This window comes from Homo sapiens, chromosome 14 (genome assembly GCF_000001405.40).
Source record: "Homo sapiens chromosome 14, GRCh38.p14 Primary Assembly".
Taxonomy (NCBI): domain Eukaryota; kingdom Metazoa; phylum Chordata; class Mammalia; order Primates; family Hominidae; genus Homo; species Homo sapiens.
In genome coordinates, this window is record NC_000014.9 from 84,203,890 (window position 1) to 84,348,068 (window position 144,179).

At 35.9% G+C, this 144,179-nt stretch overlaps 1 long non-coding RNA gene across 3 annotated transcripts; it reads right to left on the reverse strand.

The window, feature by feature from the left end:
• Positions 1-12,962: 12,962 nt before the first annotated feature.
• Positions 12,963-95,127, reverse strand: LOC105370603 (uncharacterized). Of its 3 annotated transcripts, none has more exons than XR_944097.2 (4): positions 95,032-95,127; positions 24,839-25,872; positions 17,638-17,827; positions 12,963-13,111 (listed from the first exon to the last, which is right to left on the reverse strand). It is a non-coding gene; the product is annotated as an uncharacterized LOC105370603 (long non-coding RNA). The 3 variants fall into 3 exon arrangements; XR_944098.3 differs by lacking the exon at positions 95,032-95,127 and adding an exon at positions 87,829-88,003; XR_944099.3 differs by lacking the exon at positions 95,032-95,127 and adding an exon at positions 50,216-50,375.
• Between the last annotated feature and the right edge of the window lie 49,052 nt (positions 95,128-144,179).

Here is a 144,179-nt window from a genome sequence, read left to right on the forward strand (position 1 = left end):
TTGCGGCCATAAAAATGTTTTAGGAAAACCTCAAAGGCAGAGAAGAGGAATTATTTTATTTCCTGCTTCATTTTCTTTATCCCATTCCTTGCCTACTACAATTACCATTACTGACATAGTTCTGTTTGGAATTTAGCCATGTAGGGAGCAATAAATCTGTGATTGGAACAGAATCTTTGGAAGAAAACATGAGCAATATTTGTAAATATATTAGGACAGTCATAAAGTGAACACCATCTTAAAATACTTAGGAAATGACCCAGGTGTATTACTAAAGGGGAACAAGAGAACAAGAATGAAACTTGGATAAGCAGAGAACCTGATAAATCAGATAAGATTGCTCTGTGCTTTTATCCCTGGAGCCATATGTTCTTTCCAAAGAAAAACAATGTGTGACAATTTAGCATTATTTTACACAGCTCAAAGAGGGCCTGAGAATTCCCTGTAACAGCTAAATAAAAGCATTTACGAAATTAATGTTGATACATTTGGGTTTTATTTTCAAGTTTTGTTCAATTTTATTTAAAAACAAATTTATTTTAAATTTTTTTCAAGAAATATTCTGATATTGAGGATCAGAGGTAAGAAATATTAAAACGTTTTATCTATCAGAAACAAATTATTTTAGTGTTTTTTGAAATAACCTCTTTCAGTAAACTGCAAGGACCTTGAGGACAAAAAGAAGAGTAAATTTTGTTTTTACAGTGTGCTATATCTCTCTGCCTTATCTGCTCAGTAATTATATTATACATATATAATTATGATATTATATAGTATATAATTATATAGTATATATAATTATGATATATATACTATATAATTATTTGTATTATATATTTCACATAAATCTCATGAACATGTTTAAGAATATTCGTAACACCTCTTTCACCATCATCTGTCACATGCTAAGCAACTCAAGTCATCAGATCCAATTGTTAATTATCCACGTTCATCACTAATATTTGTTTTTTCTTCTTCTAGGTACAGGATAGAATTAGATTTTTTTCACTCACTTCAAGTTAAACTTGGTCATGGTCCTTGCTTTGGGTAATGATATGAGAGCAAAAATAGCACGTGGTACTTATGGACAGAAATGACTGAACAAGCATGTGATTCTCCATGTGCTCTTTCCCCGACTATTTTCATGTGCTCTTTCCCCGAGCTACTCAGGACGCTGAGGCAGGAGAATGGCGTGAACCCGGGAGGCGGAGCTTGCAGTGAGCCGAGATCGCGCCACTGCACTCCAGCCTGGGCGACAGAGAGAGACTCCATCTCAAAAAAAAAAAAAAAAAAAAAAAGAAGCCTGCATGAGTGTACCTTTTCTGACCAGATTCTAAATGAAAACCTATCCAAATGACCTTTTAAAAGATTGCAAACCAATGCCTTCTCTCCCTACCTCCTCGATCCTTTCATCCTGCCTCACATTTTTTACCATAGCACATATTATCTTTAATAATATTGTTTACTCACCCATTTGTTCTTGGAAACCTGCCTCCCTTAGGTAGAGGCAGGCCCATGAAATCATGGATCTTTTGTTCACTGAGGTATTCCAAGTATTTTGAATAGAGTCTGGTAAATGATAGACGTTGGAAAATTACTTATTGAGTGAATGAATAAAGAATGAATAAATATATCAAACTACTAGTCACATATAGTAAGATCACCAGAAACATTGTTGACTATTGGTATTGGTAAACACTTCTAGATATTAACCCTCAAAATTGTCTTTATGCCCTTTGCTTTAACCTTAATAGCTTTTAGAAAATAATAGTAGATTGAAAATGGATAATCAAGTAATGCCTATTGAATCTAACAAAATTAAGTTCATATATTTGTAAACCTGGTTAGTTAGGTATTTTTTGCATGTCCTAATCATTGGACTATTGGTCAGGATGATTTATGGGGTGCTGCAGTAACAAAGCCAACATTTCAGAGGTTTAAAGTGAAAAGGGCATAATAATTATCAATTTTGTTACAAATTGATCTCAGATTGGCAGGGGCTCTGATCAATGTCTTATCTACCCAAGGACGAGCTAACAAAGCCTCTGCCATCTTAAACGTCATTGATTGTTACAGTTCACGCCATTCTCCTGCCTCAGCCTCCCGAGTAGCTGGGACTACAGGCGCCCGCCACCACACCAGGCTAATTTTTTTGTATTTTTAGTGGAGACGGGGTTTCACCATGTCAGCCAGGATGGTCTCGATCTCCTGACCTCGTGATCCGCCCGTCTCGGCCTCCCAAAGTGCTGGGATTACAGGCGTGAGCCATCGCGCCCGGCCACACTCATGTAGGCTTCTAGAGGGAGTAGGATGAAGGAGCTATTTGTAGAAATGTAAGCAATGTTAAGGAATGTTAGAGCACTTGGTGTCTAGCGACAGCAGAAAACTGGCACTATCCTAAGACCTGAAGGTAAAAGGTCAAAATATTGTTAACTCGAGCCTTGGGAGGGCTGGAGCCATGTAAAAAGAGTCAAGCTGCAGAATTGTAGTTAGAGAAATACACTATCAAAACTACAGGTAGAAAAGCAAGGGAGAGACGGGAAGAAATGCCCCAACATCTCTCTCCTGATCCCCAAGCCATAAAACAAGCAGTAAAGGGCAAAGGACATATCCGAGAGCTAGAAGTGATAGAAAATAACTAGCATTGTGGGCTTTATGGAGAAGGTGACATTTGAGGAAGGTTCGAATGAAGTGAAATAATAAACCATGTTTATATCTGGGGGACAGAGTATTCTAGGAAGTGGAATTAGTCAATGTAAAGATCCTAAAGGGGAAATAGTTTTGACAAGTTTGAGGAACAACAAAATGAGGATGAGAAAGAGAACATAAAGAGGAAGGAAATAAGAAGCAAGGTGAGAGAAGTAGCAGCAGTCCAAATCATTTGTGGCCTGATTGGATTTTAGGATCCACCCCAATGAAATCAACAAAGAGTTTGCCTGGCCCAGAAATGGGGAGAGACTGATCACAGTGTTGCAGAGTCTGGGAATGAAGGACTCTAAAACTTGATTGACTAATGTGCTGATGACTTGAAACAACATTTGATTAAAATACTAGAAACTCAACCGACATGTAAATGGCAACCGATAAATGACACTGTAAATTCCTACTGTCTGCCTCATGTCCCAGCACCACATTCTGTTATCAAACGTTTTACTTTTGGGTTTTTTTTTTTTTTTGGTTCATAACGTGGCTTTTTGTTCAAAGGTGTTGGTCCCTTGAAGTTAGTTTAAGTTCTGTCCTTTAGAGTGTCATTCTCATCATTGAGGTTGTGTTGATTGAGTGTGAATTCCTAATTGATTGATTTTTCCTAGTCATCTAGATCATCTATACCTAGTCGAACACTGAAGTTAACGTGACTAAAATAGTATTTAGTCCCTAAATTTATCTGTTTATTTATTTTTATTAAACACACATGTTGTATTCCATTGTACACAGGCAAGAGGAAAGCCGGAAGTACTGATTTTATCTGAAGGTGTGATACTGCTTTCCCAAACTTCCTTCCTTCCTTCTTTCCTTCCTTCCTTCTCTTCTCTTCTTTCTTTCCCTCTCTCTCCCTTCCTCCCTTTCTCCCTTTCTCTCATCCTCCCTTCCTCCCTTCCCCCTTTTCTCCCTTCCTTCATTTCTTCCTTTCTTCCTCCTTTCTTAAATACTTTTGAACATTTTCATTGTGCCAGCATAGCATTAATAGATGACACACTCTGTACCCTAATGGTACCACCTGGGGAAATGGTGCAAGTTATTTTAGCATGATCACTCTTACTCTTTTATCAATATTTCATTAGTAATCTTCAAGAATATAACTACTCTTTCTCTAAGTCAGCCAGCCAGGTAAATGGCTCTAACATCGCTATTATTAGACTTGAGGTAGACCATCTAAATTGTCTGGAGACTTCAGAGATATTTCTTATCTCCATCTGCCACTCCAATTGCAGTTGTCTCCTCAAAAGCAGGGGCTGCATATCTCAGAAGCCTGTCTTTTATGTAATTAAGAATAAAGTGAAGAGGGTCAGAAGGCAGATTTCTTATCCTAACTGGGTGTATTAGTCTTCTGGGGCTGCCATAAGAAAATACCACAGCCTGGGTGGCTTAAAAAATACAAATTTATTTCTCACAGTTCTAGAGGCTAGAAGTCCAAGATTAAGGTGTTGCCAAGGTTGGCTTTTAGTGAGTTCCCTCTTCCTGGCTTGTAGATGACCACCTTCTTGCTGTGTACTCACAATAGGCTTTGTTTTGTGTGCGCAGAGAGAGACGTCTGTTGTCTTTTCCCTTTCTTATAAGGACATCAGTCCTGGGGTCCCACCCTGATGACCTCTTACCACTATAAACCTTACTTACCACTATAAAGGACCCGTTTTTTAATATAGTTACATGGCAGGTTAGGGTTTCAACATATAAACGTATTGAGGGGAACACAGTTTAGTCTATAGCATTGAGCCTCAGGCTCGTCTTTCATTTTATTTTCTCCTGCATAGCGTTTTAACATTAACACCGTTGGAAGCTCAGGTAGTTCAGTTAGCTGGGACCTCACCAATACACCGTGTCTAGTGGAGGCTCCCCGGATTTGGTGGTGAACCTGATGTAAACATGACGTACCGCTCACATTCCAAGCTCCGAGTGCTGGATTACTCACTCTGCAGAGGTTTTATAGCTTTTCAAAACCTTTTTTTGTTTTACTAGTCTCTATTTTTAGTATATTTTCTTCTGCTCTTGAATCCTGACAAGGACTCATTCAAACTACTAAGCCATATATACAATGGAGGTTTAGAAACGTTGGCTTCAGAGAGCTCCGTTATTATCGTCACTTGATCTCACATGTCTTCCCTCAGGCTTGACTATTTGTAACATGTTAGGGGCTTTAGGATCCTCTCACCACCGTTGCCATTATTTCCTTTAACAGCTACCATTTTATTGTGTCCTACTTTTCTATGTTGTCTTTTTGCATTCCTCAGCTTTTTGCTTTCAATAAGCTCTTCACTTATTAAAATTTCCTTAAACCTCACTGTCACATCCACTCTGCCTTCTCTTTCATCCTGTTTATGATTATACAGAAATTCAAAGGATAATCTAATTTTACTGGGTCACCTGAGAGGGTAATTATTGTAGACAATTGTAACTTATAAGAGAGAGTAAACTCTGATGCCATACTAAATCTTATGATAGTCAAAAAAAAAAAAAAAAGAGAGAGAAAAAAAATCCAAGGACACATAAAGAACTTTAAACATCCATAAATTGGTTCTGTATCATGAAATTTCTAGAATTTCCTCTTCTACCTAAACTGACTCGAACTGTGAGTCATTCACAATGTCTTTGATGGTATTAATCATGTGATACAAGGATTTCAAAATGTTAAAAAAGCAGTAGGGCCACAGGAGATGGAGAGTTGCCAGAAGGAAACTTCTGAGGAATAAAATAAGAAAACCTAAGGTGACCATGGCAAGTATATCAAGATAGAAGACACAGATATCTGAGTCAAAAGATCAAAGACTTAGATGAGAATGTGATTAAGAAACATTGCCCCCCCCAGTGCCATTGAAGTTGTGGGAGGTGTGGAGAGAGAAATGGTTTTGTTGTCTTGACTTACAGTAACCAAATTAGAGCTTATTTTTTCCATGCCTGAAAATAAGTCCAAGGTCCTCTAAAAAGGAGTAGCTATGGGGTGAAGATGAAGTTTCTAAATGAAGTTTACACAAAAGGGATTATTTTATCTAAATTTCTACATTTGTTGAACTATCTTTGCTGTTGTCATTGGAAAACTAAGCAAACAAAAAAAATGCATTTCATTCTGCAGAAAGAGTTCTGAAGTGCTTCCCTCATCAAGTAATTTAAAAAATGTCCTCCAGGCTGGACATGGTGGCACACGCCTGTAATCCCACCACTTTAGGAGGCTGAGGCAGGTGGATCATGAGGTCAGGAGATCCAGACCATCCTGGCCAACACGGTGTAACCACATCTCTACTAAAACTACAAAAAATTTAGCTGGGCCTGGTGGCAGGTGCCTGTAGTCCCAGCTTCTTGGGAGGCTGAGGCAGGAGAATCGCTTGAACCTGGGAGGCAGAGGTTGCAGTGAGCGGAGATCACGCCACTGCACTCCAGCCTGGAGACAGAGTGAGACTTTGTCTCAAAAAATAAATAAATAAATAAAATAAAAATAAATAAGAAAAAAATGTCTTCCATTAGCTCAGGGCTCACTCCCATTAATAATAGTAATTTGGTTTGAAATAGTGCCTCTTACTTAAGGAGGTCAAAATTTTTATACATATGAGTTAGTTCATCCCAGGGCTTTACATATAACCACTAAAAATGAAGCACTGTAGAGAAGTTAAAAAGCATTGCACATTTAGTACTTTTGTGATTTTGTGTGTGTGTGTGTGTGTGTGTGTGTGTGTGTGTGTATGCAGTGATTTATATAACAAATTTTTGGCCTCCAGGTAACAGTTCTGACCTTTAGAGGATCCACTTTAAGATACATAAATGCATTATTATGCCTATATACCATCAGTTTAAAAGAACAAGAATTTATACCCTATCTCCGATTTATCCTATCCATTTCTTAACCCATAATAAGCTCCATTATGCTTTCATAACTCTCATTCTCTCAGATTCTCAGCACCCTCCTTGTTCTTCAAAACTAAAACATTCTACCAATATACTTCAATATAACTGTCTTATCTACAAATGTCTGCCGTATTTTGCCTTTCTACACAAGAAGCTTTAAAATGTGAGTCTATACATTACCAATTTTACAAAACTGGGATGCATAACCAGACCCACCTAAGCCACCAAATCTTTCTTAAGGTCATAGAGCTAGAAAGTATTAGTAGAATGGGACAAGATATCTGCCATTTGAATGTAGCATCTTCAACTTATCAAAAGATGATGCAACATTTGTGTTCTAAAAAATAACCAGCAGTAAGTATGGTGTATTTTCATTTCTATGGTAAAGAACGTTTGTTCAAAAATCATATATAAAAGATTTCCAGGTGCATTCTAATTCCAAAATTAACCATAGTGAAACTTTCTACTTAAAAGCGATAGAAATCTCATTCTAGTTAACAAGAATGGGAAGCCAGTAAACAAGATAATTATTTTTTAATGGCATAGTTAAAAGAAAAAAAAACTGATTAAAAAACATCAAATTTTTAATAGGAGTATAAAGCAAAACCAAACAACCCCACCCCCACAAAAACAGAAAGAAAAAAAACAGAAACAAATACTTAGTTTTGTGAACTAGTTTAACTAAGATGTTGAGTACTGACCAGTCTAATGTGAAAGCAAAATTGAGTGGGATTAGAGGGAGCATGATTCCATCTGGCAAATTCAGGCCAACTAAATTTCCCAGCTCCATGGTCATTTAGACCTCTCTGAAATAGATTATCTTAGTAAAGGTTAATGAATGTCAGAATGAACACAACTCCTTTGGAACACAATGCCATTTTTTTTCTTTCAAGCACTTTTTTGAACTAATAACATACAATTTAAATTTAGTTAAAATAAAAGATAATAAAATTTCATATTTTTAATTAAAGTGATGCACCTAAGAAACCCACATATGCCCCCAGATGTCTTCTTGCAATTGAACTGCACTTTCATTAATTAATTTTCATTAATGTAAGATTAGAGAAAAGCTATATTTTATTTGCCCTTTCAGCACAAATGGAGACCCATGGTCTACTTCTTTTAAATTGGCATGCTAAGTAATTACATGCTGATTAATCACATATTTGAATCTTTGCAAATGGCCTTTAATGATAGTCTGCCAAAATGTTTAATAACTTTAGAAAACTCTATACAAATAATCATTTACTCTCTATATTTCGTATATAGAATTACTAGCAGAAAAGTAGCAAACAAGAAGTTAGAAAAACTGGATTCCAGCCTTTAGTCTCTCATTATTTTTGGAGGTATGAGCATCATCAAGTGCATTGAACTCTCCGTAAACCTCCATTTTCATATTTGCAAAGTAGAAAAATTAGAATATGTGACAAAGCCTGGCTGGTTTGCTGATCACTAAGTCCATCTACTGGGCACAGCTAGATGATATTCCACTGCCTCCCTTGCAGTTAGGTGTGACTACAGAACTAGTTTATGACCCAAGAAATGTTGGCAAAAGTTACGTAAGCCAGTTTCAGACTCTGCTCATAAACTCTTCTCATGAACAATACTCAATAATTGTTTCCTTTCTGTGGCCATCTTGGAAAGGAATTGAAAATGGTGAAGCATCAAGATTGAACAATTCAGGATTTCTAATTTAAAGATGTTAAGAGAGATTCATGCAGATCATAAACACTCATTTTGAACTTTATATAAATTATATAAGTGGCTATTGTGTTATGTTGTTATTTTGATCTATTACAGCAGCTATTATTAACTCAACTAATGCAGATTGTATCAACTCTTAGGTCTATAAATGCTATTATTTTGTTATTCTATGCCATAAAGACTGAAAGCCCATAGTTTGGAAGACAAAATTAATTTGCTTCTCATTTGTATTTCAGAATGTCAACAGTAAACATTTGGGTGAAGTGCTTTGGCTTCATTAAAGTCACTTATTTCACAATGAAACAAAACTGTCTTTGGATTTTACAATGTAAATTCCACACAACTTATTATTTTTATTTGTATGTTTTCCTCCAACTTTTGTTTTAGATTCAAGGGGTACAGGTGCATGTTTGTTAGATGGATAAATTGTGTGTCACTGGGGTTTGGTGTACAAATTATTTTGTCACCCAGGTAGTGTGCATAGTACTCTATAGGTAGTTGCTTGATCCCCACCATCCATCCTCCCTCCACCTTCAAGTAGGCCCGAGTGTCCATTGTTCCTTTCTTTATGTCCATGAGCTTTATAGCTTTGTGTCTTTAGTGCCTACCATTGATGACAAAGATGTTTAATTTTAGAAGAAACCTAGACTAAGAGTCATGTATTACTTTTCCATCAGCGTGTAACAGATTATCCCAACATTTACCTCAAAAAAAAAAATAGGTTTATTGTCTCGCAATTTCTAGACAAGGCTTAGCTGGTCCCTCTACTTCATTGTCTCTCAGAAATTAGCAATCAAGGTGTCTGCTAAGTCTGGGGTCAGTTCCAAAGGCTCTCCTACAGAAGGATCCACTTCCAAGCTAACTCAAGTGGCTACTGGCAGCTCCTCAAGCTCCTCAAGATTTGTGAGACTAAAGGCCCTCCATTCCTTGCTAGCTATTGTCTGGAGCCTCTTCCTCAGGCCCTTGGCACGTAGACCTCTCCCATATGGCTACTTGCTTTATCAAAGCCAGTGAGAGAATGTCTACTGGAAAGACGGAAGTTACCATCTCTTGTGACCTAATTACAGAACTGACAGTCCCTCGATGTTGCCACATTCTCTTGATTAGTAACAGATTATTTGAGGATAGGGAATTATACAAGGCTATTCATATCAGGAGGCAAGGTCATTGAACACTATCTTACAGGACTGCCAGAGGTCATCTTTAAGGTTATTCATGATTATTCCTCACAAGTAACAATCTGATGTCTTGGTGAGACATTGGTAAGGCTTTCTTTCTTCCTGTTTTTATTTTTCCCTATTGCAATTAGCCAGTTTGTGGAAAAAAAGACAGAGAGAAAACCAGGGAAGAAAAAGAAGACAGGGAGAAAGAACAGAAAAAGAAAAGGAAATATGGAGAAAAAAAGTTAATGAAAAAATATTAATTTTTTCTGGCCAGGCATGGTGGCTCACGCCTCTAATCCCAGCACTTTAGGAGGCTGAGGTGGGCAGAACAACAGGTCAGGAGTTCGAGACCAGCCTGGCCAACATAGTGAAACCCTGTCTCTACTAAAAATACAAAAATTAGCCAGATGTAGTGGCACGTGCCTGTAGTCACAGCTGCTTGGGAGGCTGAGGTGGGAGAATCACTTGAACCTGGCAGGCGGAGGTTGCAGTGAGCCAAGACCATGCCATTGCACTCCAGCCAAGGTGACAGAATGAGACTCTGTCTCAAAAAAATAAATTAATTTCTATGTATTTCAGTTTTCATAACCTGATTGTGTCTATTTGAATGAGCAAAATAATAGTTACTATGTGGATGTCAAAGCAGTATAAACCCTTGAGAGGGGATGACAGGGCAGAACTGGCTTAGAAACCTGGAAGATTTATAATGTGAATGTTTACATTGAGAGTTAGAAATATAAATAGCTATGAAGAGAATAAGAAGTGGCACTTTAGTAGCAATCAAATAGAATATGAGTGAACTATTTAGGAGTACAGTAACAATACATCAGATCCTGAGAGTACTAGTATATGATCTTGTCAAATTGTGATGTGATTTTTTTAATTGCTCTAATAAATCTCACTTCATGTCAGCCTATTCTAATGATGAGGTCTGATGTATGTGAAATAACAATGCCTAAAATTTATACAAAATTTTATAAACTTCTTTCATATGAAGGATCTTATTTGATATTCATAAACTACCCCCTTTTCAAGATATACAGATTCTTCATGTAACCCCACTATTAAAATCTTCCTTGGCTGGAGGATAAAGTCTAGACTCCTTAGCCTAACTATAAAGCTATTTATGAGTGACATACAACAGCCTCACCATTCTCCTTCCTCCCACTCAATCCCACATCTAGCCACCTGAAACTACCTGTCCCCTGTACATGCTGGTTCAGGCATTTGTATGTGCTCTAGATTAGAGTTTCTCAACATGAGCACTACTGACATTTTTTATGGTAATCTCTTGTTGCAAAGTCTGTTCTGTGCATTGGAGGACATATAGCAGCATCCCTGGCCACTACCACCTAGATGCTAGTAGCAATCTCACATAGTTACAACAGGTAAAAATGCCTCCAGACATCACCAAATGCCCCCAGGGGGTGGGCATCATCCTCCCTTGAGAAACAATGCTCTATGTATTTTTTAAAATTCTGTTTTCTTGGTCTGAAAAACCCTACTCTAGTTTCTACTATTGACTAACTCTGACATTTTCTTTAGAAGTTACCACTGTTGCAAAGTGTTATGGACTTTGTGCACCCCTCCTCAAATTCATATGTTGTAATCCTAACCCCAATGTAATGATATTAGGAGGTGGGGCCTTTGAGAGGTAATTATGAAACAGTAGCATTGCCCGATTCCCCTCACAAGACATGCGACAGGAGTGTGGCTTGCCTGTTTGGTCACCCCCAACTGCAGCTCAAACCTTTATGGGAAGCATGTAGATGGGCAGGTGCAGAGGCTGGGGCAAGTGCTTTGGGCTCTTGGCCCTGTGGTAGTGTTTAGGGGTGGGTGCCTGCAACCCTAGTGTTACCAAGCTCTTTCAGCTTTGATGTCTGCAAATGACTTGTGTGTTAATCAGCTAAATGGACCCTGGGCCTTATTGCAAAGGCAGAGGGCCAATGTGACAGCCTTCTGTAACCCAAGCTCTTGCCCAGTGTCACAAAAGAATTAAATCACATGCAGACTCAAAGGATGAGTGCAATGTTTTGTTGAGGGGTGGAAGTGGCTCTCAGCAAGATGGATGGGGAGCTAAAAGAGGGGATGGAATGGGAAGGTGGTCTTCACCTGGAGTCAGGCCACTCAGCAGCCAGATTCTTCTCTGACCACCCCCAGCAGAACTCGCCTCAGTGTCCAGACATCACTCCTCTGTTTCTCTACTGTGTCATTCCACCATTGCTGGTCTGCTGAACTGCTGGTCTGCAGCCTGGGGCTTGGGATTTTTATGGTGGCAGGACAGGGTGTGTGGCAGGCCAAAACGCAACATTTTGGGCATGAAAACAGGAATGCTTGTTCTCATTTAGGGCCACGGGTATCCAGGCTTGAGAGTGGGGCCTTTGCTGGGGAACCACCCGCTTCTTCTCAGCATTTTCCTGTCTCCTGCCCATATCAATTAGGCCAAGAGGGTGGAACCCTGATGAATGGGATTGGAACCTTAGAAGAAGAGACATAGAGCTTGCTTCCTTTGTGTCTCTCTGGCTCTTCACCATATGAAAATACAACTAGAAGACAGCCATCTACAAACCAGGAAGCAGGCCCTCATTAGATACTGGATCTGCTGGCACTTTGGTAGTGTATTTTCCAGCCTCCAGACCTGTGAAGAATACATTTCTGTTGTTTAAGCAATCCAGTCCATGGTATTCTGTTTAGCACTCCGAACAGACTAAGACATAAATGGGTACCAAGAGGTGTGTTAATGATGTAAAAAGTGGCTAGGAATATGGAAGAGGTGTTGGAACTGGATAATGGGGTAGAAGCTGGAAGAGATTTGATGCATATGTTAGCAAATAATGATTTTGCTGTGAAGAGGTTTATAAATTCTGATTCTGATTCTGGTGAGTACTCCAAAAGAAAAGCTTGGTTGAATTGTGTTTGTGTTCCTAGTGTTGTGTGGAAGGTAGAATTTGTGAGTAATGAAATTGTCTGTTTATCTGAGATTTGTAAACCAAGCACTCGTAGGGTGTTTTGCTTTCTCCTAAGTTCTTATAGTAAAATGTAGAGGAGAGAACTGAACAGAAGATAGAGCTGTTAGGCAAAATGAAACCAGAACTTAAGGATTTGGAAATGTATCAGCCTGTCCACATTATAAAAAATAAAAATGAGAAAGTCCATTTGAAAACGAATACTAAGGCTGTGGTAGAGTGACCATTTAATAAGATTAGTGTGGTTGTGAACCATAACCTAATCAGCCATCTCAACAGAAGCCTGGCATAGAGATGGCATTACAGCTGAAGAAACATTTCTAGCTGGAACTTAAGAACAGAGAAAACAGGACAAAATGGAGAAAGACTGTTGGAAGACCCGACGGGAATGGATCATAAGGGCTATTCACCTACAAACATACAACTTTCTTCAAGATAAGGGAAGAAGGACCCTGCACATAATGCCGATATCTTAGGACTGCCACTTCCACTGCACATCCAGAGTGCCTGGGGGTGGGGGGTGCAGGGGTGTCTCCACCTCAGTTTCAAAGAGTAGGACCAACACCCAGCAAAGCCTTGGGGGCAAGGCCACCTGACAGATCCACAGAAGCACAACCTCTACCTGGCAGAGTCACAACATGTGATCCTTGCCTGTAGAGCCACAGATGAAGAACTGCTGCCATAGTGGGTCTTGGAGGAGGCTGGACTGATGTCCCGGTGAGTCTGGAAGGAAAAGCATTGAATCAAAGGGAATTCTTCTCAAGATTTATAACCTCTTAGCCTTTCTAGGTTTTTGGCATTCTTGGGACTTGTGACCTCTCAGCCCTTCCTTCTTTTTCATTTCTCCCTTTTGGAATAGGGGGGTCTATTCTATGCCTGTTCCATCATTGCGTTTTGGAAGCATGTAACTTGTTTGGCTTCACAAGTTCACAGCTGAAGAAAAATTTTACCCCAGAATGAGTCATACTTGGAGTCTCACCCATATCTAACTTAGACAATATTTACATGAGAATTTGGCAGCCCTAATAATATCTACATCATCTACAGGGCCTTTCTTTCTTTGTCTTGAAGACAAGTGTGTGCTCTTTAGAGTTGATGCTGAAATAAGTTAGGACTTTGAGGGCTTTTGGATGAAAGGAATGTTTTCCCTTCATCTGAGAAAAATATGAATTTGGGAGGCTGGGGTGGAATGTTATGGACTGAATATCTATGTTCCCAAATTCCTATGTTGAAATCTTCACCCTTACTGTGATGATTTTAGGAGGTGGGGCATTTGGAAGGTAATTAGATCATGAGGGTGGGGCCTTCATGAATGGGATTAGTGCCTTTAGAAGAAAACACAGAAGGAAGCTTGCTACTTCTCTTTCTCTGCTTCCTGTCATGTGAGGATACAACTAGAATATGACCATCTGCAAACCAGAAACCATATCCTCACCAGACACTGGATTTACTGGTGCCTTGATCTTAGATTTCCTAGTCTCTTGAACTTTGAGAAAGAAATGTATACTGTTTAAGCCACCAATCTATGGTATTTTCTTTTAGCACCCCAAACTGACTTAAACAGAAGTCTTCTCTTTATTCCATACAGCCTCAAAGGGATGACTTTCTTGGTTCCTCTCTCTATCTGTGCACCAGGCAGAGTGCTCAGGATTGTTTAGATCTTGGTTTCTGCAGACATTAGCTGTATGAACATTGGTATTTTACTTAGTCTGCACACACCTACTTTTTCTTATGTATTGAATAGGGCTGATAATATTTACATAATTTACACTATCTGGAAGATACTCAGTACTCAATATATGCTAGTTAATATTATTACAATTGTGACTTCATCAATTTTTTGAATTGAAACATTGTGATTTCTAGTTCATTAGATATGATACTATAAATTTGTAAATTCAAAGTTGATATAATATCGTACAGACAAATCTACATAGTAACTGAATTCTTCACTATTTTATATTTCTCTTACAACATGGCCACCCTGCAGAAGGGGGATCCCCTTGATTTTCTAAAGGATGATTTTTGTTTAGTTGGATAGAGATAGCTAATGAGTCACACTGGGGCTAAATTTGACCCGTAAAGATAAAATATCTACTGGAAAATGGATTTAGTTTATCTAATCATAAACCGATTTTGTAAGGAGGGTTTAATATGGAATTCTTGAGTGCAAAATATTTATATCAAACAGTAGAAAGACTACAAATGTCAGAACACACATTAAAAATATCTGTAAATCAGCATCTTGTGTTAACATACTAACCAAATTAGTGAAAACACATGCATAGAGTAGCAAAACTGGGAAGCATTCACACAGACAAATTCCTGAAGAAGTATGAGTAATTTGTAAAATATATTCTTATTTAAAGGAGGTTTGAAGATATGAGTAACTTTTCTTTATTGATAACTCAATTGAGAGTAGCCTTTGAGAATAAGCAGCTTTCAATTTACTTAAAAATTCACCTTCAAAATTAGATAGATTGATGGATGAAAAGAGATCAATGGGAGGCATAATAATGGACCACATCCTTATTCCTGGAAGCTTTGAATACATTACATTACGTGGCAAAGGAGACTTTGCAGATGTCAATAATTCAAGGATTTTAAACTAAGGAAACTATTCTGGGTTATTCTGGGTTCAACATTATCACAAAGGGCCTTAAAAGATGGAAGAATAAGGAAGAAGAGTCAGAGAAGGAGATCTGGCAAGAGAAGCAAGGGTCAGAGTCAGGAAAGATTTGAAGATGCTACACTGCTAGATTTAAAGATAGAGGAAGACACCACAAGCCAAGGAATGTGAGTGGCCTCTACAGGCTGGAAAAGACAAGGAAATTAATTCTCTCTCAGGGCCTACAAAAAGGCCTGCCAAAGAAATGCAGACCTGCCAACATCTTGATTTTAGCCCACTGAAATCCATTTTGAACTTTTGACCTCTAGAACTGTAAATTAATAAATTTGTGCTGTGTTAAGCTGTGGTGATTTGTTATAGCGGTGATAGAAAAAAATGCAGACTTAAATGATACTCAAATGTTAATTATAGAATAAAAGTTATGGGCATATGGGTAATCACTGTATAATTCTAATTCAGCTGTATGTTTAAAAATTGTATAATAAAACATCTAGAAAATAAATGAGATTATATCAAAATATATTTAAAAAATAGTGCATTGTGAAAAAATGTATTAAAACTGGGTTAATCGACAATACTTGATAAAAATTGTTTCATGAATAAATTTCTGCATGGGTAACTCATTTGTGTTGCAGAGAACAGCATCTCACTCTCAAATCAATTTTTCTTCTTTTTTTTTTTTTTTTGAGATGTACTCTTGCTCTGTCGCCCAGTCTGGAGTGCAGTGGCTCGATCTTGGCTCACTGCAACCTCTGCCTCCAAGATTCAAGCAATTCTCCTGCCTTAGTCTCCCAAGTAGCTGGAATTACAGGTGCCCACCACCACACCTGGCTAATTTTTTTTGTATTTTTAGTGAAGATGGGGTTTCACCATGTCAGCCAGGCTGGCTTCGATCTCCTGATCTCAAGTGATCCACCACCTCGGCGTCCCAAAGTGCTGGGATTACAGATGTGAGCCACCACACCCAACCTTCAAATTAATTTTTCTAAGTAGCTAAAGTCACATGCATAGTTCAGATTGTTAACACTCAATAAATGCTAAATAGAATATAATGCAATAGAATATACACTCAAAATGGAATTAAATTGCATATCTTATCTGAATTCTGGTGAATTAACCTATGATTATGGATAGTAAAGGTATCATCAGAAGCATGATGTAAGTATGATTCCTTCTGACTTCCAAATACTAGGTTGAAATTATGAAATCCCACTCCTTTATTACTTTCTGAAAGATTCTCATAGCATTGTCAGTACTAATCACTAGTCATTGTATAGCTAGTCACTCTGAGAAATAGAAAGAAGAAATCAAGTTCAGTATCTTTTATTATCTTGATATGGATTTGAGAATTAAGGACACAAACCAAAATAAATAGGCTTAATTTGTTGTTTCTATTTTAATAGATGTTAGCATGTTTTATATGCCAATTAGTGCAGTGGGCTTTTTTACATTTTGATATAAAAAATGCACAAAAAGCTTTGCCCTGATTTCTCCCTGTAAAAATGGAAACGTTAATAGATCTCTTTAGCAGATACTTCCAGTGTCCTGCTCATCCCCTTTGGCATGTAACCTGACTTTCGCTACCAAAATGAACAATGAGAACACATGGACACAGAGAGGGAAACATCACACACCGGGGCCAGTTGGCGGATTGGGGGCAAGGGGAGGGAGAGCATTAAGACAAATACCTAATGCATACGAGGCTTAAAACCTAGATGATGGGTTGATAGGTGCAGCAAAACACCATGGCACATGTATACCTATATAACAAACCTGCACATTCTGCACATATATCCCAGAACTTAAAGTAAAAAAAAAAAAAAAAGTACAGGTTTTATACCTGAGAGCTTCCTTTAGCCACCACTTGGCCTAGGACAGGATTGACTGGGAAGTGCTGGGAACTGAAACTCCCAGGACAAATCATTAACCAGTAACATCGGAAGTTGGTGGATAATAGCCTAGCTCCCTGATCCCTCAAATGGGATAACTGCAACATGGTTGGTTCAGAATACCTAAATTTTCCATTGAGTTGAAGCTCCAACTATCTGCAGTGGTAATGTCCTTGAGAAAGCCTCCTTGATTGGCTTCATCTCATTCTCTGTCTCATTTCTCCAAACCCTTACTGATGATTTTCTTGGATTACCTCCCAAATAAACTCAGAATCCCCCTGCTTTGAGAAAATTCAAACTAAAAAGTCCCCCACCCTCAGAAAGGGAATAAAGAAATACAAACCATATTTATAAAAGTCCTCAAAAGATTTTTAATATACTAATACACTCTTTTGGAAAAACTTTTTTAATTGCCTAAGATTTTACTGTCTGCAAAACCAAATATCACACAAATACTTATATTTTGATCCAATGAAACCGAGTTCTAAAGCCACCATTTTGTGTGGGTGTTCAAACATCTGTCATCAGCAAAACAAAACAAACAAAAATTTAAAAACTTTTTAATGTCTACCTTCATTTGGACAATGGAGCACATGGCTTTAGGCATAGTTCAGTGGGAGAGTTAACTGTGACAACTCATGCATCTTATCTTAGTGATTACAGGTAACAGTGTTAGAAATTTCACACCCACCATCTACCATATCAGTGAGGTTTTCTTTTTCTCTATGTACCTTGGCTTGGCACAGATGACATCGAGTGGGACTGAGAGGTTTGGTCCAGCTGAGACTGATTCTCCTAAGTAGTGTTTATTGCAGTGCAGATGGGAATTCTGATGTGTCTATGTCTCTGCTGCGTGGCCTGTTTCATACAGATGGAAACTGAAGAATCAGGATAATTGAACTGCATGGCTCTTTTCAGCTTCTGTGATATAGGAGAGGAGGGAAGGAAAGGAAGGAAGGGAAGGAAGGAAGGAAGGAAGGAAGGGGAAGGGAAGGGAAGGAGGGAGGGAGGGAGGAAGGAAGGGAAGAAAGAAAAGAGGGAGGGAGACAGGGAGGGAGGGAGGGAGGAAAGAAAGATAAAAAAACACTTGAAAATATACTTAATTTTTATATTACTTTCTATTATCTTAGAAAGCTTTCAGCAGTAGGAAATAAAAGCTTAAAAAGTATTGAATTTCATCAATGGTTAATATGAACCTAGAAATGACTTTTATTCCTGTATCACAGATTACAGAGGCTTGTCCATGAATGGAGAACAGTCCTATCCTTTATTAGAGGGTGAGAGGGCTCCTGATGCTGTGTTCTGTCAGAAAAATGCTGAAGTGGATAGACACACAGGTCATGAAATCAGCTTATTCTTTATATACAGGAAATAGTCATTGGGCCTGAAGGATATCACTCATTGACCCACTATATTTCTTCAGATACATCTTTGACTTACTTTCTGGCTTTAAATACATGAGAGTGACACAGTATCAGGCTTTAGAGTCTTAATAAACATTGATTATTTTGGCCTTGCTAGGCATTCCCTTTTTCTCTGATAAGAGGAAACCAGCTTTCATTTGGGAGATTTTTCTAATTTCCTTATATCATTATTGTGTGCTGAACTGATGGAATTTGCAGTTTAAAAGCGTTCATTCACCTGTGGTTGGACAACGTAGGCTGATTCCATATTCGCAGTAGCCAAGATATGGAATCAACCTAAGTGCCCAACTACGGATAAAGAAAATGTGCTATATATACACAGTAGAATACTATTTATTCATGAAAAGAATGAAATCCTGTCATCTCCAACAACATGGATGAACCTGCAGGACATTATGTGAAGTGAAATAAGTCACACATAGAAAGGCAAACATCACGTGATCTCACCGCATATGTGGAATCTTAAAAAATCAACCTCATAGAAGTAGCAAATAGAAAGGTGGTTACCAGAGGCTGGGGAAAGGAGGGGAGGGCCATGGCGAGTCAGTCAATGGGTACAAAGTTACAGTTAGAAAGGAAGAATAAGTTCTGGTGTTTATTGCACAGTAGGGTGACAGTAGTTAACAGTAAGGTATTGTAGCTCTCAAAATAGCTAGAAGAGAGAATTTTCAATGTTCCCATCACACACAAAAAAAGAGAGGTGATGGATATGCCTATTGACCTGATTTGATCATTACATGGTGTATACATGTTGAACATCACATCGTACCTCATAAGTATGTATCATTATGTGTCAATTAAAAATAAAAATTAAAACATGCTTAAAAGTGTGTATTTTAAAAAATCCATCCTCTTCTTCCCTCCCTACACTTCCCTAGCCAAGTGCATGACCCAAACAAGATCACCAATGGATTCTGCTGAAGTAATGTCTTCACCAGTCTTCACTAGCTCATGTCCTAGCCCCTGCTAGCCCTGGCTTCTGTAATTCCCATGCCTGTTTTATTTCAATTTTGCAAGTTAACCATTATTCTTCCCACACATTGATCAGATCATCAGAGTCTATTTATGTCTCTTGAAAACGGTAAGTCCTATCTCTCATTAAGGTGTTTTTTTTTTTCTAATATGCGACCTGATGTTTCCTTTTATTTGGCCAGTAATTTGGTTTTAAAAACATTTTTTACTTTATTCTTGTTTTTGTGTTACAGGTAAATATCTTCTAATTTTTCCTCATATTTAAAAAAAAGATGAAAAGTAAATGAATAGTTGCTCTTTGCCAAGAGCTGTAGTCATTTATTTATATGTTATTTATATATATTTATATATGTTGTTTTAATATAAAATATATATTAATATGAAACATTTTAATGTATATATTTACGTATTTTAATATCAAATATTTTTAATACAAAAATATATAATATATGTGTTATATATATATATGAAATATATATATAAGTTCCTTTGGTCTTCTCCAAACCTAAATTGATGTATAATATTTTGTTTTAACATGTTTTTCTTATTTTATTTTTATTTCTTATTTTATTCTTATTATTCTCTTAATAAAAGGCTAAGTACAAAGCGTAAACTAGAGAAATAGTTAAAGGCACAGAAAATACATAAGGTATAATCAACATATATGTATTTGTATTTATATTCATTTATTTCAGTACTTTCTGTGTTCTGAACATTCAAACATGGCAAAAACTAAAGATATTGTCTGCATTACTTAAATTAATATTAATTTACCTTACTCTCCAGATCAATAAACTGATACTCAGATACAGTATGTAGTTTGTCTAAGGCCATCTATGTCATATAGAGACCAAATAGCAGAGTGAGAATTTGAACCCAGGTCTATAGGACTACAAAACCAGTCACAGGTCTATCTAGTTCTTACAAAAGAACCTTCTGTAAAGGGCAGTATTCTGGAGATATTTATTACCTTTGGATGTGCTCATGAGACATATTAAAATATGTCTAATTTTCATTATAGAACTATTTAAGCTTAAGAAAAACAGGAAAGAAAAAAACTGTTTATAAATTCTCAATGACCTTTAAAGCAGAAACAGCTGCTGGGTTACATTGATCTTGAGTGACTACAGGCAGCTCTCTCAGGTGGACGGACATTAGATTGCACATGCATTGTCATCTCACCCTTTGAAAGAGCATGAAGAAAGCTGTAGGAAATAATTTATTTCATTTTCAATACAAATAAATGTCATAATGCAATATTTAATGACAGCCTTGATTGCATTCACTGATAAACCTGGTTCCTGAATTTCTATTAATAGTTACAAATGACTCCAATGAAACTTTGTCCAGGTCCTCACCTTTGAATACTGTTTTTGAAATAATACATGGATACATTTTGAGGACATCCACCCATATACCCCTAATGTTGACTTAAATCATTTTAATATACTGTTATACAAACAAATGTAGAGATGCATCTAGTTTTAAATGTCTTATGCTTATCATTCTTATGTAACCAAAAAACAAAGAAATATATAAACATTAACTCCAAGCCAACCTACAAAATCAACACTTTTCAAATTAATAACATTAATGTAATTCAAGGGATCGTATAGTTTTAGAGAATTTAAATTGCTGCCCAAGTGTGACTATGATAATATTGTAGTTAGACGGAATTTTGAGTTTGTTTTGTGTTTACCACTTAGCACTGTGTGGGCATAACACAGATTTTTCATCACTTAAAAAAAAATTAAATTTCTAGGAAACTTCAATTCAAATATGGTATGAAGTCATATATTCTATCACTTTTCAATATATATCATGAATATAAGTCTGCTTTTAAATTGATTAATTTGCCTTCTATAATTTGATGGAACCATTTAGCACCAACAATATTTTTAATAATGAGACGCAATGTGTTAGTTTCAGTTTTCCCAAAGCAGACTGATAAAGGCTAACATATTAATGGCTTATTCAGAAAAATGATTTCAGAGAACCAGATTAAAAGGTGTTGGAGCAAACAGGACAAGACAAGAAGTTCATTCAAAAATGTGTTACTGATTGGCCACCTCAAGAGAAGATAATTTGGTTAGCCCAAGAAAGTTTCTAAGAAGCCTTCTGGTATGTCTCAGAACCACCCACCACAGAAGTAAAAAGGAAAATCATTTATCTGTTGGTTCAGTCTCCAACACATAAGTGCTGCACATGCGTGATTGCCAAATTCTTCATGAGGAACACCCTGTGTCAGAGGAGCTCTGGGCAGCAAGTCAGAGGACCTGCTGTGCATTGTCAAGACACTGTCAGATCACACTTGTGCCAAGCTGCACAAAGCCTCCATGGAATTATGCATAACAGCAATGGCTGAAATAAGATATAAGGCCAAGAAGATTTGAAGCCATACACAACAGAGTTTTGCATTCACTCAGTCACTGAAACATTAAATAACCTGTAATATTATATGTTTATATGATTAAATCAGTCAGGAGACATTAAAATTTTTTTTTCAGACAGCACACATGGACACCCTGTTGAGAAACATTCTTGGTATAGCTTATTCATGGGTGTTTCAAATGATCACTCTATCATTTTAACTGTAATTCTAGGATTATCTGTACTACAGTTACTTTGTAGACATTTTTCAATGCAAACTCTCAAAAACTACAAAATTTTTTTCTAAGTAGCTCATTCTTTTAACTAAATTTCATGTATTTTGTCAAATTATCTTTTGTGTGTTGTGCTATACTCTGAGAATTCAAAAAGTGATCAAGTAACAAACAATAGAGTGTCCCACAATTTTATTGGAAAGACAAGCACCTACATCAAAAATTGTAATTGGAACTAATAGGATTCTATAGTTGACACATGTTCAAAGTTGTTATGAGACCATAATATTTGTTTTCTACATATAAAGAGTGTATTTCAGATATATAATTGGCCTTAAAAGATAAGTGGGTTTATTTCAAATATATTACAACAACAACCTAGATGTGCTACCCTTGGGAAAATAATATAAATTTGCATGGTTAATCAAGGTTGAAATTTTTATTTGTGGCCCCTGAAGTAGTGAGAGGGAGAAAGTATTCCCTTGACCTAATTAGCATAATAAGTCCAGGCATGCTACATATGGTTAGGGCAGGGAAACCTCTTCTTAGCTCAAGATTTAGTCCACTTGGTGTTGCTATAACAAAATGGCACCAACTTGGCAATTTACAGAGAAAAGAAATGTACTTTTTATAGTTTGGGAGGCTGGTAAATTCAGTTATCAAGCTACCGGCATCTGGTGAGGGCCTTCCTGCTGTGTCATCCCACCGCAGAAGGTAGAAGGGCAGGAGGGAGAGCAAAAGTTAAAGAGGCTAAACTCATTTTTATAACAAGCCCATCTTGAAGATAACTAACTCATTTCCACAATGATGACATTAATTTAATCATGATGGTGGAATCCTCATGACCTAATCACCTCTTTTTAGGCCCCACCCATTGACACTGCTGCATTGGGGTTTAACTTTTCTATGCATGAATTTTGAGAGACACATTCAAACCATCACAGCTCAATGCAAGTTAAATTAGATCACGAGAAATGGCATTGTAAGCTTTTAAACTCATGCTTTATCCATATTTTCCACATAAAATTAGATGAGCTTGAAAAAAGAGACTCTGAATTTTTGCCGGAATCATTGTTTTCTGACATTTTTAACCAGATAAGTGTCATTCTAGATTTCTAGTATTAAAACCACTTTCAGTAAAATGAGTTAATAATATTGCTTCTCTACCAAATTAAAAAGATATTTTCTACCATAGTTATGTTTGACCTTGCCAAAATATAAATACATACACACACACACACACACACACACACAATAATACAAATACATATGTATAGCTATATGTATAAATATATATGGTTGCAGGGAAGTATTTCCAAGCAGTAATGAGTATTAAGAATAAAAGTGCTTTTTGGCATCTAATATTTTGCAATAATTTCAAAAAAAAAATCAATGAAACATTCTGCCTCCTGGCAACATTAAAGACTAAATCCAAAGCCTAATGAAGCATAATATTATTGAATAAATTACTTCTATTTGTGTTTTCTTTAATATGGCTCTGACAGCCAACTTCTTTCAAATATAGCCATTTGTTCTCACTATGTTACTTTCTACAAATAATAGGGTGTTATTGCTATCACTCTTGTGCTTCTTTGGTGGCATTTTTGATGCATGTAAAATAGTCTTGATCAGAATAAACTTCTAAGACATATGTCTTAATTACAGAAATATTAAACTCATTAAATTGCAAAACATTTTATGATTTCTGAGGTGAGAATACTGAAGCCATTGAAATGTGGCTTTATATGTCAATGTTGCCCATCTCTGTTTCAATAATTTAAAGGCTGCAATGATTTAACTTATTTTCAGGTAATGCAATTTATTTGTGTATTCACTTCCATCTTTGCCTAAATTGAAACAAAACAAAACAAACATAAAACAAAAATAATTACCCTTTAATGCATCCTGTCTTAGTCTGTTGGGCTGGCATAACAAAACCCCATTAGGCTCGCTGGCTTAAACAACAGAAATTTACTTTCTCACACTTCTGAGAGCTGGAAAGTCCACGATTAAAGTACCAGCTGATTTTATTTCTGGCCAGGGTTCTCCTACTGGCTTGCAGATGGCTGCCTTCTTGTGTACTCACATGCCAGAGAGGGAGAGGTCTGGTGTCTCTTCCGATTCTTACAAGGGCACCAGCTTCATCAAGTTAGGACCTGACCTTTATGACCTCATTTAACCCTTATCGCTTCCTCCCTTTCTCCAAACACAATCACACCTGGGATTAGGGCTTCATCATAAAAATTTCAGGGGGCATAATTCAGTCTCTAGAACTTTCTTAAGTCTGAAATTTATTTTTAATAAACTCTGCAATGCTTACCTCCTATTCCACATAGTCCACGGCCATTGTGACCTCTTCCCTCTTCTCTAGAAAACTTTGTTTTAATAATAATTCATCTTGTGGAAGATAAAGATTTTGATAATAGTTAGGAAAATGCACCTGAATAGCTACGATTTATTTAGCAACTATATATAATATGGCAATTACCCTGTGTCCATTGCCTCATTCAAACCTCGTTGCTTCTCTATGACATATATTTTATTCTGTACATTTTCCAAATGAAGGACCTGAGGCATATAGAGGTTATTGACTTTTGCATAATCTGAATCACTCTTCCAGTGATCTTTCCTCATTATTTATTTCTAACATGTTAAAAACAACGAGAGCTCTCAACAATGTTTACAACTCTCTTGGGGGAAATTATCTGCCATATTGTTACATTTTTCACTTTCAAACTGATGCTACCAGTGTGATCATAGTCCATTTTAAAGATGCGAATATGTATTATATCTTCAATATGGAAGTTTTAGAGATCCTTTTTTGTATTATTTTAGTTATTTAGTATATATAAAGAAAGTGAGAGAGAGGTGGGTGATATTTGACCGTCTTCTATTAAAACATATGTCTATGTCTAAAGTTTAAAAACTCTGACCTTGAACTTTCTCCCAAGAGGCTTTGGTTTCCAGGAATATGCTTCTGACGGTTCCGCTTATGATGTGGTGAAGTTGAATCATTTTCAGCATCAATATGTGCCCTGAGATAAATGGCTTTTCTTTGTTTTAAGACAGTAGAACATGGCTTGTTGGTTATTATTTCTTTTGGTGAAATTTTTTTTTTCTATTCACTGGCACTTCTCCAGTGATTCATCCTTCAGGAAAAGAAAACTTGCCAACTCATTTTTGATCCCTGTAGTTTCTACTTTCACTCCCAAATATAACAGTTGACAACTTACATTGGACAATTGTACATCCATAGGATACCGAGGCTTGGAACCCACACCTCAGTAGAAAAATCAAGCAAAAACTTTTCAGTGTAGGTGGGATTAATCACAAATGAAAATGCAAGTTTTGAAATGAGTCACCATGACATTTAGACCCATCTTGGTACAAAATAAGGTAAAAATAAAAATGCAATAATTTTAGTACCAAAAAAAGAAAAAATAGATGCTACCTACTAATTTATAAAAATTGACTACTTTTCTCATTTTCCAGAATTCAATTATCTTGAAACTTTAGGGCTCTTTTCCTCTCAACATAAATCTTGTGATACACTATGAAAATCCTGTAATGAGTTGAAATACAATTTTCTAAAAAGCTGGATGCATAAAGTTAAGTATTTTCTAGTGCAATGATTAGACTTGGTTCCTAGTAATGAAGTGACCTTGCCTATTGGCTTTGGTCTACATGCCCAGGACAAAACAACAACAACAACAACAGAAACAAAACAAGGAAACATAAACAGAATAGAAACCGCTGTATCTCAATAGCCGCATCAATCTGCTCGAGCTGACATAACAAAATTCTTCAGACTGAGTGGCTGAGACAACCGAAATGTATTTTCTCACAGTCCCAGAGACTAGAAGTCCAAGATCAAGGTGCCAGCATGGTTAATGTCTGGGGAGGTCTCCTCCACAGGGTTGCAGATGGCTGCCTTCTTGCTGTGTGCTCCTGTGACCTCTTCTTTGTGCTGTAAAAGAGAGCAAGCAAGTGAGCTCTCTGGTATCTCTTCTTACAAGGACTCTAATTCTATCAGATCACAGTCCTGCCCTTATGACCCCACTTAACATTAATTACATCATTAGAGGTGCCCTCTCCAAATACAGTCACACTAGGAGTTAGAATCTGAACATATAAATTTGCGGGGAAACAAATATCGAGTCTGCAGCAACAATCAATGATAAAATGCGTATGTCCTTCATTTAGGAGCCATTCACTTTGTCTATTGTATCCGCATGCAATGTTCTGTGCTCACCATGTATACTTAGATGCACATGTGCAATCAATTCACCTTCCTACAGGACAGGAGAACAAAAATGATTTTATGTCATATGAACAACCACTTGATAATTTATAGACAAAACTACCTTTGTAATCCTAGCCTCTCCGAGAACTCTCGGGGATTTTAAACAGCTGCCTCTGTCTCTAACTTTGTGAAGGTGTGGACAGCTATATTTGTCCTCTTAAGAAGTAAAGAAAATCATCATTTTTTTTTTCAAAAGTGTTTACAGCACAGATGCTTCTAATAAAGAGGTTTATGTTTACAGTTGGCCTGATGGCAGGCTAATATTTGGTTTGTTAAGGAAACAGAAAGATGGCTCAAGCCCTGAGCATGGGAAGTAATGATGGGAGGCATCTTTTCTGAGAAAGTATAGTTAGATTCAAATCCTACCTTTTTTCTAATTAATTGGGGAAACATTTCTTTAGTTTTCGTGATTCCTCTTTTGTTCCTATACATGCTATTCTCTATACAGCAGCTTGAGTGATCCTTGAAAAATGGACATCAGACCATGCCATTCACCTGCTCACTGGCCTCCAATGTCTCCCCATCACTCTATGACTAATATCATTATTACTGGCCTTTGATCCTGCTCTGGTCTGGTTTTTGCCTTTCTCTCAACCATGTCCACTACCACTTTTACCCCTCCTAACTTCAGTGTCGACACATGCTGCCCTGCTATTTCTTGAATATGTGAAGCTTCTTCCAATCTCAATCTTATCTGTCTTCCTTCTTAGAATATAAATAGCGAATTCCCTAGCACCTACTAATATTCAGCCACCATGTATTAAAATGAATGGTGAAAGAGCAGTATTACAAATGAAAAATATTGAAACCAAAGCTGCTATCCAAATGTTACTATCATTATAATGCTTTAATTAGAAAATTTCATTTAGGAGCCATTCACTTTGTCTATTGTAGCACAGACATTTTGTTAACCTCCAGCTGAAATAAATATATATTTGAAGAAAGTGTTTTATTTGCCTTCTATTATTCTTTAAGTAGAAAATGAATAGGAGAAGACATAGATTCTATTATTCTTTAAGTAGAACATGAATGAGAGAAGACATAGAATGAATCGGTTCCTTTACATATTGTATTTTATCCCAGAAAATTAGATAATAATACCTCAAGAGAGATTGGAACTTGTTTACATATGAATCTATATTAACATCAAAGAAACTGCTGAGAACTGGAGGTTGCTTGCTAATAAATGACAGTCCAGATCATTACTCATGGCCAAATCTTTTCAGTCATGCTTCCAGAAGAATAAACCAGTATTAGGAAACAGGACATTTTGATTTCATCTTGCAGATGCCATGCACAAAAATCTTAGTTAACATTGATACCAGCCTGGATAGCCATGACAACACAGCTAACCGAATCTATGTGCTTTTTGACACTTGTGTGAGCCTTGTTTTGGGATGTGCAGCCTAAGCCTTCCTTCCACTAGGTAAAAATAAACTTTCCTGACTGGCTGGTGTTTATGGGTATCTTCCTTTGGCTGCTTAGATTCCAACTGATTTCTTCTCCATCTCCTTAACTACTGGCTAGCTTTTATTGGAAAAGTTGCCTTCCTCTCCTATATCCTATTTCCTCTCCTGATTCTGTCTCCACCCTTTTCTAACCTACTCTCTGTCCTGACTGTGTGGACTATACCCCTGGGGTCTTTTATCCTTTGGTTCCCTGTTGGGTTCAGCTCACTGGAGGAAGAGAAAAGAATAAGAACTTGACCTGTGTTTTCCCACACGCTCCCTGCAGGCCACTGGTTCTGGTGCTTTTCTCTGCCAGAGGCTACAGTGGTGGCCAGACCATCCCCTTCTTTTATAATTTCCAATAACCCCACGGCCCACTTAACTTCTTCAGCCCTGTGAATAGAAGTAGCCATGTGTGGTGTTACAGCCTGTTTCCATCTAATTGACTTATTAAATTATCCTTAAATTACTCAATTCTAGTGTATCTACAGTTTTCTACTAGGATTATGATTACACATTTACTCATCACCAAGGAAAAAAAGGTAATTTGCATATATCTGCTCCAAAAGGGCATATAAATTTGGAAAAAAGCATGATGGCCTCACAAAGTAACATAGCAAAAAGGTTAATAGTGTACCTTCAAATCTTTGTTCGGTCTTTTGTTAGTCATTTAAAATTATGCGTATTGTTTTCCTCTCTAACGTCAGTTTCCTCACCTGTAAAATGTGGAAAGTAATAATTTAATTATTCTATCTAGATATCCAGCCTAACATCTAGATAGAATAATTCTATCATGAAATTATTCTGAAATATGACCTATATAAAATATATAGCAAAATGTCTGGCAAATACTAATTGTATAATGGTAAACTACAGCTTTAAATTTTCCTGATCTTACTTTGCATTAGAAGCTCAAAAAGCTAAAAAGTTACTTCAAAATTTACCAGAAAAATAAATAAAATAAAAGCTGAATTGGAATTTGTGAGCTAGGGGTACAGAGAACTGTATTTTAAAAATGACCCTCCAGCTGGGCATGGTGGCTCACACCTGTATTGCCACTTTGGGAGACCAAGGTGGGAGGATTGCTGGAGTGCAAGAGTTTGATACCTAAGTGCAATAAGCTATTTGATCTTACATTTGTCACCTCTTCATAGCAAGATAATGGCCCCAGTTCCAAGCATGCCAATTACATTTGAATAATAAAAAAGTAGAGTCAAGCAAAGATACAGAACTTCTACTATAAGTTACCCTCTCCTTTTATCAGCGTAAGAAAACATTTCAAAAAGTCTCTTTGTTGACTTCCCCTAAAACCTCATTGCCTAAAATCAGTCTCATGGCCTTCTCTCATTGCAAGGCAGTCTGGAGAAGAAATTGCCAAGCAATTAGAAATGGGAAGATCATGAGAGGCTTAGAAAATTCTTTATTTATCAGTGCATGTTCTGGGGCTACCCACATTAATACCGTGAGCAAATCAAGACTCTGTAGTAGAAAGAAGAAAGGAGATGGAGAGAAATAATATCTAGTAGGTAATGAATCATGTTTTCCACAGTCACGTTATGAAAAATAAATGTGATTTTATATAATGTGCATAGCATGGTACCCTTTAAACAAGAAAATGATTTAAAAAATCAAGAATCCATACTTTGTAAATGAAATTGGTCATTGAAAAAACACTTCTGAGAAGTAAAGCAATATACATTTTAAAATAAATAAACAATGACAATATCACCAAATGTGTTCCATTTACCAAATGCACTTAGCAAAGAATGAGCACATGGTAAGTATAAAATACAAAGCACTGTGCTAGGCCTTTAAGATATTTGAGCTGATTTATCCTCTCAATGCTACTATGGCATGGGATGCTGTTAACTCCTTTTACAGAGGAGGAAATTGGGAACAGTGAGATTAAGTAACTTGCCCAAAATTGTAGAGCCAGTCAGTAATGGAGCTAGGATTCAAACTCAGCCTGATCTCAGAATCTCTGTTCATACTTCTACTGATACGTCGTCAATAGTACTCTGTGTTGAAATGAACAAGGACGGTAGAAATAGATATGAACAGAAGAGCATAATAATCATAATGGAATTTAGGAAAATGAAAGTTGCTAGACAAGTCTTTCTCACGTCTACGGCAGTCGTTTCTGGAGATTGTGCCCTGAAGCAAGGTGGTTACCCATTTTGTCACTCTAAGGAACACTAGGTAGTGGGATCTAACTAGTATCACTACTCTGTCTCTATATTTATAAGCCCTCAGATTTTTATTTTGTTTTCCCTGGAACTGTATCTCCAGAAAAACATGGTAGCTTATGGTCATTCTGCACGTAGGCCAGTTATATAACTAATTGAAAAAGCATTTTCATATTTATGGATTAAATTACGTTGTTTTCAGCAAGGTGTCTAAGTTCTCCAGAGACTGGGCTGATAGGAAGCTCTGTTGCCTAGAACTTTCCTCAAAAGTTCTTTCTTATCACCCATGACAGGATACCTTGTCATTTTTTTTAATGTCTCATTCCACATTTCTTTTTTCTTTCTTTCTTTCTTTTTTTTTTTTTTTTTTTTTTTTTGAGATAGATTCTCACTCTGTCGCACAGGCTAGAGTGCAGTGGTGCAATCTCGGCTCACTGCAACCTCTGCCTCCTGTGTTCAAGCGATTCTCCTGCCTCAGCCTCCCGAGTAGCTGGGACTACAGGTGCCCACCACCACGCCTGGCTAAATTTTTGTATTTTTAGTAGAGATGAGGTTTCACCGTGTTAGCCAGGACGGTCTCGATCTCCTGACTTCATGATCCGCCCACCCCAGCCTCCTAAAGGGCTGGAATTACAAGCATGAGCCACCGTACCCGGCCTCCACATTTCCTTTGACTCATACAGTTAGAGTAATTTCAAAGTTGTAATTCTGACTTATCGAGTCCTGTTCTTCCAGTTGGAGTACATGACTGCATTGCCCATGGCATAAGCATCTCTGCATTTTATTACACAATGTGTGGGCTGGGCTGGAAGTCAAGTGCTTTCAAATCATCATGAAGTATGTCATTATGAATTTACAAGTCTTGGGTTTTCATACCTTTCCAATAAACTTGCTTTTGCCTGTGTAAATGTTAAAACTTGGAAAGAAAGTGCATCCTAGAGCTTATAATTTACTAATGCTCAATCAAATCTGCATATTTGGGACTGAGATCATCTAATCAGATGCTTCCCTAGTGTCATAGTTATATAAATACACATCAATTAGAAAACCACAGTCTTTATCCATCTATATCTCAACATCTTCAATATTACTTCCCACTTTTCTGGAGTCTGTGAAATGCATTTTTTGGTTCCCATACTCATTGCATTGGCAACTTTGGAGGGTGGTTATGTCTAATTGCTTTGCTTAACATTGTTGGCCAAATTTTTAATAAGAAAATCTGGCACATCTTGACAAATCATCTCCTTTTATGGTACCAGCTTTCATGGTGCAGCTGGACAACACTTTTCCAGCTGCTGCTTCCCACTGCAGAATTCAGTAGTGAATAAAATGCTTCCTAAGGGCAGTGTCCTTTAAGCATCCTTTAGTAGGAAAATGCCTTCATCATCATTACTATTAAAGCAAATCTATGTGAAAACTGAGTGAAACTCACAGAAAACACAGCTGGCTCAAGAGTGTCAAGTGTCAATAATTTTTTTATTTTTATTTTTTCTGATTGTGCACATTGTCAGTGATTTGTTTTCTAATTCGACAAGATTTACAAAACTCTGTTTCATCATAAACCTATCTGCTTTGAAGTAAGTAGAAGATAGCATTGTCCTCACTATTAAAACCCATTTCTTTCTTCTTTTCTCTATCCAGGTCAACTTTACCCAGACTGATGAAGTGAATACTATAAACAGAGAGCCAGGAATACATCCCGGAGCTGCTCACTCTCATCTCCATAGTCCTTTTGGGTCCTTCTCTCTCAAAATTATTTGATTACTGATGAAATCCTCTATAAATGGCAAGTTCCCTCCAATGAGAGTTTCCCTTAAGTGCTGAGCCATCAAGTCAAATCCAGTAACAAAATTTTATAAGTGTAGTTTTCTATCAGTTTTCATTTTAATTGATAATAGCAAAATAGACTGCAATTTTTAAAAATTACAAACTATATATAATTTTAAAGTTATTCCATTTTTAAGGCCACACCTGTATATTTTAACAGCATTGATTCTGGCATGCCCATTTTGTCATGTTTTGGAGAACCATAGACATGGCTCCTGCATATGTATACTATAGAAGCTTAAAACATTGAACTGTCTGTGCTGAGAGAACGTTTGGACAGCTACTCTCTTCCCATTTTAATTATCAATTTATTCAATTATATACCAATTAATATTATTTTTAAGATATATTGTAAAACATATGGATATTTGTTTTAAAATGTATTGGTGAACAGAGGAGGGCACTGATGAACAGAGGAGGTTATTGTAGAGGTAGAATCATCACTTAACCTCTGGCTTAAATAAAAAACTATCATTTGGTTTTTCCAAAGACTTTAACTAACTTGAAAAAAGAACCAATTACAGAAGTCCTGAAATCCCTTACAGTTTTTCTTGTGTTTTACAAAAACATCTGTAAACCCAATAATTGTTCTAAGAAAATAGAAGGTTCATATATAGATTTTGTAGTCAGATAATCAAAATTCTAATCCAAAGAAGTGTTTCTAATGCTCTCCGGGTGGCCTTTGACAGGATACATGACCCTAAAAATTGCAAATATTTTGATATTTCAGTGAGATAAAGTGTGTCGTGGTTCATTTTATGTGTCAACTTGACTGAGTTGAGAGATGCCCGGATAGATGTTACAGGGTCATGTTTGCTGTGTCTATGAGGATGTTTCCAGGAGAGATTAGCATTTGAATCAGTAGACTGAGTAAAGAAGTTTCACCCTCACCAGTACAGGCCTGCATCATCCAACCTGCTGCAGGCTTGAATAGAAAAAAAAGGCAGAAGAAGGGTGAATTATTATCTCTTCTAAAAAGGCGACATCCATCTTCTTCCCCACTCAGCTATCAGAACCCCAGGTTCTCTGACCTCTGCACACAGACTGAATTACACCACTGCCTTTCCTGGTACTCCAGCTTGCAAACAGCAGATTGTAGGATTTCTTAGCTTCCATAATGACATAAGCTGATTTCCGTAAGTTTCCGCGTAAGTTCCCTCTAATGTCTCTATCTATCCTTCTATATATGCAGTCATCTCTTGGAATTTGTAGTTTGCTTCCAGGAATATCCCATGGATAACAAAATCCAAGGATGCTCAAGCCCCTTATATAAAATGGTGTTGCATTTTCATATAACCTATGCACAACCTTCTCTGTACTTTAAATCACCTCTAGATTTTTTTTTTTTTTTTTTTTTTCAGAGACCCAGTCTCTCCCTGTTGCCCAGGCTGCTCTCAAACTCCTGGGCTCAGGCAGTCCTTCTGCCTGGACTCCCTAAGTACTGGGATTATAAGCGTGACGTACCACACCCATCCAGATTAATTATTCAATTGAATACCATGCCTACATGTTATTTCTTTTGTGTGATATTTAGCACATGACAAATTCAAGTTTTGCCTTTTGGAAATTTGTAGAATTTTTTTTTTTGAATTTTTTTAGAGCCTGTTAGTTGAATCTATGGATGTGAAACCTGTGTGTGTGTGTGTGTGTGTGTTTGTGTGTGTATCCTATTATTTCTGTTTCTCTGGAAAACCCTGATGGACACAAAGTGCATAAAGTAGCTACCATAGTTACTGACAAAAAGTAGGTACTTAGAATGAGTATTTTCTCTGTCTTCCTTCTAAATTAGAACCAAAATAAGCAGAGCTAACTCTAACCAATGTTATCTGGAAGTTGCTAAGTACATCAGTTATCAAAGATATGAATGAAAATTTACAAGCATCATCATCCATGAAAAATGGACACTCTCTCCATTTGCTCTGAGTCATTGTAACAGAGACAAAGCCCTCTAAATCTCAACGTCTCAGGCAGCAGGTCCCTTGGTATCCTGGATCATAGGGAAATGTAGAAATAGTCATCTAAATTACCAAAACGTGAACATATCCTAAAACTGCTGGATTAGTTTTGCAGCTCAATGAAATTTCACCTTTTTGACTCACAGCTACTTAGAAAAGTTTTTCATTGCTGTTTGTATTATTTTGGTGGGAGATGGTGTTTGTTATTTTTGTTTATTTGTTCTCAGGTAAAAAGAAAAACTGAGTTAAATAATATTATAAATTCAGGACTAGAGGAGTGATATGACGTATGTCTGCATCTGTAGTTTCTTGGTGGTCCCAATCTTGGAAAAAATCATTTCTGTAAATAAAAATAATCTGAAACAGATTATAGGGAAGTACATCAGAAAAATAAATACAGAGTGTCTGGTATGATTTGAGGATGTTCATTAGCGGAGCTGTACTGAAAATATGGTGGGAGAATTGTTTGTTTTTATGTAATTTTACACAGTTGTGTTTTTGTCTAGTTTGATCAATGCTAGTCTTGTATCCTATGTCTCAGTTTCTTTGCCTATCAAGTGAGTCATTGACCATATGGCTTCAGCTCCTAGTTTGGCTGCTGAGGAGTAGGAAAAAAAATAGTCTTGATAAACATGCAGACCATTTAGAACATAAGGTTGACATAGCTGATCCCTCCAGCACAGTTTCAAGAGAACTGGAACTTTGAATCTATTTTATTGAAAACCAAATGTACGCTTTCCTCACTATGTGCCTAGTTCATCTGCAGGGCCCTTCAGTGCCAAATTAAAATTGCTTACTATTTTGTTTGCATTGCTTATATAAGTGTTGCAATGATTTGTTGTGTTGGGAGAAGACATCTGTGTATCCAGGGGATCTATGCCTTTCTGTCTTTACTCTACCCAATAATTTTACTGGGCCTTAAACACTTTTCTCAATATCTTTGTAGTTATTGTTCTGGTAATTTTGCAAGGCATATTGTATATATTGCATTACTTCTTCCTTCTTTGGGATTTCTGACTGGCTTCATAACAATATCATCCTATTTCAAGGATTACATTTTAGATCTAAATGTTAGAAAGGCATTAAAATTCTTGCTTTTTAAAGAGGTGGTAAAATATTACATTGGTATTATGGAAACTACTATCTTCCTTCATGAGGTTTCTACTCACATTTTTGCTGCTGTTTGTAGTTTAGTACATTTAAGTAACTAAATTTATATTATTATTATTTTATTTTATTTTATTTTATTACTTTTTTGAGACAGAGTCTCGCTTTATTGCCAGGCTAGAGTGCAGTGGCACGATCTCGGCTCACTGCAACCTCCGCCTCCCGGGTTCAAGTGATTCTCCTGACTCAGCCTCCCGAGTAGCTGGGACTGTAGGTGTGTGCCACCATGCTCAGCTAATTTTTTTTTGCATTTTTTGTAGAGAGGGGTTTCACCATGTTGGCCAGGATGATCTTGATCTCCTGACCTTGTGATCCTCCTGCTGGGAGGATCCCAAAGTGCTGGGATTACAGGCACGAGCCACCACGCCTGGTTTATTATAATTATTTTAAAATTAGTGATTTTTAGTTGATTAAAATGATAAACATTGACCAAATTAGAGGGTGATTCTGCTTCTGGAAAACTAATTGTTGAATTGGCAGAGCAGAAAATTAAAAAAAAAAAAATGTTTTCTATTAACTCTTTCACTGAGTTTTTCTTAACCTTGAAATAACCAAAGAGGACTAGTCACATTTTAAAGACAAAAGAGGCAATAGCTCTCTGAATCCAAATATTTTCATTTCTTCTACCAGATCATATTTCATTTGTTGAACATTTTTGAGTGTAGTTGATTTTTTTCTTTGCCTATAGTAAACTTCTGTATGAAAAATAATGTTTTATTATCTTTGTATAGTAAACTGTATCAAATTTTGTAGTTGTTGCTTTGAGTCACAATTAGGAAATACCTCACTCCTATGTTACAAAAGAGTATAGCATGCTTTCTTTGACTATTTATTTGAGGTTTTTGTTCATTTGTTTTTATTGTCAGATATCTGATACATTGGAATTTATCCTGACACGTTATTTGAAATTTGAACCTAGTTTTATCATTTTTCAAGTTAATATTTGGACACCACTTAATATGGTTTGGTTGTGTCCCCACCCAAATATGATTTGAAAACGTAGTTCCCATAATCCCCACATGTCATGGGAGGGACCCGTGGGAGGTAATTAAGTCATGGGAGTGGTTACCCCCATGCTGCTGTTCTTGTGATAGTGAGTGAGTTCTCAGGAGATCTGATGGTTTTATAAGGGCTTTTCCCCTTTGCTCAACACTTCTCCTTCCCGCTATCATGTGAAGAAGGACGTGTTTGCTTCCCCTTCCACCATGATTCTAAGTTTCCTGTGGCCTCCCCAGGCTGAACTGTGAGTCAATTAAACATCTTTCTCTTATAAATTAACCAGTCTTGGGCAGTTCTTTAGAGCAGCATGAAAATGGACTAATACACCATTTATATACTAAAAAATTAGCCCAATACTACCCTTTGGTTTGAGATTCTAATTTTAAAATATCTTAAATTGACATATACACTTGGATCCATATCTGGACTCTTTGTTATGTACCATTGGTCTGTTCATGATCCAGTAAAATCACTTAGTGAATCGGATGTGATGACTCATTCTTGTAATCCCAGCACTTTGGGATGCCAAGTCCAGCAGATCACTTGATGTCAGGAGTTCAAGACCAGCTTGGCCTACATGGTGAAACCTCGTCTTTTCTAAAATTACAAAAATTAGCTGGATGTGGTGGCACATGCCTGTAATCCCCGCTGCTTAGCTACTTAGGAGGTTAAGGCAGGAGAATCACTTGAATCTGGGAGGCACAGACTGCAGTGAGCCAGCATCACACCACTGCACTACAGCCTGGATGACAGAGCAAGAGTCCATTTCAGAAAAAAAAAAAAAAACTTAGTGAAGCAAGCAGTTGCTCTAAGTCCCACTGTTACCAACATGAAACATTTAGCCAATACAGGTATATAAATTAATCATCAATTAAATCTTTGACGAATGCCAGAATTATAAAAAAAAGTAATATTCTAAATCCTTTAAATTACAAAGGTACTTATATAAGTCACAAAGCAGAAATATGAAAATTAATGCTTCCAGAATATCCTAACACATTGAAATTTATTAAAATAAATGCTGAATCCAGTTTGTTTGGTCCTATCCAATTATCTCCCCAAATTTCACAATTAAGGAAATATACATAATCTGTCTACATTCTTTTGTATGCCTATGTACTCAACAATGCCTATAGTATGTTTTTTAGAAATAATTTAACATATTTTTAAATTTCTATAATTCATATATTTAAACTGCATTGAATGTACACAATGAATTTTGTGAGATGGTTTTTAAAATAACAAATCTGATTTTTGTGTACATAGCTTCTGGAATTCATCACATTTCCCATTTCTTATTTGTTGATTTAATGTTACCATTATCCCCTTCAACATTCTTCCACTTTTAATTTTATTTGGTTAAAAAAAAATACAGCCATAGGAGATAGCACCTACCAAAAACCACCTATCAGCTGTAGGAGATAGCACCTACCAAACACCACTCATCAAACTTGGTTATATGTGATAATATATGTGTATACATATATATTATATACACATATATAATCACATATAATCACACGACATATCACACATATCACATAACACAATATACACATATATAATCACATAGAACTACATACATGATATATTTAATATATATAATTTATATAATACATTTGCATATACTATGTATATAAAGTATATATGTATATATATTTGTGTACACATATTTATATATAAAAATATATATGTGATACATAAAATATATAGTACCTAGTGTTTTCCAATATACTAGTGCTGCACATAGGTAGATATGAGTCACCATTCCAGCTCTTATCTCTAGGTTTGTTCTGCCTTCCCTTGTTTGACTCAATTGTAGGTGATAGGAGTCAGTGATTTTAGGTTACTTCCCTGGTCTACCCATACATACACACACACACACACACACACACACACACACACACATACATATACACACCCCTTACCCTTTGTACCAGACACTGAACTATTTAAAATAAAACCTATCATACACTGGGAATACTAACTTTAAGAGAAGAAGCCTGCTGTCGCCACTCTATACCTTCTGAGATACAATGTTGTGTATATTTCTTCTCACTCCTCTCTATCTACACTTTAACCAGGATTTATGTCCTGTGAGCCAGAGGGCAGAACTGGCAGGCTGATCTACTTAATTTCAATGGCCCTGTACATTATTAGGTTTATGATCCCCTTAATTTTAAACTTTGAATGTCTTTAGGTAGGGCATAGTCTTTCCATTCCTTGTCTTATGTCAGTCTTCTTCACATATTTATTTAACTACTCTGACCTTAATGTCATCTGCATTTTTTAAACTTCTGCTGAAGCTTGTTTCCTCCTGTCCATATTTTGTAGTTTTAATCTATTTACATTTAAGTGTGTGGTCAAGTAGGATGACGATCTTCATCCACCAAATATACCTACAAACATACATACAGTGTGCTTTTTTTTTTTGAAGCTGTATTCTATCCCAGCAATCCTCGCTTTAATGCAGAACCATGACTTCAGGCACAACTGACACCCAGATCTTCCTAAAAGCCTCATCACTGTGGCCCATTCCATTATGTGGACCAGTCCCCCCAGTCTCATCTTCAGCACCTGTCTAAGTCTTTGAGATCTGAACACCACTTTGCACACTGTTGGTCACTGGTACTGTTTCGATGGGAACGATAATCTCTTCTGTTCTAATTGCTAAACCTTAATCATTTTAGTTTAGTTGTGACACTCAGACAAGCCACCTCCAGAGTGCATTGCTTTTAGGCCAATGTGTAATGAACAGATAATTGGGTTTAAAGTGAGAAAAATGAAAATTAAAAAAGTTTCTCTTATCATTTTCATAAATTGCTGTATTAGTCTATTCTCACACTGCTATGAAGAAATATCTGAGGATGGGTAATTTATAAAGAAAACAGTTTTAATTGACTCAGAGTTCAGCATGGCTTGGGAGGCCTCAGGAAACTTACAATCATGGTGAAATGGGAAACAAACATGTCCTTCTTCACATGGTAACAGGAAGCAGAAGTGCTGAGCAAAGCGGGCAAAGCCCCTTACAAAACCATCAGATCTCGTGAAAACTCACTCACTATCATGAGAATAGCAGCATGGGGGTAACCACCCCCATAATTCTATTATCTCCTATTGGGTCCCTCCCATGACACATGGGGATTATGGGAACTACAATTCAAGGTGAGATTTGTTTGGGGACACAGCCAAACCATATCATTCTGCCCCAACCCCTCCCAAATCTTACGTTCTCACTTTTCAAAACACAATCATGCCTTTCCAACAGTCCCCCAAAATCTTAACTCAGTCCAGCACTAACCTGAAAGTTCAAGTTCAAAGTCTCATCTGAGACAAGGCAAATCCCTTCCATCTATGAACATGTAAAATCAAAAGAATGTTAGTCACGTCTAGATACAATGCATATATAGGCATTGGGTAAATACACCCATTCCAAATGGGAGAAATTGGACCAAACAAAGGAGCTAGAAGCACCATGCAAGTGTGAAATCCAATAGGGTAGCTATTAGACATTAAAGTTTCACAATGATCTCCTTTGACTCCATGTCTCACATCAAGGTCACACTGATGCAAGAGATGGGCTCCCATGGTGTTAGACAGCTCTGATCCTTGGCTTTGCAGGTTATAGCCTCCCTCCCAGCTGCTTTCATGGCTGGCATTGAGTGTCTGCAGCTTTTCCAGGTGCACAGTGCAAACTGTCAGTGGATCTAAAATTCTGGGGTCTGGAAGATGGTGGTCCTCTTCTCACCTCTTCTCACTAGGCAGTGCCCCATTGGGAACTCTGTGTGGTGGTTCTGATCCCATATTTCCCTTCTGCATTGCCTTAGCAGAGGTTCTCCATGAAGGTTCCACCCCTGCAGCAAACTTCTGCCTGGACATCCAGACATTTCCATACATCCTCTGAAAGCTAGGTAGAGGTTCCCAAAAGTCAATTCTTGACTTCTGTGAACCTACAGGCTCAAAACCACATGTAAGCTGCCAAGTCTTCAGGCTTGAACCCTCTGAAGCAATAGCCTGAGTTGTACATTGGCCCCTTTTGGTCTGGGCTGGAACACAAGGCACCAAGCCTCAAAATGCACAAAGCTGCAAGGCTAGGCCTGGCCCACAAAACCATTTTTTCCTCTTAGGCCACAAGGCCTGTGATGGGAGAGTCTGCCATGAAGTCTTCTGACATGCCCTGGAGATATTTTCCCCATTGTCTTGGTGATTAACATTTAGCCCCTCATTACCTGTGCAAATTTCTGCAGCCAGCCTGAGTTTCTCTGAAGAAAATGGGCTTTTCTTTTTTATAGTGTCAGGCTACAAATTTTCCAAACTTTTATGCTCTGCTTCCTTTTTAAACATAAGATATAAATTCAGATCATCTCTCTCAAGTTCCAAGTCCCACAGATCTCTAGGGCAAGGGCAAAACACCACCAGTCTCTATGCTAAAGCATAGCAAGAGTCACTTTTATTCCAGTTTCCATCCATTCCTCATCTCTATCTGAGAACACCTCAGCCTGGATTTCATTGTTCATATCACCATCAGCATTAGATCAAAGCCATTCAACAAGTATCTAGGAAGTTCCAAACTTTCCCATATCTTCCTGTCTTCTTCTGGGCCCTCCAAACTGTTCCAACCTCTGCCTGTTCCCAAGTTCCAAAGTAGCTTCCACATTTTGGGGTAAAAAAGCAGCACCCTACCATCTGTGGAACCAATTTACCATATTAGTCAGTTCTCATGCTACTATGAAGAAATACTCAAGACTGGGCAATTTATAAAGAAAAGAGTTTTAATTGACTCACAATTCCGCATGGCTGGGGAGGCATCAGGAAACTTACAATCATGGCAGAAGGCACCTCTTCACAGGGTGGCAGCAGAGAGAAAGAGTGCAAGCAGGGGAAATGCCAGATGCTTATACAACCATCAGATCTCATGCGACTCACTCATTATTATGTGAAGATCATGGTGGAAATTGCCCCCAAGACTCAATTACCTCCACCTGGTCCTCCCCTTGACCCTTGAGAATTATGGGGATTACAATTCAAGGTGAGATTTGTGTGGGGACACAGAGCGAAACCGTATCAATTGGAAAGGTTATTTAAATTTATTCTGCCTTAGTTTCTTTCTCTGTTTAATGGAAATAATGCCCATATGTTCTAATTTTGTTGAGAATTAAATGACACTGAGCAGTCGTATAATAATATAAAAATAACAACCATTTATATTATACACCATTATGTTACAGTTGCTTTACATTATCTCCAGGCCTAAAACAACAATAAAAGCCATTTTTTAGATTACATATTTTTGCAAATGCAGCTCAGGAAATGTAACCAACATTTTCCAGTCTCCCATCAGTACTTAATGCCAAAATAAGGATTTAAACTAGAATACCTGGCTTCAATGACCACAAGCTACTATACATCATATCATCCTGTCTTTAAAAGTTGGGACTTGTCACATATAAAATGCTCAATAAATGTACATTTTTATTCCCATTATATAATATGAATATTGTAGTCACAAAAAATTTTTAAATGTCTGCATACTATCAAAATTATGAATTCTTTGAGAGCAGGTATCTTGACTTATTCATAATTACATCTCCCAGAAAATTAAACACAATATCTTCCATATAGCTGATGTTCAAGAAATATGTTTTGAGTTGTTCTCAGATTCTGACATTCAATTTTGATTGGACAATAACATTTAATCCATTAGTGTGTGATTTTACGTGCATAAATTCAGAAGAATGCTTGACGAAGAAAATATTTTAATAAAGAGTATATAATCATGATAATCTGGATAAATTTAATTTGTCAACTGTTGTTAAATAATTATTTATAAGTAGTAATTAGTAATACAACCAAAATGTAATTGAATTTTTTCAACAACATCATTAACATTAAATCCCAAATAAATATAAAATTCATATAAGTCGTGGTTAGAGTAACTGTTTTTTATTCTCTATCACTTTCTTTCAAAGCAATTCAGTAGTTAACTTGATGAGATGTGGGAGATGCTGTGTGGGGGCATGGAAAAGTGGGACCTGCTGTTCTGCTTGATTTTTATAACATTCATATACCTTTGGAAGAAGATAACCTCACATATGGCTTCTTTCTATGATAAATAGCTGTCACAATAATGACAGCCAATGAGCCAAAATTCCAGCCACAGCCAAAGTCTGTGTAGATGTGTTGCTGAACCAGTCCTCCTTGGGACAAGTCACTGAATGACTTCATAGACAGGGCAGTCTTACTGCAGAAGTCATTTCTTTACGAAAAGCTATCCATTCACAGTGGGCTGAAGATGATGACTATCAATCACCTCAGTGAGCTGCTATCACAGAGGCAAATTTCTACCCAAGTAATGACACATATATATTCATTCTCAGATAAATGTAATTGTGATTCTTTGCCTAGTTATTATGGAGGTAAAATCCCCTGGTGATACAAAACACATTTAAAAACATAAATCTTAAAATCAACAGCAGTTCCCCCTAAAACATCCCTACTGTATATTTGTACAACCTTGAAAGACAGTGAGATGATGGTGACTTTTCTTAAAATCAACATTTTTTACTGTTTTCATTCCTTTAATGCACATACTCATCATTTATTTGTATATCTGGTAAAGATATCTGCATTGAATAGAAAGACAACATTAATTTCATCCTCTTTAATTAGTCTGATTAAACAAAAGAAACTACCAACCAGTCTGTTAGATGGAATGTGTCGATTAATAGAATTTTAATTAGTATAAATAACACTTTAAAGAAGAAAAAGAGAAATAAAACGTTTTGGATTTACAGAACCCTTTTCAATCATAAAGGCATTTTCCAATCAGTAAATCCATCTACAAATGTTTGTAGAGACAGCATATATGATGCTCAAGACAACACGATAGATGATGCAAGGAATACAAACAATTACACTCTGTGTTACTATATATGATGTGGTCACTAAGCTAAGGACAATATAATGTAGTTTGTCCATGGTTAGAGAGTAGCTGATAGTGCGGAAGTAGTAATTTAGATTCTGAGTATCTACTATATGTCAAACACTTACCCATATACTCATATTTTTTTCTTTTTCACAGTAAATCTTGCCCAGTGTACATCATTTCTGTTTTTGAGATGAGGAAACTCAGACAAAGAAAATGTTAATGCCTTGTCTCAACTTGCACACTGGTCATAGGTGGAACCAATACTTTAATGCAGAATTTTATTATTTTAAAGTCCATATTCTTGCTTCTACTGTATCTCATTTTGTGGTTGTAAAACACAATGGATGAAAATATTAGCATACCCAAAAGTCAATGTACCATGATATTCTATGTTAGGAGGAAAAATGAGGAAATGTATTTTTTCCTGGCTAAAATGAAGTCCTGGCGAATCATAACATTCACCAAAGCATTCCCTTCTCACAATTTTTTGCCTCTTTGCTTCCAGAAAATTCTTCTAAAATCTGACAGGCAAACCTGTTTAGTAGGTCACACCTATATATGGACATATCAGCTACTGTCTGTGAAATTTTAGAGTTAATAGAGATCCCCTGCCATATTCAACTTTGTAGACTCTACAAACTGCATCAGGATATTCGCAAAGATTCTGAAAAGCAACTAATATTTTATTATAAGTTTATATTTCAACTTAGAAAAGTACTGGATAACTTAAAAAATGAAAGACAAAAAATATAATCACCCATAATCCTTTCATTCTTCTTTGTACAATCACTTTTACATTATGCTGGGATATCTGATATGTTTTTATTTTTGTAGATCTGGAACATTCCAGTGGATCAGCAGTTGTTTAGCCTGTATTTTATTTTTTCCATTTTTTTTTGTATTATAAATAATGCTGTTGGAAACATCCACACACAGACTCCTCACCCCATCATAGCTTCATATATTGGATCATTTCTTAGAGAAGTTTCAGAAAAATAATTACTGAGGCAAATGGACTTATAAAGAACTGGAAACTTATTTAGCCTCATGGTTACTTAAAAGAATTACACAATTTTGTCAACAATGTATGAAGGAATCAACTTGATCATAGCATCCCTATGAAACAAATTATTGGTGTTATAAGCACTGTTCTTCTACTTATATTTTATCATCATGTATTTTTTCTCCAACCCTCTTTTCTTTTTATGTAGATCTGAGTGTCTACTATGAATCACTTTCTTTCTCCCTGAATCACTTCTTTTAACCACTTTTGAAGTGCAAATTTGCTAGCTAAGCATTCCTATTACTTTTTGCTTGTCTGAGATTGTATTTATTTCTCTTGTACTTTTGAAATATAATTTCACTGGATATCATATTCTAGGTTGTTGAATATTTTCCTCCAATACTTTAAATATTTCACTTTATTTTCTCCTCACTTCTGAAGTTTCCGAGACATCTAATATAATTCTCATCTTTGCTCCTGTAAAGGTGAAGCGTACATTTTTCACCTCCTCTGTTTTTCTTTCAGGCGTTCTGTTTGTCCTTGGTTTTCTGCAGTTTGAATATGATATGCCTAGGTGCAGTTTTTTGGTAATCATCCTGCCTTGTACTCTCTGAGCTTCCCCAATCTGTTGTTTAGTGTCTGTCATTAATTTTGGAAAGTGCTTGAATAATGTTACTTCTAACATTTCTTTGTCTCTTTTATCTGTTCTTCTGGTGTTTTAATAATGTATTTATTACACCTTTTGAAATGTCCCACAGTCTCACAGTTCTTGGATATATTGTTTTTTAGTTTAGTGTTTTTTTTAATCTCATTGCATATAAGTTTTGTAAGTTTCTATTGACATTTCTTCAAGCTTACTGATTCTTTTCTTGGCCATATTGAGTCTATCAATGAGCCTATCAAGGGCATTCCTCATTTCTGTTTCAAAGTTTATTTAACATATTAATCATAGTTATTTTACATTCTTTTCCTGATAATTCCAACATCCATATCATATTTGAGTCAAATTTGGTTCCTTCTTTGGTTATGTAGAGTATATTTTGGCTTGCCTCACTCAAATTCCTTATTTTTATTTATTTGTTTGTTCATTTAAGAACTAGGCATATTATTTCAGATAATAGGAACTTAGATTTAGATAATTAATCCTTTATTGATAGAGTTTACTCTAATCTGGCTAGCAGTTGGGCTATCTTTAATGTTAGCTGTAGCTTCAGGTGCTAGAAGTTTTAAATTTATTTTGTGTTTTTGTGTTTTCTCCTCTATCAATTTTGGACTTCCTTTAGCACACCTTCCTATAATCTTGAAGGTATTTCAGCTATATTCCATTATCATTATATTAGGTCCTTTTTGGTATAGTGGTGATAAGGTATGAGGGAGAGAAATTTATTATTAATTTCATTCCTTTAGTTGGCTTGTGTTTCTAGGCCACGGTCTTTACAAGTTTTGGTTTTTTGTTTGTTTGTTTTGTTTTTGTTTTTGTTTTTGTATTTAAGCTCTCTCTCCCCTCCCTTATGTGAGGCAGGATGGCCAAAAGGTCTTGACTGGATAAAAGGATATATAGAGAGAAGAAAATTGCAACAGTAAGATTGATAACAGAGGTGAACAAAACACAAAGCCCTTGACCTCAAGGATCTGCCATTATGGATTAGTATATTTATGTATATTTAGTATATTTTGTTCACATAAAAGCCATTAGCTATTTGATTGCTAGATAAAGGCATCAACTAATACTGACATTGGTTCTAAGAATAAATGTTATCTTCTTGGTTGGTTGAGGGGCAGTTATTATTTTCCTACACTCTTTCCCTGAGCATAAGTCTTCAAAGCTTTAGAATAAATCAGAGCCATGTGAGAGGAGGTTGAGTCTTGAATTGTCATATGAAAGGACCACTCACCAAGGAGAATCACCTATGGTACTGTGACCTGAGGAAAAAGTACACTTAAGCTATTGAAAGTTGGAATGTTTGTTTCAACAGCTAATGTTACCTTAAAAAAATATGATGTGTTGAACAAATTGCTGTCATCAGCTTTATATTTAATTTTACGTGGATAAATATTCCAAATTTTCAATACAGATAGTCACTTTTCAAGACCTATGTACTAGCATTCAATGTATTAATGAAGCATGCTTCTGTGTAAATTTTAACCTGGCTGTCTTTCTTTGAGGCAATCTTTGGTGACAAAGAAAATGGAAATGCTATACGGAAAAGCATGCTAGAATCAAGAGACATGATTTCTGGCCTAGGCTTTGTACTTACTGTCTGTGTGACATGGATGAACTAATTGTGTCACTGGATTCAGTATTCTTAATTAGGAAATAAGAATTCCAATGTCCAAAAATACAATTATCTATTAAAGAATTTTTAGAAACTATAGAAATAGAAGGTATTCTTGAGATATTAATAACCTAGGCATATGAGTATAGGCTTCACCTAGAATCTTTGTTTCCCACTTTGTAAGTCTAATATAAATATGACCTAATTATATATTTTAGGAGACAGAAGCATTAATAGAAAAAAAAAGTCTTATTTTTTTCACTTTTTGGATTCTGTCTGCCTGCCTGCCTGAATATTTAGGTCATTCTGATGGACAATTTCATCCAAAGACTATTTACATTTAATAGATCATGTAGGAGTTAATCAGGTTTGGAGGCAGAGTTCTTAGGAAGGAATTCTGGTAGTAGGAGAGGCAATAAAACTCTATTAAAAATCCAAGTGTATTTTCTAGGGAATACATATTTAGCAATGATCACTTATTTTTATCTCAGCTGCAAACATCAGGTACATATCAGGTGAGTGCCAGTAGCCAAACTGGATCCAGAGGGAATGGGGCTAAGAACGGGTTTGTTTCACAGTCCATGGCATGAAAGATCAAGGTACCACGTAAACAGATTTTGTGCCTTTTAATTATTATGTTTTCTTATCCAAACATAGCATTGGGAAACATTTTGTGTATTTTCATTTCGTTTAAAAGCCCCAGTGAAGTGTTTCTGACATACTGCTCTGTGAATCTTCTTAGTCATTTGGAGTAAAATAACTATTTTTCTCTGCAAGTAGCATCTTGTAATGTTTCTGAATTTGACATTACATTCATCATCCTTTTTTCCTATCTCTTAAACACACACTTAAATTCATATGGTCTGTTTCAGTTTTTAAAAAGCACAACAAACAAATTTAAAAAAGGAAATGCATTTTTAATTTTATTTCAGAAATGAAGGCTCATGTGATGCATTATAATATATTCATTGTCTATTGTTAGGAGAAATATCTAGTTTATTTACTCTAGGTAGATGGCAAGTAAGTGTTAAATGTGTATTTTTTTATTTTTCAAATAGCAAAGAGACATTTTGCTTTTTTAAAATCATTGTTTTTGTATCCACTTCCTGCAAGCATGAGCTCAGGAAGTGATAAAGTTGACACAGTTGCTGATGGATTTCTTACTGGCTCATGCCAAGTTGTTTCCTGGTGCCAAACACAATGGATCAGGAAATATGGCACGTGACCAGAAAAAATCTTATTGTTTTACATAAGTTTTCTCTTTCAACTTATGGCTCCAGACAAAAATGTCCCAGAATATTTAAAAATTTCTTCTCTGTGATAAATGATCCAACAAATGTTCAGATAATGATCTTCATGCATAGTTTTCTTATTAGCTTAACACTTTAAAGAACCAAATTATAAAATAGTCCAAGAAGTCCATGATAACACTTTTCAGAACAGATTAAACAAAGCATATTTTAGAAGAAGAGATTTGATCAAATAGAAAAGCAAAAAAGGCTCAATATTATTCTCATGAATTTAATTTGATAGAAGTAATATTTATTCAATTCACTTATTAATGTTGTATTAATGATGACAAACCATGCATTTTCAGTGGATCTAATAGATCTCCAGGGTTTTGCTTCTAAGAAATACTTTGTAGAATGCTAAATTAGCCATCTTTTTCATATGACCAGTTGATGCCAAACACTGCGTTTTCTTCCCATCCTTATCCCCACAGATTTAGTCATTTATAAATAGTATTTTCTTCTTCTGCAAAGGTCCTGAACTTCCATGGCTTTTTGCCTGTTGTCTTATAGTTAGTATCAATTTGGCTTACATATTCACACAGTATTTTTTTTCACACATTGGAATTAAGGTTTTTATGGGAACACTAATCAACCAAGTCAGCAGCCAAATGCAGTCTTTAAAATTATTATTCATGTTCCATAAGGGTCTTTTCAAGTACAAAGACCACATCATTATTTCTATGTGAGCTGTTTAAATGAACATTTTAAAAATCAACTCTGTTGGCTTAAATACTAAAACTCCATTCTCAGCTGTCAAGACATAAATTTATCATGAACTGAGTTGGAAAGACTTTGGCCTCTCCTTGAAGAAACATACTACATGGATTATCCTCTCAAACAAACATGTTCACTGAACAACCATCTTGTAAATGTTTAGGGCTACTAACTACTCAACTCCTGGGTACAGGCTGCTTTGAGAAAATAGTGAAAACAAATAACCAGCAAACAAACAAACATGCCAATGGGTTAGTTATAGCTCTGCTGGCAAGGCTGAACAGTAGTTCAGATTCACAAATTTCCAATTATATCCTGATATTATTTTTCAAGAAGTGGAGTGAAAACAGATAAGCAGAGAAACACAACAAGAAAACTACTTTAAAACTGAGAATTTGGCCAGACATACTGGTTCACACCTGTAATCCCAATGAAGCAGGAAGATCACTTGAGACCAGGAATTTGAGACCAGCCTGGACAACATAAAGAGACCCCACGTCTACAAAAAATTGCTGAACATGGCAATGTGCACCTTTAGTCCTCGCTACTTGAGAGACTGAGCTAGGACAATCACTTGAGCCCAGGTGTTTGAAGTTGCAGGCAGCTATAATCACACCACTGCATTCCAGCCTGAGTTACAGACAGAATGAGACCCTGTCTCTAAAAAAAATAATAGTAATACGGAGAGAGAAAGAGAGAATTTAGGGAAAAGATGATATATGATGATGATAAGTGGATAAGTAATTGGGCTAATTTAACAGAAAAATCTTTCTGTTGGTCTGCTCTGAAATCTAGCTTTACTATGAAATAACTTTTACAACAGAGGTATTCAAAAAATCAAAAGAAAGGATTATGAATTAACAATAATAATGAAAAAAGGAAACAAGATAGACAATGGGGACATAAAAAATGACAGGGAGAGATAGGAACAGGAAAAGAGACAAACAGGGGAGGGGGGAACTAATATCCTCTCTTTTTATGTTTTTCTCTTGTTCTTTCAGTGACTCAGATAAGATTCCCCATTTGGCCAAACAATTGTGTTGATCAGCAGCTGATGATGGTGACCTAGAAATGACCGAACTCCTAGGTAGATACAGATTATTGTCCAGAAGAATTATGGGCGATCAATCTAAACAGATACACATCTTTTTTGTTTTTTTTTTGTAACCAAATAGATTCATAATTTTAAAATTCAACAAGCAAAAGGAAAACAAGGACATTTAAAAAGTAAAGCAAATAAGCATAAAACCTCATTTTAGCTGGTATTCTTTGAGAAGACAAGAGATTATGCTGATAAGGCCAAGAAAGAACTAAAAGGGAAAAGCTAACCTTGTGAAGTGGAATCTCAACTATGACAATAGGCTTGCAGTTTGTTTCAACAAAATAATATGAAAATGTAACTCTGGTGCAGAATTATTTTGGATCCCCTCCTCCAAATAGACACCAGATTATATTGTTTGCCTTATTTTAAACCTGGAAGCTTGTCATAGGGCACAATTTTTTTCCAATGAAATACACTAGATAACTTATTGTCATAAATTGATCCTTTCAATTATTTTATTTTAGCAACTCCGTTGGCTCCAATGCTTGAAAATCTATGGAATGACTCTCATCACTTATAGATGGCAGAGGGATGAGTCACAATGTTTAAAGCCAAGCTAGATTTACACAGAGAAAAAAAATAGACCCTCTCATGAATCTTAGGAATCGTTTTACTGTCTTATACTCAAATAATAATTTTTTAACCATGGGTCTAAAATGGTTAAAAAATAAATCAAATTCTAAAAGAATCCCAAAAGCATAAAGTCTTTTTTTTTTTTAATCAAAAGCATCTCTGGATCTCTACAATGTAGATAGTTTTATATAGGACTTAGAATTTCCACATTTTCTGAACCTTAATATTTGATTCTTCACATTTTAATGTTTTATATGTTGAGAAAATTTTTTCATTGACTTGTACATTGAATATAATCTATCTTTTATGGAAAAACAGTTAAGTCTGTGTGATTCTTAAAGTAAAAAAATTACAAAATATAATCTATAGATGAAATAGTAAATTATAAAATAAAATATAGGTAAGAATTAAGTGTATTATACTTTATTATTAATATCAAATTCACTTATACTATTAACTCATAAACATGAAGTTAGTAGTAATATTAGAATTACTTTTATATCAAACACAAAAATAAAAAAAGTTTACAGCATGTACCTGGGTAACTCCAGCAAATTTCTTAACATTTTTCATTTAAGCAAAGGAATTCTTCATGTCAGAGTGGAGATTTGGGGAACTTTTTCTCTGCCTCCATCAAAACTTTGAATCATTGAACACGACTTAAATTTTTATCATTCAGATTTAAAAACCATGATTCCTAACTGCTTTGCCTACTGGTAATTTTCACAGAGACAGAGGAGGGTGTAAAAGTCCGGAAAATGTTGAGCAATATTTATCTGGAAGGGAACTTATAAAAGTAGTGAATACAGCAAATACAGCAGAACACCCTGCACAGCTCAGCTCTCACTAAGGAGAAAGTGGCCATGGCCTTAAACAAAGCAGAGATCACTGACAAAGAGCTCCGACTGTAGAGGTTGCATCTGTTTGCCCCATATTTTAACTTTATTTTGGAATGCTGACATTTGGAGTGACTCTGATTGGTCTGGAATTAGCCCTCTTATCGTGTGAAACATCTGTACTGTATTGTTCCAGGGGATTAGCTGCCCCTGGGGATTCTGTGAAGTCAGGACAATGGAGGTCATTAAAGGTGCAAACATTTATTTTCCGGCCTCTGGTTCTGCAGGAGAAAGCCAGTCAGCCGCCGATGGATTTCTTTCTTTTTTTCTCTTTTAATCCAAAGCTCAGCATTCTTGCAAATAACAACGAAATAACAGTGAACCCAACTAGAGTTGTTACACTGGAATTGATGACTTTAGGAATTTAGGATTATTTCCAGGCCAAAGAAGAGGAGAGAGAAAAATCCCAGAGTCCGTGTCAAAAGTTTGGAGTTGAAAGGAAATGAGATCCTGTCTGTCAAGAGTGGTGCTTGAGAGGATTCTGGGTGATACAATGGGACACAGCCTTAGGTGGAATTGCAATTAAATTATTTTCCTTCTGAAGTTTCCCTACTTGAAATCAACATTTTTTTCCCTTTCATCTGGTATCACTAATTTCATCAATAGTCCTCTCTCTAAATCTTCTGAGAGTAGACTCATATCTGCTAACACAGATAAAACCTGAGAGGAAACAATGTGTGCAGAAATGAGATTCCTAGTGTTTTGGGTTGAATTGTGTCTCCCCCAAAATGATATGATGAAGTGGTAACCTCCAGTACCTCCGAATGCAACCTTCTTTTGAAGTAGAGTTGTTGTAGATGCAACTAGTCAAGATGAGGTCATACTGGAGTAAGGGGGGCAGCTAATCCAATATAATTGGGGTGCATAGGAAAATGGAGCCACATAAAGCCAGAAACACACAGGAAAAACACTGTGTAATGATGATGAAACAGATTGGAGTTATACAGCTGCAAGCCAAAGCCTGCAAAGATGGCCAGCAAACCAGCAGAGCCAGGAAGAGGCCAGGAACGATTGCCGTAGAGATTTCAGAGGGGGCATGGCCCTGCAGACACCTTGATTTTTGACTAAAAGCCCGTAGAGATGTGAAACAATAAGATTCTGTTATTTTAACTCCCAGTTTGTGGTCCTTTGTTAAATGGGACCTAGAGTTAAATTCAGGTTACCCTGATTGCAAAAACGACCTGTCTGTACATCCTTTTACCTTATAAGTTGTTGTATTAGGGACAAAGTATGGGTAGAGTAGGTATGATAAGTGGTGGTGGTATTGAAACATAAAATTAATTCCTCAAACAAATATGGCATCTCCCAATTCTCTCTGCATATTAAAGGACATTCTTTAATGATCTATCCACTAGTCTGCTCTGAACAGCTCTCTAAATAATATGAGCCTACCACCTTTGGAAGATTGACTGCTTTCGAGCTCTGCAGGGTGCATTAGTTAAATGCCAATTACATTTACTAGACCAATACTTTTCAAACTGTGGTTAGTGACCATTAATGAGTGATAAAATCCATTTAATGAGTTATCCTCTTCTGCCACCCTGACAAAAGAAGGAAACCAAATAAAGTGAAACACAATAGCAATTTTGAAGTGCACTTTTACACTCTCCAAGTACTACTTTGGAAATATTTATGTCTATGACTATGTGTCCTGGGGGCTGGGGAGTAGGAGATATTATGTCTGTTCTAACTTGTGATATAAAATGCATTTCTTATTATGGGTCACAGAAAAACATATTTGAAAGCCACAGGGTTAGGCCATATTTCATATCTGAATACTACTTTATTACATTAAGAAATCTAGAATAAATGGAAGTAAATGTAATGTTTTATAGAAAGTGTTATTAATGATGCAGTGATTCCTAAGATGTTGATTATTTTTACAAATCATATAAACCTGTAGATTTGTAATGAGAGAAAAAGTTTCCATGACTGTCAAATTGCTGTTTCTCCAATCCCAGGACTTGCCAAAAAGTGTAAAATGTCATGAAATTTTATATTTGCTTTTCAGATGAGTTTCCCTAGTTATTCATGCCTCCTGCTCTAGAAACAATAGGACAATAGGCCTGTTATTGTAAATATTTTCAAACCTTGAATATACAATATCAAAAAACAGAACAAAAACAAAACATCAGCAACAAATAACACTCATAAACAAAATGAGAACTTTCAAAATAAAGCATCTAATAATGAACAAATAAATGGCTGATTGTTTAACTGGATATTCTCCTCTGCCTAATGTGAAAGAATCTATTGTTGGTCCCTCAAAGGTTATCTTGTCAATTCCTTCTAGGGCGAAGTGACAGGTTTAGCAGCCCACAGAAATGAAATGTCTTACCAAACAACACAATCTCAAAGAAAAAGCCAGATCTTATCTTGGGGCCCTAATTCCCAGACTTGTCCTCCTGAGGCTTGAATTTCTTTCTTATACAACATAGCCAAATCAATAACTTTTTTGAAAGAGAGATACAAATTACTAAAATTGATAAAAGAAGAAATAGAAAATCTGAGTAGGGTTATAACAAGTAACACAAATAAATTAGTTATTAAAACTCTTCCTAGAAAGAACAGGTCCATTCCACATGGCTTCACTGGAGAGGGTCCTAACAAATGTTTAAAGAAGAAATATCAGTCCTTACAAAGTATTTCAGAAAACAGAGAAGGAAATACTTTACAACTCACTTTTGAAGATCGGTATTAGTCTGATACCGAAGTCAGATCAAGACATCACGAGAAAACTACAGACCAATAACACAGAAGCAAAAATCTATGTTATTTCAAAAATATAGACAAAATATGTGGCCATTAACAATATTAGCAAATAGAATCTTTCAACATATAAAACTATGATATATCAGAACTAAATAGAATTTGTAATGGGAATGAAAGATTGGTTTAAAATTTTAAAAGCACTTAATGTAACACACTATTTTAACAAAATAAAGAACAAAATAATCACACATTTATTTCAACAAATATATTTAGAAATACTTGAGAAACTCAAGATCCATTTCTGATAAATGGTCTCAACTACTAGAAAGTGAAGGCAACTTCCTCACCTTAATAACAGTATCTAGAAAATCTACAGTAAACATCACCTTTGGTGGTTTAAGACTGAGTGTAAGGTTAGGAACAAGGCAAAAATAACTGCTCCTGACACGTCCATTTAAAATTGCACTAAAGATTCTAGCCAGTGAAATATGACAAAAAAAAAAAAAAAAGAAAAGAAAAGAAATAAAAGTTATACAGTTTGGAAGGAGATATGAAAACCGATTTTATTTTCGGGTGATGTGGTCCCGAATGCCAAAATCCTAAAGAATTCACAAAATTCCTGCTAGAACTAATCATTGAGTTAAAAAAAATGACAATATACAAACTCAGTACACAAAAATAAACACTATATTCATACTATAGCAATAAACAATCATTAAATAAAATTTTAAATTATAATAGCATCAAAAAATACTTAAGAATAAAATTAACCAAAAAGCGTAAGACCTGTGCACTAATATAAAACATTGCTAAAGATTTAAATAAATGGAGACATCCCATTTTTTATATACGTAAACACTAAATTATGAAGACGGCTCTTTTCAAATTTTTCTATATATTGAATGAACCCCTATTAAAATCCAGCCAATTTTAAAATAGAAATTTATAAGCTGATTCCAAAATGGTCATGAAAATGAGAAGGGTCCAGGATAGACAAAACAATTTTGAAAATAACAAAGTGAAGGACTTACACTACCTGATTGCAGAAACTACTAAAAAGCTACAGTAATCAAGACAGTGAGGAAACTGATGAAGACACAGGTACACAAATCAATGAAGCAAAATTAACATCCAGAAATAAACTCTTACATTTATGGCCAACCAATTTGCACCTAAGATGCCAAGGAAATTCAATGGGAGATTTTTCAACAAATGATGCTGTGGCAATAGAAATTTATTATATAAAGGGATGAATTTAGTCCTAAATGCCATAATTTTTTTTTCTTAAGTTCGACTTAAAGTAAAATGAGTGCACTGCAACAGACAGCATTTCAACAAGTCACAAACTGCAAGGAAATATTTATAAATCATATCACTGATAAAATACCCATGTCCAGACCAGCTCTCACAACTCATGGTATGAAAATAAATCACCCATTTGGAAATGAGCAAAAGATGTTCTACAGTTTCCTAGTATTGATAAGAAAGTACCACAAACTAGGCGGCTTAAAACAACAGAAGTTTATTGTCTTGCTTTTCTGGAAGCTGTAAGTCCAAAATCTAAGTGTCAGCAGGGCCATGCTCCCTCTGAAACTCTGAGTGGAATCCACCCTTGCCTCTTTCTAGGTTCTTGTGGTTGCCCTCAATCCTTGGCGATTCTCCACTTGCAGCTGCATCGCTCCAACCTCTTCCTCTGTCCTATATGGTAATGTCTGCTAAGTCTGCGTCTTCACATGGCATTTTCCTCCCTGTGTGTCTCTACTCTTCTGAAGGACATGAACCACATTGGATTAAGGCCCATCCTATTCTAGTACAACCTCCATCTTAACTTATTACATCGGTGAAGACCCTATTTCCAAATAAGGTTATATTTCTAAGTACTGTGTGTTAAGACTCCAAAATATCTTTTAGAGGACACAATTCAACCCATAGGACATGTAAATAGACATTTCACCAAAAATATATAATCAATAAGCACATAAAATGATGTTCAGCATCCTTAATCATTAGGGTAATGCAATTAAAACTATATTAAGATATCACTTCATACACATTTTACTGGCTATAATAAAAATTATAGGCAATAACAAGTATCAGATAGAATGTAGAGAAACTATAAACTAGCTACATTGCTCCTAGGAATGTAAAATTATAGAAGTCTGGCATTTTCCAGTAACCCCTCTCCTAGATATCTATAAAAGAGAAAGGAAAATATATAACCACACAGAGGTTATACATAAATATTCATAGTAACATTAAATATAATCACCAAAAATCTTAAACAATTTAAATGTCCATTGATTCGTGAATGGATAAACAAAATGTGATTTATCCACAAGATGGTATACCATTCAGCAATAAAATCGAACATGCTATAACATGGATGCATCATAATAACATAATACTAAGGGAAGGAAGTCATATTTGAAATGCTATATATTGTGTAATTCACTTTAAATGAAAAGCCCAGAAGAGCTAAATCTCTAGACAAAAAAATCAGTGGTTTCCTGGGTTAGGTGTCCGAGTGGGAATTGACTGCAGAATGGAATGGAGGTTGGGGTGATGAAAATGTTCTAAAACTGGACTGTGGTGATGCTTTTACAGCTCTGCAAATTTACTAAAAAATATTTTTGTGTATTTAAATTAGGGGATTGGCATATACATTATGTCTCAATAGAACTATAAAACATTTACCAGAGAGGGTAGGTGGTGGAGCGGTATAGACGAAATCAGCTTGGGAAAAATACTGACAATCATTGAAGCTGGATGATAACTAGTGGGGACTAATTATAGTATTCTTTTACTATTGTGTGAAATTCATTTCGCCTAGTAATTTTTAAAGAAAAATTAATGATATAAGCTTCTACTTCAAGCTCCTACTAGGCAAAACAACAAGTTAAAAATAATGTAAGCATTAAAATGCAAATAAGGCCAGATGTGGTGGCTCCCACCTGTAATCCTAACACATTCAAAGCCCTAGGTGGAAAGATTGCTTGAGGCCAGGAGTTTGAGACCAGCCTAAGCAACACAGCAAGATCTCATGTCTATAAACTAAAAAAAAAGAAAAATTTAATTAGCTGGGCATGGTTGTGTGAGCCTGTAGTCCTGGCTACTTGAGAGGGTGAGGTGGGAGGATTGCTCCATCTGAGGAGTTTGAGGCTGCAGTGAGCTAGAACCATGCCACGGCACTCCAGCCTGGGCAGCAGAGCAAAACCCTGTCTCAAAAATAAGTAAATAAATAAAATAAAATAACAAATTTAAAAAGAAAGCAAATAGTAAAGATAAAACAATAAATCAATAAAATTGAAACCAGAGACAAAACAAAAGACATTCAATAAAGCCCAAAGTTGATTCTTTGAAAAAGTCAATAGAATTGATAAACTCCAAATAAGTGAGAAGAAAAAAGGAAAAAAAAAACTATAGTGGAGATTACTACAAATTTTACAGACATTAATAAGGATATAAGACATTATAAAAATATCATGTAATAAATATGACAGGGTACACAAAGTGAACAGATTCTCTGAAAAACACATCTTATAATACTTGTCCAAAAAGATACCAGAAATCTCAATAGTCGTATAGCTGATAAAGAAAATGAACCTATAATCATAGGTTCATTAGAAACCATCCCAAGAGGGCATTTCACTTAAATGGCTTCACGTGTGAATTCTTCCAAACATTTAAGAAAGAAATAATATTATTCTACCAACGTTTACAGTAGACAATAAGGAAAAGCTCATATGCATATAAATGCATATTACATAATATGATATGACATGATATGATTACAGTATTATTTTAGTTATAAAATCAGCATAAACTTATTTTAGAAAATTAGAGAATAGAGGCTGGGCACGGTGGCTCACGCCTGTAATCCCTGCACTTTGGGAGGCCGAGGCAGGTGGATCATGAGGTCAGGAGTTTGAGACCAGCCTGGCCAACATGGTGAAACCCCGTCTCTACTAAAAATACAAAAAAAACTAGCCGGGTGTGGTGGCGGGCGCCTGTAGTCCCAGCTCCTAGGGAAGCTGAGGCAGGAGAATTGTCTGAACCCGGAGGCGAAGGTTGCAGTGAGCCGAGATTGCGCCACTGCACCACTCCAGCCTGGGTGACAAAGCAAGAATCCGTCTCAAAAAAAAAAAAAGAAAGAAAATTAAAGAATAAAGATAAATATGATAAAAAGTAAGTAACTCAATTTCTCACTTCCTAGACATTATTCCTGGTAACTTTTTTTATTTTTTAATTTTTGTAATTTTTATGCATGATCTTCATATAGGTAAAGTCATAAACTTTATGCACTATTTTTCTTTCTTTTTTCACATAATAATATAGTCCTTTTCTTGTGATTATAAAAAACATAATGGAATACTCTCATTCTGTTACAGATGTAATAAGAGTAGATCACTTACAGGATTATATACACAATGTTCTAAGAGCATAACTATATCACTTCATTTGAGTCTCACAAAATACTATACAGTTGTGTATTTACAGGTGTAGAAAAATGAGGGACGCACAGGTTAAGTAATATGCCCTGAGCTACACAGCCAGTTACTGACAGAGACACATTCTCAACCACCATACTAGACTCCTTTCTAATTTACTCATCCTCTCCTCTAGTGTAGACACTTAGTCTTGACTGTCACGTGTAAGGCTGTCTACAGCTTGGATTGAGTGTGTTTCTTAGTAATTAAATTTTCTTCTATGTTCTAGGAATTTCCCCTGTGGGAAAAATCCATCTTGAGCAAAAATAGTGAGTACATTTGTATCACTCTGTGAGATCCTTTGTCTCCTTTTTTAAAAGGAGCTTCTTTTGAGCTTCTTTTTAAAGGAGCTTCTTTTGAGAGCTAAGTGTCCCTGAAATTATGTACTAGAGGAGAAATAAGCAAACCACCTCCACCAAGTGACAGTTCAGTTTATTTAAAATAAAGTATTGTAGTTACAAGCAATTTTTTTGTTTCACTTCTTACCATCTGATTTCAAAATTAAGTCACTTAATTTTTTTCTTTACACCTTGAATTATTTGTCACTATAGAAACAGCATAGCTGACACAAAATTGTTTAATATATGTCTGTTTAATTTTAAAAAATATTTTTTGCCGGACTACTTTTTAAGTAATTTATATTGATTTTATTTCTGCCACTTGGAAATATATATTACACACACATATAGACATATATATATATACACACACATACCTACACACACACAAACACATATATATACACACGTATATGTATTACATATATAAATCAGAATTCATATTAATTTGTTTAAATTTTCATCTGAATTATTTGGGGGTAATTGAATAAAAAGTATTATTATTGAAAGTTTATTGTAGGCCAAGTACTATGTCAAATAGTTGGCATGTTGTATTATATTAATTTATTTAATATTCTTTATAATATTGTGAAGTTAGTGTTACAATTGAGAAACCCAGGTACCCTTAAGTAGCTTGAGATTTTAGGTAAATTTTTCAAAGTTGCAGAGTCAACTCAGTCAGAATTCTAAACACATGCTTTTTGATTTCAAAGCCTATAACCAGTACCTCAGGACAATACTGTCATGGTGGAATAGATTGTCAATTGGCAATATAGTCTAGAACTGTTTGCTAGATTAACATACAAACTGAAATAAGTGTTGTAATACGGCAGTTGATCTTAACTCTGGATGCATTTTTGAATTATCGGGGAAGCTTTTAAGATACTGAAGCCTGGGCACCAACTCACATAAATTAAATCAGAAAGCTAAGACACCAAGTTTAAATATCAGTACTTTTAAAAACCATTTCAGTGTGAAGTCAGAGTAGATGACTATTAAAATAAAACATAGTGAGTAAGTAAACACTTCCTTGAAGTTTGCAGACCAAGGAGACACTGTTTTCTCTACTTCCAATAATAAGATTTAAAAGTTTCCATTTTAGAAACAAACCATCTGCTATTATGACATCATTTATTTAATTAAGATCTGTGAGTAATTTTATTTGCAAACTCTGGCTAAATCTACTTAGATAAAAATATCATATTAAAGTCTCAAATTTTTTCCATAAATAGTGAGCTATAGCAGTGCAGTTATTAGGGAATAGATTCACAGCAGGGTTGGGTTATAAGTATTGTTAGATATTCCCAACTGAGACATTTGGAAATAAGTTAATAAGTAATGAATTAATTAACAAAATATGTAATTAGACTAAATAAAAGTTTCCAAGTCCAGAGACTCTTAGATACAACTTTCAGAAACAAATAGTGGCAAAGTAGTTATATAAATGAAAATAAGCTAACCATATGTCATTTATTATTGAAAATGACAGGTTTTGAAAAGCAGTAACAACATAGTCAGTGGTGTGGCTTGAATGTTTGTCCCCTCAACAACTCTTGTTGAAATTTAGTTACCAGTGTAATAGTATTGGGAGGTAGGACCATTAAGAAGTGATTAGACCATGAGAACTCTGCCCTCATAATTGGATTTAATACCTTTTTAAAAAGTCTTTTTGGAGTGGGTTATCTTTCTTGCCTCTTTCACTTTTCTCCCATGGGAATAACAATGTCCCTCCTGTCCCTCCCCTTAGAAGGTGGCAGCATTCAGAAGTGGAGATCAAGCCTTTACTAGACATCAAATCTGCCAGCGCTTTCATCTTGTATTTCCCTCCCTCTAGAACTGTAAAAATTGTAAATTTCTGTTCTTATAAATTATCCAGCCTCTAGTGTTCTGTAATAGAAGCAAAAATGGACTAAGACAGCCAATAAATCAAATTGCAAAAAAACAAACAAACTAAAAATGGGGGGCAATATAGCATGCTACAGGCTGGGAGCAGTGGCTCACACCTGTAATTCCAGTGATTTGAAAGCAGGAGGCAGGAGGACCACTTGAGACCAGGAGTTCAAGGATGCAGTGAGCTATGATGGTGCCACTGCACTCCAGCCTGAGGGATAGAGCAAGATCTTGTCTCAATAATAATAATAATAAATATGGTACAGTATATGAACACAGTGGAAAGTGGCAAAGCAATTATTTTTGGGGTGGAGGGTAAGACATGACAGCAATTGGTTAATGCACTTCACAGGTAAAATAACTTCTATGGAAGAGCATCACGTAGTTGATGGGTCCTCTCATTTTTTATTAGTTATTTATATGCAACCAAACTTCGTATTCATTCCTAAGTGATAAAGGGAACTTAATGGCTCATAGTTTCAAACAAAAAAGGACAAGGAAAATGGAGAAAATTTATCATGGGCAAATATATTTACATAAGAGAAGTAATTTGGAAGGCTTAGAAGGTTGAAATCATAAAAAAATGAAGTTTGATAAGAAGTAATGTTGTCATATTGAGAAGGAAAGAAACTAAGCTGGAAGAGTTTTTATGATAAATTATGTTATGGAGTAATTGTCCATTCGAACAGGCGAAACTCTAATTTGGTACAGCGAAGATTGGAAAATCACTCTACGATGTATTATAGGAGGTATCTGCATAGGCTAGGACAGGTGATCCAATGGTATTTAATTCTAATTATGTACCTTTGAACTTATTTATATCAAAATTAAGCAAATGTATTCTGTTTAATTGTAGCTATTCTGAATAAAATTGCCACACTTTTCATGCTTTCATCCTTTTGACTAGATTTCATATGATGCTATATAGAAATAACTCTCATGTAAGGAAAACTGCAGAATTACCATTTTGTAGGGCTTTTCATTGCCAGATATGATTGGAAGTGTTGGAGTGAGGCTAAGGTACTTGCCTTGAAGCTGCTTTGGAATAGCAAGGACAATATCTTCCGAAAGGGTCTGTTGGTTGTTTAATCATCCTACGTTGGGTCTGCATGAGGAAAAACATAGCCAGGAAATACATGGTCATTGGATCTACTGACTTCAAAGAAGTCACCTTCAACAGGATGACTAAGGTAGATTTGACTCAAGGACCAGAGATGTTGGTGATGGGGTTTACTATGAACATTTTCCTAGAAAAGTCGGTAGTAAAAGATATTGAATGCTCTTCAAAACATCAGATCTGGAAGATGAATCAGGGCCACCAATGGAAGGTGGAGCCAGAGCCCAATATTAAAAACAGACTGGACAGAATGAGTCTAAAGTTAGAAGTATCCTGGAAAACATTCAAGAATAATGCTGGCTGACTTAAAACCATAGGGATTATTGCAAGCCCACTTTTGCCACTTCCCAGGACAAAAATCGAAAACGAAATTAAATAAACACTATATTCACGGAAATGACTACCTGCTGGGGAAAGGAAAATTAAAGGAAGAAATATAAGCATATATTCATATGCAATGACATTCATAACGTTCTATTTCTTATAAAGAATGGTGAATTTATAGTTGTTCACTTAATTTTCATGCTTCATCACTTGCATATATGCTACAAATGTTCTACGTACATCATATATTTATTAATAAACATTAAATACTAATTTGAAACTTTATTTGTATAATGATGACAAAAATAATAGCATATTTACTATCTAGGGAACTGTCGTTGTGCATTTTATATTCATTTGCTCGTGTAGGTTTTCTTGCAGGAGTTGGGAATGAGAAAAAATGTAGAAAAGGAGAAACAGCATCTTTAATGACAGATTGAATTTTCATTCTAAGGGCAGGAAATCATAAGATATTTGAAGAAGTTTATTCAAAAAATAAAAGTTGAAAATAATATACACAGCATTTTGTTTGGAAAATCGTATTCTATTTTTTTTCAACTTTTATTTTAGATTCAGGGGATACATGTGCAGATTTGTTACCTGCACACTATTGCATGATATTGAGTTTTGGGGTACTAATGATCTCATCACTCAAGTTCTAAGCATAGTACTCAATAGTTAATTTTCCAATCCTTGATCCTCTTCCTCCCTCCCCTCTCTAGCGGTTCCTAGAGTTTCTACTGTTGCCATCTTTATGTCCGTGAGTATACATTTTTTAGTTCCCACTTATAAGTAAGAACGTGTAGTATGTGGTTTTCTGTTTCTGGATTCATTTGCTTATGATAATGGCCTCCAGCTGCATCTATGGTGCTGAAAAGAATATGATCTCATTGTTTTTCACAGCTGTGTAGTATTCCGTGGTGTATACGTACCACATTTTTTAATCTGATCCACTGCTGATGGGCACCTAGGTTGACTCCATGTCTTCCCTATTGTGAGTAACACAGTGATGAACATACAAATGCATGCAGGTTTTTTTTTTTTTTTTTTTTTTTGGCAGAATGATTGGTTTTCTTTTGGATATATACCCAGCAATGGGATTGTTGAGTTGAATGGCAGTTTTGTTTTATGTTCTTAGAGAAATCTCCCAACTGCTTTCCATGGTGGCTGAACTAATTTACATTCCCACCAACAGTGTGTAAGTGTTCTTTTTCTCCACAGCCTCACCAGCATCTCTTTTTTTTTTTTTAACTTTTTGATAAAAAGCATTCTGACTGGTGTGAGATAGTATCTCATTGTGGTTTTGATTTGCATTTTTCTGATGATTAGTGATATGAGCATTTTTTCATGTTTATTGGCCACTTGTGTATCTTATTCTAATAAGTATCTGTTCATGCCTTTTTGCCCATTTTTAATAGGGTTATTTGTTTTGGGTTTGTTGAATTATTTAAGTTCCTTATAGATTCCAGACTTTAGACAGTTGTCAGATATATAGTTTGTAAATATATTTCCCATTGTGTAGTTTGTCTGTTTACTCTGTTGATAGTTGCTTTTGTTGTGCAGGATCTCTTTAATTTATTTAGGTCCCACTTGTCAATTTTTGGTTTTGTTGCAATTGCTTTTAAGAACCTTAGTCATAAATTCTTTCCTAAGGCCAATATCCAGAATGGTGTTTCCTAAGTTTTCTTCTATGATTTTTATAGTTTGAGAACTTACACTTAAATCTTGAGTTAATTTTTGTGTATGATGACAGACAGGAGTCAAGTTTCATTCTTCTGCATATGTTTAGTCAGCCATCCCAGGACAATTTATTGAATAAAAATAAGCAGTGGTCCTTTCCCCATTGCTTATTTTTGTTGACTTTGTTGAAGATCAGATGGCTGTAGCTGTGTAGCTTTATTTCTGGGTTCTCTATTCTGTTTCATTGGGGATACCCATACTGCCCAAAGCAATCTACAAATTCAATGTTATTCCTATCAAACTACTAATGTCATTTCCACAGAACTGAAAAAAAAAAACTATTTTAAAATGTATATGTAACCAAAAAAGAGGCCAAATAGCCAAAGACACCCTAAGCAAAAAGAACAAAGCTAGAGGCATCACATTACCTGACTTTAAGCTATATTATAGGGTTACAGTAACTAAAACAGCATGATATTGGTACAAAAACAGAAAATCATGTTCTTATTCATGTTCTTATTATTTATTCAGCATGTCTCACAATCCTATTGCAAATAATCACTCGGGAAAATTTTGAGATTCTATATTTCTCAGGAAATTCAAACAAGTATTCATCCCTGTTTAAAAGAAATGCAGGGAAAATCAGCATTTGAAAGTCACTTCTCATATCTGACTTTAAGTAAATTTAATTTACAACACCCACGTAGTTTCTGCAACTTCACATATTCAATCCCCTTCCAACACAATCATATGCACACTTACAGATCATATGAGTGAAATAACGAGAGAATGGTTCAAATTTTCTATCTGATCAGAAATATAGGTTCCATCATAGGGCTTTCTCTATTTTCAGGGGATAGGAATCCACAAGCCTCTAGAGAGAACTGCAAAAGTAAATGAAGACCAAATATAGGAACAGTATCTCTAGTTTACCAAAAACATCTTGTCACCTACTGGGATATCTACTGTTAAAAGCAGCAGCTGGAGAATCCATCTCCTCCCCATCCTTTCAAAGAGGAACATACCTGTTAAAGCTCAGGAGTCAGGTGGCTAGCTGCCAGCTGTGCTTGCTGAGGTGGCTTCATCCATACCATTCAGCCACATAAATGAGAGAGATTCCTTTTCACTGTGGCTCATTTCTACAGGGTGGGTAATGCCAAGAGGCCCTGTGATTGCCTTGGCAGGCATTTCTTCTTAATAGTGATGTTTCCCAGCGGCTGAGGGAACAGGTTGCTCCTAAAACACTAATAAAATCTCTCCCTGTCATCTCTTTTCTTGGATAAGGGAATAAGAATTTGTAAAATAGAGTAAGAGATAAAAAGAGTTTTCTCTTTTTCCTTACCTATGAATTCATCATCCAAACAGGCCTTGAATCTGTCCATTTCTCCTGGTTCACACAAAGCGACTTTAATTTGGGCCATTTTGGTCTTTCACCACAACCGTTCTCTCTGCCTCTCACGTAGTTCTCTTCTCAGACTGTGGCCTGAGCAATCTTCCTACGCTTCAAGCGTAGACAGTAACTCTCCCACTGATACCATTATAACAGTTCTTCGTCTGCTGAATGTATTCATTCAATAACATTCTAACTCCTTAAGTGATTGGCACATTCGTTGAATCTCAACACTGCCCAGCTCTTTCCTGTAGCCTTGCTTCCCGCCTCTCTTATTCTTCAATCTTCTGAAATGCTTTCAGTTCCTGAGATACCCAGTGCTCAGGAATGGATGCCATATGCTCTCTCTTGCCTCCTGGTTGTTTTCAATGCTGTTCTTTTGCCAAATTTTCTGCACTCCACCTCCAGAATCTTTCTCCCTACCACATATATTAAAAAATCGGTGATTCTACTCTTGCTAATAGTTACTGGCTTCCTTTGAAGTCTCCATAATCTTACTTTAAGAGGCAGCTGTTAATATAAAATCACAAAAAGATGCAACTTTATACTCATAAAATTTACAAAAGTGATAAAATCTAGTCATTCCAAGGGCTGGTGAGAATGTGAAGTCAGGTGAGGTATCGTATATTGCTAGTGGGAATATAAACGAACTCAACCACTTGAGAGAATAATATAGCATTATTTGGTAATGTAAGGATAGAAATACTAAGCCTCTGCAATTGATCTGTTATGTAGGTATATATTCCTAATGATGTTCTTTTATGCCCCAGCAGAAACAGAAGAAAATTGTTCACAATATAATCATGGGTAAAACATAGTTTATTTATACAACAAAATGTACCACAATTCATTTCATCAATAGAAATAAATACAATTTCAGGCCGGGCGCGGTGGCTCACGCCTGTAATCCCAGCACTTTGGGAAGCTGAGATGGGATGATCACTTGAGGTCAGCAGTTTGGGACCAGCCTGGCCAGCATGGTAAAACTCCATCTCTACATAAAATACAAAAATTAGCCAGGCATGGTGGCAGGCACCCGTAATCCCGGCTACACGGGAGGCTTCGGCAGGAGAATCGCTCAACCCAGGAGGCGGAGGTTGCAGTGAGTCAAGATCACACCACTGCACTCTAGCTCTGGGTGACAGAGCAAGACTCTGTCTCAAAAAAATAGAAGAATAAATAGAATTTCCAAATGTACAGTGAACTTTCAATATTAAACATTGAACACAGGTACATTTCAAAAATAAATTATTGAATAAAACTGAATTCAAAGACTGACTGTAGTGAGTCAAAATTACATAAAACTGCATAATATACTTAAAATTTTGTTATATACATCCTATTTTTTAGCTATTGACTTATGGAATGAACTTATAAGGAAAAGTAAGAGAATTATTAACATGAAAACCAGGATGGTTACCTTTGTGTGGAAAACATCATGTAATTATTGGGGAACATACTGAGGGCTTCAAAGCCTCTGAGACGTTCTGTGTCTTAAGTTTTGTAGTCTGCATATGGAGTGTCAATTTACTCTTATTTAAAATAGCACATATAAAATTATATATACGCTTTTACATATGATATACTTTCTAATAAAATTATAAGCAAAAAGGCTGAAATATCTAAACCATGCCATAAGTAAAATAGAGCTTTATAGATGATGTTATAGCGCAAAGACTTTCATAGATCCACCGTCTGGACAGAAGTACTTAAGAGGTGACAAGGAAAGCTAAAAGCTACTGAAAATGATTCTTCTTCTAAGTGCTTTATCAATAAGAATGAGCCTTATGGGGATGCTAAAGAAAAAACATGGTCTCATGTAGAAACTGCATTCATAATAGGTTAAGATATGTATAGGAATTACCTTAGTATTTCTAATGAATGCAAACTCAAGATTCATGAAAATTGGATATCAGGGGCTGAAAAATCTTACCAAGATAAGTAATTATCTTCTTATTCATGATTTTATTGAAATACATAAATTGGACATTAAAATGCAAGATCATGTTCAGTTTGTCTCATGCACCATTAATTCATTTAAAATAGGGAAACCTTCATTACCATAGTATAGTTCAAAGAATATGTGTTGAATGAATGCATAAAACTTTTTAAAATGTCAGTGTGATCTTTAAAAATTAAAAGCAAATGGGAGATGTATAATAAAATTGGGAACAAATAAATATATTTCTGATGCTTTATGAATTGGAGAAAACTGATTTCTAAAGCTAAAATTTAAGGAACTTGACATTGCTTCTCAACAAAATATACATATTGCAAAATACATTTTATGTAAACAATTCAAAAAGAATATTATCGTCCTCAGCAGGCAACAGCTATTGAATAAGAGGAATTTATTCTGAACATCAATTTAGTTGGGTTTCAAATGGGCCAATACTCCGAAAGATATTAGTAACAATTTGAGAGGTAGGCTCTAACCTGTGCTTAGTCAGTCTCTGTGCACAATTTTTACTACAACTTAACAATATATAAAAGCTATATATTTGTACATGTTACCATGCTTGCTTTGACAGCAAGTAACTTTAATAATGACAATGATAATAGTTAAGATTTTTCAAAAATTTTCATGGGCCAGGCACTAAGCTAAAGGTCCACATGCTTCATCTCATTCATGAATAGTTACTATTATCATTCTTCTATCATAGATAAATAAACTTAGTGAACCAATTGCCTTGCCCACTAATACACAGTTAAGTGGCAGAACCAGACTGGAATCCAGGCAGCACACTCCAATAGTGCAGGTACTCTGATTTGATATACACCTGCTTCCTAGATGTCAAAACATTGGAATAATCAGCCCAAACAAAGTAAATGCAAAGTAAATAAGTTCCACATACAGATTTAAGAAAATCAGTACACTGTTACAGAGAGAGGGAGAATAATTCTCCACCAAACTTCTCCTTGACATGCTCAAAAAAAGAAGACAGTGTGATATAGTGGTCAAAAAAGGTGAAAATTATTTTTGGCTGAATTAATGTAAAAAACAAATTGTTTCCTGACATATGAATGTAACTTGGCATCATATTCTGTACATGATTACAGCACACCTAAAATTCTGTTGAATTCTGGATGATTTTAAGAAGTATTTAATACCTGGTTAGAGAGACTAAGATATAAACACATCTGAAAAGCATATTGTAGGAGGGATAGTTGAAAGAATTTGAAAAACTTCACTGTAAAAGAGTTTTGGTTGGACACAGCAATTTTCTCAAAATAGCAGAGGACCACATAGAAAAAGAAGAATTAGACATTCCATGCAATTCTTTGTGCAGAACCATACCTGGTTTAGTAAATTGAACTCATCTCAATATGCTGAAGAAGAGTCCATTAGGACCTGTCCAAATGGCATATGTGAGCTAAGGAGATACTTAAGAGTTGAAGTTGAAGATGAATGAACACCTATCAAAACTATTATACTGGTCCTTTCTGCACTGAGTGGGAGGTTGAACTTGATGAACTCTAAAGTGTCTTCAATTTCTCAGATCAAATCTTATATGTGCATTTTAATTAAAATAAGACAGAGGAAAAGATTATCACTTTTCTTCCCAATTTTATTCTGCACTAGCTAAATAAAAGTGTAATTCAATTTAAATGGCTTACAACCCTTCTGATCTCAAAACTATATTCTGTACAGTATATGTATGCCACATGGAGTATAGGCAAAACAGCCTGCATTTTAGTTTTAATGAATAAATAACTTTAAAGGACCAATATATGCATGCATATTCCCTATGAACAAGATAGCATTTATAGACTAAACATTAGGTGCCTAAAAATACAGTTTATAAAGTTTTATTTAGCAGTTAGAACACAGTTGTGAATTATTAATTTTGTTTTTAAGTTTTACATAAAGCATTACTAATTTTACCCATTAGCAAGGAAGAAACTGCCTAATTGGAGGTCTTGGGAGTATTGCATGCATAAAGAGACAGAATCATGCACTGTCTGCACATTTGCTCACCAGATTGAGCAATGTCCCTCCTTATGGGAGATGCTTATCTTAGGAACTCTCTGTTGCAATTCATCATTAAAACAAAGATGATATGCTTATCTCTTCCAAAGCCCAAATTTCTCAATGCTGCCTTTCTGCTGAAGTATCTTCCTATAATATTAACCATGAGTAGTGTGGGTGTTTGTTAATTTTGGAATCTGAAGGAGTGTGTTTCTGACCAGCCTTCACCATAAGCTTGTTGTGTGACCCTTGATAACCTGTACTGATCTCTTTGGATGGACTAACAGAAATTATTCAGTTTCCCAATTTACCTCACAAGGACATTGAGCAACTCAAAGTTATTCCGTCGAATACTTGTTATTTGCTGTACATTTAGCTAGCTCCAGGGGAACGGGGGGTATAAAGTAAAGACAGTGCCCTGGAAAACTTCACTAATTTCAAGATCAAAAAGAAAAACATTTTGCAAGTATGAAATATAAACCTCTCAAAGCCAAGTTTCTCATATGTTTTCTTTATACACTGAATAGTGCTTGGAATGTGGGAAGTTCTTGATAAGCCTGAGCTTTTGATATAAATTATCTCAAATAATTTCCACTTAGCCTTGACATCACTATATTATTCACATTTCACACATGAAAAAAAATTAAGCAGAGAGAGGCAAAATTGGCAGAACTGGGATTAAAACAGGTTATCTGCATAATGTTTCTAATAAAGTATATTGTTAAGATATTGCAGACACTATATCTATGTAGCAAAACTCTGAGCGAGCTCTATAATTAGTGAAAGCGTTAATGGAGGAACAATGGATAACTAAGTAATTAATGAATCTGGTAAAAATATAAATGTGATAAAAAGGAGTCCATGTAACCTCACTCAAGTTTTAACCACAAATATTTAAGGCATTATTCTTTGCCTCAGTTTTGATTTCCTTTTAGCTTCACATTCAGTATGAAGCTAAAATTTACTTGTTTCCTCTCCCAAGTTCAAGGCTAGTTCCCAGTGAAAAGTAATCCTGCATTAAGCCTCATGAAACATCCTGACGGTGGAAGATAATTTCCTCCTTTGGGAATTCCCAAGGTTTCCTGGGTCGGCCATATCACAGCTGTTTCCTGCTCACTCAGCTCTCCCTCTTCAGTTCATGGTTCTTTGTGATTTTTCCCGACTTCTGATCTTTTAATTTGAAAAGTATAACTGTCATGAAGGAGAAACTACCCTTCCCAGATTCTGATTTACAATCTCCCTATATCAAACAAGGGCATGCACGTTTTGCTGTGGACCACATACCTTAATCTTGCCCTCAGCATACTTATCTCTGTCCTTTCTTTAATGTCATTGAAACCTCTTAATTTGTCTTGTCTTAGCATTCCTGGTCATATAGCCATTTATTATCCTACACTGGGTTCATAATTTGTGAATTTTCTTCTTTTTCAGGACTGTAATCCCAGCACTTTGGGAGGCCAAGGCGGGCGGATCACGAGGTCAGGAGACAGAAACCATCCTGGCTAACACGGTGAAACCCCATCTCTACTAAAAATACAAAAAATTAGCCGGGCGTGGTCCTGTAATCCCAGGTACTGAGGAGGCTGAGGCAGGAGAATGGCATGAACCCGGGAGGCGGAGCTTACAGTGAGCCAAGATCGCGCCACTGCACTCCAGCCTGGGCGGCAGAGTGAGACTCCATCTCATAAAACAAAAAAAAAAAAAAACGAACAAAAAAAAAAAAGAAAAGAAAAAGAAAAAAAGAAAATGAGAATAGATGAGTCTTTGAAGTGTTAGTAGCAAGAGGGACTATCATCATAGTTACTAGGGCAATCAAAACTAAAACTATGCTTATAAGCTACTTAATTCTCCTGTAGACGGATGATTTCTACTGAACTGCTTTGAGATACTGAAGTACAAGACAGGATTTGCAAAAAAAACAACTCTCTCTTGTTGGCTTTCTCTATTTTGCAAAGATCTCATAATAGAACGATGGATTTTCAGGTAAATACTGTATTTAGTATTCCCTACTATGCATTAAATTTACTTGAATTTCATACCCAGAGTAGCTCATCCCTGTAGGCTCATAACCTGTTGTTTAATAGAAGAAATAATATAACTGCAAATCATCTGCCCTAACTGTTTCAATGAAGAAGCAATCATTTCTATGCTTCTTTAACAAGTATTCAAAGTGTAATCACAACAAGGCTACTTATTCAGAAACTGAAGAAGATGCTTATGTCCCTAAAGATGCTGACAATACGTTAAGACAAAAGAAGACATTCTGGAAGCACTGTCATCCTCCTTTTAGTTTTATACTACACCATTACCATGACAACCTTTCTGTCCACTCCAGTTTGAAGGTAGAAACTAATGTCAAGGGAAATTGTAGTACCACATTTGATTCAGAAATATGGAGAATTTATGCTAGCACAAAAACATGGATTTAGTTCCCTCTTTTGAGAATGAGAACAGCTTGGAAGGAATCCAGTATGGAACTTGGGCTTCTATTAAATGCCATGACCTTCAAACTTTCTCAATAGAGATGGTAGTTAGTAACTGCCTCAGAACATTTGCTGCAAACCTAGATGACTTTGAAATTTACAAATGATGAAGTAAACAAATAACAACAATAATGAAAGCTATAGAATTCAAATCTTTAAAAGCATTTTAAGCTTTGAATTAATGGTGTGTTGTATTCTGTTGTAATAACATATTTAGTATTTGATTGTGTAATCAGAATATTGAGATTATGGCAATAGTATAAATTATTCATTTTAAAGCTTTGGTATATATATTAAAATAATTAATATAGACAAGTATTACTGGGTTTTTAGAAAAATAAAACATATTGAGAGGTTTATCTAGATGTTGTAATTAAAGAAGTTATTTTCTCTTTGAATTCACTGATTGAATTCCCTTCCAGATACTACAAAGCATATTTCTGTTAATTCTCTATCCAAATAATTTTGTTACATTTCTCCCTTATGAACATGTACACCACCACCATCCAGACAGAATGTTTATATTTAATACAATGTTCTATGAATTTAAAATTATACATACATTTTTTGACTTTTGTTACTGCTGTATCAAAGCTTTATCAAATGCTTAAGTCAACTTTCAATCAATCATTACACATTCCTTTTAGTATTAGGAAGATTATCCTCTTGTTTCTTGTATTCTTTTTATTTTGTAAGTGTAAGTTCTTAATGATTCTATAAGATGCAAAATTTATCAAAATATGAAAGTCCAGTTCTGTGATCAGCCAATTTAATGGTATTAGGAAACTATTGTTTTTCTTTTCTGTATATGCATGCATACACTAACACATACACACACACACATATATATATAACATGTATGTGTGTGTATAGCATGCATGTGTGTGTGTATATATATGTATATATATAAAATAATGTTTACATTTTAAGGTTATTCATCTGCATAATAATTAAGGATTAGTGGTATGTGGCGAACATTTATAGTAATTAACCTTACATTTACTTTGTTAAACAATGTTAATAGTTTTCCAAATCTCATGCTTAACCTATGTAATTATAATGCTCTATGGAGATTCCCCTACAGGGAGTGATGACTAGGTTTTCAGTTTTATTGCTCAAGTAAAGGGATTGAGGTAGGATTTGGGGGAAGAGGATGAAGCACTTTCAAAAGCTTTTTCCAAACTTGATGATAAGTTGACACTTGCTGTTCCACCCAGAAATTTCTAGAGCAAAAAAATAGTAAAACTCCTAGGTATCTCTAATCATGGTAGCCATCATTCTAACATGAATATGTTACATAAGATTGAATATAATTAATACTAAAATTACAATCTGTTAACTAATCAATAAATGCAAAGGACTAATATTGGAGCATCCACACTTTGACAGTAAAGTAATGAGGAATTGAGAGAGTAAGTGAGTGAAATGAGAAGAAAGAATCCTTCAATGGGTGAAGAAAAAGGAAATAAACAATAGGACAGTTGCCTATTTTCACAATTTTGAAACAGCCAGTCCTGCTTCTTTTCCATTTTTAATGCATAAATTCAAGCTACCCTCATAAATGCCCAGAGTTTAATAGTAAAGCCATGGACATGCCTTGCTGACATGCAGTTTGATTAGCATAAGAGTGGCAATCTGTGGATTGAGTACCCTACTTTGTATTTGCTTTAAGGCCTATTGCTGCCCACTGAAAAATGGTGCAGCGCCATATGGATGTGCTGAACAAAGACACCATATAGGTGCGAGTTTGAGCAAGGGAAGAGTGAAGAAGAGAGAGAAAGCAACCACTCAGTGTTTCTAGAGCCAGGGAAAGCATTTTACATTTTCCAGTCTGTCACTTTTTTTTTCTTTTTCTTTTTCCTTTCTTTTCTTTTCTTTCTTTTCTTTTCTCCTTCCTTCCTTCCTTCCTTCCTTCCTTCCTTTCCTTCCTTCCTTCCTTCCTTCCTTCCTTCCTTCCTTCCTTCCTTCCTTCCTTCTTTCCTTCTTTCTTTCTTTCTTTCTTTCTTTCTTTCTTTCTTTCTTTCTTTCTTTCTTTCTTTCTTTCTTTCTTTTTTCTTTTTTTTTTTTTGACAGAATCTCGCTCTGTTGACCAGGCTGGAGTGCAGTGGTGCGATCTTGGCTCACAGCAATCTCCACCTTCTGTATTCAAGTGATTCTCCTGCTTCAGCCTCCAGAGTAGTTGGGATTACAGGCATGAACCACCACACTCTGCTAATTTTTTTGTATTTTTAGTAGACATGGAGTTTCACCATGTTGGCCAGGCTGGTTTTGAACTCCTGACCTCAAGTGAACTCAGGCTCCCAAAGTGCTAGAATTACAGGTGTGAGCCACTGCACCCAGCCCAGTCTGTGACTTCTTAATCAGCAAAGTTATAATGAGACTGAAATAAACGGTAGGGAATTTAAACCTGTCCCTTTACCCAGAGATTAACAGTCTTGGTTACATAAACTACGGAATGATTAAATTTAATATACAAAGAAAGGACAGATTCCCAAGAGGAGTAGACATTTAGGAACCATGAAACCAGGTTAAATTAAGCCTCAAAGAGTAAAAACTGGGTCCAAGTCCACAGTATCATATAACATCATATAAGTGGGCAGAAACTGGGTACCCAGAAAGCTGATGTTTGGATATAAAAACAAAAATTAGGCTGATATAGAAAAAAACATGAATGTCAAAATTTAACTTATTAATTTAATAATTAATTCAAGTGAAGTTAAAGCATCAGCAATAAATTACCTGGTGATCATACCTTAATGAGACTGGTATCTCAACCTCATATACTTCCTACCAAAGTGACAAGAAACAGGATTTTCTAAAATTTCATAAGATTTATAGAATTTAGAAAGCAGGCAGACACAAAGAGATACCTTCAATCTCTCTAGATTCTTATGTCAATTATTATAAATAATGAGTGTTATGTGTTTTCTGAAAATACATAACAGAAACTTAATTAGCCTAAACACTTCATTTGTTAGTAGTAAAACAATTTAGAACTAAGGGCTAAAATAACAACAAAATGTCCCATCTCAAGCTAAAGATAATACAATAAGGAAAGCAAATGTACAATTTCTACACAAGTGAAATGAACAAAAGAAAAATACAGCCTCAACCATGTGAAATTATTTAGTTCTGGATCATAGAGACTGGGAAAGACTTTGAGATCATCCTCTATTTGGGATTGATTATACCAATACTTTATGCCTATTATCCTTTTACTTGCAAGTGTGTAGCAGTTCTCTATGTTTCTTTATTTTATTCCACCCTTGTGAAACTAGTGATTGTACTAGATATCTTGGAGAATTTCCTACATACCTCAGTTTGGCCTTTAAGGCTATAGAATAGCTGGATAAGGAGAACTTGAAAATATAAATCTAGCCAAGAGTTAAACATAATAAATCCAAAATTTACAAAAAAATGAAAGCCTAGTTCTGTGACTAGCCAATTCAATAGTATTAGGAAACTATTTTTTTCTCTTTTGTATATGCACACACACATTAACATATATAACACACATATCTGTGTGTATAGCATGCATGTGTATATATATAATGTTTTCATTTTAAGGTTAATCTGCATAATAATTAAGGATTGATGCTATGTGGCTAACATTTATAGTAATTAACCTTATATTTATTTTGTCAAACAATGTTAATAGTTTTCCAATTCTCACACTTAACCTATGTAATTGTAATGCTCTATGGAGATTCCCCTACAGGGAGTGATGACTAAGTTCTCAGTTTCATTTCTCAAGTAAAGAGATTGTGGTAGGGGTGGAGGGATAAGGAGTTTTCCTTGAAGAATTTGAGTACAACACATGGAATTTTCTCTGTCAAATTATTTTACCCAAGCATTGTATAATATTTCTCTGAAATTCCCATGACTATAATAGTGGGGAATAATATAATTGTATTAATTAAACCGTGTGTGTGTGTGTGTGCTGATAGAACTGATGAAAAAACAAATTAGACTAATAAAAACACCATTAATACATATTCATCATAACATATAAGATAGACACTATTATAATTTCGATTTTGCAAATTTGTTAACTAAGCCTCTTAGTGGGCTTTATTAACCAGATTAAGATCAAACAGTTAGTAAATTGTAGAGTTTAGGTCTCTCGTCAGAGAGACTAGCTTCACTTTCCATGTTGTACCTAATTCCTAAATTATTGCCCAGGTATAAAACACAATCAACACTAGAGAGTCAAAAGTACTGGCTAACAAGGACTGTCACCTTGAGAGAGACATTGAACATCTCTGAAGGGTTGGAGTTGGCTAATTAGTAAAGTCCATGGCCGAGCACAGAGGTATGAAAGTCATTTCTATCCATGAGAGAGAAGCATTAGCTTATGCTGTTTTGCTTTAAGATGCCTTGGTGAATTCCTGTTCAATGACAAGAATTGAAATTACATGAGACTTTTAACTCCTAAACCAGCCCTCTGTATAGCAGTATTGGTAAAGTATGGCAAATAAGGTTGGTCATATTATGCCTCATGATGAATGGGAAACTTTATTACAATGAGTGAGGCCTGGAAGTGTGAGATGCTCAAGGTTCAATAGACAATGTGAGCCCTCAAAACACTCATTCCTAGTTGTTTGCAAATGTTATTTTAAAAATTAGAGAAATTCAAAAAGCACTGTTTTAAAAGAAGAAAAATAATTAGAGTAAGACTCAATCTAGCTCCAGCTCTGTAAGAAACTCAAACAGTGACCTTGTATGAATTATCTAAATCTCTGGGTCTTGATTTTCTTATTTTCAAAATGAAGGACTTGCGCTAGACAAACTCTGAAGTCATTAGGGAGAAGGCCTAGCTGCTGTTGTTTGGAAGATTTGTGTGTATCCTCAAAGAATGAAACATTTCCCATGTAAATTTAAGACAACTATTATTCAACATAACAGCTGAAGAACTGGTTCCAAATATTAAAACTCATCTATAATTGCAAAACATAAAAGTAATTTTAAAATAGAAAATAAAAAGAAACTTCAAGTGTTAAATGCCAAATTTCTTTTTTGATGTCACAAATTTTATTTTATTTTTTAACGAATGCATGTGAAATCAATGGAATTTATATAGGAATCCAAAGTAAATCAGAACTAGTTAATATTGAGGTTTGTAATCCAGGTAGAGTGGAATATCATTGCCCAGGGATATAGTTCCAAAAACTGTCTGATGGATACTAAATGCCTCAAATATTCTGGCTGGGATTTTCTTTCTGTGAATGTAGTTTGTCAAGAACTCTCTTCTATTGTCCCATTCCTCTCACGAAAAGTTCTTATAAAAAGCCTTAATTTAATATTCTTTCAACAATGTCTTGAGCTGTTTGGATAATAGGTGCTATATAAATCTAATAAACAAATGGTAAATGTTAGACAATATTAAATGGAGCACATTAAAACGAAGTTTCATTATGCTGTGTTTGGCTTCGGCAGTGTTCATAAACCATAGCTTGTTTAGATTAAATTCATTTCCAATATAACACCAGCTCACCACACATTTTGGAAATGATTTAAAAAATCCAAACTTGGCTTAGAATAATTACAATTTTCCTAAATGTTTTACTCTTAAGCTGCAGCTGAAGAAGTGTCACTTTTAATAATCAAAAATCTTCTTTAAAAGAAAGTCTCATTTTATTTGTAATGTTTGTTAATAAATATTAGGTCATGGGGGTACCCACAATGAAATTTAAGTTACCCAAGTAAAAAAGAGACTCAAGCGTATCTGTGCACTAAGGTGATAAGTCAAAGACATACGATGACCATGTCAAATGGTACAATCCTTTGCTTGAAGTAAGGAATTACATTCATTTCTATTCGATAGATTGCATAATATTTAAGTATTAAGTACAAATGAGACATTTTATTATTTTAAAAATAAGCATATTCAAATATGAGTTGACCATTTCCTAAAATATAGTCAATCACTGAGGTGAAAGAATTCAATTACTTCTTCACCTCCTTAAAAACTTGCACTTTTTCTTTTCTCCTCCTATAAAAAGTTTGATTATTCATGGTTCAACTTTTAATAATCCAAAAACTTCTTTAAAAGAAAGTCTCATTTTATTTGTAATGTTTGTTAATAAATATTAGGTCACTGGGGTACCCACAGTGAAATTTAAATTACCCAAGTATAAAAGAGGCTCAGGGCTCTTTTATATTCTTGAGCTGTATTATCCAAACAGCTCAAGACATTGTTGCAAAGAGGTTCAAATACATGATTGTACCATCACAGACGAAATGCAATGAAGAGAAACCTAATTATCCTCACATCCAGCAACTTGTAGTGGTCAAAACTGGGGAAAAGAGTGCCCACATTACTTAGTCAATTAAATTAACTAATGGCAGACTCATCACCCAGGCCCACATCCTAGAAACCATATATCTCATACAGTATAAATAAGATGGGAGGCCAGCCGTGGTGACTCATGCCTGTAATCTCAGCACTTTGGGAGGCCAAGGCAGGCGGATCACTTGAGGTCAGGAGTTTGAGACCAGCCTGGCTAATACGATGAAACCCTGTCTCTACTAAAAATACAAAAATTAGCCTGACATGGTGGCACACTCCTGTAATCCCAGCTAATTGAGAGGGTGCGACATGAGAATTGCTTGAACCTGGGAGATAGAGTTTGCAGTGAACTGAGATCGTGCAACTGCAGTCTAGCCTGGGTGGTAGAGGGAGGCTCTGTCTCAAAAAAAAAAAAAAGTAAAAATAAAATAAATAAAAATAAAATTCTCCATGAGGTCAAAATGTCTTCGTCTTATCTATAAGATGTCAATAATTCATATTTAATTCCCCCATAATCCTGAGATGCCTCTTCTTAACTTCATTATTATTTTTCTTTTTGTGTGTGGGCCCTGATCACTGAGGCAGGGGAATCACTTGAATCCAGGAGGTGGAGGTTGCGATGAGCCGAGATCGTGCCACTGCACTTCAGACTAGACAACAGAGTGAGACACTGTCTCAAAAAAAAAAAAAAAAAAAGAAAAAGAGGAGATCCCCCAAACCCCTCCTTTATTTCTGTGAGATTGCATGGAATGAAGTGAGGATAGTAAAAGTAGGATAGATTTGAAACAGGTTATGCAATAGTAGAAATTGTGTATGTATTTAGGGAGCCTGTCTCCTAGGCAATAGCAAACAAAATGTTCATTTATTCATTAATAGCAATAAAGCAGAGAAAAGTGATAATGTATGAAGTAGGTGGGGCCAGATGAAAGAAGTCAAAGTGTCTTTGCTCTATGGAAAATTTGGGACTTAAAGGAATGTCTTTAATTAATATGTTGATTAAATGTTGCTCACACTAAACTTAATAAATATATATGCTGAACACCAAGGAACAAGGTTGTAATTTTCACCTCCTGAGACTGAAGAACTAGAACTTTCTAAGCAGGTTGATAGGTAATCCACAGTTTCACCAAAGACCATGAGGGGTTTACGTGTGTGTGTGTGTGTGTGTGTGTGTGGACACACATATTTGAATGGAAAACATTATTATCGTTTATATGTAGCATTTTGAGTTTCCTGCTACAGGTAATATCAGTGTAATAGAGAAAGAGGTAAGTTAATTAGATAGTGCTAGGTGAAGGGCAAAAGCCATCCTTAACCAAAAACCATGAACTTTGACCCGCATCTATGGTATTGATAAAGGAGCACCAAACAAAAGAGATTTTACAGTTTCTGCTACAACTTAGCTAAATTAAAGGCAACATTTTCCAGAGACCAGGGCTTCTACTCTCCTTGAATGCAGACAGAATTCTCAGAATGACTTGAGTTTGTTTTACTTTGGCCATAGTAATTCAGTAGCATCCTTCTTTTGCTTCCCAGTGTCCTGGAAACATAAATGTCAAGCCACAAAAATTTTGAGTGGTTTCTACCTTCTTGTTGAGTCTCTTTTCTTGTAGGGAAGAATCAACACTAGACGATGGGCATGGAAACAACTCTGTGAGATAGCTCTGACACTTATGAAAATCGAAACTTGTTAAGGGAAATGAGAGGATCATATGCATATATACACACAAACACACACCAGAAACTTCATGTGAAAATATTTCTATTTTTATCCTGACCACCTAGAAGACTGTCAGCCAGTTAATACATTATCAATAATTATTTTTAATATAAGAATAATGGAAGTAAGGTTTTAGACTACAATTTTCTTTGCAGATCAGAAAAGAAACATCAATTAGTGAGCTCTAAAGTAGATAGGGACGTCTTCACAGCCAAGACCAGTTTGCCACATGGTTAGATTTACATAAGAAGAGAGATATATTGAGGGCATTTCATGACATGAGAAAAATGTGGGAAATACAGTAAGCAAGACTTGTGTTAAGAACAGTGAGTGCAAGGACCTGACCAGGGGAGTGACTTTAGCTGGCAGTCATTACCCATATAGGAACGTATGAGGTAGGGACAAGAGATAGTTTGACTTTTTGAAAAGACTAATTGCTCTGTTGCAGTCAATGGACTTTTTTCCTTTACATGCAGTGGTTAAGTGGCATACCGAAGATATGAGGTTTGGTGTTTGGGACATTTTTATAAGACATATTTTATTATTATTGTTATTTTTATGCAGAGTAAAGCAAATCTTTTAAGTTAGGTGTGGCTTCATCTTATCAAATGTTTCCAAGCCACTTGTTTATAGACTATAGTAGATATTGTGGGTATCGTACCCAGTGAAATTCCTACTTTTCCCCATCATAAACATTTTATAATTTTATTTAGGTATACACCCCACTCCCACACACCCTTAGACCACGTACTTTGCGGATGTTTACCGTGACTTCTGCAAGAACCTGAATGCTTTGGAGGTGCTTCACTCACTACCTCCCACAATCCTATGCCACAATGCTTTTTTCAAGAATTAATGTCTAAAGTAACCATCAGTTGATTTGTTGGGGTTTTTTTCTTCACTGTACAGCAGGGATTGATTCAAAAATAGCAATATGACACCATGACCTGAATGCTTTTATCCCTCCTAAATTCATATGTTGAAACCTAATCACCAATGTGATAAAATTAGGAGGTGAGGTCTTTGGAATGTGATTAGATCATGAAGGCAGAGGTCTCATGAATTGGAGTAGTGCCCTTTTAAAATGGACCCAAGGGAGCTAGCTCACCCCTTTTACCATGTGAGGACACAAAGAGAGGCGCTGTCTATCAACCTGGGAAGGGGCCCTCCTCAGACACCATATTTTCTAGTGCTCTTTGATTTTGATCATTCTATCCTCCAGAACTCTAAGAAATAGATGTCTGGTCTTTATACACTACCCAGTCAATGGCATTTTGTTTTAGCAGCTCAAACAGACTAAGACAGTGACCAAATTCAGGCAATTATAATAAAGACAATATTTTTGTTATGAAACCTTGGAAAAGACATCTTCTTTCCCTTGAGAGAAAACCATCTAAAGAAAGAAAGAAAGAAGAAAAGAAGGAAAGGAAAGAAGAGGAGGAGGGAGGGGAGGGGAGGAGAGGGGATGGGAAGGGGGGAGGGGGGAGGTGAGGGGAGAGGAGGGGAGATGCTTTCTTTTCCCCTGAATGACTGAGTATGTAGTTGAGAAGCCTAAAACTGCAGCCTTTATTTTTGCAACTACTTAGAAGCAGAACAAAGGCCAACTAAATTAAGCCCAAAGTTAGACTTGAGTCAACTCTGGACTTCTAATATATAAGGAGGGAAGGAAGGAAGGAAGGGAGGGAGGGAGGGAAAAGGAAAGAAAAGAAAAGAAAAGAAAAGAGAAAAGGAAAGAAAGCTTTCTTTTCCCCTGAGTAACTGAGTATGTAGTTGAGAAGCCTAAAACTGCAGCCTTTATTTTTGCAATCACTTAGAAGCAGAACAAAGGCCACTAAATTAAACCCAACATTAGACTTGGGCCACCTCTGGACTTATAATATATGCATCCCTAAATTTTCCTGTGCTTGTAAAGCTTATATCTGATTTTCTGTCACCTGCAGCTGAAGCCCTCCTAATTAAAATATAGAACCTAAAAAAAAACCCACACAGATCCAATTAGAGGATTAAGCATAGATTATGATTTTGTTCATATGTTATTCTATGCCAATCTCTCATAAAACATTTATGTGCAGATATTTTATGGTACAGATTGAACTTTTAGTATCCTAAAATCTTTCTATAATATGACACAATTTCTTGTTAGCAAAAGACAAACTTAATTAACTCTGAACATTCCTGTTACTTTAGATAAATCCAATGGCATGTCCTTGGAGTAAAGTAATTGGCTTCTTAGTATAATGCATATTATACTAATTATAATACAACTTCTAAACATGACAGAATACATGTGCCTTAAATTAACTTCATTTGAATTTAGGGAGAGTAGGATGATATCTTCAAATTTATATTTTCTTTAAAAGTAGACTTCTCCCAATTCTTGTTATTTATCCACTCAAATGAATATGTTTCTCTAAGGTAATCGAAGTGTCAAGGAGAACCACAGGATCTGCAGAGTCTGAGAAGGACCATAACATCAAATTTGATTTAAACATATTTCAAAGCATGAGAAAAATAAATGCTAGTTGCATGCCTTTTTGAAAAATACTTTTTCATAAGTTTATTGAAACATTTGAAGGACTTTTATGGATCTTAGCTTTATGATAAATAAGCTGTGCACTTTGCTTGCACACACTAAAAACCACTTAAAGTGGAAGCAGAACTGAGTAGATATGATGTCATTTGAAAACACAGTGCTTGATTCTCCAGTGTGTAGTTGCTTGAAACCTGCCTTTGTGGTATGGGGAATGATTTTATTTACTTAAAGTAAGTATTATGATGAAAGATTGATTTGGTCCCATAAATTTTGCCTATTATCTCTCTGCCTTAAAAAGGCAAAGTTTATATTTAGTGGTGTTATGATCAGACCAACTGTGTTTTGCTGTTATCATTCCCATCATCAAGAACTCCCATGTTTATGGCAATGATAAGATGGGCTCAAACTGGAGGTTGTTTGAAAATTTAAAATCAAACTGCTCTTACCAGATGGGTCAGCTTGAGGGAAGATGATATGACTTGCCAAAGCCCCAGTTGTTTATTTCAAGAACTGTGACAAAGATCCTGAGTTTCCAAACATCAGGCCAGCACAATTCATCACTACTTTTCTAAACATCCAAGTATATTAGGGCAAAGAAGCTCTGATCCTAAAATAATTGTAATTATTTTAATAAAATCGTTATAGTGTATTACTATTTGTAATAAACTTATATACAGGCTGCACATATATATTGTAAGTTAGTATTTATCAGCTAGCATTTGATGTTAATATTGTGGCAACACATATTACAACCTATGCTCATTGAAGTTTAATAGCAAATATGGCACACAATCAATAAGTACAAAAATATAGACTTGAATCCTGAAATTACTAAATTCATGACCTGCTAGTTAAACCTGCTCTAAAAATACATTACTACAAAAGTTTGGGAGAAGAAGTGAGGGTCCCCAATTTAACCTACACATATTATTTTCCCTGCTTAAGGATCTACCTATCAATCACTGAAAAATTTTCTTTACAAAGACAGCTTTTCTTTCAATATTTCTTAGGGTTTATCTTTCTTCTTTCCCTTTCATGAAGCCAAGGGTCTAGATTTCTTTTGGGATGCAATTCAAAGCCACTTATATTTTATTCTCTGAGCACTGCAGCTAGGCATGTGTTATGTGATGCTAACGATCTTGGGCCACACTTGAATAGATAAAGAAATGACAGACCACAGGTGAGAAGCTTCTATTTTTTGCAGAAAATTTTGGAATATAGACACAGGAGGTTCTCATTAGTCCCTGTTAGGAGGTTGAACAAAGAAGTCAAGGAATGTCAAGTGGCCATGTTCACATCAAAATAAAGAAAGCTGTTCTTCAGGGAGAAAGAAAAAACAAAGAAAGAGAGAATATCTGGACCATGAAAAGCAAAAAAAAAAAAAAAAAAAAAAAAAGAGAAACCACTGGCTGAGAGATGGATAGAATAGAATCACTGGTTCCTAATTATTTCCCAGTTGCAGGTTCAGTCCAGTATGAGGTGCCACTGAATATACATTTCTCTCCTCCATGAGAAATCTCCAAATGCACCCAATAAATTGCCTTTAAGTAAGATGAATACATTTTGTTGCAATAAAAACAAATCATATCTTTTGAGAACCACACACACACAAAAACAGTGACTTTTGAGGCTGAGGTGGGTGAATAACTTGAGCCCAGGAGGCTCAAGTTTGAGGCTTCAGTGAGCTCTGATCACACCACTGTACTCCAGCCTGGACAACACAGCAGGACACCATTTCTTAAAAAAAAAAGAAAAGGGAACTTTTATGTTATATAAATTATACCCCAATAAAGCTTCATAAAAATAATAATACACCTATTAAGTTACGGATCTTGAATATGGACCTATTCTATCTGGCCTTAAAACTGAGTATGCCAATCAACATTAATTTTTATGTAGAGAATGAATTTTGTAGATATATTATTCTGCACCTGTTAATCCTTGCAGTGGCTGTCTGGGTAGCCAGGTAAAAATGATTACCTCAATACTGACGATGAGGTGCAATGGCTTTATGTAAGTGACAATTAAGAAGACAGAACTTTAGTGTTTGGAGACTGTTGGGAACAGGCCCCCAAATCTGGCCATAAACTGGCCCCAAAACTGGCCACAAACAAAATCTCTGCAGCACTGTGACATGTTCGTGATGGCCATGACGCCCACGCTAAGGCTGTGAGTTTACCGGAATGAGGGCAAGGAACACCTGGCCCTCCCAGGGCGGAAAACCACTTACAGGCGTTCCTAAGCCACAAACAATAACATGAGTGATCTGCACCTTAAGTACATGATCCTGCTGCAGATAACTAGCCAGACCCATCCCTTTGTTTCGGCCCATCCCTTCGGTTCCCGTAAGGAATACTTTTAGTTAATCTATAATCTATAGAAACAATGCTTATCACTGGCTTGCTGTCAATACATATGTGGGTAAATCTCTGTTTGAGACTCTCAGCTCTGAAGGCTGTGAGACCCGTGATTTCCCACTCCACATGCTATATTTCTGTGTGTGTCTTTAATTCCTCTAGCTCTGCTGGGTTAGGGTCTCCACCTCAGAGCTCCTCTCGGCAGGAGACAGGAACGAACACCAAGCTTTGCTTTTAAAACCAGAGTGTCTTACTGCTTCATACCACTGCTAAGTAGATTTAGTAGTGAATATATTTTTTGTACTTGTCATTCATATGTTAATAATTTTTACCACTTGGAATTTGTTTTAATAAATAGCAAATTCTTTATTTTGCATGCTAAAGTCTGTGAAAGTGCTTGTGTTAAAATAAAATTTACAGACACATGATGAGCCTACCTACATATAAGATTAATCACAAGTTTATTTTCTGAAAATGACAGCAATTTAACCTCCCTAAGTCACCTAATTCCACATTTCAGTTCCTTAAAAAGAAAGGTTCCTAACAATTAAAGTTATTTAAACATGGAGTTAGCAAAGAAATCAGCATATTGCATGCACACACAAAGTGTGTTCCAAGCTAATGTATTAAACCAATATGGAAGTGTAGTCATGACCAATATATTTTCTAAATATTGATTCACTGGCAAACCAATATCTTTTGCCTATAGTTTTTCAATTCATATGGAACTCATTCATTATCCTAGCCCACATCTACAACACAAACAAATCAATGAGCTGTGTGCACCAACCAATATATTAAACTTGTACTTCAATAAAATTGTTGGGTGCAACTATTTTTTCACATATGTGGCCATCTAATTTTGTCAGGCTCTCACAAATAATAATTTTGACTTTTTAAAAAATGCCATTAAATTTGGGAGATTAAAATTACAATGTAGGCTTTCTCTCCATTTTTTGTGCCAAATATGTACACTGGATGTTAGGAGATTTTCTAGCTCCATGAATTCTTGATAAGTTAGTAGTAGATATGGAAAAACTAACTTTACCAATTTTTAACCCCAAAATATAGGTAAAAATAGTATCAGAAGAAAGCCGGGTATTAGAATGGGCCAGAATATCTATCATTTTCTGGTTCAGACGAGAGCAGCTTGTGAAAAGAAAGTAATTACTGCTTTATGCCACTAGGTTATTATTGAGAGATGACTAATTTCTTTGGTTCTTACACAATAATAGAAGCTCACACTTTCACTTAAAACTAATAGAGATTTTTCATAGAGATCACTAACTTCTTATTTGGTTAGAAATATGCATTGTTCATTAGTGGGGCTGTATTTGTATTTTTCTTTCAAGTTTTTACCACAGTTTTCAAGTTGACTTCATATCCAAGATGAAATTGAAACTAAAGTACAGCTCATTAGAACTCATGCAGGCTGATAGCTTCAATGGTGAAAGCCATCTGCATGATGACCCCATGTAACTTCTCTTCCTGGGAGAAAGGACTCCACCTTGATATTGGGCATGATACCTTCTGCTATCTCCATGCCTAATAAATACACCAGACTTTAGAGGCCACGTTTTGGTACATCTTTTTAAGAGATCCAACCCGCTATAAAAAGTGACATTAACCTTTAATTTAACTTCTTTCTGTCTCTTAGTCTAGACTGCTGGATTTCTCACTCAGTATAAAATCATGCAGCGTGTTATTGGAATGTCATCAGCATGAATAATGGATCCCATGCTTGTAGAGATGAACCTCAGGAAGAAAGGTTACCAATATGGCCTTTATAGTTCACACAGGCATTTTGAATGGAATATTCCAGACATCCAAAGCACTGAACGGGACTGGTTTGAAAAGTTATGACCACACTTTAAAAAATACCACAAATTTCGAACCCTCCAAGGATAGCAAACAGATTATAGGAATATATTAATAAGCATTAGTATGGTTCTTAAAAGTGAACATTGACTTTTCTATTTTTCTGTTAGTGAAATTAAAATGGATGGAGGTTCTTGGCAGTGTATGGTTCCCATAAAAATGGCACCTGCAGCCCTGGTTGTTCTTAAGATATTGGATCTTAGGATATTCGGCTCAAAGTATAATAGCGAATTTCAATTATAAGTGATGTTTCTCAGAAATGTGACATCTACCTGTCACATATACAGCTGCAATTTCCTTACAGTTATTTGTGTCTTCCTAGAATTCTGCTATCGTACTTGCATTTGTTGCATTTGTAAAAAATATACATTTGACTCTTGAATAGAAAGAATATAACTGTTTTACTTTAAATAAATTAGCGTAAGTATTAATCAGATTGTTTCACTATTTAACATGCGTGGTTTTATTTCACTCACTAGTAATGTCATATGCCACAGACTGATGGAAAAATCTAGCTATTCTGTGATGCTTATTTTTAAAATTGCATTACATTATTAGGACAATTTTTGAGAGTTCAAAGAAGAGTTTACATGGTTACTGGCAGCCCGACCTTCAATGGCAGAGGAAAGCCTCCTAACCCAACATGAATTATTTCTTCAGCAGAGGTATAAAAGACTAATGGAAAGTGGACCAAGTCAAAGGAAGGATAGTGTGCCATGCCAGATAGCACAATTTTGTGACTTTTTCAGGAACTTTCCTCCTCCACTATGCTCTCTTTCCTGGAAGGCTGACTTGCAGGGATTCCATGAACATTCTCATACCTTTAATCATTTGGCAGGGGTTCTTCCAAAGAGCAGAAGAACAGAAGAAATAGGCAGGTTAAGTCAGAATTTTGAGTCCCACCCCACCACCCCACTCCCCGCCCAGCTTTTGCCTTTCAAGGGTACCTCAAGCTAGTCCTGTTTGTCTCCCAAAGGGGACTATTCCACTCAAAAGAGTTGATACACAATTCTCTTTGTGATAGCCACTCCCTCTTCCTTACTCTTTTAAGCATAGGAGTAATAACACTTTTGTTACCACAAGCTCTGGATTAATGCACTATTCCTTCTGAGTTTGCTACACCTTTATAAATTAGCCCCATTTGTAAATAAACTTTGTTTTATCCTATTTTCCATAGTCCATCTGTTTCCTGTTGGGACCAAACTGATCTCATAGCATAATTTGAGATCAAATGGTGAGTGGCATTATTCTGCAATTTCTACATAAACTGAAAAATCTATGCAGATTTCTTAATTTAGTATCTGCAGGGTACAAATATCTAAAATATCCATTGAAATGCTTCACTGATTGTGCTTCTTTTTATTTTTGTCTTTTTTGATGAACTTTTTTGGTGTCTCATAGACAAAGTCTGTACTTACACAGAGATGAGAAAAATCCAGTCACAGGAAGTTTCTGGTGTCATTGTCTAATACTATTCTCATGCAGAGACATCCTTTCTAACTGAGAAAGGTTTTAGACGCATATGTAAACTAATTGAATTGAGAGGAAGTCTTTTATTCATAGTCCAACAAAATAAGCTCAGTGCCCTTTCATTTATATTTACCAAGTAATCACAGTAATCATCAGATATATTTTGATTTGCTGCATATAAAGTTAAAAAATAACTGCTGACTTCTTTCTAGTATATAATTTAAGAAAATTTTTATAATTTTTCTCATTAAAATACATTTACAGTAAAATTTTTGTATAATATAAACAAAAGACTTGTCAACCATCTCTTAATTTTGCTGTTTCCTCACTGGCAACTCTTTCTCATTATTATTTGCTAATTCCTTTTTTATTACTGACCTCTTAACATTGTAGTAAACCTTTCCTTATTCATTTAAACATATTCTCTTAGTTTCTGGTACCAATCTTATTACCTTAAATACCTTTTTAAATGTCAATGATTCCCAAATTTATCTCCACCATGAATCTCTTCCTGAACTCCTGATTCATATATCAAAGGGCCTACCAAACAGCTCCATGTGGATATCTCATAAATATCTCAAACTTAACATTTTCCAAACCAAATTGCTGGACTTACCTCCAAATGCTCCACCCAATGCTTTTCCATCTTTCTGGTTACTGAGGGTAAAGTTGGAATTTTTCTTAACTGCTCTCTTTTCTTTATATAAATCCATGTTCACATCTACTCCATCCATAAGTATTAATATATTTTCAAAACGTATGGAGGATCCAACTCTTTCTCACCATCTCCATTGTCACCACTCTAGTCCAAGCTAACATCACCTCTCTTCTTGATTATTGCATTGGTCTTCTAATTGGTGTCTTGCTGGTATATCTCCGTCTCCCCAAACTGTCTATTATCTATACTGTATTCAGAGTAATTAAGTTAAAACTGAGGTCAGATGATGTCCCTCTGTTCAAAATCATCCAATGACAGCCCTTATATTAGTTTTGTAGGGCCGCCTTAACAAATTACCACTAACTGGGTGGCCTAAAACAACAGATATTAATTCTCTCAGAGTTCTGGAAGCTAAAGTCCAAAATCGGGTTGACAGCAGGGGTGTGCTCCCTCTGAAGACTCCAATAAATAATCCTTCCCTGCCTCTCTCTCCTAGCCTCTGGTGGTTGCTGGCAATCTTTTTCTTTTCTTTTTTTTTTTTTGAGATGGAGTCTCACTCTATTGCCCAGGCTACAGTGCAGTGGCATGATCTCGGCTCACTGCAACCTCTGCCTCCCGAGTTCAAGACATTCTCCTGCCTCAGCCACCCGAGTGGGATTACAGGCACCTGCCACCGCGCCCGCCTAATTTTTGTACCTTTAGTAGAGATGGGGTTTCACCATCTTGGCCAGGCTGGTCGTCTTGAACTCCTGACCTCATGATCCACCCACCTCGGCCTCCCAAAGTGCTGGGATTACAAGCCTGAGCTGCCGTGCCCAGCCAGCTGGCAAACTTTGACATTCCTTGGATTGTAACTGCATCACTCCAGTCTCTGCCTGTGTCTTCATTCTGGCTTCTTTCCTGTATCTCCTCTGGGTCTTTATGTACAAAAGTCTTTCCACTTTCTCCTAAAAAGTCACCAGTTACTGTATTTAGTGCTTATCCTAATCTAGTATGACCTCATCTTAACTTGATTTAAATGCAAAGACTCTTTTTCCAAATCACAGGTTCCAGGTGGACATGAATGGGAGTGGGGAGCACCATCTACATCGTGTATTTCTGCATTTTATTTAGAGTAGAGGCGTGTAGTTGTGAGTAATGTTGTTCTCTTGAGGATATTGGTAATTTCCAGAGACATTTTTGATGGTTGTGACCGCAGCTGCTATGGGCATCTGCTAGATACCCACTCTGGGATGTTTTTAAACATCCTACAGTGCACAGGACAGCCTCACAAAATGAAGAATTATCAGGCCTAAAATATTAATAGTGTCAAAGAATAAAATTTCTCTAGTTTGAGAAACCTCACTCTTGGAGTAAGAGTCAGGATACTTACAGTGGCCTAAAGGCCCTTCAGCAACTGTCTCCTCTTCTCTATCCCAATGACATTCACCTTTTCCTTTCTCCAGCACTCCTTACTCCTCCCTTTTTTGGAATACTTATCTTTCTGATACCAGCATCATGAATTTTCTCACCTCCTTCAGGTCTTTATTCAAATGTCACCTTCTTGATGACATCTTCTATCCCAATAACCCCATTTAAATTGTCATGATCTCAAGCACTGCTAATTTCCCTTACCTGGCTCTATTAATTTCTAAAATATTCATCACCTTCTATTTTACTAAGCCATATACTTACTGATTAAGTTTATTGTCAATTTTCTATCATGTCACACCAAAACTGACTTACATAAGAACAGATATTTTTCGTGTTTACTCAGTGATATGTCTCAGTGCTTAAAATAATGCCTGAAACATGGTAGTGCTCAATAAATGTCTGAGTAATCAATAACATATTTGAATATATGAATTAATCAATAAGTGAAAATGCTTGTCATTCACCACACAAAGATAACCACTATATTTTCTAAAAGTGTACAAATAGAACAAAATTGTATGCCCATGAAGTAGACTATATAGAAGTACATGAAGTTGAAGTATTAAGACTTTTTTCCTTCAAATAAGTTGAAATGTTTCATTTATGATTATAAAGAAAAGATACATGATGTTATTTTGAAATTGACCATTAACACTGTAAAGTAGTTATCTCCTGGGGCCATGTGTGTAATTCAGGTGATGCACAATTCAAAGCCTTTCTTAACCTGCTCTTGGGGCTCTGATATTTCTAACCTTATGACACATTATTTTGAACGGCACTGATAGAGGCAAATCACGTTACTCATCAGAACCAAGCCTGCTGAGTAAAGAGAGGGAATGAATAAACCATGTGAAGTATTTAGTGGGACTATAAAGTAACAGATACCTTGGGTAATACCACTACCCATATCTAAATAAGAGTGCTTCTTTAAATAAATCTCTTTGGATCTCTACTCACTTATTCTACTTCATTCATAGTTTATATAATGGTATGAAGACAACAATGGAAAGCTACAGAATGTATCAAGAAGCATTGATACACAGGCTCCAAATGAGAAGTAAAACATTATAACATTTTATAAATAGTGGTAAATAAAAAATACGTAAACACAAATAAACTTACAAATATAGCTAAAGAAATGTGGCAAGTCACCCTTAGTATACCATATGACAAATAGTAGTAAATAAAATATTCAATGGGTTAATAAAGATATATTGATCAATGAGTGAAATTAGTCTGGAATTTATTTTCAAAACAAATACAGCAGCTTTCCTTCTTAGGAAATGGTAATTCTCCTCTGAAAAGCCTATATTATTCTCTGAGAGCCCAGACAATTTCTCAAACAGAAGTACTACCTGCACAGATTCTATATTTTCTTGAAAATGTTTCCCTTAGATTTATCCTTAACAGAGTGACTCTTAATTTGAAATACTATAATAATGCAATAGGTCTGGCAAGTTCCTAATGCTCAACTCATGACACAATGAACAAAAATATGGCATTTTTTGTAAATGTGGGTATTTAATATATCAAGGACAATATTGCCTCAATGGCTTTCAAAGGAGCAAATGATTATAGATTAAAAATTCAGAAGGAATGATTATTAACAATGTTAAATAGTAGCCAAAGTGTTGACCTATTTATGCCAATTTATTTTAGTTCTAAACAAAGTGAGTAAGTATTATAGGAAAGATCATGGGTGGTAAATGACATTTTTTATTACTTGGGACATTAGAAAAATTAACTTTCTGGAAAGTTAGAGTGCTCTTTATGAGAAGCATTTATACTGCCTCATGGCATAACTCAATTCATTTCTTTTTATTTCTACTAGGTAACTGAATGTTGCACTGTTTATGAAATCAAAATACTCTGATTGCTTTGGTCCTTTTTTAGGGTCATTCAGATACTAGCAGCCCATTGAGAAATTTAAGTGGAATTTGGAAGTGAGCAATAAAACATGAAAGACCTGACAGACTTGATTTATGAGTTCAGATTAATATAATTACAGAGTACATATTTTAGGGATAAAAATAATAATCCTAAAGGGAAACTATCATTAATAAAACAAGTATAACTACTGCAATTGGGCAAGATAGCAAATTACATCATAAAGACAGACAAACAATGGATAGATTTGTTAAGAGAGCTTAACACTGCACTGCAAAGAAACATGACAAAGAACATATAGACTAAGTATCAAAAATTATAATCTAAGAGAACCTGTACCAGCTGTGAGACATTCTCCCGAGGGAAGCAATGAGGACCAAAAAGATCTCATGTACTTACAATGGAATGAAACTAAGAAATCAGAAATTATTTTGTGTGTGAATGATTAAGACTGCTTTATACATTTCATTTCATTTCATTTCATTTATTTATTTATTTTCTAACCATACTTACATACATACTTGAAAGTGTTCTGGGCTGAAGCGAAGTTATTTTACCCTGAAGAGAGGATATTTAAATTCCATTGAGCAAAGGTAGATAATAAATACAACACCTGAGCAAGCTGCTGCTTCTTTTAAACAACAAAAAAGAGAGTATTAAAATCAACGTTCTCTTTTTCGTTCTTTTTTTTTTCGGCTGGCATTTTGCCAAAGCCTGAACAAGAAAACCCAGAAATGATCTTTTTAGTAGGTGAGCAGAAAGTGGCACTGGTATGATTAAAGAAAGGACTTGCTCCACCTGCATACATGATCTAACAAGAATTTATAGCTTTTCTAAAAGTGATTCCAAAGATGTGAAATCCTATCGTACCAGATTTCTCTTAACCTTTTCAGAGAAATCTTTCCATCATTCAAAAATTTCAAGCCCTCTTGATCAGCCTTAATTAGGTTGTCTCAAACGATGTGAAAGTTTTTTTTGAAAATGGCGTATAATAACTTAAGAGGGATAGAGTCTTTTAGCTTAGTTCATCCTCTTTCTTCCTCTCTTTGATACTAAGAACATGACACATGATAATTTTGGTGTGAATTTTTGCTTGTCAGGTTTTATTGGGCTGTGGACAATGGCAGAAACCTGGTAACCTGGAACACTGCTCTTCTGAGCAATCCACTGCAATTTGGGAAGAAAAGGGAGACTAAAATAATCTCCACTTGAAATTTTTCATGTAAAATTTCAAATAAAATAGCTTTTGCTAGCTGTATTTTCTTTGCTTTTAAATGAAGAGATGTTCAGCTTCCTCAATGTTTATCAAATTGGAAGAGTTATTTGAAATGAGAAATTAAGTTCTTATCCCAGCAAAATGGTCAAGAGCAGCGATCTCGTGGTGATTTGTGAGTCTTTCAAGACAGGCATCTAGTTCTCAGGCTGAGCTAGTTTCACCACAGATGAAGCAGTGGGTTACCAGAGCTGTCCTGCCCCTTGAGTTTTATGGGAATGGCTTATGCCACCAAAAAGTAGCATTATTTTATGCTTCCTCAAATCTGAACACAAGTTAGTTAGACTGGAGGTATATTGTTGATTCCTTTTCTCCATCTGGTTTTATAGTTAATGCACTTAATGTTCTTAAAATAAATAGTCTCAAATATAAACTTTAAATAGATTAAATTTTTACATTCCTTAGCAATTGAAATACACATGATTTCTTGGAGTTTCTTTTCTCATCTCTTCAAACATTTGGGCAAATTCGATGTGTTCATCTTTACACATGAGAAATAAGGTATTGGCACACATTTCTAATAGGGTCAAAAAGGTAACATCTGGTAAACCAAGACAGATATTATTTTAAAACACTTATTCCTGGATTGGAAATAAATTGTGAAAAAGAAAGTTCAGTTACCTTTGATGAAATTTAACAAATATGTGAACACTAACCTAAAACTGCCAAGTATTAGCACTGAACTTGGCTAAAGATTTATTTCCTATTTTAAGTTTAAATGAGTTTGAGATTTCAGTATCTGTGGGATTCTCTGAGCTTCAAAGTTGTCAAATAAACAACAACAACAACAACAAAACCTCCCATTCTCAGTTTTATCTGTCTCCTGGACTATATTTTAAATCAGTAAAAATGTCAATGATTTAGATTAATTCTTAAAATTTGATAGTGGTCCAGACAGCTGAATTTGCACAATGAAAACTAATAATTGAAATGAGGAAATGTTGGTTTAAGATGGTTTTTATTTTATGAGACCAGGTTCACAAAATCCTGGGCCAAAATATTGTAATCCCCATTGATAAAGTAGGTTACTTAAGCTTTGTTTGAGTTCATTAATGCAAATAATAACTTGAGAAGGGGAAGTATATCTATGTAAATTAACTTATAGTCTCTGATTAGCAAAATTAAAATGTAAAAGTACTATTAGTTATAATGACTCTCTACATTATTATTTCTATCTTATTTTATAAAGATTCTCTTGAAGTATATTGGTTTGACATGGTATTTCAGAAATATGCTCAAGATATATTTCTTAGTATTAACTTCAACCATCTCTATCAGGAGAAACCATTTCTTCAAAGTCTAGGTCACATACACATATACATTATATATATTGTACATAACTAATATATACTGTATATAAAATATATGATATATACTAGAAATGGTATTGTATATATCATATACAATATATAAGTGTATTATGTATAATTTTAGATATATATTATATATAACATATATGAGATTATAAATATCAATTAATCAAATACACATGTGCCCCTGATGTCAGGTATTTTACACTGGATTTTTTATTATCCCTTAATTTAAACCATGGCAAAAAAAAATTTGCTGTAAATTTGACATGAATAATATTATACCTTCAGGAAATAAAATTATATTCAGCATAGCTATAACTTGTGGATGTTATATATTTATAGAAGTCTGTTGCATGATGTTTTTCCACTAAGATTTAATTCAGCAGTTTATTGTTACACTTTAGACTCTGTGTATATCTTTTAAATGAGAGTATTTATACTTAAAAGAATCTACTACCTATGATCGGCACTGAATGGCCATCTCATAACCGACTTGCTACAGCATATATTCTCTGTCTGTCTTATCCTACAACAGTCATGTATAAATGCCTTTCTTTTGGTTCCTTTTTATCTTTTGGTTCCTAATATCCTTTTGACAATAAAGGACATAGTGTTCATGACATTTAAAGTAAGTCACCTATTCACTTCTTGAGTGACAGCTGTAGCCTTGCCAGAGGAAAAGGTAGGAGGGAGGTCCCTCCTTTCCTGAAATGTGTGACAGCGGATGTCAGGAGCACCTCCTCCCCAATACTTAAGCACTAGAATTTGCTTTATGCCCAGTTTTAAAACTGCCATGGCTTCACTTTCTCTGGTGGCTTAAAGGAAATTAAAAAAAAAAAATAGGTGAATATTCATGGCTTGGCTTTAATTTTATCTCAGATTAGAAAGGTGCTTTCAGTCATTAATTCAATCAGTCAATTACTCAATGCATGCTAACTATATCCGCATGCTTATTAGATGCTGGGAACTATCAGTAACCTGACCCAAGGATCTCACAGTCAAGTGCAATGACAGCCTCCACCTCCAGTCTATCTGCATTCTCACCATGCTTTTAAAATAATTTGCAGCCACCACCTATGCTAAGCTTTCAACATTCCTGATGTTTCTCCTTTTTATTCCTTTGTATGTCTGGCAAACGTCTAATAGTTCCTCAAGACTCAAATGACTTATGTCCTCCTCTACAATCTCTATCCCCTGAAGGTCTCAGAACATGTTAGGACTTCTTTGCTCTCTGTTCCATAGCCCCTGCATGCACCCCTGGTAGAGAACACTTACCACATCATTTTGTAGCACTCTGTTTATCTGTCTGCCTCCCCATCTAGACAGTGAGCAACTTGAGAGCAGGATTTTTTCTCTGATCATTGATGTATCACCAAAGCCTGTCTCAGAGTTTGGCAGAAGATATATTGGAAGAAAGAAAAGAAATGAAGTGAAATGAAATGAAATAGACACCCTTGGCAAATGAGCCCCTGGAGTATCCTTGTGAGCCTCCTATTATGGAATTTCAGTTTCTCCAGAGTGCACATGTTGGTAAGTGAGTGGGTGGGGGTTGCTGTCTAAATATTAAAATAAAACACATTCAAATAATTTATTTTACTCCCTTTTTAAAACGCCAAAACACAATGCTTTATTAAAGGTATAAACAAAACAAAGCAAAACAAAAATATATCACCAACAATCATGATTAACATCTGGTATTTGAAATTTCTGCAGAGGCAATTTCCCAATGGAGTCTCGGAGCTAAGCCTACTACAGCCTCTTGAGATTGTCATTTGGCAGTCTAGGTTTAATAGAACAAAGGGGATGATCTATTGCCTGGAGGCCAAATGGTGCTCTTTCAACCTGGTATCTGTCAAGATAGGAAGAAGATAATGCCACTTTACATCATTTACAATGAGACTGGAGCAGCAGAAAGCAAGCAGGTTGCAAGTGTACAGCTCACATAGCTTCCTTGAGGCTTTCCGATTCTCAGAAACAATGCATATTTATTTTAAGATTAGCTGCCTGAATGGCAAAAGAATCACACAAAACACGCACGCGCGCACACACACACACACACACACACACACACATATGGAGCCAAGCAAAGACAGAAAGAGGTTGAAAGTCCTTTGCAATAAAACTGAAGGTAAACTTAAACTTCTTATCTTAACAAAATAACAATATCTTAATTTATTTCAATTTGCAAACATGCAAAAAATTATGGATGAAAAAGGAAATACTATTTTAAGAGGAATCTTTTTAGTGCAGCACAAATCCATTTTATAATATAAGTATAAATTATTTGTAATCTAATCTAACATGTATACACATTTATTCATATCGAATTCATAATCGAATCTAATTTAACATGAATGCACACTTACATACTAATAAAATTAGAATATAATACTTAATTTAAATTATCAGATCAATAATATTTTTTGTTTTATCTTAGTTGCTGAATAAATTTTTTACTGCATCCATGAGCCTTGATTTACTTAGTACATCCTAAGTAAATTATCCCTCATATCCTAAGTAAATTAGGGAAATTGTTGCATCTAATTTGAGTCTGTATTATAGAATCCTGCAATGACCATCCTCATAATACATATTTTGTCTCTTTAGGATAAAGTCCAGGGTTAGAGTTCTTTAATCACAAGATGAGATTATTGTGAGGGCTCTTGTTTTGCACTCGTGTGCTCATTAAAGGCATTGAAATTCCCATGTCAGGAGCACAGGTTAAGTACATCAGCTTTACCAACTCATAGCAATGCCTTTTCATTTTACAACAATGCATTTATTTAATAAATCTAAACAGTTGTTTGATTGCTTATATTTTGTGAGTTTTTAAGTTAGGTATAAATTTTCCCTTCATACACTGTGCTCATGTATTTATTAGTGGATAAATGTTATAGATTGAGTCAAGTCTTTATATAGAATAGATATAAACTGCTTGTAATTTTTAAAGTTTTAGGTATAAATAACTTTTGAATTTGTATATATTTGAAGCTCTCCAAATTTTCTTTGGGAATATTTTCATCATTATAAAGCAGGGAAAATTAAATTTCTCCCCAAATCTGATACATGTTATTTTGCTTTAGGTAGTCTTGTTTCCTCCTATATTTTGTGTTTAATAAAAAGCTTTGAATCCAACTGAAATTTTCTTAGGATAGTAAAATGAATAGATTAAATTTCATTATTTATAAATTTTTAAATTTAAATTGTTAGCCTATTATCTCAGTATTGCCTATGACATAATATTTTCTTGCTTCCTTGTTTTGAAAGTTTATTTTTTCATATACATTGAGCTTTTATAAATTAGTGGAACTATTTATGGCTTTCTGTTGATGTCTGCTTTCATTTTGTGCCAGTATTATATTATTTTAAATATTATTGAAGTTTTATAGGGCTAGTAGTATCAGATTGTGTTTTACCACCATTGTCCATTAATACCCTTTATGAAAATATTCTTGCCTATTTATTTCATGAGACCACTTAAAAAGTACACAATAATTTAAACTGCCATCAAATGGAATAATCCTTAGGAGATGTTCTATTCTGTCCAAGATGGAATCAAGCACCAAACTGCAGTAAACAAATCACAGACTACTTTAAAGTTAGACTTAGATTTAGCTTTTAAAAAAAGATCTGTTTTTTTTTTATCAGTTTTTTTTAAAATATTGAAATATAACATTTTCAGGATTTCTTCTTCTGGATTTTTTCATAGGTTCATAAATTCAGGAGTTTCTTTTTGGAAATGAAATTCAGGAAAAGTTACTTAAGAAAGCCTGTTGTATTGCTTTGTAGTCGTATTTAGATTTTAGTCTGTTTCTCTCTAATTGTTATTTATCTTGATAATTTCATGTAATTTGGCAGACTTAACTGCAAAGGGCTATTTGTTTTTCATATTCATTAACTGTATCAAAATATTATACTGAAGTATATTTGGCTGAACTAGATGTTTCTGGTATATTAAATACAACAGTAAAAATTATTTCTAATCACACATTATACAATCAATAACATACTAAAGACATGAACAGCATAAATAACACAAGCTGAATAACATAAAATACAAAGCTAACAACTTTTATCTATTTTTTTCAGTAATCTGCATTACACTGATAAAGACAAAATTATGTACATGTTTAGTCCTTTAATAGTTAATGTGGAAATGTTCAGACATACAGAACATACTAAAATCTGAAAGTTAAAAAGAGAATCTTTTGTGAGACTTACATTTAAATAAATTTTCTGTAACCTATGAATAGAAATTGAAACACAACATACTTTGACAATAGATGCTTTGGTATTTTCTGTGTTTTCTTCTATGCATGTGTAAAGTACATTGTGCAAGCAACAACCCTTAGTTATTTGTCAAGATGGGTCAGGAAAACAAGCCAAGATAGAGAACTACTTCTTTTATAAGAACAGTTAAAATCATGACAGCGGCAAGAGGCAGACAAATTCCTAGGCAGAAAGGGGCGGGTACCCAGTGAACCCAAGCAACCTTCAAGCCAAAAGACAGCATGAAGCCAGAAAACCAGGCTGCCTGTTCTGGGTAAAGTTCATGACCTGCAGTGAGAACTTCCTTGATGCCTTTTAGCCAAATAAAATGGTGCTTTTCCCAGACCTGCTCTATTAATCTGTTTTCATGCTGCTGATAAGGACATACCCAAGACTGGGTAATTTATAAAGAAAAAAGAAGTTTAATCATTCACAGTTCCATGTGGCTGGGGTGGCCTCACAATCATGGCATAAGGTGAAAGACACATCTTACATAGTGGTAAGAAAGAGAGAATGAGAATCAAGTGAAAGGAGCAACCCCTTATAAAACCATCAGAGCTCGTGAGACTTATTCACTACCACAAGAACAGTATGGGGAAAACTGCCCCCATGATTCAATTATCTCCCAGTGGGTTCCTCCCACAACTCGTGGAAATTATGAGAGCTACAATTCAAGGTGATATTTGGGTGGGGGACACAGCCAAACCATTTCACTTGCCCATGGACCAATTAGAATGTACTCCCAAATTCTGAGCCCATAAAAACCTTGGACTCAGCCACACAATGGGACTACCTGCCTTCACGTAGGGGCTACCCACTTCATGTCCCCTCTCTGCTGAGAGCTGTTCTGTCACTCAATAAAATTATTCTTTGCCTTGCTCACTTTCTAGTTGTCCATGTGACCGCATTCTTCTTGTACATGGGACGAGAACCTGGGACCAATCAAACAGCAGGTGCAGAAGGAGCTGTAACTTTGTAGCCCTCCTGCACTGGTGCTGGGCAGCTGCCCCACTGAAAAAAAGCAGCAGAGGGGCCAGGGCAGCCCAGAAGCCACGGCCTGGAGCAGGGCAGTGGGACCAAACAAACTGGGACATGCTCCTGTTCACCAGTGTGCAGCTGGCAAGAACAAATTAGGTATAACATGAATGAGCCATAACACTTCTTGGAGACCCAGACCCCAGGACTCCCCAAGCCAGAGCTGTGACACACTGCAACACACCCTTTGGAGCTCTGCGGGTGTTGGCGTATTTGATTTTTTCGTGTGTTACCATATTTCCCTTGTCCAGATCCTGGGGCACAAGGCAGAAGCCACCTGTGGTACACCTGGTCCAGCTGCAGCTTCACATGGAGCGAGTGCCTGTGCTGGCGCCTTCAACTGCCCACCCTGCTGCAGCATCTGACACACCTAGCTCGCCCTCAGTGGGCATGAGATCCTAGCTGTGAGCCAAATGCAGCCTGCCAGACTGAGTGAGCTGAGCAAGCTCAGTGGCGAGCCTGGAGCTGAGTGAAGCCTAGGCATGAGTGCCACTAGCCATGGAAACTTCTGACTGGCAAAGTGACACCCAAAAGGATCTTATGTCAATTAGAATTACTGTGCATTAATTATAGACTCATAGAAATGTATAACTAAAATAGACCTATAGGCAACATCTAAATTAAGCCCCACAAATGAAGAGGCAGCTATGTCACAACTAAATTGTTGGAGGCTTTAATGCTAACTAGTTGCAGAACCAAAGTCACACTAGTCTTTCAACTTCTTCAACTTAACACTCTGAAACTGACAATGCTTACTTTTTGTATCTTTACTCATACTTGAATAAATAGCAAATTCCTAGCAAATTATATAAATGAATAATCAGGCCTAAAATTATATTTATGATAAGGTTTATGATAATGTTGCTTAATTGTGTACTTGATAAAATTAGATTTAATCATTAGTTTATGATTCTAATACAATTATAAAAGCCAAACAAATTCATAAATTAAATACAAATAATACAAACACTTGAAATAAGAATTTAAGTTTAATATATTGATAATTTTGTTTCTGAAACTACATCAGCTCTCATTAATTGAATTAACTTGATTTACTTATCTTCAATGCCATGTACCAGATTAATTCAGTTCTACTATCATTTCCATGTATACAAACTGCTTTAAAAACTTTATTCTTAGAGCATACATTAGCACACATGGGTTTCAGTTGGTGCAATGGTGTTGTTTATGCATTTAGTCTCCCTAAATTCATTTCCATTTCCCTGTGATAATTAAGTTGTATATTACTCCACAAAATTTTGAAGAGTTCCAAATTTGGGGGCCTGAAAATGATATGATTTAGGGAGTGCTATAAAAAACTAGAAATTGGGGGCTGGGGGTCCTGGCTCATGCCTGTAATCCCAGCACTTTGGGAGGCTGAAGTGAGTAGATCACCTGAGGTCAGGAGTTTGAGTCCAGCCTGACCAACATGGTGAAATCCCACCTCTACTAAAAATACAAAAATTAACTAGGTGTGGTGGCATGCGCCTGTAATCCCAGCTACTTGGGAGGCTGCAGCAGGAGAATCGCTGAACCCGGGAGGTGAGGGTTGCAATCAGCTGAGATCATGCCATTGCACTCCAGCCTGGGCAACACAGCAAGACTCCATCTCAAAAAAAGTAAATAAAATAAAAATAATTTAGAAATTTTCATGAGCTAAATACCCCACTTAAAAGACACAGAGTGGCAAGCAGAATTAAAAATATAAGACCCAATTATCCAGGCATGGTGGCAGGCACCTGTAATTCCAGCTACTTGGGAGTTTGAAGCAGGAGAATCACTTGAACCCAGTAGGCAGAGGTTGCAGTGAGTGGAGATCATGCCACTGCACTCCAGCCAGGGTGACAGTGCCAGACTCCATCTTAAAAAAATAAAAAAAAACAAGACCCAACCATTTGTTGTCTTCAAAAGACTCATCTTGCATGTCATGGCACCTACGGGCCCAAAGTAAAAGGATAGAGAAGCATATACCATGCAATTAGAAAGTGAAAAAGTGCAGGAGTTGCTATTCTTATATGAGATACAATAGAGTTTAGACCAATAAAAATGAAGAAGGACAATGAAATACATTAAATAATGATAAAGAGTATAATAAAACAACATTTAACTACCTGAAATATACTATATATATATCCAACATTGGAGCACCCAGATTCATAAAACAAGTTCTTAGCCTACAAAAAGACTTAGACAACCACACAATAACAATGGGAGACTTCAACATCTTACTAACAGTGTTAGACACATCATTGAGGCAAAAAGCTAACAAAGAAACTCTGGACTTAAACTCAACACATGACCAATCACACCCAATAAACATCTACAGAACATTCACCAAGCATATACCTTCTTCTCATCTGCACATGGAACCTATTCTAAGATCAACCACATGCTCAGTAATAAAGCAAGTCTCAATAAATTCAAAATAATTAAAATCATATCAAGCACATTTTTGGAACACAGTACAATAAAAATATAAACCAATATCTAGAAAATCTAAAAAATATAAAACAAATACATGGAAGCTAAACAACTTAGCTCCTGAAGAGCTCCCGACTGAACATTGAAATTAAGGCAGAAATCAAAAAATTCTTTGAAATTATTGAAAATACAGACCCAAGTTACCAAAATCTCTGTCGTACAGCTAAAGCAGTATGAAGAGGCAAGTTCATAGCCTTAAATACCTTCATCAAGAAGTTAGAATTATCTCAAATTGACAACCTAACTTTGCAAAAGATCAATATCACCAGGATTTGTTTTTTCAAAAAACAACCTAATTGATAGACTGCTAGCTAGATTAACAAAGAAAGAAAAAAATCCAAACAAATAAAATCAGAAATGACAAAGATGAAATTACAACTGAACCCACAGAGATGCAATCATCAGGAAATACTATTAACTCTATGAACACAAATTTGAAAATATGAAGAAAATGGATAAATTCCTGGAAACACAGCTCCAAAGATTGAATCAGGAAGAGAATAAAACTGAATAGACCAATATGGGGTTCTGAAATTAAATCAATAATAATAATTTTTTAAAAAACCCAACCAACCAAAAAAAAAAGCCCTGGGCCACATGGATTCACAGCCCAATTTTACCTGATGTAGAAAGATGAACTGGTACAAATCTTACTGAAACTATTCCCAAAAATCAAGGAGAAAGTAATTCTCCCTAATGCATTCTATGAAGCCAGTACTTTCCTAATACCAAGATCTGGCAGAGACACAATTAAGAAAGAACACTTCATGTCAATATCCCTGATAAACGGCCACAGAAATACTCAACAAAATACTAGCAAACTGAATTCTGCAGCATGTCAAAAAGTAGGCTTTATTTCTGGGATGCAAGGTTGGTCTCACATATGTAAATCAGTAGATGTGATTCACCATGTAAACAGAATTAAAAGCAACAACCACATTATCGTCCCAATAGATACAGAAAAAGCTTTCAATAAAATCCACATCCCTTTATGATGAAAAACTCTCAACAGACAAGGTATTGAGGGAACCTACTTGAAAATAATACAGTTCATCTATGACAAACCCACAGGTAAAACATAAGACTGAATAAGCAAAAGCTGGAATCATACCTCTTGAGATCTGGATCAAGAAAAGGATGCCCATTCTCACCACTCCATTCAACATAGTACTAGAAGTCCTAGCCAGAGCAATTAAGCAAGAAAAAGAAATAAACGGCCTTCAAACAGTAATATAAGAAGTCATAATATGTCTTTTCTCTGACATTATAATTCTATAATTAGAAAACCTTCAAGATTCTGCCAAAAGGCTACTAAACTGATAAATAATTTTAACAAGGTTTCAGGATATAAATGTATAAAATTAGTAGAATTTCTGTATACCAATAACATCCATGCTGAGAGCCAAATCAAGAACACAATCCCATTTATAATAGCCACAAAGAAAATGAAATACCTAGGAATGAAGCTAACCAAGGAGGTGAATGATCTGTACAAGGAGAGCTACAAAACACTGCTGAAATAAATCAGAGATGACACAAATAAATGTAAAATCATTCTATGCTCATGGACTAGAAGAATCGATATTGTTAAAATGGCCATATTGCCCAAAGCAATTTACAGATTCAGTGCTATCCATACCAAACTACCAATGTCATTCTTCACAGAATAAAAAAAAAATTCTAAAATGTATATGGAACCAAAAAGAGCTTAAGTAGCCAAAGCAACCCTAAGCAAAAACAACAAAGCCAGAGGCATCACACTACCTGACTTCAAACTATACTATAAGGGTACAGTAATCAAAAAACCATGGTACTGGAACAAAAACAGACATGTAGACAAATGGAACAGCATAGAGAATCCAGAAATAAAGCCACACATTTACAACCGTGGGGAAAGGACTCCCTATTCGATAAATGGTACTGGGATAACTGGCTAGCCACATGCAGAAGAATAAAACTAGATCCTTAGCTTTCACTGTGCACAAAAATTAACTCAAGATGGATTAAAGATTTTAATGTAAGACCTCAAAAACTATAAAAATATTAGAAGAAAACCTAAAAAATATCCTTCTCAAAATCGGCCTTGGCAAATAACTTTTGTCTAAGTCTCCAAAAGCATTTGAAATAAAAACAAAAATTGGTAAGTGAGACGTAATTAAACTAAAGAGCTTCTGAACAGCAAAAGTAACTATCAACAGAGTAAACAGACATCTTACAGAATGGGAGAAGATATTTGCAAACTATGCATTTGACAAAGGCCTAATATCCAGGATCTATAAGGAACTTAAATCAACAAGCAAAAAACAATTAACCCCATTAAAAAAAATGGGCAAGGAAATTGAATATGCATTTCCCAAAAGAAGTCACACACATGGCCAAAAACATATGAAAAAATGCTCATCATCACTAATAATTAGAGAAGTAAAAATGAAAACCACAATGAGGCCAGGCACAGTGGCTCATGCCTGTAATGCCAGCACTTTGAGAGGCCAAAGCAAACAGATTACTTGAGCTTAGGCGTTTGAGACCAGCCTGGAAAACATGGTGAAATTCTGTCTCTACAAAAAACACAAAATTAGTTGGGCATGGTGGCACATACCTTTAGTCCCAGCTACTTGGGAGGCTGAGGTGGAAGAATCACCTGAGCCCAAGAGGTGAAGTTTGTGGTGAGCTGAGATCACACCACTGCACTCCAGCCTGGGCAGCAGAGTGAGACCCTATCTCAAAAAAATAGTAATAAATAAATAAATAAATAAACCAAAAACAAAACAAACAAAAAAACACAAAAACACAATGAGATACCATCTCACACCAATCAGAATGACTATTATTAAAAAAATAAAAAAACAGCAGATGCTGGCAAGGCTATGGAGAAAAGGGAACATTTATAGAACATTTATACACTGTTGGAGGGAATGTAAACAAGTTTAGCCACTGTGGAAAGCAGTTTGGAGATTACTTAAAGAACTTAAAACAGACTTACTTTTTGATCCAGCAATTCCATTACTGTGTATATACTCAAAGGAAAAGAGACCTTTATACCAAAAGACACATGTACCTATATATTTTATCATGCTATTCATAGTAGCAAAGACATGGAATCAACCAAGGTGTCCATGAGTGGTGGATTGGTTGAAGAATATGTGGTACATATATGCCACATAACACTATGCAGCCATAAGAAAGAATGAAATTTTGTCCTTTGAAGCAACATGGATGAGCTGGAGCCCATAATCCTAAGTGAATTAATGCAGGAGCAGAAAGCCAAATACCCCATGTTCTCACTTATAAGTGGGAGCTAAACATTGAGCTCACATGGACATAACCATGGGAACAATAGACGCTAGCAACGACTAGAGAGGGCAGGGAAGAAGGGGAACATGGGTTATGCTCACTACCTGGGTGCAATATACTCATATAGCAAAGCTGCACATGTATCTAACATAACATTGAAATTTTAAAAATAGGACATTTTAATACAAAATTAGATTTAAAAGTAATTACTATTAGCGAAAATAAGTCACAACCATTTAGAAATCTGAAAAATGCTGACAAATATCATAAATACAGAAATTCCTGTTAAGATGAGTACTTAGTGTGGGCCCTAATTTAATATGACTAATGTCCTTACAAAAAGAGGAGATTAAAAAACAGAGTGAGAGATATCAGACAAGCTCCCACAGAGAACAAGGAGCACGTGAGGACACAGTGAGGAGGTATCCATTTGCAGGCCAAGGAGAAAGCCCTCAGAAGAAGCCAACCCCGCTGACACCTTGATTTTGGACTTCTAGGCCCCCAAACTATGACAAAAAAATTGTTATTTAAGCTACCCAGTCTGTAGTCTTTCTTATGGCAATTCTAGCACATTCATAAACCACATCTATACCCCAACAAGCCCCACTGCCACTCCATTTGCTACCTGATGTGAAATGAGGTATTACAGGAAAGAAGTGGCAGTAGAAAAAAAATCATGTTAAGAAATGTTTTAAAATACCTTATAGTTGTAAATGTTCAGAAGTATATTGACAGTATGTACCCAATTTCTTCCAAGAGTCATGGAAGTAATCCATGCAAGTTAAGGGACCTGGAAGTTCAATACCAGCTCTTTCGTGAATATGCTCCCAACTCTATCATATAAAGATGTTTCATGTTGCCAAATAAAAATGTCAATGTATTACATTACTTAAAGTCATCAAATTAAAAGATATTGCAACTTCAAATTACCACTGAAAAATATGTACTATGTCTTTATAACTGGCAAATAATTTTGAACATTTGCACTGGAGGAGATGGACATATTTTGTCATTTTATCATTAGGATATGCAAACAAAATGGCAGGCAGATACAAGCTAACAAAACATACTATCACTCTAGGTTGATGCCAGTATAATAAAAATCACAAATGAAAATCATAAAATGGCACTAAAACTGAGTGGGAGTATTAGGTTATAATATGGTTCACCGAGAGGATCCGAAATACGATTATAACATTTTAAAATAATCATCAAAGTAGAAAAGGTAAATTAAAAACAAATACTTATAAAAGGAAATTTGTGGTCCTTGGATCTATTATCTTCCATTTGACAAACATTGCCGTGGATTTTGGTGCTCTACTTTTCTTTTCTAGGCATAACTAATTTGTAATATTCCTTCCTGCTGATAGCTTTTAAAAACTGAAATTTTGTTTTTGTGGCATTTAGGACAAGTCCAAACACCTGGATAATTAAATCCAGAAAGATCATCAAAGCATGTTTACTCAGCTGTACTTTAAGTTACTAAATTTGTCAGCTTTTCTGGAAAGATATATCAGGGATGAGTACTACTACAATTATAATCTGTAAATATTTGTAAATGTGTTGTTTGTAGAACACAGTGTTGTTTCTATAATACTGAGAAGAATTAAGTTGGATTAAAGCTAACAGTGCTTAACAGGATGAGTAGATCCCATAGAGATTATGTTTCTATATGAGACAAAATTAATGATGTTCAAGAATAAAAAAATACGCTCATCATTACCCCCAAGCCCATGATGAGCATATGGCAGTACAGTGGATGTTACCAACATCTATATTTCTGGAGAATAGACAAAAATAATGGACTTATAACATTGTAAGTCATATATACATGTATTTGTTACACAAAATAAAAATAATCCAGATTATAGTAATTTTAACTGTGAATATTATTGTCCTTTTGTAGTTTTTACATTGGTATAGATCTACTTATATATTCAATTAATATTCATTATTACACTGCTATAATGAACTACCTGAGATTTTCACACTGCTATAAAGAACTACCTGAGACTAGGTAATTTATAAAGAAAAGAGGTTTAATTGACTCACAGATCCACATGGCTGGGGAGGCCTCAGGAAACTTACAGTCATAGCAGAAGATGAAGAGGAAGCAAGGCATATCTTACGTGGCAGCAGGAGGAAAAAGAACGAAGAAAGCTGTGCACTTTTAAACCATCAGATCACTTGCTATCACAAGAACAGCATGAGGGAAACCCTCCCCGTAATCCAATCACCTCCCACCTGGTCCCTCTCTCGACACATGAGGATTACAATTCCAGATGAGATTTGGGAGGGGACATAGAGCCAAATCATATCATTCCACTCCTGGCCCCTCCCAAATCTCATGTCCTTTCACATTTCAAAACCAATCATGCCTTCCCAATAGTCCCCCAATGTCTTAGCTCCTTCCAGCATTAAATCAAAAGTCCAAGTCCAAAGTCTCATCTGAGACAAGACATATCAGGGTATATGTTTAAAAAATGCAAACATAGAGATGATATGAAAGTAAAAATACATGCACCACATTTTCCCTCTATTGTCAATACTCAGTGGATGGCCAAGGACCAATGAGCTTAACAGCTTTGGTAATACTCCTTGCTTAAGAAATGTTCTTAAGCTGGTCACTGTGGTGCCTGCCTATAGTCTCAGCTACACAGGAGGCTGAAGCAAGGGGATTACTTGAGCCCATAAATTTAGCTTATAGTGTGCAATGATTGTTCTTATGAACAGCCATTGCTAGCAACACTCCATTTCTTAAAAAACAAAAAAACAGAAATAAAGAATGAAATGTTCTTTAAAATCTCAATCAAAGAAATGCAACCACTTTCAGAAAAAACTAATCAGCCACATACTTTCATTAAAGATATTTTTCACAGTTAATATGTATTTGATGAAATGCAAAGTATCTCATGTAATATCCTCAAATGCCACATATACATATTTTTCTTTCTCAGCTCTCTCTCTTCCACTCTTCTGCCATCTCTTTCCCTCAGCTCCTTTTACTTAAGAACTTTACAAAAAGAAAAAATGGAATGGAACATTTAATAAGGCAAAATATAATCCAAATCAGAAAATACTGCTCCAAGTGGAATGGTGCCCAAGAATAGTGCATACTTGGTTACTTTTAAACTTGTCTGAGTATTTTAGAATTATTGACCTTGTTGCCTTCAGTGGTCATAGTCCCACTGCTGGATTCTTGAACAAATAGATCCATCCTTGATGACAACATCTGCATAGCTTCCTGAAGCACATTGTTGAGAATGATTGGGCAGGATTGTGTCACACTGAAGGAAGAAGCTCTATGATCTACTAATGATGTTTTCCATGGGTACTGGACAGATTAGTTATGTGTTTACTTGTCTATCAACAGGAGATAATAATATTTGTTTTGCCTACTTCACATTGATATTCTAAGAAGTAAATGAACTAAAATGTGATCATAAGAGCAATCTACCTTTAAATAAACAGAGAGTACTATTTGTAAATCTCTTTTACTTCTAAAATCCTTAGCCGAGGACACTAAATTTACTGCATCTGTCCTGAGAATAAGAACAGTTACGACAGGCCACAGTGTTAATGATTAGAAACTGGCATTTGCCTTTGTATTTGTCAGATTTTGTGATTGCTCATGGAGGGAGAAACCTAACTGTAATGGCAGCACATGAGAGTGAAGCTATCCAGCTTTCCCACAGTGTTGTTCTCTCAAGGAGCCTCGATCTCATTTAGATACATATTCATGGACATTCATTCCCTCTGTACGTGTGCTCGAACCCATAGAGAGAGAGGATTCCTATGCTTTAAATTGTAAAGCAAATGATTCTCTCCATGTAACCCTGAATTTAGTATACGCAATTCCTCACAATGGCAATTTTCTTGCCTGCTAAGGAGCAAATGCCAGTGATGTTCAATCACGTTTGAACAAAAATTTTATTTTTGCAGAAGTAGAGCAAAACGTAACATTTTCCTCTATAAATGAAGCTATTGTTTTCATAGCACTAGAGTTTGAAAAACCAAAAGAAAGTCATGTTGTATGTGTAATCAAGGATTCCATTGTGGCCACATAGCCTCACATGATCTCCTTCTTAATCCTCTCTTTTAGCAACCCCCAAGAAAATAAGTCTACAAAAATTCTGATGCTCATCTAATTGGATTAATTATCTAATTGGATTAAATTTACCTAATTTATTTTGAATTTGTTAACATCTAATATTTCCCGGTTAATATAAGCTACCTGAGAGCAAGACTATCATTATTTATCTCTGCCTCATTTTTTTAACTTATTAATTCACTCAGAGGCAACTACACAATAAATGATTCACTTGTTTTTTCAACAAGTGTGTTCTGATAGTCCACTATTTGTGCAAAGTGCTGAGGATACAGTGGTAAATATAATAAATACAGCCCATAACCTCATAGAGGTTACGCTCTTACAGATGCTATGCAGGTATGGGGGTGAACATCTTCTAAAATGAGGCTGAATTAGAAGATGATTTTTAGACAGATGTCCTAAGCTAAGATTATAAACATAAAATAGAGTTAAGAGAACTAAAAATACTGAAGGCATATGTGATGGTTAACATTAGGTGTCAACTTGATTGAATTGAAAGATGCCTAGATAGCTGGTAAAGTATTGTTTCTGGGTATGTCTGTGAGGGTGTTGCCAGAGGACATTAACACTTGAGTCAGTGGACTGGGAGAGGAAGACCCACCCACAATGTGGGTGGGTACCCTCCAATCAACTGCCAGTGCTGCTAAAACAAAGCAGGCGGAAGAAGATGGGATAAATTGGCTTGCTGAGTCTTCTGGCTTTCATCTTTCTCTCATGCTGGATGCTTCCTGCCATTGGACGTGGGGCTCCAGGTTCTTCAGCCTTTGGACTCTTGGATTTACACCAGTGGCTTGCGGGGGGCTCTCAGGCCTTAAGCCACAGACTGAAGGCTGCACTGTCTTCCCTACCGTTGAGGCTTTTGGAGTCGGAATGAGCCACTACTGGCTTCCTTCCTCCTCAGCTTGCAGATAGCCTATCGTGGAACTTCACCTTGTGATTACCTATGTCAATTCTCCGTAACAAACTCCCTTTCATATATACATCTATCCTATTAGTCTGTCCCTCTGGAGAACCCTGACTAATACAGCATATATTTTCTGAGAAGGGAACATCGTATAAAGACAGGTAGACATAAAACACCAGGCAACCTTATACATCTGGAGGAATAAAATGCCTGTGAGGGAAAAATGGCAGGATACACTGCTGACCAGAGCCAGTGAGGGCTAAAGAGTGGGATCTGGCACCAACAGCTAGAGCATTGTCTCACAGGATAGTGGACTTGAACAGTGATAGGCTGAGATCAAAATGAGATACCTCCATAAGCTTATCTGAGCACAGACAAAATTAAAGAAGACTGTAAAAACCACAAAAAGGACCAAACATTACTTTTCTAATTAAGCCAAATGAATGCCACATTTTCGAATTTGTTCTTGTTTTTGTTTTTATTTTTTACCAATTATAGCCTTAGCCCTCTTTTCTTCTTCCCTTTACCTAGGTGGATTATTAAGATACTATGTCAACAAGTTATTTTTGCTTTCTGACAGCCCTCAGTCTGGAATAGATTCTTCCTTCCTTGAAGCTTTCTTCAAATCACATAACACAAGCCCAAATCCTATAACCAGCCTATTCTAATACACTCATACAGAGACGGCCCAGTGGTCCCATGGTGTGTGTCCTCTCTTGTTGCAATGAGTAATTGAACCCCCTCTGTTTGACTATAGCTGTATTCTTGGTTGTCTTTGGCTGCTGAACATGATTTGGTCAACACAATTGATTGGCAACTGTGGGTAGTGGATGTTAGCCAATGATGGAAGACATGAGGAGGACCCCCAGATTTCCTGGGGTACTTTTGTAGTGTTACTGTTCTCTGGGATAGGGTATAAAGATAACATAAAATGTTTAAAGGTATAGAGAAAAAAGGAGGAAGAGAAAATGTTTTTTGATATTTAAGTATTTGTGTCATATCCAGACAGTGGTATACAACAGGTATTGGAGGGTCAGTATAAAATAGGAATCAAATAGATGTGATATCAAATTGTGGTCCTACAATTTCAAGAGAAGAATAAAGTTTATTTCCATTGGTTTTAAATACTCTGTTCTTAATGCCAAGAGCTGAGAAAACAAGGACTATTTACTTAAATAATGCAGCTATAGTCACAGTGAAAATAAGTAGTATGCCTATGACAGATGGCTTGGGAATTAAAACTTTACAAGATAAAGTAACATCTTTTCATTTAAAGCCCATTGATTTTTAAACTGTTTTTAATAATGGCCCCTGCAATTTTACAGATATTCTTTTCAGAAAGAGCTTGAACACAAGACTTAGAATAACCAGAGAAAGACAAACATTATGTTCATAATCAGAAGAAATGAGGAAGAGTAAATGTAAAGACAGAAATAGAGAGACTTCAACATGGCTGAATAAATACATCTGGGACTTCCTCTTCCACAAAGAACCATAAAAGTGAGCATATAATCACACTTCAAATAGATCATCTAAGATATAACACTGGAATTCAACAGAGAAATGACACAAAACACTAAAAGCAAGGAAGGAGAAGGAAGTGAGGCAGCCTGCTCAGCTGAGATTAGCTGTGAACCTGAAGTTGCTCCCAAGTGTGGGGAAAGAGTAAGTAAGAGACCCTCAGTGGTCCACATTTCCACTATAGACTTCTGCAGCCCTAGCCATGGTAGAGCCCCTTGACCCTTGTGTGTCCTGAGGCTGACACAGGGAGCTGCCTGGAGACAGTACAAAGGCATTGCTCCAGAGAGGAAGCTCATATTGGGTCTCACACACCCCTGAGTTCTACGCAGCTACAGCACAGTGCCATTCTAAGAGCAAAACACTCACCAGACTGCATTCTGCACTATGAGACCGACAGTCCCTGCACCTTAACACCGTTGGAGCCTCATTGACATTCCCCACCTTCAGCGACTTCTGCTGCCAGCAGCTGCCACGAGGACCAATGTAAAAGCCATCGATAGCAACCCTGCGCCACCCTAGCAGAGGGGTGGACATGACAAACGGCTGCCTCACCTGCAGCCATTACTGTTGCTGAATGCTGCTGATTGCTGCTGCTGCTGCTGCTGGGACTGAAGAAGAAGTCACTGGAAGTAGCACTATCCCTGCAGCAGAGAGACAACTGCATTTTGATGTGCTCTGAGGGCAAACTTTACTGCCTACAGCTGCTGCTCTTGTGGGCTGCTGCAATCAGGGCCAAAGGGTGAGTAAAATGTGAACCCCCAGTTTCCTGCCTAAGACTGCTGCCACTGAAAGCAATTTCACCCTCCCCAGTGGCAGGGTTGCAGTGCAGATGCTAATTCCCCCATCTGAGCATTCTGCTGGCAGATTGGAAATCATCCCACTCCTTTCCTACCCAGCAAGCACCAGTACACACCACGGGGCTAGGGGGTGTGGTGAGGGAAAGTCTGCCAAGCCAGACTCTGTCCCCCACACCCCTGCCCAATACCTGAGCATGCTCTTTGGGGGATGGAGATGCCCAGAATTCACCACCACTGGAACCTGAGCACTTCTCCCAGAAGTCTGAGGTAGGGCCCACCCGACCTGTTGCTATCACCATAGCTGATACTCTCTCACATGTGCCATCTGCTGGCCCAGGAACTGGCTCACTTAGGCTGCAAAAGCACTGCCAACACCAACACAGTCCACTTAGGACCCAAAGGGCTGTTTGGCCACTGCTGCTGCCATCATCTATAGCATGCCTCCTGCCCAGAGGCTCAAGATACAGTTCCCCCTACTGACCCACTGCTGTCATTTCCTGCACCTGAGGAAGCCACTTGGAGGCCCAAGAATCATTCTTCCTGAACCACTAACACCAGTGGTAGTGTACAATGCTCCAGGGTCCAAGGACAGGCACACTCAGCCCACTACTCCCACAACTGGTGACCAAAGACTGATTAACCTGGCATCTCAATCTCCAGGAAAACTTCACCACAGCCTTCAATAACAACCATACCTAAGCCACTGAGGAAATTGCAGATACCACTAACCTTTTTTACAGCAGAAGAAATCATAGAGACTACAATACTGCACACACTGAGAATCAAAGTCAAAGTGCCTGACCCAACCAACACCATAGATACATTATTAAGAAAAAGTCTTCCTTCATGAAAACAAAGTCAAAAAATAAAAAGAAACAATTGTTACACCCAATGTGCAGATATCAATGTAGGAACACAGGAAACATGGAAAAGGAAGAAAATATAACATCTACAAAAAATATAATAATTCACCAGCAACAGATTCCAATCAGAAAGAAATTTGCAAAATCCTAGAAAAGTAATTCAAAATGTTGATATTAAAGAAGCTCTGTGAGATATAAAATACTAAAAAAAAAACAAAAAAATTGATAGATATACAGATATAAACAAGAAATTTACCGAAGAGACAGATATCACTAAAAAATTCTGAAGCTGAAGAATTTGTTGAGTCAAATACAAAATACATTCAAAAGCGTCAACAATAGACTAAATTAAATAGGGAAAAGGAATATCAGAACTTGAAGACAGGTCTTTTGAAATAACCCAGTCCAACAAAATTTAAGATTTCTTTTCTCTTTTAAGAATGAGCAAAATTTCCATGATGTTTAGGGCACAGTAAAGTGATCAAATATTCGAAGTTTTGGTGTTCCAGAAGGCGAAGAGAAAACAAAAGAATTCAAAAAAAAAAAAAAAAAAACCTAACGAAATAATAGATGAAAACTTCCCAAGTCTAGCAAGAGATTTAGATATCCCAATACAGGAAACTCAGAGATTCCCATGTAGATAAAGTTCAAGGAGTTCTTTTCCATAATACCTGACAATCAAAAGTCAAAGACAAATAGACAATTTAAAAACAGAAAGAGAAAAGCATGTAGTCATTTATAAAAGAACCTCCATTAGACTAAAAGTGGATTTTTCCACAGAAACATTACCAGCCAGGAGAGAATGAGATGAAATATTTAAAATGAGGAAAGAAAAAAAAACCTGCCAGCTAATACTATACCATCAAGGTTACCCTTCATAAATAAAGAGAAAGTCTTTCCCAGACAATCAAAACCTGAGGGAATACGTGATCACTATACCAGCCCTATGAGAAATGGTTTAGAGAGTTCACAACCTGAAGTGAAAAAACAATACATACCATCATAAAAACACATGAAAAATATAAAAACCATTGGTAGAAAAGAGTCAAATAAACAAAATCAGAAATAATACGAATGCATTACAACTGATACCACAAAAATACAAAAGGTCACCACAGATTATTATGAACAACTATACATTAAGAAACTGGAAAACCTAGAGAAAATTGATAAATTCCTGGACATATGCAATTTACCAAGATTGAATCACAAAGAAATAGAAAACCTGCACAGACCAAGAATGAGAAAAGACTCAAATATTTCAAATATTACCACTAGGGAAAGTCACCAAACCAAAATGATAAACAATAAGAAAGGCAAAAAAATATACAAAATAACTAGACATTAATTAATAAAATGACAGAAATAAGCCCTAACATATAAATAATAACCTAAAATATAAATATATTACATTTTCACTTAAAAGATACAGACTGGCAGAATGGATTTAAATAATAATAATAATAATAATAATAATAATAACAATAATAATAATAATAATAACAACATGACTCAACTATATGCTGCTTACAAGAAACTCACCTCATCTAAGTGAGTGAGACTGAGTATAAAAGGATGGAAAAAGATATTCTATGCAAACAAAAATGAAAAACAAGCAGAAGTAGCTTTACCTATACCAGATAAAATAAACTTTAGATCAAAACAGTAAAAATAGACAAAGAATGGCATTGTATTCAGCAAGACAATTCTAAATATATATGCTCCTAACACTGGAACACACAGATATATACAGTAAATATTATTAGATCTAAAGGAAGAGATATACTTAAATACAATAATATTTTGGTACTTTGACACCCTGTTCTTAGCATTAGACAAATCATTTAGAAATAAATTTAACTAAGAAACTTTGGATTTATACTGGACATTAAACCAAATAAACCTAACAGATATTTACAGAACATTTCATCCAACAGCTACAGAATACACAATTTTCTCATAAGCATATGGAAAATTCTTCATGATGGAACATATATTAGGACACAAATCAAGTATCAACAAAATTTTTAAAATTGAAATCATATCAAGCATCTTCCCAGACCACAATGGAATAAAACTAGAAATCAATAATAAGAGGCACTCTGGAAACCATACAAAAACATGAAAATTAAACAATAAGCTCCTGAATTCTAGGGGTCAAGGAAGAAATTAAAAAGGAAATCAGAAACTTATTGAAACAACTGAAAATAGAAACACAACAAACCAAAACCAATGGGATACAGAAAAAGCAGTAATAAGAGGTGAGTTTATAGCAATGAAGGCCTATGTCGAAAAAGTAGAAAGATTTCAAGTAAACAATCTAGTGGTGTACCTCAACAAACTGAAAAAAAACTTAAACCCAGAATTAGTAAAATAAATAATAACGAGAAGAGCAGAACCAAATGAAATGGAGGATAACAAGGTCAATAAAGAAAAGTTGGTTTCTTGAAAAGATAAACAAAATCAATAAACTACTTACTATACCAATCAAGAAAAACAAAAAGTGTCAAATAAAAAAATTAGAAATAAAAAAGGAGACACTAAAACTGACATCACAAAAATACAAAAGGTCATCACAGATTATTATAAACAACTATACGCTAAGAAACTGGAAAATCTAGAGAAAATTGGTAAATTCCTGGACATAAGCAATATACGAAGAAGTAAATAAATAGAAAATCTGCACAGACCAGTAATGAGTGATGAGATTGGATTAGCAATAAAAAATCTCTCAACAAACAAAAGTCAAGGACCAGATGGTTTCACTGCTTACTTCTACCAAAAGATTCAAGAAGAAATAACACGGCCGGGCACGGTGGCTCACGCCAGTAATCCCAGCACTTTGGGAGGTGGAGGTGGGCAGATCACGAGATCAGGAGATCCAGACCATCCTAGCAAACACGGTGAAACCCCATCTCTACTAAAACATGTAAAAAATTAGCCTGGCGTTGTGGCAGGTGCCTGTAGTCCCAGCTACTCGGGAGGTTGAGGCAGGAGAATGGTGTGAACCTGGGAGGCGGAGATTGCAGTGAGCCGAGATCACGCCACTGCACTCTAGCCTGGGCGATAGAGTGAGACTCCGTCTCAAAAAAAAAAAAACAAAAAACAAAAAACAAAAATGAAATAACACCAATTCTCTCCTCTTTCAAATAATTGAAGATGAGGGAATTCTTTCTAGGAAGCCACCACACACTGATATCAAAACCAGACAAAGATAAATTTTTAAAAAAATAAAACGGCAAGCCAACCTCTCTTATGAACATAGGTGCAAAAATCCTCAAAAAATACTAGCAAAATAAGCCCAATAGTACATCAAAAAAAAAAAAAAAAAAAAAGATAACACACAATGCTCCACTGAAATTTATCTCTGAGATGTAAGAAAGATATGCAAATCAATAAATGTTATACATGACATAAATAGAATACAGCACAAAGATCGTATGATCATCTCAATAGATGCAGAAATGGTATTTGATAAAATTTAACATCTTTTTTTAGTAAAATTTTAATAAACTAGGCACAGAAGGAACATACCTCATCATACCGAATGGGGAAAGCCTTTCCTCTAAGAACTGGAAAAAGACAGTCATCCCTACTTTCACCATTCCTATTTGGCGTAGTACTGGAAGTCCCAGACAGAGCAACCAAGCCCAAAACAAAAAAAAGGCATCCAAATTGGGGGGGGGGCAAAAAACCTCAAATTGTCCCTTTTTTCAGATGATATAATCTTATATCTAGAAAAAAACTAAAGATTCCACCTAAAAACTTTTAGATCTGCTAAATAAAATCAGTAAAGTTGCAGGATACAAAATCAACATGCCAAAATGAGTAGTGTTTGTATATAACAATAATTAACTAGCTGAGAAAGTAATCAAGAAGTCAATCCCATTTATAATAGCTACAAAACAAATACCTAGGAATAAATTTAATAAAGGAGCTAAAACACCTGTATAAAGAAAACTACAAAACACATATGAAAGAAACTTAAGAGGACACAAACAAATGAAGAAACATCCCATGCTCATACATCAGAAGAATTAATATTGTGAAAGTGACCATTATGCCTAAAGTAATCTACAGATTCAATGCCAGCCCTATCAAAATATCATTTTTTTCACAGGGGTAGAGAAAACCATTCTTAAATTTGTATGAAATAGGAAGCCTAAATAGCCAAACAATGCTGAGCAAAAAGAACAAAGCTGATGGCATCATACTACCTGACTTCAAAATAGACTACAAGGTTATAATTACAATAATAGCATGGTACTTGTATAAAACCAAATACATAGATCAATGGAACAGAATAGAGAACTTATAAATAAATTCACATACTTAAAGTCGACTGATTTTCAACAAGGGCATGAAGAATACACACTGGGGAAGGGACACCATCTTCAATAAATGGTGCTGGGAAAGTTGGATATCCACATGCAAAAGAATGAAATTGGTCCCCTATCTCTCATTACGTACATAAATCAATTCAAAATGGATTAAAAAACCTAAACATAAGACCTGAAACTATAAAACTACTATAAGAAAACAGGGAAAATATTTCTGGATATTGGTCTAGGCAAACATTTTGTGGCTAAGATCTCAAAAGCTGAGGCAACAAAAGCAGAAATAGACAAATAGGACTATATTAAACAAAAAAGCTTCTGCACAGCAAAGGAAACAATTGACAAAGTGAAGAGACAATCTGAGTGGGAAAAAAATATTTGCAGCTATTTATCCAACAAAGGACTAGTATCTAGAATAAATAAGAAATTCAAACAACTCAATAGTAAAAAATACAAATAATCCCACTCAAAAGTAGGCAAAAGACGAATAGACATTTCACAAAGGAAGACATACAAATTTTCAACAAATATACTAAATAAAAATGTTCAACATCACTGATCAACAGGGAAATGCAAATCAAAACCACAATAAGATATCATCTCATCAAACATAAAATGGCTTATATCAAAAATACAAAAAATAACCAATGTTGGTGAGGGTGTACAGAAAAGGGAAGTCTTACACACTGTTGGCAGGAATATAAATTAGTGAAGCCACAATGGAAAACAGTATGGAGATTTCTTTAAAAAAATAGAACTACCCTACAATCCAGCAATCTCACTACTGGCTATTTATTCAAAAGAAAAGAAATCAGTTTATCAAAGAGATATCTGCACTCACACATTTATTGCAGCACTATTCCCAATAGCAAAGATGTGGAATGTGGAATCAACCTCAGTATCCATCAAGAGATGAATGGATAAAGAAAATGTGGTATGAATACTCTATGGAATCTATTCAGTTATAAAAAAATGAAATCATATCATTTGCAACAACATGGATGGAACTGGAGTTCATTATGTTAAGTGAAGTAAGCCAGGCACAGAAAGACGAATACTCCATGTTCTCACTCATAAGGGAGTTTAAATAGTTGATCTCATGGAGGTAGAGTAGAAAGATAGATAGGAGAGGCTGGAGAGGGTATATGGGTGGGAGAGGTGGATGAAAATAAGGTGGTCAATGGGCACAAACATACAGTTAGGAGGGATAAGAAAAGATAGGATAAGAGTAGGGTGACTAGTCAACAACAATGTACTGTATATTTCAAAGTAGCCAGAAGAGAGGACTTTAATTTTTTCCAATACATAGAAATGATAAATACTCAAGGGGATGATATCACAAATACCCTGACTTTATCATTGCACATTCTATGCATGGAACAAAATAACACATGAACCCCATAAATATGTAAAATATTATGTATCAATTAAACGATAAAAATATGAGGACTGAAGTGACACACTGAGAACACAAGGTTGTTCTGTGAACCTTGCAGAGTGACCCAGCAACCTGCTTTTGACATTCTTCACCCGCTCAAGGCACTGATTTGAGTTGCCTTAGAAAGGAGACTAAGCTAGTTAGCTGAGAGGTGACCTGGGAAGGCCTGGGTCAGCTTCTAGCTGCAAGGAGCCCTGGCAGTGGACAAGATCTCCAGGAGTTTGTGGAGTAGAGGGAAGCAGGAGAAGTGGGCAGAGGGTGACAGTGAGGGGGGCAAGGCAAACAATGTTTCCAGGAAGGGGATGGTGGTGATGTCACATCTGCAAGAATCCAAGCAAGGAAGAGTGTGGTGTCACCTTAGATTTGAATTTGGGGGCTTCCTAGCAGCATGTAACAGCACTACACTGAGGTGAGAAGATTTCACATAAGGGTGCCTTTTATCCTTAAGGAAATATAGGGAGGATCAGTGGCAAAAAAATAAAGGAAGAAAAAAAAAAAGAAAGGAACGAGAAAGAAAAAAAGAAGTAAAAGTGTATGCCTTCCCGAGAACATGACAAAAGACATTGAGGATGCAAATTGCAAAGGGAAAGGATAGTCCTATGTGCTTTAGCAATTTGGAACTTTTTAAGATTTGCCTTGTGTTATAAGAAAATTATTTTCTATAGACCCTCTCTCAGTTCTGCTACAGACTGATGTTTAAATATTAGCCATTCACAAGAAGTAAATATCAATTGATTAAGGCTTAATACATAGGAACATTTCATTTTCGGGTGGTATTTGGTGCCAATTCTCAACCCCCAACTACCCTCTTACCCATGTGAGGGCGTTTTTTTATAGCTATTCCAATTTTACCCTCATCTGTGCTTTTATTAGTTGCCTGGAAAAGTTGTATATAAAATGGTTCTAAGCTTGGGGGATACACAATCGGAGGAAGTAAACTCATAGTTGTATTCTGATCTAGGATAATGATGTGTCACTGAGCCTCTTACAAATATTACCATGCCAATCTCTCAATGCAGCCCATCCTTAATTTTATGCTCCTAAATTCTACACACTACACCCGGAAGACCTGTGCAGTAAAACTCAAGTTCCCCCTTCACTCTCTTTATGACTCTTTAGCCTTTCTGGAGGGAAATGTCAATCAGCTGCAAGTACTATGCAATACTTTGATAAAACATATAAAGAAAAATCTAGAAAAAAGAAATTCATCTCCCTTGTTTGGCAAACTAGTTTTTTTATCTGTCTTTGACACAATTCAAAATAGAATGAGACCTGAGATAAATATTTCTAAATCTATTCACTGTAACAGAAATACACATTTTTTTCCCCTCAAAAAGTTATTTGAGTTGATGAGTAAGCATACCTATTAGGTAATTTTTTTGACTTCCTGTAGCAACACTTCCTGCTACATAATAATGACACAAATAGGCCAAGCGAAGCTTTTCTAAGCTCTTTGTTCTGGGTATGGGTATGGATGTAAGTGTATCTGAATTTTTGGCTGAGCTTACTCTTAAGTTTTTACAGAGTGAAGTCATTTTGGCTGCTAATTCAAAGCAAGGAAAATCTAGACTATTTTGGTTTGGGCGTGGAAGGCAAAGAGGAAACAACGTCTTTCAAGCATTTACAATACATCTTAGCAGGCAACACATTCGAGAAGATTCATAAGTATTTCTTGGATTTATAGAGTAGAAATCAATCATAAAAACATACGCTGAATGTCCAAGATTTGCCAGCTGGTGTGTTTTACACTATTGGAAACATATGGTAAATATACTTTCTTCAATTAAAGAAATATACTACACTCCTTTTGTAGTATGAACATTGATGGTATTTATAATAACTATAATTGAGCACCCATTGTGACCACAGCACTATTCTAGTTGATCTGTTGGTGCCTCTCAGCCTCCGAGAGGTTTCTTCTACCTGAGCACTGACAGAAACAGGGGAGGGTAAATTTATTTCTCATCAAACACATGAGTGTGAGGAGCTCTGTCACTCCTAGAAATGTTAGCTCCAAAATGAAATGTTTTCAAATTCTTTTATTTCAGCTTCTTTAAACTTTAATTCTGCATTAAAACTATTCCATCAAATGTTAGTTTTTTTTGTTTCGTTTTCGCATACAAAGTTTCTTTTTCTTAGTTATTATTAAACATAATTTTAAAAAAAAATTCAAGCAAAATTGAGGCTCCTGACACCATGCCTGATGCTTTTACATATCCCCAGTGTCTCAATTAAATGTTTCCTCATTAGAGTCTTAATTTTTTCCCACAAATTAGATAATGAAAGCTTATAAGCTTATGTGACTTGCTTAAAATTACAAAACAGGTGAGTGGAAGACTGAGAACTAGAAACATCACCTATTATTTTTCTATGTCATTATAGGGTTACCCGAACACAGAGAAATGGGATGAGGAAAAAATAAAGGGTGATCTGGGATGAATATCCTCGTAAGCTGTAATGAGCTGGAAAAATTTTCAAACTAAAATGGAAGCATAGTGGCTGTGATCTATTCTACTCAGACAAAAAGCCCAGATCTTTCTCACCATGAAAGGAAGATGCTTTTCGTATATAATGTTCTGATGCTTGTGTAAAATTTTTGTATGAGAATTAATACAATCTCTAAATCCTATATGTAAATATTTACATAAATGTTCAGGTAAACTGGAACTTTGTTTTATTTACTGCTGTGCCCCCATCTAAAGCCATGTTGAGTGATTGAATTAATGATTATTTCCTTGGTTAATAATATAACATGAGAATAACAGAGCATTTAAATAAACTTACATCTGGAAAGTAATTTTATATTAAGGTTTCTTTTTAGTATTTTAAATATTTTTGGTTATACATGTTCATCCATCCTTACTATTTAATTTACTTGATCTAATCAGCATGAGTAATCAAAAGAGCTTGATTCATATTTATAATCTTACCAGAAAAAAGTGTAAGATGTGCAAAAAGATCAAGTGCATATTGAGAGTAGAAAAACACATTTTCACAAGGTGTTGATTTCATGTAGATGTTTGCAATAAAAGCAGTTATCCCAAATTAAACTGCTCTCAGTCTTTGCTTCTATCCAGATATCTAGGGCAGTAGTTTGAGATTAAAATGCTGGGATCACTCTATCTCTTCTTTGTTTTCCTCTCATCCCAACACAGTTCCATGACAGGTATTTATTAAATATTGAACCAAGAAAAGAGGACAAGACATTCTTAAGCTTCCAAGGAGTACTAAGTATAACTCTAACTCACATCTAGGAGAATATGGTTTTTTAAATGTTCCTATTTAATTTTATTCCTTTAGCTTTCAGGCTCCATTTCTTCTTCCAAACTTCTTAACCCTTCTTCTCATACTTGGTCTCATCCAAAATAATTTATTAGATTTAGTTTTTTAAAATCTTGAATTTTTATGATGAGTTATCACCCACAGATTTTCAGTGGCTCTCTATGACTTTCACAAAATGTTAAGTTCTGAAGTAGAACATCAAAACTCTCCCTAATTTAGTCCAAAATTATCCATGCAACTGTAGGTCCCAGAGCAGCATCATGGAGAACTCCTGGTTCACTGACCCTAGGAGGAGCCTATTATAGTGGCAAAACTCCATGTTTATTCTCACCTGTGTATTTTTTTTACCCTCCAAACATCCTTCATTCTCCCCAATGAATTATCCAAATATTTCAGATCCTCTTTTAGGCTACATTATTTTCATTATAGTCTTTTCAACCATTCCAAGTTACAGCCTTTCCCAGCATTTCAAACTCTCAAAATTAGTTCTCTGTAATATAATTCTCATACCCGTATATGGGCACTAATAGACTACTCTGTATTGTTTTAACTTTGTGTTGATACATCTCAACACCTGTCCAAATAAACTATAGACCCTTTAAAGGAAGGGACATCTTCTTAGTGCTTTCATTTGTCATAGTATTTATTCTAATGTTATGAAGATAGTAGGTCCTTAAATGTTTGTATAAATTTGATCTTTGAAAAGACAGAATAGTATTCTGAAACATTAACCTAATCACAGAATCAACCACTGTGGCAAGATAATGATGGTAGGGGACTAGGATAGAACCAATAAAGAGATTTGAAAACTTGAATCAAGTGAAGGCAGTGGAAATCCAGAGAAGCAGAAGTTTTTGAGAGATATCCTGCAGAACTATAGTTGAAAAAGCAAATGCCTATCTATTATATTTCCAACTACCTTATCTTAATTCCAGGAGCTTCAGTCCTAGTTGAATTAATTTTGGTGAATTTTCCTCAATAAACCACAATTTTACCTTTCCAATATAGCTGTAATATACCTAATTGACAGTATAATTTTGAGGATCCAGTGTTATAATATATGGAAAATTCTCATTACAGCATTTGACACAGCAGAAGATTGTTACAAATACTTGTTAAAGTGGGATCCTAAATTGAGGTAATAGATACAGGTAATAAAGTCACCCAGTGATGTTTTACGTTTCAAAAAAGTATGCTTCCCATTTTCTTCCTTTGTTTCCATCTTATTACTGATTCTAAATTTTAGCTAAATAAGCACATTTCTTACCTTTCTTATCTTTTAGAGTTTACAAAATCTTAACATTGTACAAACAATTTCCTAAATAATCAATTTAAAATATTTCCACTGAGAACAAACCAAGATATAAGATATAAGGAATCTGTAAAGATAATAGGTAGATCAACAGATAAGAGAGAAAGAGATTCTAAGATGGTGCTACATACAGATATTTTAATGAAAAACAACTATATTTGTTTTATATTTTCAAAAGTAGAACATCCACATATGGATGAGGAGGTGGGATGATTGAGATTTATAAGGTTCTGTGTGTAGTCGATACCTGGACTACAGGAGTTAAGAAGAAATTATTTAGGCAGATAGTGAGGGTACAGTAGCCTTTGGTAAGGCTTTTCTCTTTAATGAAAGCAGCCCTAAATAATTTTCTAACAAAGAGCAGCCTGGAAAGTTGAGCTGCAGACATTGACAAGCAAGCTGGGAGCTTGCACCAATGAATGCAGGGAGGAAATAGGGAAAAGAAATGCTCAAGATGGCAGCTCTGGCTTGGTGCAGTGGCTCATGCCTGTAATCCCAGCACTTTGGGAGGCTGAGGCGGGCTGATGACTTGAGGTTAGGAGTTCAAGACCAGCCTGGCAAACATGGCAAAACCCTGTCTCTACTAAAAATACAAAAATTAGCTAGGCATGGTGGTATGTGCCTGCTGTAATCCCAGCTACTCAGAAGGCTAAGACAGGAGAATTGCTTGAACCCAGGAGGTGGGAGGTTGCAGTGAGCTGAGATCTCGCCACTGAACTCCAGCTTGGGTGACAGAGTGAAATTCTATCTCAAAAAAAAAAAAAACAAAAAAAGATGGCAGCTCCATCTTCCCTTCTCTTTGTCAGCCACATGTACTATAAGGAGCAGACAAGATGGCCTCAATCAACTGGAAAGTCTATTTGCATAATAAGATTAGGGTGGGGTAACCAGCCTTCCCTCGCATTATGTAAACATCATACCTGCTTGAATCAATCTGTGAGCCCTGTGTAAATCACACACCGCCTCCTCAAACCTGGCTATAAAATTCGGCACATCAGCTGGGCATGGTTGCTCATGCCTCTAATCTCAGCACTTTGGGAGGCCAAGGTGGGAGGATCATTTGAGGTCAGGAGTTCGAGACCACCAGCCTGGCCAACATGGCGAAACCCTATCTCTACTAAAAATACAAAAATTAGCCGGGCGTGGTGGCACATGCCTGTAGTCCCAGCTACTCAGAAGGCTAAGGCAGGGGACTCATTTGAGCATGAGACCCTGTCAAAAAAAAAAAAAAAAAAAGAAAAGAAAAATTTTGGCGCTTCTGCCACCCAGTGGTCCTTTCCACTCCAAGACCCCGATCTTTCTTGATAAAGAGAGCTGCTTCTCTTTCTCTTCTCTTCTGCCTATTAAACCTCCACTCCTAAACTCCTCATGTGTGTTTATGTCCTACATTTTCCTGGCAAGCAACAACGAACACCAGGGTATATACCCCAGACAACGTAGCTGCTTTAGTACTATGAAAGCCCTAAGCTAAAATGAGAGGAAGGTTTTCTCTTGATGGTAATCTACAATTTTTTAAAAAAGATAAATTACACTAGCAGGACATTCAGCATAAGGAAGAAAAGAGAGAAAGGAAAGTTCTCTCCAAGGGTCTTTTCTATCTATGCCAGTAGCTTATTCTCAGATTCTAGAGGCCACCAGCATTAGTGCCCACCTCTCATTTACAAAAGCAAAAATGATGAGATTGAGACTATTTTATGCTTCCAATCTCTCTGACTTCCACTTCTGCTATCTTCCTGACTTTATTCTGGCTTCTGTGTCTTTTAAGGGGTCTTATGACTACAGTTGGCCTATTGGGATCATGCAAAATAATCTCCTTATGTTAAGGTCAGATAAGTAGTCACATTTATTGCATAGGCAAAGTCCATTTTGTCATGTATGGAAAGAGTATAACATTGTCAAGATCAGAAGATCGTGTGGGCCCAAATCCTCCCTATATCATTAGTGAAGAAGGAGGCCTGATTTTGGAGATGATAATGTGAAGGGAAAGAGTGAGGTAAGAGCAGGAGAATGAGTTGAAAGAAGCTGGTCGGCATGTTCTCTCCCTGTGCTTCTGTTTAAAGAGCAAAAGTCGCCTTTAGTATTAAGGAAACATCTCTAAGGCATGGACTACTGAAGCCTGAAGTCATCATTTTAGGATGGAGGAAAGAGTTTCTCTCTCACCCTGTCTTGTCTCCCAACCTAGAGAATGGCCAGAACTCTTTGGTTTTGCTTTCTTGATAAGCCTTTATTTCTCCTGTTTTTTATAGTTGAGTTAAATGGCAGATGCCCTTTCATGGGGCCTGCTATGTCAGGATGAGATGATTCTGAGGCAGAAGTCAGAATCCTGGAAGGTAGAGAGGATGCCAAGACAGCAGCTGGATGGAAAAATTGACCATCACTGCAGGGTCTGCAGCCAGCAAGAAGCTCAGTCAGCCAGAGTAGGTGAGCAAGCCCTGAGTTACACTTGCAGCAAAACTCAGCTGCAACCGGAACAAGGCGAGAAGCCCCTGGGAAAAAAAGGGGCTAAAACCTAGAAGATGTGTTAATTAAGAACAAGTTGTTTATGAATGTTGCAAGGATACATAACACTTTCTTCTCATACAGTAAATTCACATGTTGTCTCAAGAAAAGAAACAGAAAAAGGAGTGGCTATCTAAAAGACTTTCCCCCCGAAGCCCAGCTAAACATTTCCTGAACAAACAGTTGAAATGATCAGAATACATTAATTTTAAGTTAGTTTGAGCTTTTAAATAATTTGTTCTCCTGGTAATCACTGGGTAGAGGGCTTAGGAAAAAAACTAGTGACTAGCATGGTAAAGCCCAACTCTTAGATTATCTTTAGTAGTCAAGAGTAGAAAGTGTTTTAAAAGGGCAAGGAGGCCAGGTGTGGTGGCTTATGCCTGTAATCCCAGCACTTTGGGAGGCCGAGGCGGGCGGATCATGAGGGCAGGAGATCGAGACCATCCTGGCTTACACGGTGAAACCCCGTCTCTACTAAAAATACAAAACATTAGCTGGGCATGGTGGCAGGTGCCTGTAGTCCCAGCTACTCGGGAGGCTGAGGCAGGAGAATGGTGCAAACCTGGGAGGCAGAGCTTGCAGTGAGCAGAGATCGCACCACTGCACTCCAGCCTGGGTGACAGAGTGAGACTCTGTCTCAAAAAAAAAAAAAAAAAAAAAAAAAAAAGGTCAAGGAATACCTATGCTATCCACAAATTTTAGCACATTTTAGACTAATTGCTGCCACTATACTGACAGTTTTTAGTTAAATATTTATTATCAAAGTTGACATAAAATGGTTCATGAGCCTTATTTTCTAAGTTTTATAAATTTGATGGAGTTCCATTACAGAGGTGTTCCCCTTAGAACCAACATCAAGTAAAAAGTGCCTAATTCAGAGATTGGATACAATATTAGTGACCAATCCATGGACTCATGCTCAAGGGTCCTTGCTACAGACCTTTCTGGATATTGATAGCCTATGAATGTAACAGGGTTGAGTGTATAAAAGACAATTAAGTCAACCACACATCATTAATATCTTTAACTTTATTAATAAGATCCCATCTTAAACATTTATTATTCTATTTAAAAGGCCACTAATTTTACCAATAAAATATAATTTCTCAATCTGCTGGCTGAAGGATTTATAATAGCTCTCTCTGAATTGTGTGCTTCCTGATAAAAAGGGAGAATTAACTCCAAAAGTGTAAATTCTTGATAAGGACAGTAACATCTTTATAATTAAAGCTCAAGATAATCAGTCTGTATGTACTATGAAACTCTGTAACCTGACACATTTAAAGTAAGTTATGAATAACATCACATATAGTCTCTTAATGTGAATTAATCTGAAGATGACTGAAATTGGGTGTTCATGGAAGACCTCTGTGAGATTCCATTAAAAACTTAAATGTAAATTACTAGAAGTAGTTGCAGAATGTGCAGAGTAAGATCTAAATGGCCTGTAGTCCCAGCTACTCGGGAGGCTGAGGCAGGAGAATGGTGTGAAGCCGGGAAGTAGAGCCGAGATTGCGCCACTACGCTCCAGCCTGGGTGACAGAGCAAGTCTCTGTCTCAACAAAAAAGAAAAAAAGAAAAAAGAAAAAAGAAAAAAAAAGATCTAAAAGAATGAAAAATAAGGCAAAAGCTCTAGGCAGAAGCTTATCTTGTTTGGGAAACAAGAAGAAAAGTAAAGGAGAACAGGAGAACATGGAGAAATTAGTAAGGTGGTATGAAAGAAATAATACAAGAATGCAAGGTAGGCTAAATCCTGTAGGAGGACCTTGAAGGCCCAGGATAGAGTTTGCATTTTGCAACAAATGTAATAGAAGAGCACTGGAAATTATAGGCTAGAAATAATATAATATGATTTATATTAATAGAGGATTATTCTGGCTTCTATGGATTGTAGCAAAGTAATATTTGAAAGGAAAAAGTCAATTAGAGTTGGTTGCTGTATTCTAGTGGAGAAGTGATGGTGGTGTGCAGTAGCACAGTAATAGAGGGAGTAGGAAGTAGTAATTTGATTTTGAATAAAATGTAAAACTAACATGACTTGCTGATGACTTGTATTAGGTGGCAGTAAAAAAAGTAAAGAAATCAAGAATAGTTTAATTGTACATTTTAAAATAACTGAAAAGAGTATAATTGTATTGTTTGTAACACAAAGGATACATGCTTCAGGTGATGGATATCCCATGTAACCTGATGAGATGATTACACATTGCATGTCTGTTTCAAAATATCTCATGTAACTCATAAATATACACACCTACTACATACCCACTAAATCAAAAATGAAAGAAATTTTTTAACAGTTAGATATTGAGAATAGTAAGAGACCTGTGTTATTCCTCAGTTAATGCCAGGGAATGACAGCTGAACTGTAATGGATAAAGAAGCTGCATGAAGAAGCAAAAGTGATAATTTGAGTTTGGGATCTATGCAGCTGGATGCTATTTGGAGCATTAATTGAGGTGGGATGTCTGAAAAAGGTGCAGGGCTGGAGATAGGCAGGGATCCAGTATTTTAATTTGGACCTGTTGAGTGTGAGATGCCAATAAGACATCCAAGTGGAGAAGCCTCATATGCAATTGAATATACAAGTCAGATGCTCAGGGGAAGTGGCATAGCCAGAAATGTAATAAAGTAGAGGATCATGGCTTCTTGTCCACTTTGACAAATACAAAACTTCTACCTCTAGTCAGAAATGTCATCCATCTTTATTTCTGGGAGACCTAAGGACATCTTACTTGAACTTACATGTGGATCTCCTAACAGGAGACTTCTGCTCTGCTTAGTTTTCCTCTACCCCACTTCGCATTCCCATTGAAGATACATTATAGGTGTTTGCAATCACCTATGAAACTGGCTCATACCCACCAAGAGTATGCTTATATTCACGTTAAATGTAATGTCTACCCATGTCCCCAAACCTTCAGTACCAGTCTACTACAGCTTCAGGATGAAACTGCACATTGCAATCCATTACACAAGTAAATTATCACACAGAAAATTTTTTACTCTATCATAATTTATTAACATATGTTTGTATATTTCTCAGTATCTCCTTTGACAATTAATAATATTATTTATTATTTACTTTTTTTCTGCAGTTCTTTTCTCTATTAAGAATCAATTAGGATGCCCTCATCTTGCTTGGGGGAGCAAAGATAGGCCTTTTACCACATTCAATGGTTGTCTGAAAACATGAAACCTTTCTGATAATGTTTTATTATCAAAATGTTTTATTCTTTATCTTTCTCTAGTGGCTATTTTGAGTACCATTATTTGTGTTTGAGTATTTATGTACTCTTGAGAAATATTGAAGTTTAATCTGTGGATATTTGTGTGAGGCTATTCTTGTGTTGCTATAAAGAAATACCCAAGACTGGGTAATTTATAAAGAAAAGATATTAAATTGACTCATGGTTCTGCCGGCTGAATATCCTATGCAGCATGGGGCCAGCATCTGCCTGGCTTCTGGGGAGGCCCCAGGGATCTTTCCGTCATGGTGGAAGGTGAAGTAGGAACAAGCATGTTACATGGTGAGAGCGGGAGGAAGAGAGAGAGTGGGAGAGAGGTGCCACGTATTTGTAAACAACCATATCTCATGAAAACTCATTCACTATCACAAGGACAGTTCCAAGCCAGAAGGGATCTTTCCCGATGAACGAAACACTTTTCACCAGGCCCCATCTCCAACAATGGGGATTATGTCTCTGCATGAGATTCAGAGAAGACATCCAAACTATTTCAATACTGTATAGTTTTTGATATGCCTTGAAGCTGGCTTTATGTTCAAAGTACAAAAAAGTACAAAGGTATGTGTAAATTATGTATAATACATACACAAGAAAATAAATAAATTCATTAGGATAGCACATAAATTATATTTTAAATTCCCTGTACTAAAGTAATAAGACCACATACTTTGTTAAATATTTCCTGGAAGACTATATTATTATTTTATTGAGTCAAGTAACTTATTAAGGGAAAAGAGACACTATAATATTTATGGTCCATGATTCATATTTCAAAAATCAAAACTTCATTGAGGGAGAAAAAATATCAAGATATTTAACCCAAGCTATTGTTCAGTTATTAATCTTTGTTAGTTAGAGAAACAACATAAATGCTCCCAGTTAAAATAGCAGAGTCATACACATTGATTTATCAGTTTTGGACATGTTATATTTGAGATGCTTATTAAACATGAATAGGAATATGTTAAGAAGGAAGCTACAAATAGAGTTCGGGTGGGAGGTCTGGACTACAAATATAAATTTAGGAATCATCAGCATATATGATATTTAAGGTCATGAGACTAGATGAGATTAGAAAGAAAATGTGTTGTTGATTTAAAAAAAATAAAAGGAAGAGGTGCAAGGTTTAAGCTCTAGGGCACTCTGGTGTTAGGAGATCAGGGAGAAAAAAAGAGACTAATAAGAAGAATTCAGAGAAGAAGAAGAAAAAACAGATGAGTGTGTTGTCTTGGCAGCCAAGTAAATTCAATGTTTTCTGTAGAAAATTGTGAGGAACTGAATTAAATGCTACTGACGGTTCAAGTAAAATAAGGAGTATTTCAGCTTCCCAGGGTTGATATGGTTACTGTCTCACAGTTCTGGAGTCTAGAGGTCTGAAATCAGGATGTCAGCAGGGCCCTGCTCCCTCTCAAGACTCTAAGGGAGATTCCTTCGTTGCTTCTTCCAGCTTTTGGTGGTTGCTGACAACCCTTGGCATTTTGTGGCTTGTGGCATCATAACTCCAATTTCTGCCTTTATTTTCACATAGCTTTTTCTTCTGTGCATTTTCTGTGTGTCTCTGTTTTCTGTTTTTATAAGAACAGCAGGCATTGAATTAGGGCCCACTCTAATCCAGTATGAGCTAATCTGAAAAATTATATCTTTAAAGACTCTCCTTTCAAAAAGGTCACATTTTGTAGTTCTGGGTAAATATGAATTTTGGGAGGCTCTATTCAACCTAGTATAAGGACTAAAAATTAACTATTGAACTTAGCTAAGTGGAAGTTATTGGTGACCTACACAAGGAAAAATGGAATGGAGTGGAGTAGAGTGGTAGAGGGAAAAACATACGAACTGGTTTGGGTTCAACAAGATAGGTGGGAAGAAATTAGAGAAAATGAGAATAAACAATGTGAGGCAAAGGAGGGCAAAAAATCACACATAACCTAGAAGATCAAATGGAATCACAAGAGTTTTGTTTTGCTTTATTTAGTTTGGTTATGTTTTGATTTTCTTTTAATATTGGTGAAACAATATTTTTCTATCCTACTGAAAAAGATGTGATATTGAATGGAACACCCTTTCTTAAAACAATAGAAAGATTATTGATGAAACAGTTTGCTTGAGTAAGCAAGAATAAATGGGACCCTGTGCTCATGAGGTGGCATGGTCTTAGCCAGGAAGAGAGGCAATGCATTGTGGGCAATGAGAACACATAAGCACAATGACAGGAAAATGGGTAGACGAGGAGATACAGCTTGTGGATATCTCCTCTGATTGCTTCAAATTTCTCAGGAAAATGGGAAACAGTCTACCATCCTTACCTTGAAATGCCTGGAGATACAAGAAGAAGCAAGATTTACAAATATTTAATAAAGACAGAAGGGATACATGTTAGTCTTAGAAATTTACAGACAGAAATTGAGGCATAATAGGAATCGGCTTATGTGTGATAGAAGTAGTTGGGAATTTTCACAACTCTCAATAAAATCTTGAAATGGCTAATGAAGATTAAAAAAGGCTGATTAAGGAGATTAAATAATAAGTAATTTTAAAAGTCCTTTCTAAAATTGCAATCTGAATGCTTTTATATTCCAAATATTAGCATAACAATAGAAATAAAATGAAGAGCTTGTTCATCTCAACCCAAAGAGAATGAAAATATTTACGGGTTTCTGATTTCCAAGATGGTATCAGTAAACATGGGCAGAATTACTCAGGCATCTTAACTTCTTAACATTCTTTGGAATGTAATTAAAAGTATGCAACACAGAGAGAAGAAAACACTTGAACCTCATCTAAGTTGTTTGACTTATTTAACAGTTTTTTAAAAAATTAATATGATAGATCTGTAACATGATCAGAAATACAATAGTTAAATTTGGCCTTGTTAGAATAGTTATTATTACTGAATGACTGTGTGCCCTTAAAAACAGAGGAATACTGTGAAACTTCAGAGCAGGACGACCTCTTAAAACTACTATTGTTCACTGTTCCAAATAAATTTATCATGGAGTTGAGATAAATGTTAGGTCACTAATGGCATACCTAACAATCTGCTAACTGGTAGATGTAATAAATAATATGTCTTTATTAGTCTTATAACAAACATTTAAAAAAACCTATGTTCCACTAGTCTTAAAGAACAGATCACATGCATATTACATATGCATGCATAAATTTGAGTCTCTTATTTTCTATTCTGTGGGCTCAGTAGAAATTATGCAGTATATATAATTACAAAGACACACACATACACATATATCCCACTTAATATGGCTATACAGAGGATTACATAGATGACTTGATATGTGATTGACAAGATGTATATACCTTACATTAATATATGAAGATATAATAATGTAGCTCTGGGTACAAAATAAAAATATAAGTTTAGAGACATATATGGCTACACACACACACACACACACACACACACATATATATACCTACATACCATATGTATATTAATATGTCTTTCCATATTAACTATTTTATGGGCTGAATCTTTGTGTTCCACATAATTATACACATATAATGTGTTGAAATCCTACCACCAATGTGATGATAGTTGGAGGTGGGGCCTTTGGGAGGTGATTAGTATCTGATGAGATCATGAGGGTGGAGCCCTCAGGAATTTTATTAGTGCTCTTATAAGCATAACTAGAATGCTTGCTTCTTCTCTCTGCTCTACTCCCCACCATGTGAGGATAAAATGAGAAGATGGCAGTCTACAAACTGGAAGACAGTCCTCACCTGACACTACCCATGCTGGCACTCTCATCTTGTACTTCCAACCTCCAAAACTATGAGAAGTAAATTTCTGTTTCTAAGCCACCAATGTATGGTACTTTGTTATAGCAACCTCAAACTAAGACAAACTCTTTAAATATATGGATTGAAGACTAAGCTCTGATTTTTTTTTTATCTTGCCCAAATTCCTATTGGACAGGTCTAGGGAGTCATGCCCTATAAACCATAAATTCTCATCAGATGGTTTTATTTAACCCTATATCATGACTTACTTTCCAATCTAACTGTGGCATAACATTATGTGACAAAGAAGAAAGTCAAAACATTTTACCCCAAAACATGTTTCTTTGCCATATTTTGAAACGGCCCTGCAAAGCTGTCCTTTGTGGGGGGAAGATTGCATCTGTAAAGAATCTCTGTTAACATAGCTAGATCTTTTTCTTCCAGGCCCTCTCAATCCTGAAGAGATTAGTTAAGAGCCTAGAACCTTTTAAAGATCTGAATAGGAAACATTTGTCATCTATCATCAGTAAGGGCAGCCACTATAAGACTTCAAAAGAACCTTGGTCTTCATAGTCTTTTATCTTAACCTGAACATTTTCTTTCTAGCTATCCCAAGTCTTTAAACAAACTCAACCTTCCTGCCTTTCTGGACCAAACCAATGTATTTCTTAAATGTATTTGATTGATGTCTTATGCCTCCCTAAAATGTATGAAACCAAGCTGCACCTCAACAACCTTGGGCACATGTTCCCAGGACCTCCTGAGGGCTGTGTCACAGGCCATGGTCACTCATATTTGGCTCAGAAAAAATTTCGTCAAATATTTTACAGAGCGTGACTCTTTTCATCGACAGGATATTAACTCGATGCAAAATATGTCCTTTTTAAAACATGAGAAATGTCAAATAATATGTACTTGTTTTATAATTATAAGGTCATTTCATTAAAAAATACAAATATTTTAAAACATTATGGATGATTTTGTAAGTCAGAGTATTTTGTTATGAAGTCTTATGGGCCAGTGTGTATTTGGGACACTGTGCAGAATATACCCACCAACACAGAAGCCTGTATTCCGAAAAAAATACATGTCCACAAAAAAGTCAATTACCATTTAAAAAATAGTAATCTTATTTTTTAAAGGGGTCATAGGTTTTCCGTAGGCAATCTTTATTACTTTGGTAGTGGGCATAAGGCAATGAGAATTTAGCTATCAGGGACATCTGGACCTTGCTCAAATAACTTATGTTCAACAATGTACAGTACAACAATCAACACACTGAATTTGTGTTGTAGAAATAACCACAAGAAATGTTAGCACTTCAGATAAATTTTACTAAGCTCTTAGTGTTTAACATATTTTTCAGAATCTACCTAGTTGCTTGCTTAGCTTGGAAATTTGTTAGGACATGTCTGATTAATTTATAGAATATACATTAAAATATTTTACTAATGAGCAGAGCAAGTGGGAATAAATGTGTGACACCTGTAGAACATTATGCCATTTTTGTGTGTGGAAAATTGCACAGGATTCTGACACTTTTAGTATACTGTTAAAGAGGTACTTCACACATTATGCCATTGACTTTCCAATAAACCATTAAATACCTTTTTATTCCTAACATAACTATTTAACTGCTAGACCAACATAACCCTGCCGAAAGCCTCAGTAAATTGCGCAGACGTTTCCACCCCAAAGAGGTAGGATTCAATAGCCTGGGTGCAAAGATCATTAGGCAGTGTAGATTTCAAGGAATGTGTTAGTGTCTTCTGAATTGCAGAAATAAAACAATTTTTTCATGTAGTGGTACTGTCTTCACACTTGCCTAGTTATTACAGAATAGGCACAGCCAACTCAGGATTGAGAGTAACTTGAAAGTTATAAATAGAAACAAAATCACTATAATTTCAAAGGAGATGCTACATACTTCATCTTTCCCCATATATCATTGGAAAGACCAAAGAAAATAATATATACAATACAGAAAATTCATTAGTGCTCTTAAAGTACTCTTCTCATCTCTTCCTAATGTAGCCGGTTCATCAGTCTGATTCAGCCACTCCTTCTCTTCTCCCCTATCTACCCCTAGCCTACCCCTAGCATGATGCATTTCACTGTTTGGATTTCTGTTCTCTTTGATTATAGGTAACGACTTCAGAGGACCTCTTATTAATTGAGTGCCTTTAACTATGTAAGCATTAGAAACTCAAAAATGAGTGACAGGCCAGGTGCGGTGCCTCATGCCTGTAATCCCAGCACTTTGGGAGACTGAGGCAGGCAGATGACCTGAGGTCAGGAGCTTGAGAGCAGCCTGGCCAACATAGTGAAACCTCGCCTCTACTAAAAATACAAAAATTAGCCAGGCGTGATGGTGGGTGCCTGTAATCTCAGCTACACGGGAGGCTGAGGCAAGAGAATTGCTTGAACCCGGGAGGTGGAGGTTGCAGTGAGCCTAGACTGCACCACTGCACTCCACCCTGGGCGACAGAGTGAAACTCTGTCTAAAAAAAAAAAAAAAGTGACTATTGGATAAATTAATGAGTAAATGTATGAATACATTAATAAAACATATACTGATGAATAGAGTTGACTCTTAAATAGAACAGATTTTTAACTATGTGGATCCACTTATAGACAGATTCTTCTACCTCTTTCTACCTCTGTCACCCTGAGACAGCAAGGCCAATCCATCCTCATACCCCTGCTCCTCAGCCTAGTCAATGTGAAGACCATGAGGATGAAGAACTTTATGATGATCCACTTCCATTTAATGAATAGTAAATATATTTTTTCTTTTGATTTTCTTGATAACATTTTCTTTTCCCCAGTCTACTTTATTTTGAAAATACAGTATAAAATATTTATATGTAACATACAAAATACATGTTAAATGACTGCTTGTATTATCAACAGGGTTTCTGGTCAACAGTAATCTATTAATAGTTTTGGAGGAGCCAAAAGTAATGCATGAATTTTTGACTGTGTAGGTGGTGGATACCCTAATCCCCACATTGTATAAGGGTCAATTGTAAAGCCAAAAGGGTAGATGGGTTTTTTTTTAAAGTAGAAATATTTATGCTCACAGTCTTGAGAAGTATCTATGTATCCCTTGTTAAATTAACTCTCTCACCACTTCACTTCTTCAGTACCAGCATTTTTCTTTATTGCATCTTTTCTGTATGTTTCCATTAACTTGTGTGTTTGTGTCTGTCTGTCTGTGTGTGTGTGTGTAAATCCAGCAGAGCCAATGGTACAGTTTCAGTCTGAGTCTGAAGGCCTGACAATTAGGATTGCTGATAGTGTAAATTACAGCTTGAGTCTGAGAGTAAAGGCAGGAGAAAACCAATATCCCAGCTCAAATAGGGTTAGACGGAGTTCTACCCCTCTCTCTTCTCTCTCTTACTCAAACTTCTTCTATTCAGGCTTTCAACAGATTGGATGAGATCCACCCACAGTGGGGTAAACAACATGCTTCACTCAGTCTTTACTAATTCAGGTGTTAATCTCATCCAAAACACCCTCACAGACACACCCAGAATAATCTTTAATGAAATGTCTAGGTACTTTGTGGTCAAGTTGATGCAAAATTGTCATCACAATACCTTATCTATCTATCATCTCTCCGTATGTGCCTGTGTGTATGTGTATGTATGTGTAAGATTTAGTCATTGATGAACACATCCTCATCTAATAAGCACCTCATTTGAACATGACGATGATAGGTAAGCATTGCTTCGAATAGGAAAGAAGAAAAATTATCTGAAGCCATCACATCATGAAAAATTAACCATAATATAAATTTTATTAAAAGACAAAATTTATTTCTTTTCCTGTGTACTGTGGCACTAAATTAAAATTTAATTATTCAGTCAAACTTAATAGTACATGTCAGTTACTGAACTAGCTACTGGGAATACAACAGGCAAAAACATAAAGTTGAAAGAATAAGACACCAGTACTATGCACATTTTGTTGTCTTTATATAGTTTGGTAAACCTGGTTTCAATCCTGGGAAAAAAGAAAAGCAGTTGAGATCAGTAAAAAAGAAATCAACATGTATGTAAGTGCCTTTTTTTTTTAATCCAACACTGGGTCTTAATATCCCTTAATGCAAATTCTTAGCTTCAGTCAAATCAGCCTCCTTACTGTTTAGACTATCAAAGAGGTAAACTGTCCTTACACTTATCCTTTTGTTTCCATAGACATTTGCCCTTATTTTGTGTTTAAAACACCTTTATGATATGTGCTAAAAAACCCTAGATCATGAGTTGAAAAGCAGACTACCAATGTAATTACTACTACTGTGCTTTTTCCAGATGAACATTAACTGTCAGCACAGAAAATATAGCCTGACTCAGACCATTCCTTGGCAATGGAAAGTCAAAGTACCGGAACAATGATATCATCAGATAATCCAGTTCTCTTACTTTCTTTTGCATTCTGCAGTGTCACATTGTCCTAATGTTGTAGGAGTTATTAAGAAATTATTTTAAGCAGATAGAGAGGAAAAGGGGTCCTTGGGAAGTTTTCTTTTTTTAAGCATCTCTGGAAAAGTTTCTTGTAAAGTCCCAGCTCTCAGAGCCAGGCTAGCAACTTTTGATATGCAAATGTAGACCATTAGAAACTGGGTTCACCCAACATGGTGATTCCAGCGGCCTTCTTGTCCTTGCCCCACATGTCCCTGGCAAATGGCTGCCTCCACATATCCCCACGTGTGTAGAACATCATGGTGTCCTGCATTTGCATATTAAAAGGCCAGGGTGGGAGGACCAGCTTTTTCCGGGTCATGTGAATGACATGCCTGGTCAAACCAATTCCCTGAGCCCTGTGCAAATCAGACACCGCCTCCTCCAGCCTTTGCATATATACCTGGCTTGTGTCCACTGCACTTGGGAACCCCCTCTTTTGGCTTTGGAGCCCCCACCCCCACCCCCGGCTCTGTCTCTGTACAGGGGAGCTTCTTTCTTCTGTCTTCTCCCTTCCTTCTTGCCTATTAAACTCTCCGCTCCTTAAAACCACTCCATGTGTGTGTGTCAGTATCGTTTTTTCTAATTCGACATGAGGACCAAGAACCCTGGTGTTCCTTCGCACATTGGAGCCGTATCACTGAGCCTGGATCTTAGCCCAGATTTATGATAGGTGCCAGAGTTTCCTGGAGCTACCGCTTTTTCATTCTTATCATGTAGAAAAGTTTAACCTGATTGATCTGGCTGAGAACTCATACCTGCACCTGACCTTATCACTGAGCCTGGATCCTAGCCCAGATTTATGATAGGTGCCAGAGTTTCCTGGAGCTACCGCTTTTTCATTCTTGTCATGTAGAAAAGTTTAACCTGATTGATCTGGCTGAGAACTCATACCTGCACCTGACCTTACCACTGTGACAAGCAGCATGAAGGGACTGACTGGCTAAAGTGACATTATTCACAACACAACAGAAGTAAGAGGTGGTGCCAACTTCTGCACAATCAGATCATCCCCAAATTAATATTTGGGGATGTCGGAAAGTAAAAACCTGGTGGAAAGCAGCTAACAAAGATTGTCAATGTCAGAGACAGGACTGTATTAAAAGCAGGGGGATATGACCCCAAAATTAAATTCCCTAGGAAGGAAATACAAAGCACATGTGATTTGCAGTCCTTCAAATGTGATAGCCAGATTTTTAGCATTAAAAATTAACATCATTGATGAGTTAGTAAACTGCTAATATTCCATATTGTTTATTAGCAGAGATTTGTAGGGTTAGATAAATCACATTTTATAAAAACAAAACAAAACAAAACAAAAAACACATAGAACTTTCTCTGACACAAATCCAGTTTCAAGCATTAGTTTTAAGTATTGGGACAAGCTCATACATGAGACAGTTTTGTTAAAAAATTCTGCTAGTAATAGTCATAATACCTATGATGCTAACAGTTCTGCAAATGCTAACCATAAGCTGTCATAATCTATACTTAACATTTCCCAAACACGGAACCAGTGTACAGAAAAAGTGATAACAAATTTAAACTGTAGCTTAAAAACCTGGGCTCCACAACTGGTTAATCAGGTTAGAACCATCAATTTTACTTTTAAAAACACAAACTTATTTTACTTTCTCTGGCTTTATGTAAAAACAGTTCTATAAACCTCCTCAAGTTAGCTTCTAGACCACTTCCATTTAGACATTCCCTGGAGTGTTTCCTTCAAGAACTCGACTCTGTGGCTATTTTTTCTTTAACAATGAGACTTGATGATATTGAAGAGCCCATCTAAGATTCATGCTTTTTGTTTTTATAAAAATTGAATACCAAAAATTGACAATATGATCCGGGAGCAGAAGGATCTCCAAAGCAAACATATTTGCATATGGGTCTAACAAATCATTTTCTTAGTTTATTGCAAATATACAATAAAATTTCCATGTTAATTCATTCAATTAGTTTTCACTAGGTCCGATCTCAGTCACCTTATAGTAAAGGTCATTCATTGTTTCTGACTACAACACTAAGCAATTCATTTTTATTAAGCTCAGTTAAAGTTTACTTGAAATTTTCTCTCCATTCCTTTCCTCCCTTCTGTTTCCCCTTCCCTTCCTTCCTTCCTTCCTTCTTTCCTTCCAGAAATTCATCCACACAGGCTTAAATAAATTACAGTTTATCTGAATTACATTCCAATAACCTGAAATGTTGCACCGAAGCATACAACCCTATTTCCTTCCACAATTTTATACCAGACATGTTAACATGGCTTCACACTTTCTGTGATCTCATTCTAGGGTAGAAGTTAAACTGCTTTAATGACTGCTAAGTGTGATGAGACCTCAAACCTTTCAATAATCTGAAACATATTGCTTTAGTCTCATTAAGATGTCACTTTGTTCAAATATGAGTATATGTCTTTATTATCTCAATTCTTGGCATATTGCTTTAAAAAACACTGTTTCAAGTTTCTCAGATGACATAGCGTGTTCACATGTCCACAACATCCAGACAAGTTTGAAAATTCTTCCAGACAAACTGATGCACTTTTTTTTAACTGCTAATGACTCATGACCGAGGGCAGAGCTCTTAGCTTTGTTAGTGTTTTCTACACTACACTCAAGTTCATTCAGCATGTCATTTCAACAACATGTGACGTGTCAACTTCAAAAATTAAACAAACCAGAAAACACAACACTTGCACTACAAAGAACTTGTTTTATTCTCAACCTTCTATGCTAGCTAAACTTCTCTGAATTTTGTTCCCCACACATCCCACATCTGGCTCAATTCCAGCTTCTGTTTTCTGTTTATTCATCCAAAATGTATTTTATCAGCTGAACAATGTACTCAAAGTTTTTCTCATTTAAAGATCTTGTCTCTTTATGCAAATATTTTGTTTCTGACCTAGGGGTTACTGAAAATGTAATGTGTTCTTTCCTTTTTCCTTTCAGAAAAATTCTCGTAACATATAAAAAATACAATTGTTCTTAAGTAAATTGAATTATTAGCTACTCATTTCTAATTCCAAGAATTTCATTTCCACATGATGTCTTTAGGTGTAAATAAAAGGTGCATGCCAAAGTTAGAACTGTAAATTAGAGGTATAGTCATCCCTGGGCATCCATGGGGTATTAGTTCCAGGATTCCTCCACGGATGCCATAACCCACGGATGCTCAAGTCCCTTATACAAAATGATGTGGTGTTTGCATATAATGTGCACACATCCTTTCGTTTACTTTAAATCATCTCTAGATTACTTGTGATACCAAATATAATGTAAATATTATGTAAATTATAGTTATACTATATTGTTTAGGGAATAATCACAAAGAACAAAAAAGTCTGTACAGTTTGGGTGCACACACAATCATCCTTTATTTTTTTCCCGAAATATTTTTGATCTGAGGTTGAACTCTTGAATGCAGAATCCACAAATATGGAAAGCTGACTGCAAAGAATAAGTAGTGTACATCTATATATGTACATACAGAAAATGAGAAAAACTTAAAGAAATACATTTAATTTTGAGTATTTATACTTCTCTCTCTACAAAGCAAAAATTTATGCATGCTTAATCAGTGTCCTAACCCTCTTCTGAGGCACAAAATCATAGTAGTAAAAGAAAAGAAAAGTTAAAGAAAACCAAGAAACTGCTGATCCACTAACATGCAGCTGAGTCAGGGGAAATGAGACCTATGAATAATTCAGCTTGGTCTGGATTTGGGAAACAGTGATTATTAGGAACATGAACTTGAATGAGAGACATAGAATCAGCTGCATGGAGAGTGAGCATGGATCAGAAAATTTAAAAAAAAAGATAATTGAGGACATTTTGACTTTATTTATTTATTTATGTATTTATTTTTGAGATGGAGTTTTGCTCTTGTTGCCCAGGCTGGAGTGCAATGGCACGATCTCAGCTTACTGTAAACTCTGCCTCCTGGGTTCAAATGATTCTCCTGCCTCAGCCTCCCGAGTAGCTGGGATTACAGGCATGCACCACTACGCCCAGCTAATTTTGTGTTTTTAGTAAAGATGGGATTTCTCCATGATGGTCAGGCTCATCTCAAGTTCCTGACCTCAGGAGATCCGCCTGCCTTGGCCTTCCAAAGTGCTGGGATTACAAGCAAGAGCCACTGCGCCTGGCTTGATTTATTTTTTAAATGACATTTGCTATTATCATGAAAGACTAGAACAAAGATGTTAAATTTAATTTTTATCTCATGGTAAGTTCATATTTCTTTGACTACAACCTTGTCATGTCAAAACAGGGCCATAAGCAATGAGATATTATTCAGTTTACATATATTGATGTTGATATTTACAACCTTTTAATAGTGGTTACTTCTCATGAGAAAGGTTTAGGAGAAGTGAAGGTAGATTTCTATATTTATTCCCTGCATTATCATATAATGAATATTTTTAGCAAGTATGCATTACTTTTTACAGCTTGAAAATAAACAAGCACATTTTCTACAAGTTATGACACTACAACACTAATATTTTGTTGCTCTACTTGGCACTTATCATTTAATAATGAGATAAATATTACTTAGAATATAATAAAGAATAGCATTAGGAAAAAATATATAATTTTGAACAACTCTATTGTAGCAAATTCTAAGAATTTTCACATTATCCCGGAGCCACTTGAATTTCAGCTCACAACACCCCCACACATCTACCCAAATAAAGTATTTCATAAGAAAGTCTTTTTGACCTGGTTACATCTCACCCTTCTTGCAGTGCTGGCATTTACCATGATAATTTAGCACTATCCCAGTCCATTTTGTACCATACCTCAGTCCTGCCAAAAATTCTCAAGCTTGTAATCTGTCCCCTGAGACTCTCAATCTATTTTGATTCCAAGATACACTTTATTTATTATGTAAATCCTCATGAAAAGTTATTAGGAAGAGTCTCAGATGAGAAAGATTGAAATATGTTACTGAACATGTAAAAAAGAAAATCTAGTAACAGATACTTTGGGTATTTCTTCCTCTTTATTTGGGGAATTCTCATGTAATATTGATTCCAGATACCAATACTCAAATACACATAGACATTCAAACATTCAAATAGAGCTTCAGTACCTGCTACACTGATCATGATAAAACTGAAAGAGCTCTACTGTAGAGAAGTAGCATGTCCCTCACTACAGAGAAAGCAACACAAACCAGCCTTTTGTTTTTTTTCCAGTTGCTCCTTATTACAAGAACAAATTAGTCATTTTTATAAAGATATATATTTAAGTAACTTAATAAAATTTTATGTCTAATCTCAATACTGTCTTCCAGACGTGCTTGAAAATTAGAAGTCAAAAATCCCCTTTCTCTTACCTGTGAGGTCGATCTAGTATAGTGTGTTTCTCCGTATTTCTTTTTAAAAATATGATTTAGGCTGAAAGTGGAATTAGAAATCTTGGTAACAGATTAATATCACAAATAGAATGGACTTCCCAAATCATACAACAAAAAGTAAACATATGGTTATTTTCATAAATGAGGATTGTAATCTTATGCCCAATAATGCAGACAATTGCTTTTTTTAACATGCAGAATAGTACGTTAAACATAGTAGGTATCAATATAATTTTTCTGATGGATGACAAAAGTTTAAATCCATTGTTATTAGTCCATTCTCATGCTGCTATAAGGACATACCCGAGATTGGGTAATTTGTAAAGGAAAGAGGTTTAATTGACATAGTTCCACAGGGCTGGGGAGGCCTCAGGAAACTTACAATCATGGCAGAAGGGGAAGCAAACACATCTTTCTTCAAAAGGTGGCAGGCGAAAGAAGAATGAGAGCCCAGTGAAGAGAGAAGCCCCTTATAAAACCATGAGATCTCGTGAGAACGAATTCACTATAACAAGAACAGGATGGGAGAAACTGCCTCCATGATTATCTCCACCTGGACCTTCCCAAGACACGTGGGGATTATGGGAATTACAATGCACGATGAGATTTGGGTGGGAACACAGCGAAATCCTATCATCATTTCTGAAAAATTGTCAGATAGAATGAGTTTCCTTGCTGACAATAAAAAGATTAAAACCAACAGAATACAACCCAGAATAGAAAAAGAGAACATCTTCTAATGTGAAATCTCCTTAAACTCAGTTTCTCTTATGACATTCTTGTTCATTCAACACAAATAAACAAAAATCCTATATGTGAATACCAGCACTCACATGGCTCTTTCAAGACTAAAGCTAGATAATGAATGGGACAGTGCTTGTAAATGGAAAATACCACTCTTAAGCATGCAATATCGCTATAATAACACTGAACAATAATGAGAATTGGTATAATCATTTTCTCAGACATCAAACTTGCAGATGTGCTTCAAAAGTTCCAGATGCCTAAAACAACCCATCTCTGCATTTGCATGCCCTTTGTTCAAATAATGCATCAACCACATTTTGAACATACTCTAAAAATTCATTTTAGTGATAATTTTCAAGAGGTGAAACTTTCTTTGGAAAAAATAATATTTATTTTACTAGTTCATAGTTTCATCTTCTTGTGAGTTTTAATTTCTAGTGTTTTAGGCTGACTTATGAATCCTTAAATTTTATATATTGAAGCCCTAACCCCCAGTACCTCAGAATGTGACTGTATTTGGATATAGGGCCTTTAAAGAGATGATTAAATCAAAGTGAGGGTTTTAGGGTGGGCCCTAATGCAATCTGACTACTTCTTTATAAGAACAGGAAATTTAAGGACACAGACAGGTCAGGGTGTATGCTCATAAAGAAAAGGAGACAAAGGTAAGCCAAGGAGAGAGGCCTCAGTAAATACCAACCCTTCTGACATCTTGTTCTTAGA